The sequence below is a fragment of the Monomorium pharaonis genome, chromosome 5 (assembly GCF_013373865.1).
Source record: "Monomorium pharaonis isolate MP-MQ-018 chromosome 5, ASM1337386v2, whole genome shotgun sequence".
In the NCBI taxonomy this organism is placed as follows: Eukaryota; Metazoa; Arthropoda; class Insecta; order Hymenoptera; family Formicidae; genus Monomorium; species Monomorium pharaonis.
Window position 1 is genome coordinate 22,915,302 of NC_050471.1, and position 121,896 is coordinate 23,037,197.

Consider the following 121,896-nt stretch of genomic DNA (forward strand, 5'->3'; position numbering starts at 1 on the left):
TCACAGAGCCGTATTAGCATCTTAAGACATTGCTTGAGACGATCTTGAAATAAGATTTGACTATGAATACCGGCCTAATTATTTATCTATGAATGCGATGTCTATGGCCGGTATTCATAGTTGGATCTTATATTTAAGATCATCTTAAGTACTGTCTTAAGATGCCATCAACCAATCACAGAGCCGTATTAGCATCTTAAGACATTGCTTGAGACGATCTTTAAATAAGATTCGACTATGAATACCAGCCCGTGAATCCATCTGTAGCCTATATTTTTATAATATATCTAATAAAGCATATCTAATAAAGCGCGCCACATATAAACTAGATTGTTTTGAGGTCCCGCTGCAACAATATTGAATTTGTGACGTCAAAGAAATGACGTGTTGATAATTTTTGCGTCTATGCCATTTTTAAATAAAATAAATTTGAATAAAACTACACATAAGATTACTTTAATACTTCTAAAATATGGAAATGCTCTCCTTTTTCCTTGATAGTAAATTGTATAACTGTAAAATAAATATGATACGAAGCTTTTTGCCTATTATGAGCATATCTTAACTTACAACACCAGGATATAGTGAATAAACATGGCATGGACACAAAATTAGATTGTAAATGTATCATTTCTTGCCTATAACGTCACAAAAAATTCTGTATGGTTGCAATAAAAGGCCAGGAACCTTAAGGTGGGTACAGACTACTACAAACGCGAACGAGACAAGCTGAGGCCGCACCTAATGCCTCGGATTGCAAAACTAAAGTCTCCGTGCGAGACAAGACGAGGCAACTATTCGACGTTTGACAAGCATGAATTGTCTTCAATGGACGAACAGCGCTTAGCTCGATCTGAAGTCATGCGGTGAATAATCTAATCTGCCACGCCTTGGACCAACGTCCACACTTGAATGCTCATTCGGCCTCGGCTTGCCTCATTCCCATTTGTGCTCAAGTCTGTACCCGCCTTAAGAATGTTTTCTTAACTGCCTTATATGATCGGGCTATCAATTTATTATTTAGAGTTGAAATTTGGAGAGTACATGTATTATCATATTGGTATTTACTATAATAACAATAATAATAATAATACCATAATAATATAAGAAATATATTACATAATTTATAAAACATTTGAATATACATTAAAGCGCGTGTCATTACTCTCTAAGTCGTGCCAATCTCTGCGTTAGTTCATCCTGTTCTTGGCTCACCGCTGTCGAAGTACCAATGCTGCCCAACTGACCCGAAGGAAGTTCCATGTTCAATTCCAAACTATAAAATGTTATTTAATTTTAAAATAGTGATTTAAAAATATTTTTCACTATAGCTTTAAATAACAAAGTCTTTATTTTATTTGAAATAATTTTGAAATAATCATTATATATAATAATTTTTCCTTGCGTTACACACATAAGACAAGAGTTCTCTGCTTAAAGAAATTCTTCAGCTTAAAAAAAGTAGATGAGAATCGCGTAATTTTTCATTAATATGTATCTTTTTTTAAAAGATTACATTACAGATGTAAAATTATCCTTAGATTCAATGTAAGAACTACTTATGATAAAATTATGATAAGATAATAATTTGTGTTTAAATGAATAATTCAGTAAAATTTATTATTTTTATATTTTAATATACAAACAGGTCACTACGTTTTTCGTACTAATGCATAAGACATTATTCTATATTCTCAAATCAAATATACTATCTACTATGTAATTGATAAAATCAATTTTCCATAAACTCTTTGTATGATAAGAATTCGCGACTATTACTGAATGATAATTTCGTCTTTGATGAATCACACAATAAATTAAAAAACGATACGGACCGAATTTTCAATATTTTTACGTAATTCTTAATTTCTATTGATATTTAAAAATTTAACTTTTTATTTAAAAAATATATAATAATTTTTTAAATAAAAAGTTTATTTTGTTACGGAAAGTTTATTTTGTTTTCCTTATACAATTATAAATTTAAGTGTTTTCTGTTCCTTATATTAAAAATGTTAAATCATATCACCGCTATTTAATCGCTATAAAACATCAAGATAATTTCAAAAAATGTGTAAACTTGTAATATGGTATAAAATATAAATAAAATATAAATTAAGATTGCACCTTTTTAAGTTTTATTATTGAGGACCTAGTTTCCTCTTACATGCTGTATGAAGTATATGAATGTATATGTATAATTAAATTTTAACCCATTAAAGTTCATGGCTAAATCAGCCATAAGTTAGCAAAAAAATAAACTATTTGAAATAGGACCGGAGCATAAAAAACAATTATTGACATAAAATACTTTGCAAAAATCAATTTTGCGAATTGTTATAAACAAATTATTAAAAATTGAAAGGGAAGTAAAGAATGGTTTAATAAGAAGAGTAAAGGGAAAAAAATAGAGTTAGAAAGAGGATAAAACTAAAAAATAAAAAAGGATGTTTTAATGAAAAAAAAAACAGAAAGATAAGGGAAAGACAAATAATCAAAGCTATAGGAAAGATAGGAGATTATTATTTGGGAATATCAGTAAACAAGGACAAGCGAGATTAGTAATTCCGGATATCATCGGATTTCATCAAATTGGAAAAGCTTATTTTAATTGATCATAAACTTTCATTGTTTTCTATTTATATTATCACTTTTAAAATACTAACTATATAAAAGGCCAGTTTTTCCGTGATAAAATATCAATTTTTACCACTGGCATGGTCTTCCAAAAGATGTAAAATTTGGCATCCCTAATAAAAACAAATTCTTACCCAGCTTCATCAGCAACTTGCTGCATTAAAGCATCCACATCGTTCTGAGGTACATTAGTAGTTGTAGTTTGCGACATGGCATTCTCCATATATGAGCTTTGCACATCCAGGTCCTCGAATTGGCTTTCAAATTTGTCCATAAGTCCGGAGATCTTCTCCAGATTCATCGACTTCATAGCGGCGTCCATGGCTTTAACGACACCAGCCATGGACTGAGTGACTTTACGAGTTGTCAATGCGGTCTGTACTCTACTAGCCACTGCATCCACTCTAGCGCTCATTCTGAGATAATTCAAGGCCTGATTCTTCTGTCGAATCGCATTTTCCGCATGAATGCGAGCACCTTCCATGTTACCTTTCTGTATTGCTTTTTTAATCTTCGTTTTCTCTATCTTCTCCTCCTTCTCGCATTTCTTGGAGTTTCTTTCCAATTCCTTCACAGCAAACTTCAAATTGAATAAATTCTCTGCATTTTACTATTAAGAAAAATGGTTTTCCTAATTCTTTGTATGAAGTTTTAGTTTGTTTATAAATTGAGAAAAGTTATAAGCTAATATTCATAGATCCGATATTGTCTTATATTCAAGATCGTCTTGAGACATTTTGTTGATAAATAAATATATAAATATGCTGTACAATTTTTACAAGAATCACAGGTCTTCTATATAGATCTCGAGGTGCTAAATCTGTTGCCCGTTTTGCTCCAACGCGTCAGGTTTATTGTAAATCACAAAAATATGTGATTTATACATTAATCCAATAATGACTATGGTTAGACTAACGGGAGGATCGGAAAAGTAATTAATAGAACCTTCACTTTAGATCAAAAGAACATTTTAGACGTAAAAAAAATTTTTTGTTTATAACAAAATTTGTTTAAACAAATTATAAAAAACGACTTTTTTTAAAAAACTAATACCGCCATTTGATTGTACGGCAAAAATTACATGAAAATGATGCATTACATTGTCAAAAATGTTTTTTTATTTTGCTGTAGTAATGTTATAAACAATTTATCTGCCTGTACCAGTTACTGCCCACGGATAAATCAGAGCGAGAAAAGTATTAGAAGCTTTACTTTGAGTCAAAAAAACATTTTAAGCGATAAAAAAATTTTTTTTAATTTGTTTAGAACAAAATTTGTGTAAACAAATTACAAAAACCGACTTTTTAAGAAAAATAGCGCCATTTGATTGTACGGAAAAAATTACATGAAAATGATGTATTACGTTGCCAAAAATGTTTTTTTATTTTGCTATAGTAAGGGGGATTTTAAAATTCCAAGTATTAGTCCACCAAGTATTAGTTTGATAGAGCCATTGTGTCCCCAGGAGCTAAAGAGCAAGTGTCAAAATTCTTCGCTCGAGTATTTTTCATCCAGTTCGTACGGAACGTCACAAAATTGCTGCATTAGGTAAAGCCAAATTTTCATAAATATGATTTTAACTGTTTCTTTCGTAAAGTTTAATGCAAAATATCATCATTTAGTGCAAAATAAGTAAATATAAAGTGTTATTTATTACTTTAGTGGTAACTATTACTTTAATATTATTACTATTTGTTTTGTAATTAATGAAAATTGATAATAATAAATTATTAAAGTATTTTTAATTATTTATTTATATTAAAAAATGTAAGTATTTCACATTACGCCTTATTTTAACATCGGAAAATATCGGAAAATATCGCATTTTCATATCGCCAAATATAGTTATTCAGATATATATTCAGAACAAGATAACAAATCTGACCATATAGATTCTTAAAGTTCACTTTTTATTGACCTCGCTTTCCATTGACCACCGATTATTTTATCTTTTTTTGTAATAAATAAAGACGTTTAAAAATAAACAAATTTTTCCAAAAATGTTTTGTTCCTTCTCATTCTTTTCAAAAAATTTTTTCTTTTAATATTTTTCGACTTTTTCACCATGATCATTATAATTCTGAGTCTTCTGTCGATTAAAAAAAAAATACGTTGAAATTAATTGAAATTATTCAGAGATATGAGCCGACAAAGTTTGTGGATTACGCTAACCCAAGTTCGTACTAATCGTAACTTTTTTATAGTCGTATCTTGAAGATTAATTCAGGAGTTTTGAGCAGGCCTAGCGAAATAAGCATGTAAAATTTGCCCCTGTAGATTCAAATTCATGCCACAAGTTCACATCATTGTGATATAAAATTTCCCTAAATAATAACTTAATATTTCCATTCTTTTTTGGAGATATGGAGAATCCCTTTTGTCAAAATTTTTTTAATTTTTGGGGAAAATTTTCTCATTGATGTTCATAACATATATATATATTTTCTTTTTTTCACCAAAATTGACCGGTTTTCGAAAAAATTGACTTTTTGAATTCATCTTTCCCCCTCCACATCTCCTAAAATAATAAAGATATCAAGATATTATTTAGGGAAATTTCGTATCACATTGACGTGAACTTATGGTATGAATTTGAACCCGATAACTGTAAGGGCAGATTTTACATGCTTATTCCGCTAGGCCCTTTAAAAGAATCACATAATTTTAAATCCTAAATAATTTTCAGAGTTTTTGATCTTTAAAATTTGCTGTTTATGCTGCCGTATTAGAAAAATTGAACAAAACAGTTTTTTTGCAATATGTATTTTTTGATTGGTCTTATAACAAAAATAGTTATCATCAATATTATAAGAGAAGAAATTTTCTAGAACATTTTTCTGTAACTTTTTTTTGTGTAGGTTGTATAGTTTTTAATCTCCCTACAGCGGTATAAAACGGTCAATATTCCGCAAATTTTGGCAAATATTTGTTTTTGTCTAAATTAAAAAAAAATTTTTTAATATCAATTAATAATTGTTTAGTGACATTGTTAACTGTCAACTATCCATGAATTAACTAACTCATTTCTACACCATAAGATAGTTATCCGCATTTTTTTTCTAGTATAATAATCCAGTACACCTAACATTTTCAAAACACTTTATTATAAAAAGTAAAAAACAAATAGGCTCAAAATTAAGCGAATTAAATTAAACAAAAGCAATAATACCGCCTAGTAAGAAATAACTCATTGAAATCAATATCTTTTACATTGAAAAAACAGCAATTCAACATCGATTCGATGTCTTTCCGATCATCATTTCTCACTAGGCAATTTCGAAAATTTATTATAAAAAATATAAACATAATAATTTATTAACTTTTGATTAATTAAAAATCAAAACTTCTGATATACGCTTGGTATATTTTGTAAAAAGCAATTATTGATATTTTTTAATATTTGTAATGAGTAGAAAACGTTTGCCAAAATTTGTGAAATATTGTTCACTTTATGCCACTGTGTAAGTCAAAAACTATTCAACCTACAAAAAAAATTACAGACAAGTTCTAAAAAATTTCTAAAAATTTCTATAATATTGATAATTTTATTATAGAATCAACCAAAAGGAAGATATTGCGAAACAACTATTTTGCTGAATTTTTCCAATATAGTGATGCGAGCGGCGAAGCTAAAAAATTAAAAGGAAATTATTTAAAATCCAAAATTACCCGATCTTTTTAAATTGTAAAACTTCTGAATTTAATGTAAGCAAAAACTACTTATTTACTGGATTAAATGTAGAAAAAGTAAAAATTATGAATCAATTATCTTTAAAATATAATGGTAATATATTTTTAAAAACCTAATTTAAATATATTATTATTAAATATTATATTAACATAATATAATATGCCATAAGTACTATAAAATAGCAACGTTTTTTTATACCACTTTTTAATAAATGTCATAGAAAAAATATAATCTTTACAATGAAATAAACATGACTTGTTTCCTTATCTTTTTATGTACTTTTCCATGAAAAATTTGGAAAGTTAAACCTCTACAATCTCTCTACATGTATATACCTTAATATTTTTTACTTAATATAATACCTTTTAAGATTATTTTTAAAATAATCAGATTTAAAAATGTCAGTTATATATAATATCTATAGCTAAAAGTTATCATAATTTAAAAAACTACAGGCTTCTTAGGTTCATTCTTCTTTTCTATCAATTAATAATGAAAATGTTGGCTATGATTATCCAAATTTTAATTCTGAAATCAGCTGCAAAAAAGAAAATTAATAATTCGTCTTATAATAGTTATGCAGTAAATAATATTTTGCAATTTTAGATAAATAATTTTTAAACAAGTAAATCCAAATGAACTTTTACATAAACTGAAATTTTATTATTATTATTAATGTATATTAAAAAATTGATTTAATTTGTGATGCTCATCTCAAATTTACAAATAGATTTAATACAAAATGTATAATTTTACATAATCAAAATAAAAAAATAAAAATATTAAATAACTGTTTAAGTCAATAAGAGAATTGTGTTAAAATTATATATATATATATATATATATATATATATATATATATATACTCAAATGTAATAATAAAGCAACTTATGAAATTACATATTTTTTGTAATGACTTATTTGAAATGACATATTCATCTTTACGACCATCTTGAATATAAGATCAAACTGAACACTATCCATAATCTGATTTATTCAAGCACATTGATTTTCAGCAACAGAACACAGGCACTGCGTAACACAATGTTGACTTGTATCTGAAATACTACTTAGTTTTTTAAATGTAGTTTATTTTAACATTGCATATCATCAATTCTACCATTTTTCTGTAATCTAATTGATATCTACAGACCTCAATAAAACACAGAAGTTAGTAAAAATATCATTTGATAGTCAATATTATATACATTTATAAGTGACAAATAAAGTTATAATAATGCCCTAAGTAATGTAATTTTACATTCTATGTGATGAATAACTCAAAATAACAATATAATTGAATACATTTTAGCTGTTTATCTATATGATAACCTACTAAACCATCAAGCAAGGTATTACTCATTGCTTTAGAATAGTATAAGCATTTAAAAAATTTGCTTTATTCAACTAAATAAAGTACCCCACTTTATTCCACAAAATAAAAAAATAAGCAAATAAGAGAAATATCAGAGTATAAGTCTAGAAAGCTCAATCAGAAGAACAGTCGTCTAGCAAGTAAAAAGTCTCAGATTTGATTGGTAATTAAGTCTCTACACCCCAATATTTATCTTGCCAAAAAGTATATTAAGCACATTTCTAACAATATAGATTTTTTAATCTTGGTTTAACTTATTCTTTCTTTTCTTAATTTTTAATTAAAACTAGAATTAAATGACAAGTTAAACTGAGATTAAAGTTAATCTACATTGGTAGAGATGGGTCTTAGTGGCAGCCTTCCCAAAAGTACACCCTTACAATATTTTTGGGCACAAGATTGTGTATTAGGCTGCATTCCCTTTGGTGTTTACAGCACTTGTAACCATTATTTGTCCTTATTTAATATTTAATGAACAGCAGAAATGAAATAATGCTCAGTGTTGTAAGCACCAAAGAAAACACAACCTTAATGTCATTGCATGGTTTCGTTATAGTATCACTTGTATACAGTGTTGAAAAATACACATTAACTGTTACAAATATAAAGATATTCTAAAAAATTAAATTTAACAAGCATCTATTAAAAATGCTTCAACATATATCGCTTCGAATTTAATTTTATAAGAAAACGTACTCTTAAAACAAGGAGATATAAGTGTATAATTAGACATTTAAAGGATACTTTCCATCTGAGAGACGGACATGGCTGACTGTTCGGCCCCCGTTGTGATGACAGTGGAATTCTAACCTCGATATTAAAAGAATCTCAAGTTTAACAGTTTTTTGTCAATAATAAATAACGTGACAATTTCAATAAATTTGTTATAAACAAGTTATGTGATATTTATAATAATATCCGTCACATCAACTTTACGAAAAGCAAAAAAATGCTACCTCTTAACCGACATGACGGATTTGATCATCACTCGATACGTCATCCGAAACACAGTATAGTGAGTATAGAAGAGAACAGTAGGTTCACTCTGATAAAATCGTGCTAATAATGATCGTCCCTTGCGCATGACTTGGGCGCACACGATATGCGCAACCAACAATATGGCGACAAAATATAGGTTTGTTCTTGGTAGCTGTACTGCTAAACCGGTGCAATAAGTTAAAATGAGAAAAAATATATGTGTCTTAGGCCGGTATTCATAGTCGGGTCTTATATTTAAGATCATCTTAAGTACTGTTTTAAGATGCCATCAACCAATCACAGAGCCGTATTAGCATCTTAAGACATTGCTTGAGACGATCTTGAAATAAGATTTGACTATGAATACCGGCCTTATTCTAATGGCGTTTTCGACCCGTGGTGGGTTAACCCGGTTCGGTTTCTTTTCCTCTAGAACTGGCCAATCACAGTTATTCCCTTCTTCAGAAGAATGACTGTGATTGGTCTTATGACGTCATTAATCGCTCCTGGGGCGATTAACCCAGCCCGGTCGAAAACGCTATAAGGGCCTAAACACAATGCCAGGCAACAGGCAATAGGAATAGAAATAATGAAAGAGAGAAAGAAAGAAAGGATCTTCTTCTCTCTTTTTCTCTTTCTTTATTTCCTGTTCCTATTGCCTGTTGCCTGGCATTGTGTTTAGGCCTTAACTTATTGCATCAGTGCATCAGTGCAGCGACTATAACCAATGCTCTAGTTTACACCGAGCACTTGGTACGCGTATCAAATAGTAAATAACTAGTGAATGTGTTTAATCATTGCCTTAGTTTACACCGAGCACTTGGTACGCGTATCAAGTAGTGAATTTAAGCTGATCAGCCAATGATTAAACACATTCACTAGTTATTTACTATTTGATACGCGTACCAAGTGCTCGGTGTAAACTAGAGCATAGAATGTGAAAAGAATAAACGAATATAATTGGTTAATTTCTTAGGGCTTAAGGTTTACTACACCTATTGTAGATCTGGGGGTCTATTACGGTTCTTAGGTAAGTTCGCTCACTTTTCACATTTCCAGCACTCTCTCCACTGATTGGTGTATACTTTTAGAACTAACAATATATACCAATCACTGTAGCTCACTTTTCACATTTTCACAGTGAGTGATCTCATCTAAGGGCCGATTTCACCAACTCCGGTTACCTTAACCGGCTGGTTATTCCATTGGAATTGACCAATCGCATTTGTTAATTTTGCTTAATGACAAATACGATTGGTCAATTCCAATGGAATAACCGGCCGGTTAAAGTAACCGGAGTTGGTGAAATCGGTCCTAAGAACTGTAATAGACCCCCTGGGCCTTACATCCACGTTTGGCGCTGATGCTAGTCAAATATCGGTCACAACACGAAAAAGGCCGCAGTGTTCCTCTCTGCGCATACTCACGCGTACCAAGTAGTAAATAACTAGTGAATGTGTTTAATCATTGGCTGATCAGCTTAAATTCACTATTTGATACGCGTACCAAGTGCTCGATGTAAACTAGAGCATTGTGTTCCTTACTATATATTTTTAACCCCAGGACGAGGACCGGCTGATTCGCTTGAGTGTATGATACACTGATACAGGTGTATCAGTATACAATATCGTCGCTTGTGCTTGCGCGCACAGCATGGAGGCATCCTGATTCTCCTGATGAGGAGCACGGAGCACAGAGTGACGACGTTAAGACACGCACAAAAGACGCGCACCGACAACGCACCGTTAGTGAACTTTGGAACTTCGCACTTTGATCCGTATCCGATACCTGACACGAGCACGGCTCTCCTCCTCGCACGCACTCTTTTTCTTGCCAGGGATGTTGAATTGAGGTAAGTTCTCGACAATCTTCAACGATCTCGTCTCACGATCATGTGAGCCACGAGAAAAATTCTTCGGATTCGATGGCACGTGGGTTGCGCGTCGTAAATTGGTCGTAGACTGTGACAAAGACCGCCTCGGTTTTTTTCCAGGATCACGCTTATTGTGCACACTTTACGAATTTAATTAATGAGAATTGTGAAGCATAGAGTGTACGTATACATGCCAAATACATCCTCCGTAAATCTCCGGTATGACAAAGCATAGAAACAACGTTGTGTTGTATGCAGTTTATTTTGTGTGTCTGAATATTCTGTACATGATAAAGAGTATATATGTATATCTAATTTTATTATTTCTACCACTGTCAAATTCTATATGTGCAATCTTTTATTATCTATTAGCTTTCTAGACATCTGCAGTTGTGTTTCTTACAGTGTCAGGTTTTTATTGGTTTCAGGTATAATTTTTATGTCTAGGATTCATTTGAAGAAGATTTATAATTAGTATAGCATATATAATATTGATACGATAACTGTTGCTTTTTTTGGATTTTTTAAATTAGCATTTATTAAGTTTGCGCTTAACATACACTTGTTACATAAATTACAATTATCTTGTATGGTAAAAACTATAATAGTTTAAAACTCTCTAAGACTTTAATGTATATACTTAAAGCTTGTAAATTTAAATAATTCTAAGGAAAATAAATTTAAATTTTAAGAGAAGCTTTGTAAAAGCTAACATAAATTGTTACAAAAAGTCTCATATAACTATACTCTGTTTTTATTAAAAACTATATGTAACAGCTTCATGTTTTTTTAGGTTTTAGCATAAACTTGTGATAAAATGTTTTTGTGTCTGTATAAAAATTTGTATGAGAAATCAAATTAGCATATTAAAATCTGCTGTATGTGTAATAATCCTCTATTTTTACATTTCCAAGAGTATACTTATTGTCTTATTGTATAATTTGCTCCTTTCCTCATGCCAAATTAATCTGGTTGATGAAGCAATTGACACTATAATAGTAAGCAATTGCCACTGTATATAACAGCATTCAACGATAAGAACATTGCATATAACAATGCTGCCATTATTTTTTTCCTTCTCAGGCAAGTTATTTGTATAAATACTTGTACACATAATGTCTCGCACACACATTATAAATATATATATTTTTTATTTTTGCATCTTCTTTTTATATAAGGACAATTGTACACACACACACAAAATATAATCAAATTACAGCTTTAAAAACAAATGTTATAAAAGGTTAAAATTTTAAGGATTTCTTTTGTATGAACAATTTACTCTTTCTTTAAATATTATATTTGTCAATTTGGTTCTGTTGCAGATAGAGAAACCAAAAATTTATATTTTTTATAAAGCATATAGTCTAGTACTATATTTGCTTATATCACCATGGGAGTATTCGCCTTTGTGAAGCAATGGTTGGTGATACACCTTTTGTTTGCCATCACATTTTTTACATCCGGCTTGATAATAAATTTCTTCCAATGCATCTTATACTTTGGACTGAGGCCCTTCTCTAAGTACCTCTACCGCAAGATCAACTATTATCTTTGCTACTCCTTTTATTGTCGTAAGTTTATCTTCATATTATATGGCTTCTGTTTTATATAGGATATGTTTATCATCAAAAAATCCAGAAAATCGAATTTGCAGGAATTTTGTTTTAATCCTTAAAAGTTAAATGGATTTTTCTGTGATTTTCTAAATTTATAATTTACTTTTGAAGTTTTATTTTAAATTCTACCTTTCTACTTCTGACAAATTTTTTTTTTATTATGTAAAATATTGATAATTGATAATTATTAGTAATAAATATGATATCCACAAGCATTTTATGAACATTTTCATATAACTCGCGAGTTTTTAAATATAAAAAAGTAACAATAGAGGACATCGTTCTAAATTGACACTAAGTTTGTTTGCGTTATATGCTCTAACATACTCCTATTTGCTCCAACGCACCAACTGATTAATGTGATCGGTTAACAAGCACATTGGGGCAAATAGGAGTATGTTGAAGCATGAGACCTAAACAAATTGTGTATTTAAACAAATTTTGTAAAATATACTCTGTCCAACAAAAGAACTACGTCGGAGCGCGTATAAATATGGCACAATAGACAGAGCGTAATGCCTTACTTGATACCGTACATATGACATGGTCGGCTGTTATTTTACTGTCAGATTTTTTTTTTTAGTTTAATATGTCAGATTTTCTATAGATATATGACACTTGTAACTTTAGGCCTACTCTCGTTAACTCTTCCACTGGTTTTACTATACTGATATGATAATCTAGATAGGTATATGTGTTGTATATACAGGGTGTCTTGCATAAGGTATGCAATACTTCATGGAAAGATAGACGGGATCAAGGTGAACATAAAAGTTTACTAAAGTTTTTGTATATTTCCAATGATAGCCGAGATATTAATTTTTCAAATTGTACAAATGAGAGCGCGCCGAGAAAAGCGTTAAGCCGCTCGAGCTGCCGCCGGCAGTCAATGCTTGACACAGTGGGCTGCGCTATAGCTCGAGCGCTTTCCTCGGCGCGCTCTCATTTGTACAATTTAAAAAATTAATATCTCGGCTATCATTGGAAATATCCAAAAATTATAGTGGACTTTTATTTTCACCTTGATTCCGTCTATCTTTCCATGAAGTATTTCATACCTTATGCGAGACACCCTGTATGTAGATGGGTCAATTGTAGGTGAGTGTATGTATTGTTTATGTGTATATAATTGTCCACATTGTGATGAGCTCAAGTCCGCGTAGGTTTGCTAAGCCTAAATAACGGTGCAGTATGATCATCCCTGCGCGTTGTCAGATCATTAAAAATTATAAGGTTGGGTTAAGTATTAGAGATGTATGAATCAAAAATTTTTGATGTCAAAGCGAATCTAATTGAATCGATGAATTTTTATTCGAATCGAAACAAATTGAATCAAGTTAAATCGAATTAAATCATGAAAATATTGTTTACAATCTTATTTTAATTATTATGTTTTGTATAAAAGATAAGAACATACAATGAAAAAGCAAATGGTATTGCAAGAAGGTCAATGATCGAGCTAATATAAGGTGGAGATACAAAATTTAATCTTTATTATTACGCACGTAAATGACAAAATAGGTGTAAAATTAATATATTAAAAAATTATTGAAAGCGGCGAAACGTTTCGACTTTACTTAGTCCTTTTCAATCGCATAGGGTATAATAAAATTAAACAATAAAACGTAAATACAGACAAAAGAACGAAAGAACAGATCTGCAAAAAGCGCACGGGTAACATCAATTAAAAAAGATAAATAACGCAATAAGAAGTATTTTAAAATTGTAAAATGACATATAAATTGGAAGTCAAATACAATGGTATGTTAATTTATAAAATAAGTTAAGTCCGATTGTAGAAAGATCAAATCTATCGTTAGGTTCATAAACCTTGAGTCTGAAGTAACGTTCCTTGTGTAAACAATAACGTGTGAGGAGTTCGATGCTAAGTAGAAACGGGGCGTCAAGTAAATTAGAATTGTTGAAAAAACTATAGGATTAAAAACAAAAAGCGATGTGTCAACAAGGAATTAATAATTGAGAGTTGAAAATTGTTATATGAAAACCACTTACATGTATGAGATTCTAGGATGCTTTTAGAAACGAAATTATTCTTTGTTCTTAAGCAAAGAAAATATGTAAAATAGATCCGATAGTGTTAATCAGAGACTTGTAAAAGCGCAACTTGTGGAAGTTCAACAAAACTGTTCAACAAAAAGAGAGAAAGAAAAATAAAATAAATAAATAACTAAACAAGTAAAATAAGATAAAAAGGTAATAAAATTGAATGAGTGGTTAGTTAAATAAAAATAAAAAGGAAGAAATATATATACAATGTTGATAATAATATAAAAAATGGAAAGAAACTTTTGTAAGAGACTTACGTGTGCTTTAGTTAATTGGTAAAAAGAATAGAAAGCCCCAAATTTTGAAAAATTGTATCGTCAATTATATAATGCGTGTACAGGGAACGACAGTCAAAAGGAGAGTGAACTCTTGACACCGAATAAGGTGTGTGTATATGTTATATGTTTATATTAGCAAGACAATGGATTAAGCAAGAATAGGAATTATCAAGAGACTCAGTGTCATTTTGCAAGTTTATACCGTTTTTTTGTTCTTTTATATGAATTATTTTCGAGATTAATCTCTTATAGTAATTGGGTTCATGATCCAGAATCTTTGTATTTTTCCAGTCAAATGTGTGACGTGTATCGATTATATGTTTGGTAATCACTGAGTGTCGCGATGATTCAGACTTGAAATTGTTGGTATGTTCTTTAATTCTAGTGTTTAGTTTTCTTTTTGTTTGTCCGACGTATGACGTATCGCATTCACAGCAAGATATTTTGTATACAATATTGTTTTTTAGATTGTGATCTGTTTTAGCCTTCTGTACTTTAATCCATGTGTCTAATTTGTTAACGCATCTATAGCCAACAGTAAAAAGATTTTTGTTCGTCAGCAATTTCTGAGATATTTTTTAGGGCAATACGAAAAATTTTTTGTTTTTATTTGAGCTCTTATCATCCAATTTCACATCGTTACCGTTGTTTATAGAATAATTCTTTTTTGTTTTTTTGTTGTCCTAACAAAAAATTTATTGTCCTAGTATTATAAAAATATTCTAAAAACATGAGGCACGTGTGTTTGAAATGTTATTAAACGTTATAACATAATTTTATAAATATTCTTAAAATGGTAAATGTCTATAATAGTTACTGGAGCGAAAAATCAATTTTTTTATAAGTACCAATTAACAAAACTATCATAAAAATAAAATGTAGAAATGCTTTTAGAGATGGGCAAGTCTTTCTTAAGAAGTTACAAGTAACAAAATTACATAATTAAATATATGGTAATTATTTACATTAGCGATTTCTGACCGATTTTGATTACCTTCAAATATGTTGTCAGGGTCATTATTCTGAACAACTTTTCCAAATACATCTTACCGCCGTTCGATTTTAGTTTTTGAGTTATATATAAAAGTTATTAACAAAAAAATTTAATAAATATGATACGACACTTCTTCGCTGTGGCCACACATGCACGCACGCACGCACGGGGAGGGGTGCAAGAGGAGCCTTTGCCCCCTCTCCACACTTACCCTGCCGGTAGGGGTGTCCTGGGCAGAAGTGTGCAAAGGTACGGTGCGTACTTTGTTGAGAAGTAACTATGTCAAGAAGTTAGGCAATACCAAATGCGACTATGGCGGGTTTGTTGAGAAACCGTGCTTGTTGAGAAACGTAAATTTAATTTTTTTCTTACATTGTAATAATGTTATTTTAACATTCTCACAATGTTATTTTAATGTTTTCGCAATGTTAAAAAAATGTAAAGGTAATATTATATACACAGTAAAAAATGTTATTAAATTTATTAAATTATTAAATTTAACACAGTTCACCCAAGTCATCTACTCAAATCTTTGTGTTAATTTAACATATTAAGCATATGTTAAATAACAACATAAATATTGTTATATTTTAACAAAAATAAATGTAAATTTTATAATTTGACATAATTTTTATGTAACAATTTAATGAAAAAATTATATCAAAGTAACACATGTAACATGTTACTTTTACATTATAATAATGTTAATGTAACATATATAACGTGTTACAATAACATTATGTGTGTTATTTTAACATTATTATATTATTACTTTGACACATTTGTTAAAAAAACACGACGTTTTTTACTTAGCACAACAACCTGAATCTAATTGAGTTTGGTGCGCAATTTTGCTTCTGAGTGATGTGTCAAATATTCCGGTATAAATATTTATGACTAGCATTAGCGAGTAACACGAGCCATAAAATGGTGTGATAGGAATTACTTCTCTGCGAACTCGACGAAAACTTGTCTGCTTCGGCATAGTTTTTTCGTTGGACAGAGTATAGATTTATGTATTGTAGATAGATTAGTTTACTATTTAGCTCATATAATTTATTTGAGCATTTTCTTAATTTTGATATTCACAACTTAAGCGTTTTTGTGCAATTAATGAAAAAAAGAATAAAAATTTATTTCAAAGCTTCAATAAAAAATTCTCTAATTTTATTTTAGGACATAATTTTTAAGAAATTTGAGAATTTTTACAGAATTTTTTCATAAAATTGCAGTAAACACTCTGTTATATATTTTTTTAAAACTTACATTTTCAACTTTTACTTTCACCAGAATTGGTATTTATGGCAGAATGGTGGGCAGGATCCGACCTAGTACTGTATATAGATAAGGAGGACTTTGATAAATATTTCGGTAATGAACATGGCTACCTTCTGATGAATCACAGTTACGAAACCGATTGGTTGATCGGCTTTCTGCTATGCGAACGCGTAAGATTACTAGGTGTACGTATATGTAAAAAAAATCTCTAGATCTGAATCTCTAGATACATATATAATCACGGAGTAAGAATAGAGGAGGACGATCTTCATAGCGTGCAAATAGCAAAAGTGACCTTGTTTTTAGATCCCTAATTGGGAGGGAATGCGCTGAAAGGAATGGATTCTTATCCTTGGTCGCCATTTGTAAAGAGAGAGAGGGAGAGATAATGTCATCTTTCTGAAAACTGCAACTCACAGATGTGATTTATTTTGCTAAAAGTATTAACACCTCTTGCAGCAATTTTACTGTCAATTATGTTTTCTGCTGAATGCAACCAGTGTCGTAGTATTAATAATACAGTATCGTCATTGTACGTGTTCCGATTTGATTATAAAGTCAAACTGAAAAAGCATTAAAGAGAAGTCTCTTATTGCGTGCATCGTATTATCCCGATCAATCCGGCTGTCAGTTTGTTTACCTGTGTTTATAATATTTTAAAATGGCATGTTGGATACGTGGATGTGCCACAAAAGATGGAAAAAAATCATCCTTTCAAAAAGAAAAGCCTTTTTACGGCTTGCACGGAAAAAATGTTAAATAATTGGCGTGATAGTAGAATTGCTGTAAGAGGTAAAATACTTTTAGTAAAACAAGTCGCATCTGTGAGTTGCATTTTCAAAAAGCTAACATTCTTTCTCTTGCGCGCTTTCTCTTTCTCCCTCTCTCGCTTTCTCTCTCCCTCTCTCTCTTTACAAATGGTGACCATGGAATCCATTCCTTTCAGCGGACATCCTTCCAATTAGGGGTCTAAAAACGGGACCACTTTTGTTTCACGGAGATCGCCTCCTCTTCTCTTACCCCGTGTATATGATATACACTACTGACTAAAAGTTTATATAGAAATGCTTGAGATTTTTTCGCATTTTATGAAAAGTATATTCAAAAAACATAAATGTTGGTTAACTTATTAACGTCCAAACGAACGCTTTTTTAACACAATTTTCAGTGATTTTATTTGCAGTGTTCAAGGTCTAAAAAATTAAAAAGTACCCATTTTTTTACGTAAAATTTTACGTTCTTTCAGAACCCATTATCAGAGTTTGTGTAAAATAAAGTCTTAAAAAATTATGGTGACTTTTAAGTCAAAAAATGCAAGAAAATTGAAAAACATTTTTTAAAATATTTTTTTACATTAAAATAATATGAAACTCCAACTTTTTCCGCAACTATTCTTAGGTTACAACTAGATAATCTTCTACGAACTCTCCAATTTTTATTTATGACATTTTCTGTGATCTTTCTACTCGTTAAACAATAACAGCTGATGAATAAAAGTTCTGAGTTTTTTTACTTAATTTTTAATAAAATAATTAGTTTTTCTTATGATATCTGTTTATTAATTTTGTCATTTTTACTTAATGAGTAGCGAGAAGAGTATTTTCAAATAAAAATTTACAACATAATGAGAAAAATGTAGAAAAATCGACGATTTTTACATTTTTTTGGTCGTCATATTGAATTCACCATATTAAAAATTGTGTAAAAATTTGATCGAAAATGAACTGCGAATATCAATCCCATTATTTTCAGTGATAATAAACCGTTAGTTATTTGAAATTTACGAATTATTGGGGAAAAAATACAATTAATAAATTTTTGCAATTTACCCGCCATTTTTAGATAAAAATGACAATTCTGACAAATGTAAAAAATATACCCTTAAAGTGCAACTATTTTATGCACCGATAGTTGAGGAAAGAATTGGAGTTTTAAACTATTTTGATATAAACAAAAATTTTTTTCGATTGTTTTGAATCTTTTTTACTTAAAAGCCGCCATAACTTTTTTGGACTTTATTTTATACAAATTTTGATGATGGATTCTAAAAAAGCGTGAAATTTACATAGAAAATAAAACTTCAATTTTTTTTAGATTTTTAACGTTGCAAATAAAATCGCTGAAAATTATGTTAAAAATGTGTATATTTGGAATTTGCGTTAATTGATTAATTTGTGTGAAATTAATTATATAATTAATTTTTTGTTTTTTTAATTCTTTGCAAATTTAAAAAACATTTTATAAGAAATAACGTTTTACAAATTTTAAAGCTTAGAAAAAGGTTAAATATTTAAAATAATTTTTTGTAAAGTTTTGTCACACATACACAAACACACGCGCGCGCGCGCGTTTTATCAAGCTACAATGCTTTAAAGTAAAAAAAGTATACTAAACAATGTATCAATTTTTAATAATAATTTAAATACAAAGAGACGAAACTAAAAGACGTATTCAAAGCGTTGTTTTTTCGGTTTAAAATGCATTTTTGGAAAATTCTTTATAGTTTTTTTAAGTCAAGATTTAACTTCTGTAAGATGTGAGAAAATTATAAGTATTTCCGAATTTTTAGTACTGTATATATGGCTATATTTATTTTATTGAAGATACATTTTTCTTAGAATTGCAAAGCTTATGCTAAGAAATCGATACAATATATTCCTACACTGGGATGGGCATGGAAATTTGCTGAAAGTATTTTTCTCGAGAGAAGTTGGGAGAAAGATAAGGAGAAGATCAAAAGTCAAATCAAGGAGCTTGTCGAATATCCTGACACAATGTGGGTGAGTATGTTTTTCTTTTTTATCTAAACGAGTGTGTATTAGTTATCTGGAGTGAATAATTTGAAAATCTTTTGTAACATTTATTGTTAAAGGTAACTAGAGTTGGAAAAATGCTGTTTTTGGTAATAATTATCACCTTTTACGAAAATTATCTAACGAATTGACTTTTACCATTACTTAAATTTTCTCCTATATAATATCGATTGTTATGGAAAGTTTTCAGAAAGGTTTCATATTTTATATACAATAATTTTGAAAGAATTCTGCAAAATATTATATGAAATGTTACAATAGATGATTTCGAAACTCTATCACATGCGATAAATTTAATAACACCTAAGCAGAATAAAAAAGTCATTATGGCATTGAAATAACGTCAAAATGATCATTACAAATTATTTTTTGCTCAGTCATGATTTATTTTTATATTATTTTGACGTTGTTTTATTTTGATGTGGCTTGAGATAATAGAGCAATAAAACAATACAATTATATGTTAGAACAAAGACATAGATGGTCACTTAAGCATTATTAGATGGAAAATGGTAAAGCGTTAAGAGGGGAAATACCTTTAAGCGAGTGAAAATGAGTCAATTTTTATGAATTTTTTTAAAGAAAGTGGTATGTTTTATATTTTTGAAATTTTAGGTATTATTTATTGTTACTTTTAACTATTACAAGATTTTTTGTTTTTATGAAATATTTAAAAATTGCGGGGATATGGCAATGTTTATCAGGATCTGAAATGAAAGACGTAAAAATTTTTTGATTATTAACATTTTTACGGTGTGCGTGACCTAAAAATGTGAAAAAATTGAAAATTGAAGAAATCGCAGATTAATACAGCAGAGGCTAGAAGTTACGCCGTTTGATTATTCTCGCGTCACAACTTTCCCGACAAACAATGCCATATCTCCGCCATTCTTAAATATTTTATAGTAAAAAAAAAGTTGGATAGTTAAAAGTAACAATAAATAAGTTTCAAAAATAAAAGAAATCGTTCCTTTTAAAAAAAATTCATAGAAATTGATTCATTTTCATTCACCAAAAGGTATCTTTCGCCGTAATTATGTTTTTGAATTAACTTAATAATACTCGTAAGTTTTTTCATGCTTTGTTTTAATATTTAAAAAAACGAACGGAAGACATTTTATACAATTACATGTGTTTTAATTTAAGGACAGCAATGTATAATAATTATTAATGGATTAGATAAAATAGTTTATAGTTTTTAATTAGTAAAATATTAAATAGTAAGTAGGACAGTAATGTTATTGTACTTTTAATTGTACTTTTTTTCATAATAAAAAACAAGATAAAACGGTGGGCCGCATGGAGTCAGCGCTGTTATTTGTGCGCAAAAATAAATTAACATGACAAGTAGCTTTTATTAACTTCAATTGCAGCAGATGTTTTGGCTACACTTTGAGCCATCCTTATCACAGTAGACGTTTTGATTACACTTTTAGCCATCCTCAGTGCAAAAAAGTTTAACAATGACTGCGTTCCGATATTCACTGCCAGTACTGAAAATCTATAGTTTACGTCACATATACTGTAGATTTTCAGTACTGACAGTAAATATCGGAACGCAGTCAAAGTAGAACTTATATTCATAGCGATTCAGAGTCAAGTTTAACATAGCCGATTCCATGACCGGATGAAAGGACTTAGGATCCCAAATCATCTTCAGCGCAATTTCAGCGTATAACAACGTGGATTCGCTTTTTAGACATTACATTGTTTGGATTTGTCTTAGACGAAAACATTTTAGTTCCTCAATATTACGATAGATATTAATCGTTTAATTTGATTTTTGTATCAATTAATTACGTTGTTATACACGTTCTATTGTTTTACCGTGTACTGAATTTGCGCTAAAGATGATCTGAGATCCTGAGTCTCTTCATCCTACTATGGAAACTGGCTATGTTGATTAAACTTGATTCTGAATTGCTATAAATACAAGTTCTACATTGTCAAATTTTTTTGCACTGAGGATGGCTGAAAGTGTAACCGAAACGTTTACTGTGATTAAAGTTACTAAAAGTTACTTGTCATGTTAATTTATTTTTGCACATAAATAACAGCGCTAACTTCTTGCGGCCCGTCTTATCTTATTTTTTATTATTAGAAGTTACTGGAGTCGTTAATTACTATATATTTCTTGTACTTTTTTAAATTTAAGAAAGATTATTTTGAGTTTTTTAAAGGAAAGGTGAATATTTAAATATTTTATTAAGATTTTATATTTTTATTTTATGTAGTAAGATACAAATATATACAAGAATGTTACACAAATAAAGTATTGTGTCTTATATGTAGATATAAAATAACATATCTAACCCTGAAAATAAAACTAATTATAAAGACAATTATATAAACTTAATTGTAGCTGCTGCTCTATCCCGAGGGTACACGTTTCACATCGAAAAAATTAGAAGCCAGTCAGAAGTTTGCCATTGAAAAAGGTTTGCCAGTATTAAAATATCATTTAACACCACGCACAAAAGGCTTTACCGCTAGCATTCCGCACATAAGAGGCAAAGCAACAGCCATCTATGACATTCAGATAGCTTTTAAGCCATCTGATCCCGTGAAGCCAACCATGAAAAATCTCCTCTTAGGAAAACCGTTAGAGGGACATATGTATGCTAAAAGAATTTCTGTTGAAGAAGTGCCGGAGGGAGACGAAGCTGCTGCTGAATGGCTGCAGAAGCTTTACCAACAAAAGGTAGTGTTATTAAATTAATATTTCTCTTTGCATTAGACAACAATTTGTTACTATATATTTTTATAGAAATATAATTCTGTAACTGTACATAGGACGCGTTTCACTTAACGCTCGCAATGCTCTTTGAACAATTTTATTCAATTGTTTATCAAGTGTTAGACAAGTAACGCTTGAGAGCGTTGCGAATATTAAGGCTTCTGAATACTCGCTGCAATCATATTGAATGCGTGACATCCGAGACAAGAAATATTATGCTGATAAATTTTTGTGTGACATTTCTAAATAAAAAGATATTTCAACGAAATGATATTTCAGATCGCTTTAGTACACTTGTAAGATATGTTGAAAATTATGCTGTTTTTTGACAGTTAATAAACAATCGTGTCATACGAAATTATGTGATGAAATACGTAGTTTGACAGTTGTAGAAAGAAGCGGAAAATGTATTCTCCACATACTGTTTTGTTCACTAGTTCCTAGTTTTCAGTAAATTTAAAAACTTTTAAAACAAATATGTTACAGCACTAACAAAAATCAATTTTTTTTAATACAAATCAACAGAATTACTATAGAAATGAAATATAGAAATGCTTTTAGGGAGGGGCAAACCTTTAATAACAAGTTATAGAAATACCAAATTATACTGTCCTTTGAGTTTTGTTTACAAACACTTGTCATTGAACTACATTATGTATTAAACAATGTTTTTGCATTATTCAGTAAACTGTTAGCAAAGGAGACGAACGATATCTGCGCAAAGTAGCTATGTGAACCTGGAAATCAACTTTACAAAAATTGAAAATTAACATAATAATTTACAAAAATTGAAATAACACAACTCTTTTATACTTTGTTTGTACTTGTTTGTACTACCTTGTGTTTTGTTTGTATCTCAAAAGATAAACAAATATGAAATGGTTAAAAAAATAGCCAGAACCCCATTTTAAGATAATTTAATTTTATTTATGCCATTTGAAAGAGAATCATTTGTACCCGTTTGTACGTCCGTTAAAATTGTTTGTGGTAATTTTGACATTCTTAGAGATACCGAAAAATGGCCAAGGCCATTCGAAAGAGAATTGTTTGTACTCGTTTGTACCTCAAAGGGACCGAAAGTACAGGCATTTCAAAATTTGCTTAAGAGGAAATTTTGGCATTTTTAGAGATATCGAAAAACGGCCAAGGCCATTCGAAAGAGAATTGTTTGTACTCGTTTGTACCTCAAAAGGACCGGAAGTACAGGCATTTCAAAATTCGCTCAAGAAGTAAATTTTGACATTTTTTAAGATGTTGAAAAACGGCCAAGGCCATTCGAAAGAGAATCGTTTGTACCCGTTTGTACCACTTTTCATTTTGTTTGCACCTCAACCGGTTTGGAATTGCGCCATTTTTTAATTTTTTATTATAAGACAAAATGGCACTTCCGCCATTTTTGAGATATCAAAAAAACAGCAAAAGCCATTTAACACAGAATTGTTTGTATCTGTTTGTACCACTTTTCATTTTGTTTGTACCTCAACCGGTTCAGAATTGCGCTATTTTTTAATTTTTTAGTATATGGCAAAATGGCACTTTCGCCATTTTTTGAGATATCGAAAAACTGCAAACGCTATCGGTTCGGAATTGCGTTATTTTTTAATTTTTCAGTATACGGCAAAATGGTACTTCTGTCATATTTTGAAATATTGAAAAACGGCGAACGTCATTCGACGCAGAATCATTTGTATCCGTTTGTATCACTTTATTTCGTTTGTATCTCAATCGATTCGGAATTGCGCTATTTTTTAATTTTTCAGTATATGGCAAAATAGCACTTTCGCCATTTTTTGAGATATCGAAAAGCGGCAAACGCTATTTGAAAGAGAATTGTTTGTACCCGTTTGTATCTCCGTTAAAATCGTTTGTACCTCAAAGGGACCGAAAGTACTTTTCAAAATTCGCTTAAAAGGTAATTTTTGAAAAGCCTATACTTTCGGTCCCTTTGAGGTACAAACGATTTCAACGAAGATACAAACGAGTACAAATCATTCTCTTTCGAATGGCTTTGGCCGTTTTTTGATATCTCCAAAAATGCCAAAATTATCTCTTGAACGAATTTTGAAATGCCTGTACTTCCGGTTTCTTTGAGGTACAAACGGGTACAAACGATTCTCTTTCAAATGGCATAAATAAAATTAAATTATCTTAAAATGGGGTTCTGGTTATTTCTTAACCATTTTGTATTTGTTTATCCTTTGAGGTACAAACAAAATAAAAAGTGGTACAAACAAAGTATAAACGAGTTGTGTTGTTAATTTTCAATTTTTGTAAAGTCAGGTTCCAGGTTCACATAGGTGCACAAAGTGTCGTGTTACATCTTTACAAGCGTTTGATATTTTTTTCGAATGATATCTTATTTTGCGTGGAAAGTCGTATGTGCTGCAGAGAACGCTTTGGCGTGGGAGGAGCGGAGCCGCCCCTCCCCTTGCACTCTCTCCCCGTATTTTTTCCTAACTCAACCAATTTTAAGTCGCTATTTGGCCACAATTTCTATCTAACGCAACGTGGTCAATTATATTTTTATGGCCAAATAACGACTTATAATTGGTTGGGTTAGAGTTAGGAAAAAATATGGGAAAGGGATGCAAGGGGAGAAGCAAAGTCTGCGAGTTTTCTGAGAATATATTCTCTTTCAATCCAAAGCACAAATAATTTAATGCAAAGTATTTATGTATTTATGTAATTTTGTTACTTGTAATTTTTAGAAAGATCTCTAGAAAGACTTGCCCCTCCTTAAAAGCATTTTTGCATTCCATTTTATGGTTTTTGTTAAATGGTATTAAAAAAAATTAATTTTTCGCTGCAATAGCTATTATAGACATTTACTAATCTGTTTTTATGTTCTAATATAAAATTATACGCAGAAGAGGCAGTTATTAAATGTAACGCGACTAAAGAAATAACGCAACACTACTTCTAGCGCGGCAGCTATAACACGAGATTATCTTGTTTTGCCAATAATTGGGAATGGTAGAATGCATATATTGTTATTTATGGATTTGATTTTTAATGCTCTTTAATTTTTGTCCTTACAAATTTTCAAAATTTTGCAAAAAGGGTGAGGATAAATTATAAAATTTAAATTTTTTGAAAATTATAAATATACCATTATAAAAAGTATAAAATGCCATAAAATTTTTGTATAGAACATTTTTTTATAACAACAAACCAAACAAATATAAAGAGCTCGTTAATGCTAAGCAAAAATAATACGATAACAGGTCAATATATCGAGCTAAGACAAATCTTTCTAATACAATATAATTTATTAAATAAACATATATAATTATAACCGCGATTAAAAACCAGCTGTGTTAAAAAATGCTAAACTTTGAAACGTTTCGATTATACTTAGTCTTCTTCAGTCATAATAAATTACCAATATGTATGAACTTAAATATGAATGAAATAACGCAAATGAAAATATAATTAAACAGTTAAAAGATGATGTCTATTGAATATCCTTAAAACAACGCATATCTTATCAAAATGTGACATAACAAATAAATACGTGAACCAATAAATAATACAATTAAATGAATAATAAAATGGAAAATGATAAAATTTCTTTATAATTTATATTTTTAAAGATATTCGTAAAAAACGAAAAAATGCGTTATTTTCGAGGGGTAATTTCAACCCCTCGAGATCAAACATCGAGATACATAGCTAAAAAAATATGGGTCTAATATTTTTTGTTTTACAACATATCCAAAGCTCATTAAAATTGGTGACGGATACTTCCGACCGTTTCTTTGTAAGATCCGATGAAGACCGTTAGATTTACTTAATTTATTGATATGTGTAAACATATACCGATCGGAAGAATTAATTTACTGATATTGTTATATGTTAAAGTACTTTTATGTGTAAAAAGAGTACCAGAACCTGGGATTATTTTGTTTCAGTATTAGAATGAAAGTTTACAAATTTGTGATTTAAATTGAGCAGTACAGTATGCAAGAATGATCTTTGTTAAATAATTTAGTTCACTTTGACAGTATGAATACATAACAGTATAAATGTGGTAACGCTAGATGAAATCTTTACTTGATAGGACCGTATGGCGGAGAGCTTTTATAAGACTGGCGATTTCTTTGCCACGAGTGGAGTACCTAGAACAGGCTCGTTCAGACTAAAGAGAAGATACTATTCTCTTATTAACACTATTTTCTGGGCGATAGTTGTCCTTGTACCAATGCTATATTATCTCCTAAGGCTTCTCCTATCCGGCTCAATCTTCGGCATTACCATCGGGGTCGGGGTTATCTTCATATGTAAGTAGTATCCTCCATATTTACTTATTTAGATTATCATTATTTTCAACTATTAATTAGTTCTTAATTAATAGCAATCATTGCAATGTATTAAAATATATTTTAATTAAATTCCGAAGACAACAAATAATGAATTAAATTTGTCTTTAAGACTGATTTGCTTGTGGCTTTATTGCTTATATTTTTTTCCCATACAATGCTTTTAAGTTACAAAAGATATTTCAATTTATTTTAAATGTTATTATTCTCATGGAAATATATTACAGTTTATTTGCTGATGTACAAAACTCTCGGAATGTCGGAGATAAGCAAAGGTTCATCGTATGGCGCGGCGAATACGAAAAAGGACGAATAATTTTAAAGCAATTACTTTAAGAGATAATTTCTTTAAAAAATAGAAGTGTCAAAGTAAGAATCTGACTGGATTATTGTGATTTCGGGAAGAAAGAGAGTGAGGAAAAAAAACATTACAGAAAAAGAAACCAGATACGTATACATTTGATTTATATTCTTGAGTGATCCATTCAGTGCGCACGATCACGCATGCGACAGATTCTCTGTATGGATTAGATAACATACTCATACATACATATAAGAATATATATGTTATATATGTGTGTATATTATATATGTATAATATATTATATATATAATATATATTATATATGTGTGTGTGTATATATATATATATATATATAACGTTTACATCTCTTTTGTGTTAATATTTTTTTCTTATACAGCAACTGTTATTGTTAAATAAACGGTTTAGTCCTAATTATCCGTAGCAGTTATTTATACAAAATGTCTCAAATATTTCGTGTCTTTCCAATCCCAGCTTAGATGGACTGTATCAGATTGGTGTAATCAAAATATCAGATCTTAGCATTTATGAAAAAGGATAATTTGCATAACGTACCTTTAAATTATAAGTCAAGTACATGTATTATATTCTCTTACTTTGTAAGACATGGGATCTTACAGCTACATTGCAGTATCATTGTAATCTTATATATTATAATGCAATGTTTTATTATTAATAGAGCCATAATTAGACAGGGGCTACAATGGAACAGATCCAAGGTCTGCTACGAAAAAAGGCTTTTAAATAAAACTGACCAAAAAAATGTCAAATATATTATTTTTAAATTTTAATTTTTTCGCCACCATGCTTTCAAGCTTTAACACTAATAGAAAACATTAAAAGTGTAACTTTTTTTAATATATAAGCTCTTTTTATGACTTTGGATTATTAGGTCTGAAAGTCTTATGGATGACTGTTAGATGATTTCGGATCCTGTTCAATCAGATATAGAACTATCAAAATAGTTTGAAGTAAGTGATACAACAATATTGAATCAACCAAAAAATCTTGGATTAGTAAAGAGGGATGCAAAGTGATTGTTGCACTGTAATGCAAAGCCGTATGTTACTTTGTTAACTCATGAAATCTTAAAGCTGGAAAAGCAAATTCTACCAGCATATAATCAGACGTTGTTTCTGGATTACCACCTGTTCCGATCTATGTAAAATCATCTCTCCGAAACATGCATTAATGAGGACAAAGTGCGAAAATAAGTAATCGTTTTTATTATTTCCAAAAATAAGGTTTTTTTGTTGGAAAATCTGTGTATTGCACGTTATGCTGACTCGTATTCTCAATTTGTATGCTCCTACTCTCAGTTGCTTACAGCGTACAAACCTTATGCAAGGTCCGTCGACAGATGGCGCTAAGTAAGATCTTCGTATTCGCTTTAAACTATTTGGACCAAAGATGACGACGACCCATAATCTCAAATGCTGTAATTTACAAACACACCAATACAGACACTACAGATATGACCCGTGTTACGACCATAGACAAAGGGCTATTGCGCACAAAATAACATAAGTTGCATAAGCATAGCATAAGACCGTTGAACCAATCAGTTTTCAGCATAAAGTCGCCATATTGATATACATAAGATGCTTATTGGCCTAGAGCTCTTATGCTATGCATATGCAGGTTATGCCATTTCGTGTGGGATGATTCTTATGCTTATAAAGTTTGCATCTTGTAGGAGCACGCACGCTGACACAAGAGTGAGAGCAATACCCGAAGTGTAACTCTCTCAGTCTAACTTTAACTGTAATGGGGATAAACGAGTGCTTTACCTCTATCCTTACGTCACTCGTTTATCCCTATAGTTAAAGTTAGAGAGAGCTACACTCCGGGTATTTCTCTCTCACTCTTGTGTCAGCGTACTCTTACAAGATGCACAGTCTATGAGTATAAGTCTATGGTTACGACGCACACTAATACGACTCCATGTCCCAAAAATGGCTGACCATGCGAAGACCTTATTTAGCGCCACCTGTCCATTGACAGACCTTGACCTTATGTAACGAGGAATCAATAGAGAGGACCTTGAAATTTTTTCCCCTCCAGGGCAGCGATCATGTAACTTTTTCCTTAAGGTGGAAACATGAAAAGTGAAAAGTTTCATGTAACTATTTCTTTCTATTGTGATGAATAGAAAGAGACAGTAACTTGAAACTTTTCACTTTTCACGTTTCTGCCCTAGGAGAAAAATTACATGATCGATACCCCGATCTGAACACTCCATCACCACATTTTTAAAGGGCGCTTTTCATAGAAAAATTGTAGTTATTTTTAATTAAACAATTTTTAAAGTTAAAAAGGATTTAAGCGACTTTGAAAGATTACATATATTAACTTTTATGCATATTTGTGCTTTATTTATTAAAACTTTGGTGGACCATATTCCACTATTTTGGCTTTCAACAATTTGGTTTCAAATTCAAATAGTATTCTATGAAAAACTGTACCAAATTTCATCAAACACTAATGATTTCCGAAATAAAAGGTTAGGTTAGGTTGATTAAAATTTGGATCAGCTTGTTCTTAACAGGTTAATTTATTTGGTAAACATACATCTGAGAAAAGATTTGCTAAATATCAGGTTTGTAAGTGATGGTTTCATGATGGCGTTCTTCATAATCCCCAGTAGGGCCCGCGATGTAGCTGACAACTTTGAGTTTTCCTTTTGCATCATAAAAGCCATATCGACCCTTGACGCTTCCGTCCCGACGACGTTCTTCCATTTTGTACTGTCGATTTTTTCTGTAACGGAAACAACATATCAATCTTTTTAATCATTGTTTTCTCGAAAATTTTTTTCTAAAATTGTTATTAAGCTTACCTTTTACATATACAATAGTAAATTATTATTTATCAAAATTCAGGAGTAACTCGAGTTACTTGTAACGAAGTTACAATTAAAAAATTTTTTTTTTAACTTTGTTCCTTTCTGTAGATTTGTAGTTTGATTTGATTATATTTTTTGGTAATTATTAATAACACACAAAAAAATAAAAGTTGTGTGTTCGGCGGACTACACCATAGTATCCTTATGTTTTTGGAGTTGCTGAATCCGAATCCGAATCCCGTTTTGGCCCAACATTTCAGGTGAGGGTTTCTTTCTTATCCTAAAAAATAATCACTAAAGTGACACTTTTTGGACTAAACTAATTTTGACGACTGAAACTATTAAGGAGAAAAATTAATTTTGGGGGTAGAAAATGCTGAATTTGATTCTAACATTAATTAGATTTATCCCATGAGGTTTGACAGAGATTCAACAGAAATCATGTTTACAAAATGTAAACCAAGACAATAAAATTACCAAACGTACGTTATCACAGAAAAAAATAAACTAACACTTTGTGATGATCCATGAGTACTTCCTGTTTATTCATACATATTTATTATAGATCATTTCAATAGATGTTCTCAGAAGGATGAAACATGTGTAGTTAACTCATATTTTTATAATTAAACATGAAGTTTTACAGTTTTTTACTAATTTTTACATATGCGAAATAGCTACATGTGGAATAACTTATGGTAACAAAATGTATTAATTATATATCTGTGTTTGCTGGGTAGTCAAAGTTATGATAATCGCGATTTGGCGATGTAGATCAATTTTGGACAGAATGTAGACGTTTGTTTTTTAAAATAAATCTCATATATAATCTAAACAAATTGTTACCTTGAAATGTTAAATATTAAAGTTTAAGTAATTTAAAAACAGTTTTTAATAAAGTATACCAGTTTTCTGGATAAGCCTTGGACTAAATTTAGATGGATTCTACTCAAATATATTAAATATTCTGGACTAGATTTAGCTATCTCGACGCAGTATTTTTGCGACAACTTCTGACAAAATCTAGACAGACTATTAGACTAATTCCGGATTGTATCTAAACGTTTACATGTACAGATGTTTACATATTGTTTAGTTATGCCTATTTGACCCAAAATTTATCTGGTATGCATCTAGTACTACTTGTCTATACTGTCTAACTGCAGTTGTCAAGTTGGCCTGTCAGGGATTTTTTTGAGGTTATTGAAGAACCTGACCTGAAGAGCCAAAATGGGCTTTGGATTTGGATTCAGTGACCCCAAAAAGATAAGGATATCATGGTCTAGTCTACCAGACAACTTTTTTTTGTGTGCGCCTGTATAATTAATTTAGTTATTAATATATATAAAACAGAAATTACATTACAAGAAATTAATTAAAAAGTAGTTGAAAAATAACAATCGTTATTTTTTGAGTAACTATAATTATTGTGTTATTTTCCAAAATCGATAACTTGTAACGATAATAAGTTATTGTTTTAAGAAAAAACTATAATTCTAATTAGTTACTTCTACAGAGCTGCTTTTCTAATCTTGATTATAATATGAAGATGGAATATAATGTTTACCCGTGTCCAGTATCGAAACCGAATATGTATGTTCCTGGTCCCTGATGATTTCTTATTTGAAAATCTACTCGACTTCCATCTGATGATCGGTCTGTCGCTCTTTTATATAACGTAGTAGAATTAATATTGCTTACATATGACGATATGACTCTTTTGTTTGTATTATCGTCATATATTGACAATGCGGTCGTGAGTGAAAAAAATTTTAGAAGAAGCTACGAAGAAAAATATAAAAAATAACTAAAAATGTAAAATATTGTTTGCAACAATTTAACAATCAGTAAAAAAATCAATATTCAACAAACATTTTGTTTATGGAATATTTACCAAAGGACAAACGAATGTGGCAAACATAAAATATGTTACCACATTTACAATTACAGGAAATATTATAATATATTATTATAGATTTAATGTAGAAAGAAACATTTAAAGTCTAACATTCAACATTGTTATGTCTCAGCAATGTTATTTTAATTTTCTATGCTGTATGGGCAATTAATATAACATAAGGTGTGGATACAGAATATCATGAAAAAATATTTTATTTATTTACAAACTTTCTTTAATGAAATATAAGATAAAGATAAGATTGCCTATTCGGTTTATAGCGGTAACTTGGTGCTGAATATAATTTCTTTGTAAATTTAATATGTCTAGCTTGTGTAAACTTTGTTTAATCACTCTGTCATATTAGTTTTACGTTAGATAGCAAGCTAAATATTTGTTATTTTGATACAATATGTTTTAAATATTCTTAAATTTTTTAAAGAATTTTTAATATATTACATTTTTGTTGATTTATAAAGGAAAACAATTAATTTTTTTTTATTATTCCAGTCTTAATTATATAATTTTTTTTTATATCACGTTACATTATATTTTTTACTTTTATGCATAGATAAATAAAAATATAAAAGCATAAATAAAAAATTACATTATTTAATAATAAGGAGAATGTAAGAAAAAATAATTATACAAGAATCATAATTATATATGAAAAAAATATGAAACGTAATGTAACTGTAATATAAATAGGTTTTGTTTTTTATTGACTAAAAAACCATAACTAAAATTGAAACAATTTTCCATTTTTGGTTAAATTATGACCATAATTGAATCAAAATGTTCTTTTGGTTTAAATCCCGATAGAAATAATTAAAAATTCTAAAATTTATATTAAAATTCTGAAAATTTTTAGAATAAAGAATTAAAAAAAATTTTTACTAGAGAATCTACTAGTACAATTTAATTTGCACTTTCACATCTTTGCGGTCTGTTGCTTCTTTTGATCTATATCCAATCTTCCGCATATTCCTTTCAGCTTTCCTTTCAAGAAAAAATATAACTAAATCATGCTTCGGTGTAAAATATATTTTTTGCAGAGTACTTACGAAGTACTTGATGTACATTGTATCTTCTTCGGTGCACAATTGTTAGAGAAATGATCGCTCGAATATGTTACCTTCACGAACCTTTCACTTTCTCCATGATTGGCTCTTTCCTTTTTCATTGTTTTCTCTCGACAATCCAATGATTTTCGCGCACAAAAGATTCACTCGTAACAATGATCACAGTAATTTGATCAGTAATTTATAACAGAATTACATAAATCGAACATGTTTCCGTCCGGATGTATGGAACAATATTTTGTTTTGTAACAATTATTCGTCTGTCAACTTGTCTCATTTGTTTGTGATACCATGAAGCATTTTTTAATGCTACTGCATAAATATGTGTGGAAAAAATGAGGTGATTTATTCAGAAGGATAAAGCCTACATAAAATAATGACTAGATTGATTCTTGTTATTCTGTGCAGTCTTTGTTTGCTACTGATAGAATCAGTAAATGTAAGTAGTGGCAAAGTCAGGTAAGTTAATCCTTTTTTAAAACTAAGTTAATTAATGTTAATAGTTTATAAAATTAATATAGTCATCTCTCTCTCTCTCTCTCTCTCTCTCTCTCTCTCTCTCTCTCTCTCTCTCTCTCTCTCTCTCTCTCTCTCTCTCTCTCTCTCTCTCTCTAGGTTAAAAGTTGTATGATCAAAAAACCAATTCAATTAAAAGTTTAATAAAGATTAAATAAACGTAGATTAACTCTTTCACGCCTCCGGGACATATAAGTCCCACTTGGAAAAAAAATCATAACTTTCTTAAATATTAATATTTTGACATGTTCTTTGGCTCAAGTTCTTTAAGAGAGTCCTGACTATTAACCGGTTCACTGATAATGCCGCATATATGCGCAGAAAAAAATTCCCGACGGGTAATTCTGCATTGGTATATGCGCATTATGAATATCTCTTCCAATTTTCAACAGATTTGCATGAACCTCGATACTCCTATGTTTAAGTAAACTTTCATATAAAATACGTAATTATTAACTCTTACGAGTTTTGGCACAAAACGTTGATTTCGGCCCATCGGTGAACCGATTAATAAAAAAGTAAAAACCATGTTAATTAATAAATATTTGTTTTAAAAAATAGGTGAAATTTTTAAAGAGATTAAATCTTTCGGAAAAAATTAAATAATTACAAACTAGCATCAGATTTGTGAAATGTAAAAATGGCGGATTCAATATAGCCATCGACATATAGAATGGACTGAGCATTGCGATGGGCAAGCGCGCGCCTGCTTTAGAGTGAGAGGTACTACACCTGAGGCCTATGTTTGTCTCTTTTGCAAGCTTCTGATTTGTTATTTCGTCCTCCTCCGTGAATGGAGGAGGACGAAATAACAAATCAGAAGCTTGCAAAAGAGACAAACATAGGCCTCAGGTGTAGTACCTCTCACTCTAAAGCAGGCGCGCGCTAACCTATAGCAATGCTCAGTCCATTCTATATGTCGATGAATATAGCCGACTGTGAAGGGTAAAACTTTGAAAAATTGATACTTTTTAGTGTAGTATATTGAATATATACTGAATATATATATACTGAAAGTATATTCAATTATATTTTTAAGATCGCTATATAATTACGAATCTGGTATCAGATTTGTAGAATTCGAAATGAAGGAGTTAAATATGGCCGTCACTGGGAAGGGAAAAAAAGCAGAAGTATAGATTTAATATAATTTTATAGTCACTGTCAGATATTATAATATTTGAATCAAAGATTTCTTATATTCGTAATCAGCGATTTAAAAAATTCGTAGTCATGTTTATCTTATTTGTACTAGTTGCTCATTTCACGAGGGTATGAAAGGGTTAAATCAAAATTAATTTTAAAGATATTACTTTGTGTTAAAACAATTCTTAAAAATTAAATTATTTAAATAACAAAACAATTAGAATATGAATCAAATAAATTCATTTTCTTTGTAAATTATATTTATATAAAATAATGTTTTTTAACATAAGACCGTTTTTTTTTATATGTAAGTAAATTTTTAATTTAGAAAAGAAAAATTAATTAATAAGGTGTGCTTTCCAGCAAGACACAGTGTAACACAGTGTCCACTAGTGTGAATGAAACACACCACTAATATGTTCTTTCTCACACTAATGGACACTGTGTTACACTGTATTTTGCTGGAAAACACACAAGGTAAAGTTTATGTGTTTCAAAAATAACTAGTTATTTTTAGATAAAAATTTTTATTGTAAAATTAAAATTAGTTTATTTAAAATTAACTAACTTAAAGGAATGCTAAAGTTGTCAATGTTATCAACTGAATAGTGATTTATACACGTACAATTTATAACAGCGATTATAAAATCATTACATGTTATTACAATGAAAATTCCATCGAAAGTATTAAAGTCAACTCATATTGAATTTTTTTGTATGATACAGTTAATAAACTCAATTTCCTATCTACGAAGTTTCAAGATCGGTTATAATAATAAACAGTAAGCGAGAAGTATTGTTCAAATCAGTATTAAACAATGGAGAGTTATGTCTCACTTTATGTCGTAATTATTCGGTCAAATAGTTAATGCCTCCACTATCCTCTCTACAGTTGCTGGCGTACGCCATTTATAAAACGTTATAACAAGAAAGACAGGAAGAAATTGATTTGCCATTTCCAAAAGCATTTAGTACTTATAATTTAGGAGAGGCATGGATGTTCACGATGAACATTCCATACATGATACCAAGAATGTTTAAAGGATATTGCAGCAGTACATTGCGTAAATTCTGAGAATATTCGAGATACGTGCTACTATTTATTGAGAACATACTGAGTAGATTCCTATTTCCGCCTTTTTCTACTTCGTAGAAAATATACTGAGAATATTTTGCAGCAAATACCAAGAATATCATTAGTATCAACGTAGAACCGATGATAAAATATGCATGGTACATCCCAGATAGCACAAAATATTTATAAAATATTTATAAGAAGGAAAAATATTTATGATAAATATTTTGTACATATTTTTATGTCCGAGTTTGTCGGGTATAAAAAAAATTATGATAAACATTTATGAAAATATTTAAAATAAATATGACTTTTTTAATGAAAAAACTGATACTATACTTTGCTGTTAGGTAAGCCTATTGAGCTCACTGCACACACCGGGAGATAATTTGTCGCTGTGAGTAGTTTTCTTTTATGAGCTTTTTGGTGTACGTTTTCTCACGAAAAGGAGAAGCGCCGCACTCTTGCCTCTAGCAGCGATCTCGCGAACTACTCGCGGCTGCAGAATAATAATATATATTATAGAAGATATAAGAATATTCTTTATAGTATATTATGTATTGTATATATTCACAGTATGATAATCAAAATATAGAAATTATTTCGTCATTTTTGGTGACGTTACATTTTTTGACCTAAAAATAAACCTTAAGCATTAAAAAGTATTTAGATTGCATAATTCAAAAGGAAATTTTAAGAATATACGAGAAATAATATCCCAATGAACACACAATAATTCTTAAACGTTTTTTAAATATTTTTACATTATTAGCGATTATTGTACAAATAATGTTTATTTAATATTTATTAAACATTTGTTTTATATTAATTATCTATTTTAAATAATGAATTAGAAAAAATTTTGTTGTGCCCCGTGGGTTTTGAGACACAGTATTGGGGATCGCTGCCATAACTCCTCGGATCAGGTTTCACAGAGATAATGCCTATAGTAGATTAACACTATATTTTCTCTCAACTTACAAGTTACAACAATTCGTTAATAAACCCGTACAAAAGTGTTATATATGTTCCTATTAATATTAAGAGTATACGCGCATGACCCGTTCTCATGCGCGATCGAAGCCGATTGGTGGCTCATGCGAACCTGCCTTGCGTATCTAGCCATGTGACTCAATCCTACTGCAAGGTTTCTTCTCAAGACTCTCTCCTCGTATGACCAGCGTCTCGTGCACACGTTATAGTAATATAAGTTTATACGACGCAATAAACTGTGTTCACCAATTATCTAACCTTGTTCCACTCTGCTAATGCTGTAAACCCACTACCTACCAGTACGGCAGCGATCAAGCATACACAATAGTGGCGACGAGGATCGAGAATAGCAAAAGCAGAACTTACATGCAAGGGGAATTCTTTATGCGTGGAAAAGGCGCGAGAACATTCTGCAGTGCGTGCGGGGTCCAGGCAAGCACGTGCCGGGTGCCAGTTGCAAGTGCCGTTGAGAACATTCGATTGCATCATCCTTGCATTATTGACACCGACTGTACATGCATATACATGTGCTAAACGGGAACATTCAAATTCTTTTTACATATACGTGAAGAAAATCAAGATAAAGTTTCACGTTCGTGAAATAAATTAAATTTACAATGGCACAGCAAATACCAATTGCATTTAATATTGATCCTTTCGATCCAAACGAAATCACGTGGACACAATGGCTGAAACGGTTCAAAGGTGCACTTGGAATCTTCGAGATAGCAGAAAATAAAAAAGTCCCGTACCTGTTGCATTTTGTTGGTACAGCAGCATTCAAAATGCTATCTAACCGTCTTGCACCGGAAGATCCATATGCAAAAACGTTCAATGACATCACAAAACTGCTACAAGAATTTTATGAACCGGAAACGTTAGAAGTAGCTGAAAACTTTAAATTGATGCAGCGCAAACAACAAGAAGGAGAATCAGTACAAGACTTTTTGGCGGCGTTGCAAAGGCTTTCCATTAATTGCAAGATGGGAGACTACACTAACACAGGAATACGCAACTATTTTATTCTTGGATTAAGGAATAAACGCATCCAAAATCGACTGCTGGAAACAAAGGACCTCACCCTGGAAAAAGCAATACAAACAGCGACAGCAATGGAACTCTCAGAGAAAGGAACCAAGCAATGTCGAGGGGAGGAAGCCATCGTCAAAATAGGACATTCTACGAAGAAGCCAGTACCTAGAGATAAGTCTAAGAAACCTTTTTATCCAAGCAAAAATAAAGACAGTAAAATGCATGCGAAACCAAATAATTCACAAAATGTCGTTTGTTACCGTTGTGGCAAGGACCATTATGCAAATGATTGTACAATGGATCGTTCGATTACGTGTTCTAAGTGCGGGAAAGCAGGACACATTAAAAAAGTATGTAAATCAAAATCATTCGCGACAAATTCAATTAATACCAATTCGTCAAATACCGCACACAGTGTATTACGCGTGAATGAACATACAAATTACAGAGATAAAATCTACACAACGTTAAATGTAAACGATAAGAAAGTCCGTTTCGAAATCGATAGCGGCGCAGTGGTTACGTTAATGTCTAGAAATAAAGCACGAAGATTGTTCGCGAATTCAACAATTTATCCTACTGACATAAATTTAGTATCATATTGCAAAACTCAAATAGACGTTATTGGTTACATTACTGTAAATGTTAAGAGCGGTAAGTTTCTGCGTAAATTAAATTTATACATTACAAAAGAAAATCGGGAATCGCTTCTCGGTCGAGAATGGATACGACAATTAAAAGAACACTCAGGCATACAGAAATTACTTGGCGAATTACAATCCATACATACGATTAAACCTTCGAACAATAACACACAATTAAAATTTTTACTTAATGAGTTCAAAGATCTAACAGATCAATCAATTGCTAAAATTTCTAATATTCAAGCTCGTATTAATTTAAAGAAGAATATTACACCAATTTTTCATAAACCAAGAGTGGTTCCATTTCGTTTACGTGAAAAAGTTGAGAAAACTCTTGACGATCTTACTCAAGCAGGAATCCTTCAAAAAATCGATTATTCGGACTGGGCTACGCCCATTGTCCCCGTTTTAAAAAAAAACGGTACGGTACGAATTTGCGGTGATTATAGTGTTACCATCAACCCAAATTTAAAGATAGACGAGCATCCCTTGCCGACGCCTGATGAATTATTAGCATCAATGGCAGGTGGCACAATATTTTCTAAAATTGACTTATTGCAAGCCTATTTACAATTAGAAGTACGGCCGGAGGACCGTGAATTACTTACACTCAATACACATAAAGGACTTTATAGGCCTACACGCCTAATGTATGGCGTTGCATCCGCCCCCGCGATTTGGCAACGTACGATAGAGAATATTTTAAAAGACATTCCGGGCGTAATAGTTTTTCTAGATGATATACGCGTATCGGGAAGAAATCCTGAAGATCATTTCAATAAATTACGAGAAGTTTTTCTACGTTTGCAAAAATATAATATACGGATAAATGTCAATAAAAGTCAATTCTTTACGGATAAAATTCATTACTGCGGATACATAATAGATAGAAATGGTGTACATAAAGCACCAGATAAAATAGAAGCAATCAATAATATGCCTAGCCCTACTAATTTAACCGAATTACGTAGCTTTCTCGGCATGATCCATTACTACGATAGGTTTATACCAAATCTTAGCGAAATTTTACAACCATTAAATAAACTTTTACAAAAAAATACTAAGTTTTATTGGTCTATCGAATGCAAAAAAGCTTTTGAATCAGCAAAACAAGCTTTTATTAGTCCTAAATGCCTTGTTCATTTCGATCCGAAATTACCCATTACTCTTGCTACAGATGCAAGTCCTTACGGTGTCGGTGCCGTATTATCGCACGTGTATCCCGACGGTACGGAACGGGCAATTCAATACGCATCTCAAACACTTACGAAAGTACAACAAAATTATTCACAAATAGACAAAGAAGCATACGCTATTATTTTTGGTATAAAAAAATTTTACCAATACTTGCACGGCTCTAAATTCACACTTATTACGGATCATCGTCCATTAACGCAAATTTTCTCACCTACAAAAGGCTTACCAATTTTCACAGCATCAAGAATGCAACATTATGCTATCTTTTTGCAAAGTTTCAATTTCAATATACAGTACAGACAATCAGAAAAGCATGCTAATGCTGATTGTTTATCTAGATTGCCAATTTCTTCAAATAATAAAAATGAATGTGACTTAGTCGACGAGTTTTATAGCTCTGTTTTTGAAACTTTACCTGTTACCGCTGAACAAGTCGCAAAAGCTACAGCTAAAGATAGGGAGCTATCTAAACTACTTAAATCTATTAAATACGGACACAATTTATACAAAAATAATAAATTCTATACAATTCCCATTGAAGAATTTACTTTATCTAATAATATTATTTTTAGAGGATCAAGAGTAGTTATCCCATACATTCTACGAAAACAAATACTAACTGAATTACATTCAGGACACTTTGGCATTGTACGTATGAAACACTTAGCCAGAGAACACGTCTGGTGGAACAATATCGATAAAGATATCGAGTACATTTCAAAAAATTGCTTTAATTGTAATACTTACAAAAATAACCCTCCTAAAGTTACTAACCATATTTGGGAACCTACAAATACGCCCTTCGAAAGAGTTCACGCAGACTTTGCAGGGCCATTTTTAAATCATTACTTTTTCATACTTGTGGACGCCCACACCAAATGGCCGGAAATCCATGTAGTGAAAAATATTACTTCAGACATCACTATTAAATTATGCAGACAAATTTTCTGTACCCATGGTTTACCTCAATATTTCGTATCCGATAACGCGAAAACTTTTACTTCTAAAGAATTTACGCAATTTTTAAAAAATAATGGAATTACACAGAAACTTACAGCTCCGTACCACCCTGCAACTAACGGTCAGGCGGAAAGATATGTTCAAACTCTAAAAAATGCACTCAAACGAATGAAAGCTACACATGCGAATATCGAACCAGCATTACAAAATTTACTTATTCAATACCGAAATACACCACACACGAAAACAGGAATCTCTCCAGCTGAAGCGTTATTTTCACGAAAAGTCAGAACACGCCTCGATTTACTTAAACCACTTGTTACTACACATACAATGCAACATGAACCTCCATTTGATTTCAAGGAGGGGAAGAGAGTTAGTTGCCGAAACTACACAGGCAAAGCTAAATGGCTTTTTGGTACAATTATAAATCGATTAGGCGATTTACATTACAATATCCGTCTTGACGACGGCCGTTTTTGGAAAAGACATGTAAATCAGATGCGACTGATAGGCGAAAACACACCAGTGCGCGATGAAGATTATATTCAAATTGAATGTCACACTCCGGACAATGAAATAATTACACCAAATACTAGTATTCACACAAATACAAGTGTGCGAAACAATGTTACAAATGAAACTACACTTACACCAAGCGCTAACACAAGTCCATTAATTGTAAATGCGCCGAGCGATTTAAACACAAATTCAAGTTCTTTCAGTTTTGCTGGAAATTCAAACGGAAATGAAACACCATCCACTCCATCATATTCCGATCTTACTCCTAACTCTTTGTACTCAACTCCTACTGGTTCCGTTATAGTTACCTCTACACCTAAACCTTTCCAAGAACCAGTGATTGAACCTACAATAGCAGCACCTACAGCTGAAACCCCTACATCTGCTATAGTGTGTACGCGCTCCTCACGAATTCCTAGATTACCTAAGCGATTCGATGATTATGTTCTTCCAAAAAAGAAATAAGTTACTTTTGTATTTTTCTTTTAGTGAGGGGAGTGTTATATATGTTCCTATTAATATTAAGAGTATACGCGCATGACCCGTTCTCATGCGCGATCGAAGCCGATTGGTGGCTCATGCGAACCTGCCTTGCGTATCTAGCCATGTGACTCAATCCTACTGCAAGGTTTCTTCTCAAGACTCTCTCCTCGTATGACCAGCGTCTCGTGCACACGTTATAGTAATATAAGTTTATACGACGCAATAAACTGTGTTCACCAATTATCTAACCTTGTTCCACTCTGCTAATGCTGTAAACCCACTACCTACCAGTACGGCAGCGATCAAGCATACACAATAAAAAGGTATTATATCGAGCGACACAGGTTCGTCGCTGTATGGTACGCAAGTAAGCCCGCTCGTTTCTTTACGTCGGTGTTTATATACACCAATTTTTGGTGTATGACCGGGGAGAGTACTTCCACGGTCACTGGCCTTTAGTCAGTGCACTTGCTTAGCCAACAATTGCTGGCTATGCAGATTCCACCCAAAATCAGGAGATTTTGGATATTGTTTATTAGGCATCGGGTGCATTGCCCGGTGCGACGCTCGGTATGTAAGCCGGGCGGTGTTGCATGCGCGAGATGTCACTCGACACCTTTATCGCTTGCGACATTCTTGGTGTGAGTGCATCACACTCACAACATGTTATTATTGTTGCGTTATTTTCAAATATAAACAAAAACAAAATGTCTTTTAAGAAAATTGTCATTAAAACAAAAAAACAATTTTTTTTAACTGTTTATGCCTATAATTTATTGTACATATTTTTTGAACACAATAAATTTTTATTTTAATTATTTTTTATAACTCTATTATTTAAAAAAGTAACTGATAATGAGTGTAAATACTTAAACTAAATACACATAATAATAAATTTCTTGATTTAGCAAGTTTTTTATAATTACAGTCATTAAAATGCAGAACAGGTGTTCAACAGACGGACGATCAATACCGGAAGATCATGCAGATTTGCAAAAAACGATCTACAACTGATGATGATGATGATGATGATGATGATGATGGTGATGATGATGATGATAATTATAGCAACTCTTCAACAAATAAAGACGATAATGATGATTCTTCAAACGTAGATTTGTTTGGTACAAGGTTCTTCATAAGTGGCGGTAGCAAGTACTCCATCACGCAGTGGAAAAATGCTAATGAGAATCGGTAGCGAAACATGATGGAATAATCATCGAATCCATAAATTATATATTATATATATATATAATTAAATAATATTAAAAATAAAATAACTAGCACACTATGATTGACATTATTAATTTCACAATAACTAATGTCAATAAAATATTTAAGGAATCGTGGAAATGATCAGAGAAATGGTAACAATCGACGCTATTCTGTCAGTTATACAAATAAAAATTGGGGAAACGCTCAATATCCTTCTCATGGCAGTAACAATTTTAATTATTTTGACGGAACTGGCAGACCGAGCTACGATCAGATATATAATGGTAACTCTGGGAACTATGATAAGCAACAAGAACAAACCGTGAGATATATCTTAATAGATTTCTAATAGTAATTATTTAATATAAAAATGGAGCCATTTTCGATGACCTTGACCTAGACATACATTGTCAAAATCATAACCTTCAGTAACTTCTGAAAAGTATTAGCCGTCACTCATTATTTGCTAAAAAGTTACTAAGATGAGTTATTAACAAAAAATGTTTTATAACAGAAACCAAATTTGTTGCATTTGAAAATTAGATTATATTGAGTTCCATATTGAGTTTTCATACCCCTCCTACTTATAGTGCAAAATAAACTGTACAAATAAAAGTTGAACATCTATGTGGAATCGAACAATTAACAAGACCTCGTTTCGCATCGTAAACGTAAAAAGTAGTGTGGAGTGAATCTTACTTTGCGTGGAAAATTGAAAATTTATTTCGATTATAAAACGTTTTTTATTAATAATTTTTTAACGAATAATGAACGACGGTTAATATCTCTGAGAAATGAAGTCATTCGAATCCTGACTTGACAAAAAAATTGGGAAATAACGTATTACTTAGTCACAGAATCGTTATTTTTTTTTTATAAACTGATAACAATATTACTTTTTTTCTGTAACTGTAATAGTAACGTAGTTACATTTTTGCAATAGTAACGAATTTAATAGTTTACTTTTATCGTTACTTTTTATATCTTGAATTTCATATGATATATTATGACATATTTTTATAATTCAGTTTTCAATTATCGACTAATTATCTGATGTAAAATTATTATAATATTCTCTGAAATTAAAAAAAAAGTTATTTATTAAATTTAATATAGGTTTGCTAATGCATCCATCGAAAGATTATGTAATATTGGTAATCTACGTGATAAACGACCGAAACTCCACAACTTTTTAAATAATTTTATTGTATTCAGAAGGTCAAAATCTAGAAAAATATATTTTTTTATTTTTTTCCATTTTTCCTTCAAATTATGGTCTTCAGATTGTAGATCATGATTTTTTCATTGCAATATAAATTTGTTTTGCGCCAATATACGTATATTCTATACATATTTTTAATATGTTTAATGATAATTTACATTAATGAAATATTATTTGAACTTATAGTGCATCACGCAGTGCTTCTTCAACGAATTAAATATGGTAAATACATAGGTAATATCAAATCTTAATTAGAGGATAGTTTTTTCAACTCTGATTTTAATAGGTGGATCAAAGGGGATTTCCTGAGCAAGTTTCGATCATTCAGTTTTTGACGCGTAACATACACAATCCAGAATTACAAGACTTCATAGAGGAAGCTGTTATAGAATGTTTTCATTATTTGGATTCAGATATAAGGAACAAATGTTATTTCTCAGAAAATCTCATAACCTGTTTGATTGAGAAAGGAAAAGAGGTACGCATACAAATTTATTAATAGAATTACACTTGTTTCCATGCACTTTACTGCGCGTTATAATATGCATCAAATACGCGCGTTTAAAAGAAGCATGTGATTCAACTGGAGTAACCTAAAGTTTGTTTTTTATTCCTGCACTGCTGCATTGGTGCAATAAGTTATTTCTTTCTCATTCTAACTTATTGCACTAGCGCAGCAGTGCAGGAATAAAAAGCAAACCTATAGAGATGCATGTTTGATGTTATAATGGAAACACATGCATGGAAACCAGAAGTTACTTTTATTTAATCATCTTAAAATCTCATAGAATCTTTTCATAGAATAAATTTTGAAGTAAAGTTTAATTCTCTACATTTAAAAGTTGAAATTTTCTCTCTTTAGTAAAATAATGATTTGAAGGATTTGGCATTTCAAAAAATTATAAGAAAATAAATTTCAAAAATGTAAAAAATTCTAATATTTTTTATAATTAACATAATCTCTTTTTTCACACACAGAGATGCGAAGATTGGAATAATTAATAACGTTATAAACATCTTACCTATATAATAATTTTTGTGAAAAGAAGAAACAAGAAGAAATAAAAACAGGAAGAATTAATCATTCTCATAAAAGTGTGACTTGAATAGATATATTATTATATATGTATACACTTATTATAAAACATTGTAGTGCACATGTAATAATCATAAAAATATTTAAATTAAATTAACGTGTTGTATGTTAATAATATTAATATTATAACAATTTATACATACTTGATTTGCGAATACAGCATAACTATAGATGTTTATTTTCTTCATGGCAAAAGCATATAATAGACTTGAATTTTCTATACTTGGTTCAGCAAGAGACATCGCTTGGAGTAGACGAGTTTTCGTCCGATTTGCACAGGGGCAACCTCCAGCATACCATGTTACTGCTCGCGTTGATTGCCAGTGCTAGCAACAAATAACGCAAGATCGGAATATTTGGCATGTTGATAGTTAAATACCATCGAACGGCTCAGTTTCATAATACGAGTAAATTTTTATTCTAATATTTGTTTAAATTAACAATGGCAGAAGCCTGGAATATTAATGATATTAATATTAATGAATATTATGAATGAAATAATATTAATGAAATGACAGTACTGTAGTGAGATAATAGCCGTGCGCCATTTATACGGTATCAAGTAAAGTCTTCGGCACACGATACGATTTTTCATGCTAGATCGCATACGAGGCATCTTACTACGTATCCTCATTGGCTTACGATTGGTGACATAATCATCCGAGCCAATCGGGACATGTATTAAGATGCCTCGTATGCGATCTAGTATGAAAAATCGTATCGTGTGCCGAAGGCTTTAGATGGTACGTTCTCCCCACTCCAACCTTTTTATCCGCCATTATATGGCACTCCGAGCAGCGTCTCTCGCTGAACTAAGTATAGACTCTTTTTTGCAGAAGGCACTATCAAATACAGTATCGTCCCGCGAGTAAAAACAAAAAATAACGTGTTTTATTGTTTTTATAATATTCTTGGTTACTTCCTCTTCTTTAGGTCCTCGAATCGTTTCATCAAATCGTCAAAATCAATGTCATCATTCACGGATGGATTCGCAGGCGAATCATTGTTTTCTGTCGGCACTGCTGGCAGATCCGGAAGCTGATCGTTATTCATTGATATTTTAGACCTTGGCTGAGGTTTCGGTTTCTCATCTGACTATATATGGAAAATAATTGTGTATTATATGATTTAATATAATACATATAATATCCATGAAAACATTTTTGTTTTAGACAAACATGATATTGAATATATTTATTTCAATCATTTTAATAATTATTCTGCAAAAAGATTAGGAAGATGAGAACTTTGCAGTTGTACCTGTTTGTTTAAATCAGGTGGAAAATCAGGCCGATACGGTGGTGGTAGATCTTCCTAATTAATTTTTCAAATATTAAAACTAAATATATTTTATTATTTTTTTGTAATAAACAAAAATTACTTACGGGTTTGTTCGAATTAGCATTGTCCAGGGGTATGTTGTACGAAAATACAGTGGGATTGAAAGAAGTATTTTGATCTTTTTCAACAGAAGGTGGAGATGTCGGAGATACGAATCCTAAAGTATCTTTTTCTGACACCTAAAATTCATTAAATGATATTATTCATATTATCCTTAATGCAATAATAAAAAACTAAAAACATTTTTGAATAATTTCACAAATTAAACTTGCCAACTAAAATTAATAAAAAGTATTCTTTTGTAAAAATAAGAGAAATTTAAATTACCATGCTCGAATGGAATCCAGGATTTGGTAGCAGAGGTGCCTGTGGAAAACCTATAAAGCCAGGAGGATGTGGAATTCCACCTCCGCTGGCTGTGTCTAAATTATTCCTTGATTCTCCTCCATTGACTCCTATGTCTATTAACATCGCATCCTGGGCTTCTGCCATTACTTGTGGATCTGGCTCATATTCCACATTGTAATTCTTAGCGATTTCTATTAGATATTTCTCCACGAGTAATTTTGACGGCGATTGCACGCTCATTTTGTGCTTTAGTTTCTCTGATATAGTTTGAATTGCTTCCTCTCGACATGCTTCCGTATACTGTTTACCGTATTTGGATGTCAAGATGTCTGCTATCACCTTGATTTCCTGCACATCTGTTTGAATGCGAGGCGCCGCCCAAAGAATGGTTGATATAGCTTCTGCCAGACCATCATCAAGGTTTCTAACAAGATAATAAATAATAAATTAGAATTATGTATAAATTAGATATACATAAATTGTTACTCATCTAAGATCTCCGTAAGTTTTTTACCGATTGCTTTGAAATTTTGACACAATGTTGTATTCGTAACCGGGAGTGTTCTTATGGGGTCTGATTTTGGAAATACGTGTGTTTCAAAAATGATGGCCATAATTTAATTTTAAACAATATTTTTTAAATATTTTTTTGTAATTTTGATACAACGTTGTATTGAATTTAGTTAGAAGTACGCGAATAAATGAATATTAGATTTATTACTGATCGTTTCATAAATGCAAGCCTTTAATTTGAGAATGTTTCTTTTAGCGTGTATATGACAATTTAGAATCAATGGCAGGATTTGAAATTTTGACACAATGTTACATTCGAAAATAGGAGTGTTCTTATGGAGTTTGATTTTGGATATACCGGGAAACAAATTAATTGAATACAGTGCCAAAGGCAATGAATAAATGAAGTAAGTTAGAAGTATGTGAATAAATGAATATTAGATTTATTAAAGATAGATAAATGCTTATTCAAAAATAAAATAAAAAGAGCAACAGTAAAGCAAGGCTCTTGAAAGTTAAACAACAAAAGCAAAGAAAATTTGAAAAAAACGTAGCATAAGAGTAGAGAGCCACAGCAACGCGTGGCAGGGCATAGCTAGTAATAAATAAATCAATTTAAATAAAATTACGTAATACAAAGAAGAAACAATATTATCTTGATGAACTATGAATTTCACAAAAAGAAGTGAAATTCTATCAAAAACTTCACAAAGATAAAAAAGATGTGTCAAGTACATAAACACATTAAAAAATAAGTACGAGATTAATAAAATTAGTCAACTATATTTTTAAAAAAGACTTAGAGAAATCTTATAAAAATTTATTAAAAAATTATTTGAAAAATAGAGAGAGAGAGAAAGAGAGAAATATTATCAATGATAACAGATAGTGAAGCAAAAACTTGGCGTGCCCAGTCGCATTAATTGCATTCTTGTACATATTGTTACATTTCCGTGTCACTCCCGCACTCTCAGATTTGACAAATTACAAATACATAACAAAAACATTACTTATACAATTTATATAATGCTGCTATTTTATAAATAAAGGAAATTCAGTATTTTTAGTCAAATTTTATTTTAAAATTATCTTAAGTAATGTCTTAAGATGGTAATATGATTCTTGTGATTGGTTCATGACATGTTATGACAGTATCTAAGACAGGTCTGTCCAAACTCGGTTCACAATTCGTATGCACTTCCACCTCTCCACCTTCTCAATAGAGTGAGATGAAGAATGAATAAAACAAGAATAGATATTAAAGTGCCTATCCTTTTGTTGCTAAAGCATCTATCCTTTTTTGTTTACTCTCCATCTCACTCTCTCAAGAAAATAGAGAGTAAGAAGCGCGTTTGGCTCGCAAGCTGAGTTTGGACAAGCCTGATCTAAGGTGATCTTAAATATAATATTTAATATAAGAATATTTAAATATAAGACTCAACTATAAATACCGACTTAAGTGATCTAGAGAAATTTCCAATAACAATATATACTGACTTCATTTGTTGGACGAGACCAAAACGTGCCAACAGCAGATCACAGTACATCTCTAACAGCTCCATTGCCTCTACCATATAATCTTCACGGATAATGTGTTCTACTCTGATCTTAGCACGTTCCGTTTTACCGGCGGCAATGAAATCAGCGATCTCACGACGTGCTTTCTGCGCCAGCTCTGTTTTCTTCTTTTCTAACAATTTCAATCGGTTGATCGCTAAACGCAAATGTGTCTTCAACTTAGTATAGTTTGGGCCACTCGAAAACATCCTTCACTGACCAGTATTTCTATTTGTATGTCACCAGCTATGTTTCTCTTGTTTCTTCTGTTAAAAATTCGTCAGTTTATGTTATAATTTTGATTTCTAATTGATTAAAATTTAACATTCAAAATTTAATATGTACGCTTGAAAACTAATACAATCAGATAAGAACCAATTATAGCAACCGATATTGATAATTATATCAGTTCAGATATTTTTGTCTGATTTCGTTGATATAAAAATGTATTATTACTTTTGCATTTATAAATTTCTATTATTATTAAGAAAGCGCGTTGCAAAATTTGTGACATCAAGATCGTTGATTCAATTTTAAATTACATATTTTTTTACAATAAAACAATTAATTATCAAAAGCGCAAATAAAATTAATTTAATATACCTTTTGATGAAAAAGGCATAACCTCTTTACTATTTTTTTTTTTTTTTTTTTTTTGGAGGTTTATTGTGTCTGATCTTATGCAGATATATGACACGTATGTCTCTTAGCTAAGCAAGGTTGCTACCTCGCCTCCCTCTTTTTTTATATTATTCTTCCTATTTTTTTAATAAATTCGTATATTATCTTGAGTGTGCTCAGTTCCTCTCTTTTCAACCAATTCCAGACGCTGTCCGGGCTGCTGGCTCCTACTTTATTCAGTTGTTCGGTTAGGTTCATTCCTATTCTTGCTTCGTCATAGGTGTGACAGTTGAATATGAGATGGTCTATATCTTCTCTCTCGTTACCGCACTGACATCTAGTGTCCTTGATGTAGCCTTTCCGCGCCAAGCTTGAATTTAGGTTATAGTGGTTGGATCTTAACCTATTGTATAGAACTACAGCTCTTCTTGGGATGTCTGTTCCTTTGAACCATGGGCTCCTTTCATTGCTTCTGTAGAAGTTTTCAAAGTAGAATTTTCCCTTGAAACTCGCTTGTGTCTCTAGATATCTGTTGTTCTTTTGTATTAGTTCTTCTATGTATTTGTTTTTTAGATCTTTGCCAGGTAATTTAAGCTCTTTTGTGTGCGTTTCTTCTGTAGCTTCTTTTGCTAATTTATCTACCTCTTCATTTCCCCAGATACCTTTGTGTGCTGGAATCCAGGCAATTACTACTTTTCTGTTGTAATCTTTTATTATTTTAAAATGCCATTTTCTAATCTCTAGGATGTAGTTGTTTACGCATGGGGTGATTTCGTTATTATTCAGGGCCTTAAGTGTGCTCAAGCTGTCTGTGAGAACTAAGATATCTTTATTGACTTTCTTGTGTACTATCCATTCTAAGGCTTTGGCAATAGCGCATGCTTCTGCTGTAAAAACTGTGGCTGTGGTGTTCAGGCTCATAAAGTATCCCATTTCTTCGTTTTCTATAAGGAAGGCACTACCAACCGAGGGCTTGTCTTCTATTTTAGAACCATCAGTGAATATTCTTATTGTGTCCTTTTCTTTTAATCCATGTTTGTTCTGTATTTCTTGTATTATTTCTTGATCATTTACTTTCTTCTTTTCTTTGTACTTTTCTCCTATATCCATTTCTATATTAACTTTGTTTGTTAGATCCCAGTAGTTCATTTGATACAGCTCATTTCTTACGTTTTTACCTAGTATTTCTGCATCCTTCTTGACTCGGTTCCATGCCTCCACAAGGATACTATCTTTCTTCCATGGGGTGTTTGTTTTCTGTCTCAGTTCTTCTTTGACTAGTGTTTCGATTTCCGTTATCTCACTGTCTTTCTCTGTAGTATCTTGTCCTATCATTTTTATCCAATAGTTTCTTGCTAACAGTTTTGCTCTGTTTGTCATTGTCATTACTTTTGCTTCTGCCAGCATGACATTCGTTGGGGTGCTATTTCTGTAACCCATTGCAGTTCTTATTCCCATATATTGTGCTTTCTCAATTTTGTTTGTAGCGTCTTCATTGTTTGTAGGCATATATATTGTAATACCATATTCTATGGATGATCTTACTAAACTTTTGTATAGTAATAAGGCTGTATTAACTTCCATGCCTCTTGATACTTTGTTGGCATATTTTAGGACATTATTTACTCTTCTTGCCTTGTCTCTCATTACATTGCAGTGCTTTATAAACTGCATCTTGCTATCTAACCATATTCCGAGAAATTTTACTTCTGATTGTAATTTTATTCTTTGCTTCTTGTATTTAATTGACACTGAGTTGTTTATTATTCCCTTTTTGTTGAATTCCATTATTTTTGTTTTCTTGGGGTTTATTTCTAAACCTAAGTCATCTAATGCTTCTTGTAAGTCTTCGAGAGCACTCTCGATAAGCATAATTCTTGTGGTGAGGAATCTTTCACTACAGTACACAGCCACATCATCTGCAAATTGTACCTGCTTCACCTCCTTTGGTATGTTTTGGCTAATATTGTTTGTATATATATTATACAGAATTGGGCTCAACACAGCTCCTTGAGGTAAGCCTTTGTATATTTTTTTGTGTGTTGTCTCTTTATATTCTGTAATGAATTCCACTTCTCTTTCGTAAAGTAAGTCATTTATGCTGTTTATTATTTTGCTGGGGCATCTTTCTTTCTGTAGCTTCTGGATCATAACGTCGTATAGTACATTGTCATATGCTGCCGTGATATCTATAAAAGCAACCATGGTGTTTTGGTTCTTTAACAGTTGCGTGTTAATGTGTGTGCTCAGCTTCGTTAGATTGGCTTGACATGATTTGCCTTTCCTAAAACCAGATTGCTGTTTATCAAATATATTGTTTGTTTCAGCCCACCAGTTCAATCTTTCATTAATAATTCTCTCATACAGTTTCCTCATGCATGACGACAGTGAGATCGGCCTCACGTCTTCCTTATCCTGTTTATCAATAAAGATGACTTGAAATTTTTTCCAGTCTTCCGGGATTTCCATACTACCTTCAAATATTTGGTTGAAAATATGTGAGATGATTGATTCATATACTTCTGGCAATTCTTTCAACATTTTGTATTCTATGTGATCCAGCCCGGGAGCTGAGCTTCCCTTTGCTTTTTTAATAGCTCTTCTTACCTCTTCCACTTTTATTTCTTTGTTGAGGTCTGTTTCTTCGTGTACTGTTATTTTGTTTATTTTCTTAGTAGGTGCCCATGGCAGTGCGTATTCTTGAATTTTCTTAACAATTGTTGCGTTTCTGTCTTTGGTTTGCCACTTATTCCAATTCACTGTCTTTTTTGGGTTCCTTAGTATTCTCAATTTATTCCAAACATATGTCATGCCAATATTTTTATTTATACTTTCTATAAAGGCATGGAAATTGTTTCTCTTTGTTTGATTGATAGTTTTCTTTGCTTGTGCCTTTGCTTTTTGAAATTCTATGAAATCTTTTAGCGATTGTGTCTTGTAAAATTGTTTTAGAGCACTTTTTCTTGCTTCTATGCATTTTTTACAATCCTCATTCCACCAGGGTTTTTGGCTAGCTTTCTTGTCTCTTCTGTTATTAAGAAATCCTATACTTGGTTCTTTTTGTTTGATACTCTTACCTTTTTTATTTTCTACGCCATATTTCAAACCTTCTATAAGTAGATTGTAAACTTGTTGTGTATCTTTCTTCTCCCAGTCTTTCATTTTTTCATTATACCATGTCAATAGAACTTCCTTATATTTTTTCCAGTTCATGTATTTTTTGGTTATTCTATTAGTCTTTTTTCTGTAGTACTCTGTTATCATGTTAATTTTGACGCTGATGGGATGGTGGTCCGAGCTCCATGTATCACTTACTTGCTGGTGATCCGTTTTATCTATCAGATTTGTTGATACAATAACCAGATCCAAGTTTGACCTTGACTTGTCATGTGATCCCATGTAACTTTTGGTATTTGTGTTTATAACATATAAATCAGCTTCCCACACAGCATCCGCAAGTATTGTTCCATTGTTGTCTGTGTTTCTACAGTTCCAAGCAGTATTGTGGGCATTAAAATCTCCTGTAATAATAAGGTTTCTTACCTTTTTAAATTGATCCATGAATTGACTCCACTCCTTTTTAATCATTTGGTGTCCTGGTTGTCGGTACAAAACAATTATGGTAAGGGTCTCTTTATGTTTAATATTATTTATTCTTACTGCCGTAACTTCACATAGTCTAGGAGTATTCCTGAGCTGCAGTCTTTGGTACTTGATACTATTTCTGATGATGATGGCTGTTCCTCCTGCACCAATATTAGAATTATTCCTCCTGTTTGTTCTTTCTATGTTATAACCTTGCATGTGTAATTTATCCTCTTCCTTTAGTTTTGATTCTGTTACGCATAGAATGTCAATTTCGTTAATTAGGTTATTTAGTTCAGGTATTTTTCCTCTAATGCCTCTGGCATTCCATACGACTAGGTCCATTCTTCTCGGTCCTTTTGCTTATCCTCTTTTTGTTTTCTTTCTTCTATCACTTTGTTGATTTCACCATGCAATACCTCAATTACTTCTTTTAGCGCAAGCAAGAAATACTCGTTTTGTTCATTCCGTTGAATGACTTGTCTTATGCTCTTAACAGCGATTTCTTTGTCTTTTGGCTCTTCAGTGTGCACATTGTCCTTTTCCTTTTCTTCTTCTTCATAGGCATTTGCCTGTCTTGCACTATTATTATTGTCTCTTTTATTTTTGGTTCTTTGGCTTATCCAATATCTGTTTTCATCTTCTTTTCTCTCTTCTTCTATCCATTGTTTGTATTCACTTTCCTTGATTTTTTGTCTCTGAATGTTAATGGTCTTGCCACTTGTTGTTGCCTGTTGTCTTATTTGTCTCTCTTTGCTTTTCATTATTGCAGCTTTTCCTCCTGTTATGTATGCATCACTCATGCTTGTTCCTGCTTTGTCACTTATGAGTGCATCACGATACCTTGTGGATTTCTGTCCCAATTCCTGTTTTGCTTCAGTGATCGAGATGTTTTTCTCCGCAGCGTGTCTTAGAACATTTCTTTGATGTATGAATTCACAGCATAGTTTACTATTTGCCTTGTGAGCCTCGCCACAGTTTTTACATTTTGGTGTTTTGTCGCAGGTCCCATGGAATCTGTCTCCACATATAATGCATACTTTTTCTTTTTCTCTACAAACAGCCTGCACGTGGCCAAACCTGTAACACTTAAAGCACTGTTTTACGTCCAGGATGTATGGTCTTATCTTAATTCTAACTAGTCCCCCGTACAGAGAGAGGAATCTAGGCATCATGTTGCCTCTAAATGTGATTATTATATTGTTGGTTACAATACTTTCCATTTTTTTCTCTATGTTGTTGTACCTTCGCGATATTAACTTTTCCATCTTTTGTATATCCTCTCTATGATCTATAGCAATGGCTAGATCCTCGACTTTGTCACCCCAATCAGTTACTACGCCCTTGATTGCAGTATTCCTCTCGAGTACGCTGAACTCAAGCTCTTTTATTTTTTCAATCTTACGAATTACTTTGTTTGCCTTATCAATGCCAAGGTAGTGTAAATCAGCAGTTCTAAATCCGGTTTTTATAAAGGTTTCTGGCTTTATGTCTTCTTTTGCTAATGTATTGAGAATTTTAAAGCAATTAATCTTACCTCGTTTTTCCATACTTTCTTGCCTAAGTCTTACCGATATTACGCAGTCCCCTTTATGTCCTGCCTTAAAGTTTTTTTCTTCTTTTTTGTTTGCTTGTGGATCGTGTCCTCCATAATTATACAGGATCTTACCGTTTCTACAATAAACTGTTTCTTTTTTTGGTTCATCGTCTGTAAAGTACGTAGTGGACGATGCTGTTGTATCTAGAGCCGTTTGATGTAGTTCATCGTCTCTTGATGATATTGAATCGGTTGTTGTATTCATTTCGTCACTTTTTCCTGTATCTTCTATTGCTCGAATTTTCCTTTGTTTTATTTCTTCCTGTTCTTTTTTTTCTTCTTTGTCTTGCCTCTTTCTTTTTCCGGCACTTTTCTTATTCTTTCGCCTTTCCTCAGATTCCACATCCATGCGGTCCTCGTTACTGCTATTATCACTATAGGTTAGATCTATTTTTTCCTCCTTACTTGGGCTCACACCTATTATTTTTTCTACACTTTCTTTAGATAGATCACTTTTCACTATTGAGCTCTTTGCTTTAGCTTCTATTTCTTCGCTTTTAGTATTGCCGCGTTTCGCGGTGTTCTCATCCTCCTTGTCTTTGTTCTCTTTGTTCCGCGGCGCTTGCGCAGGCTTCATTCTCGAAAGTTCTATTCTCTTTACCGGGAACTTGAGCACACTTCTTTCCAATCCTTTAAACGTGTCGGATTTTCGTGACACTTTCTCTTTTTTAGGCTTTATTACCCTTTTCAGGGATTTTATCACCTCTCTTTTAGCCCTGATAAGGGCTGGTCGTATTTCTACTAAATTGCGTGGCGCCGTTTGTAAGCTATCACACCTCTCCCGTCCGATCACCACGCGCTCTCACATGCGACTGTCTTTACTATTTTTAAGAATGACAATTTCCGTCCCAAGTTTTTTTTTGGTGCGTTCCGTTTCATGCATGGACGATGGACTCCCAGGGTACGCAAGCGAAGATATATAAAGGAGCCTTTTCATGCTGACGCTTGACCATTGAGCTTGTATTAATGGAGAAATATATTCTCATATATTCTGTCTTTTCGTGTTGGAAATTTCCACCACTCCGTCCGTTTTCTAGAAGGAAAGAAGCGCCACACATACAATGATACGAGCAGTACGACAGGTTCGAGCCTACTTGGTCCTATGGTGTTCTATTTGGGCCTTGAGCTGTTACAATTAGTAGCTGTTACAAAAAATTTTTACATACGAAAGTAATACTGTGCATTCATTGATTGGCATGCATCTTTTAGATTCTAAATTATGTACCACTTAATGAATGCACAGTGTTATCTTTGTAAGCAATTTTTTTTCGTACGAGTTCGAGAATCGGGCCTCAGATTGTATAATAGCTCTAGTTTACACGAGCACTTGGTACGCGTATCAAGTAGTGAATTTAAACTGATCAGCCAATGATTAAACACATTCACTAGTTATTTACTATTTGATACGCGTACCAAGTGCTTGGTGTAAATTGGCCTAGTTTACATCGTGCATTTGATACGCGTATCAAGTAGTGAATTTAAGCTGATCAGCCAATGATTAAACACATTCACTAGTTATTTACTATTTGATACGCGTATCAAATGCACGATGTAAACTAGGCCATTAGAGCATAGTTAAGAGGATCCTAAAGCCGTGTACATGTTTTACCGACATTCTGTTTAATCATTTAATTTCGAATTGAATTTACAGAATTGATAATCCTTTTACACTTTTAAAGTACGTACACAAATGAACTCAGGGGCAATTAGATAAAACCAAAAATGCAAAAAATTTTTTAAAGTTTATTTGTTCATAAAAATATTTGCTTCAAAATACAAGTTATGTAGCTTATACGTACAAATGAATGGTGTTCCCGGGTTCGAAATAGATTGAGGAATAAGATTATAATCGTCAAATTACGATTACAAGCCGTAAAAAAAAGATATTTTTATAATAAAAGCGCTTAAATGAATAAAATTTTTGATCACATAAATATGTTTTTTTACGGCTTGTAATTGTAATTTGACAAATATAGTCTTATTCCTTCTATTTTAAACTGCGAGACACCATTTATTTGTAAGTATAAGCTATATAATTCGATTTTAAAACAAATTTTTTCATAAACAAGGATAAATAATAACTCTGTATTATCGACCTCAATCAAGTTTGATGGGCAGTTTAGCATTTAGCATCCTCTTAAACCCGTATCAGACTAATGATTGGGATTGAGATTGGATTGAAATTTGACGAATCAGAACATAGTTTTTAAAACTTTTGCTTAATTTACTTTCTCTGATTGGTTAGATTTCAATCCAATCTCAATCTCAATCGTTAGTCTGATACGAACTTTAAGGCCATTGCACGTATATTTTCGTAATCGTAAGAAATTGAGCAATACGATTGGTTAATTTAATCGGTTACGACTAATTTGAGCAATATGATTGGCAAACAATCTTAAAATTACGATTAAGGAAATGTACGTGCAATGGCCTTTACAAACCTGTTTCCACACGAAAAAAGACAGAATATATTCACCTCTCTGTCGATTCTCTCCGCGCGCGTCGCGATGCACCAAGGCCGGTATTCATAGTCAAATCTTATTTCAAGATCGTCTCAAGCAATGTCTTAAGATGCTAATACGGCTCTGTGATTGGTTGATGGCATCTTAAGACAGTACTTAAGATGATCTTAAATATATGATCCGACTATGAATACCGGCCCAAGGTCTCCATTAATACAAGCTCTATGCTCTAGTTTACACCGAGCACTTGGTACGCGTATCAAGTAGTGAATTTAAGCTGATCAACCAATGATTAAACACATTCACTAGTTATTTACTATTTGATACGCACCAAGTGCTCGGTGTAAACTAGGGGTATGTTTGCTTTGCAGTAGTGTAAGGGCCTAAACACAATGCCAGGCAATAGGAACAGAAATAATGAAAGAGAGAAAGAGAGAAAGGATCTTCTCTCTTTCTTTCTTTCTTTATTTCTTGTTCCTATTGCCTGTTGCCTGGCATTGTGTGATGACCTTAACGAAAAAGAACAGATCATATGGTTAGAGGTTAGAGGTCAGAGAGGTTAGAGGTTAAAGCGAGGAATAAAATTTAGGATTAAAGTGATAACAAGAAAAGATTAGAGAAGTAGAGAAAAAATTATAGTATAAATAGGAAGAATAATACAGAACACATATGCGAGGACAACAAAGTAATAACGAGTAAAGCTACAAGTGTATCTGCAGATTTAATACATTAAACACACAAAAATAATTTTTTACAGTTTGTATTGCATATTTATTTGCAGATTTGGTACATAAAACCTTAAAAAATTTTCTAACGATTTTGGAGTTTATCTTATTGATTAACTGACAAAAGATGATTTTTTACTTTTTAAATCTTTATTACTCCAAAACATCAGTTGAGTGTATTTTTATCATAATTTAAGTAGAGCAAATTGAACATAACATTTATTAAAGTAGAAACTAATAAGGTAAAATAAGAAAGTATTGATTTTATAAAGTATTGATACATATTGAATTTAAATAATGTATGAAATTTAAATCATTAATTCTGTTTTTGATGTTTAAACCTCTGATATAAAAATAATTTTAATAATTTTGATTTTTAATTTAACTTTTTTGCTCATAAAACAGCATATAAAATCATGCAGTATCACGATTCACAACGTAAGTAAAGTTTTATAGAAAATATACATAGCTACTGTCTACCAATTTTAATCTTTCAGAGTTGATCTATTGTATTTGTTAGACCTACTGTTGATTATAAATTCTGAATTATTATTAAAATAAACTTATTTTTTCTTTTTTATATAAGTTATGTATTTCGGTTCTTTGAAATTAATTAGTATTTTTGGTAAATATGCAGTATAACTCTCTCTCTCTGATTATTCTGTAATTTTGTTAATTTATATATTTTTATACATAAAATATATTCTGAGAAAGAATTACAATTATTGCTCAAGTTTTATTTTTTTTATTTCAGTCTTATGTCAATAATTAGAGTATGCTATAAGATATGTTAATTTATAAAATTCTGTATATATTTATTAATATTATTTATAACTTTATAAATTAAGATTAGTTTTAGTTTTTGTGCATATATTTATTAATGGTGCTGTTTATAAATTAGATATAAATTAGAGATATTTTGTTAAATAGTGTGATTATAATTTTTGATTTGTTTAAGATATAATTGATGATATTAATTCATTAATGATCAAAATTTATTTATAAAATGTTTTGGACCCACAATTTGACTAATCACGATTGACTGACAGACATTAGTTAATTTTGCTCTATTTAAACACTCTTTTGAAGAATTTTTATCTTTTACTTTAAAGAAAACATAAATTAAAAAACACAAGATTAAAAATACATTTTTTTAATTTAAATTATCAGGTAATTTTTTATTTTTTAATCTTAATTATTAAATTAATTATAAATTATAAAATATTTATTAAAGATTTTTTATGATTACAGAAATTTGAACAAAATAATTCATACTTATAGTGTGTATTTTTAAGATATACTTTATATTTGAACTTCCATCTACATAAAAGAATGAAAAGGTATAAATTGTTAATAATTATAATTACATTTTCTGGTATAATTTAAATTTTAAATTATATAAAAAAATAATTTGTATTTTTAATTAATTAAGCAGTAAATGTTTTATTTTTAAGAATTAAGTGATAGTTTTCTTTAAAAGTAAGGGATAAAATTGTCACGTATAAGAATTCTTTTAAACCAGCATTAACTCATTTTATATTTAATTTATAAATTAAATGGATCTGTAATATATAAATTTAGTGTCAATAACTGTATTACAGATGTTTGACAGCAAAATTTCTGTAAATTTAAAAAATATGACTTATAAAACATTATTAGACATCATAATGTTTAAAATTGAATCATAAAACATCTTTAAGGTCACTATTCATAGTCAAGTCTTATATTTAAGACCATCTTAAGTACTATCTTAAGATGTCATTAACCAAATACAAAGTTATATTAGTACCTTACGATATTACTTGATATGGTCTTGGAGTAGGATTTGATTATGAATATTGGCCTAAGATGTCTTTTGGTTATATTAAGATATCTTATATTTCCATTTTGGACATTGTGCTGTCTAAGATTAATAGTTATCATTGCTATTTATTAAACTTAACTTAAGAAGATATGTAGAGAAGAAAAATTAAAAAATTATTAGATAAATTTAACATAAAGAAGTTTGCTAGATAGTTTAAAATTTTAAGCTTTAAAAGTAATTATTAAATAGTATAATTTTAAAAAATATTGGGTTGTTGAAAAAATTATGACGGCCATTTTTTGGTTTTTCAAAGGTCATTTTTTTATATAAAGAACAAAGATCAATTAATGATATATTGCCCGTTTTGTTCGAAAACTTTTTGCCATCTTTCAGTGAGCTTCATAATCCCTTGTTCATAGGAGGGTTTGTCTTTATCGGCGAAAAAACTAAACAAGGTCAGTTCATGCGTCATGACTTTTCTGACAACCTAATATATATAAATATATGTATACAATACATGGGTAAAACATGATACATATAATTGATATAAATTAATAGAAATCTTTTTATGATTCAAAAATTCAAAATTTCTAAAAAATAATTATATTTTACTTGTTTAATGCTTGTTAATCTTTTGTTAACAGAAAAGCGCTTGAGGGAGGCTTTTCGCACTGATTGTCAGACATTAATAACACGCTTTGAGCTGTCTTACAACACTCACTTTCAGAACTTTTGTGAAATTTGGAAAGAAATGCAGTTTGGTTTAGTTTTTGCGTGCGTATTTTACTTTTTTTATTATTAATACTTAATATATACACATCTTTGGATTAGTGTCCTATATGGTTTTTTTTAAATATTAAGAATACTAGGTAAGTGAGACGATCATTATCCCTAAAAAATTTGGCATCTAAAAAACAAGTCTAGTGTTTTGTCGACTTCAATTCATGTTTTTTTTTAAGGATCTATTCTACCTTCTAGCCTGAAAAATGGGCAAATGTTTGGAAATATTTTTGGGAAAAACTAAAAAAGATAGACACTTCTTTGTTTTTATATTTTATTTATTATACTTTAATATATATTTAAGAATTTTTTAGAGTCAATTTTATCTATTTATTGTGGAGAAAAGTCAGACAATCGAAACCTCTGCATGCAAAACATGGTCTCATGGTGGAAATCCTAAAGATCGTAAAAGTTGTTTGAAACAATCGAGCAAAATATTTTCTTGAACATGAGTGTTGTTCTAGAATAGACTACAAGTAATTAATTCGGATACAAATTGACAAAATAGTTGAATTTATTTAAAAAAATCAATTTTTGCGCCTCATTTTTTCAATAGTTTTTGCTGCGAAAAAAAACTATCGTAGATATCGATGTGATTGTTGTCTATTTCATGGAGAAAACATATATTTACATTTAAAAAAAGATTGGAGATGATTTGTTGAATATTGTGTGCTTTATTACTTCCGCCAGCTTAAAAAGTGCTGTTTTGAAAAAACGCGTTTAAAGTTTCAAATTTGGTTTTTATTGATATAAACCTTTATATTTCGGTACTTACAACTAATCATATTCTACACACTTAGGGCTATCAAATTATGCAAAAAAAAATTAAAAATTTTAACCTGACAAGGTAAAATGGACCCTTAAGACGTCTCGAAAATTTATCCTGAGAGACGAATTATCAAATCCATTTTTTATCAATCTATCTTATGCAAAATGATTACACAGATTTATAAAGAAAGTATTCTGCGCCATGGACCAGACCAGGTTATTCCTATGTATTTTGGTCTGCTTAAAACGAATATGATGTCAATTTTGCTCCACCATATCTCAGTTTTTTTACAATTAAAAAACCACCTTAAAAACCATAAAACTGGAGATTTCTGACTTTTACTCCTACAAACGTTAAACTTTGTGATCCAATAGATTTTATTATTTATTTAACTAACCATTTTTAATCTTAGGACTCTCTAATAAATGCCCCATAATCCGATAACCTATTAATAGCAAATCCCATTATCCCATATATAACCCTAGGGATTCGATACAAATGACGAGAAAAATTTTAACATGATACTGTATCTTTGACATTACAACCATTTCCAGCATTTTCTGAGGCAGCAGGTTTTTTAATTCCGATACGAGAAAGATCTGAGGAAATTCTATTTGATAGGATAAAGCAACATATTAGGAAATTTTCAATACGGGATGCACTTTACTTTAAGAAATTTTTATCACCTCTCTATTAGAACTCTTTATTACCTCTTCTCTCCTCAATAAACCCTTTTCTCCCAGTCTTTTCTGGGAGAAGAACTTCCTCTACTTCCCATCCTCTATTTTCATAAAATCTCCGTCGTCTTCTTCCTATCCTGTCATTGTTTTGCCTTTTTGTGCTCTTCCCTTTATCTCTTTCCAACACCTTCCAGTAGTTCTTCCCCAAGTAACTAGTAGTTCTTCCCAACCCCTCCAACTTCTTTTCATATCCTTATGCTCTCATTCCCCTCATTGCCTTTCCCTCTAAACTGTCCCTTTGCAGCTTTTCACAAAATATATAACTCGACACGGTTCTCTCTACTCCCAACACCCACCTCAAGTACCTTTCTTGCAAGTATGTCTCTACTTCTTGTCTTCTCTCTCATCCCCATATTTTTACCCCATAACTCATAACTGACCACACTTATTGGCTATAATTAGTTATATTTATTTATGATTTTTTAAATATAAGCAAATATAAATATACTAATATTTTGTAAAGAGGTTTAATTATAAGAGTTATTTAATAATTTTTTATATTAATTTTTTGAATGACGAAAATTGACGAACATGAATGTTTTATAGTATTTACAAGAATCCGGGAAAAAGGGTACGAAGTATTAAGAAAGTATTTTATTATTAAGGGAGCAAGTATTAAATGTTAAAAAAACATTTTACTTTTACTATTAAGCCAGTATCTTTGCTTTTGGGTCGATTTTTTGGGGTATTTTAAATAGTTCGAATTTTTTAGAAAGAGAACAATGTAAAGAAATTTGCATAAGTTTTATAAACTTATAAATTATTTACAAAATTTAACATGCATTTTTTTTAACTATTGTTTTTGACAGTGTTACAATAACTCATTTTATTTTGATCCAAATAAAAAATATATTTTTTAAATAAATATAAAATATATAAAAAATATGATTGTGTGTGTGTGTGTGTGTGTGTGTGTGCGCGCGCGCGCGCGCGCGCGTGCGTGCGTGCGTGCGTGCGTGTCGTGTGACACTCTTATTTCTTGTATTATTCACATAGCAGTCAATGTTCGATTTATTAATCTAATTAATTAAAAATTTTTAGGAGCTACAACATCTTCTCTCTCATTTGATTTACAATCAAATAAACATTCTAACTTTTTAATTTTGCTACTAAAAAAATTATCGAAAAATAGATATTTATGCAACTAGTGCGATGAATCTGATAATTGCCCGAAAGTGCAGGATATCGCCTTCAGCTCTTGTGTCCACTCGCACGGGCGGGCAATAATCGATCCGCACATGTCGTCTACAATATTTTTTGTTGCGTTAAAATATTAGTCTTTTTGTGTGAAGTGACACGTGAAAATAGGACCATTTTTCATGCACTGGTAGCGAAAAAATTTTTTCTAAACCTTGCCGTTTTTGCAAAAATTAGTTTTTAAACTTGATTGTAATTAGATTTGTATAAATAGCAACAGATAGCTATTGTTTAACACAATTATGACAACAAAAATAACAAATAATTATTCTGGACTAAAATAAATTACGTCAATCGATTCTACGCTAAAAACGACGAAAACATATATATGTCCATGTAAATATCCTCATTTATTACAAAAAATTTATAAACAATTTCTATGTACATGTAACCCCTTTAACCTACAGTGAAACGAGTCGCGCTATCAAAAAGTGTTGATGCAGTTTCTGGCAGCGTTCCTAGCAATAATTTTTGTAACAAAAAGTTAGTTGTCAAAAATTTAAACAATTTGTTACAAACAAATTAACAAATAATTATTCTAGACAAAAATAAACCACGCCAATTGATTCTACACAAAAAACACGACGAAAACATGTATAATATGTCCATGTAAGTACCTCCATTTATACATATAGAAATTATTTATTTTTATATGTATAAATGGGAGTACTTATATAAATATATAAATTTTTTTATAATAAATGGAGTTATACATGTCTTTGTCGTGTTTTTTTGCGTAAAATTGATTGGCGTGGTTTATTTTAGTTTAGAATAATTATTTGTTAATTTGTTTATAATAAATTGTTAAAAATTTTTTCTTGCATCTAACTTTTTGTTGCAAAAATCATTGCTAGGAACGCTGCTAGTAGTGCGATTCTGTAACTTGTTAAGGGGATGCTGGAGTTGTCTGTTTTACCAACAAAAAGATAGTAATTTTTGTTTAACAATATCTTTTTATTTCTTTTATAGATTTGGAAATCCTTCTCCAGAATAAAAGAATACGCATTGCTATCAGTCTGTGGAGTGGAATTTCCTCCAAAAACGTGAAAAAATTGTTAATTTGCTGTCACATCATAACAATGTTTGCTTAATATAAAAGATCTACAGTTTGTACCTACAAAATTTGTATTCACAGACTAGTAGACGACGAGAACAAACAGTGTCGAGTTTCGAAAATTAGATTTTAGTGCCTAATTGAGACGAATTTATGAAACAAAAATTTAGGTTATATACGCGTAAAAAGTCGATAAATAGAGCAATAAAAAAAAAAATTTTTTTGTCCTCGATATAAAGTCCAATTCACAGATGGATATTAATATGTGTACTTTAATTCTGGAAAAGAATTTCCAAATTTATAAAAGAGATATATACGAAATCTCATTAATGATGTGCATGAATGACTCTACATTATCGACCTCGATCAAGTTTGAGAGGCAGTCCAGCATCGCCTTAAGAAGTGTCGGTATCGTTATACTGTTGTTACGCAGATATTTTATATGGTAAAAAAGCTGCGCAACGACAGTATAACGATACCGATATCTCTACAGAATCGCGGCTCAGGAACTGCATTAACATTTTTTTGTTATCGCGACTTGTTTCGTCATAGGACTTAATGGGTTAATAGTAGCGTAGCGTCTCCGCGGAAAATTGAAAATTGAAAAAAAAGGAAATGATAATGAATTATTAAAACATTTTAAATTCTTTATTTGTATAAAAAAATGTGAGTATTTCACGTTACGCTTTATTTTTATGACATCGGAAAATATTGGAAAATATCACATTTTCATATCGTTAAATAAATATACTTTTAAAACAGAATAAAAATCTGACCATAGATTCTTAAAGTTTTTATTTTAAAAGAAACCTTTTTGGGCGTTTGAAAAAAAGGTAAATTTTTTCAAAAAAATTTTTCGTTTTTTTATTATTAACAAAAATCTTTTCTTTTAATATCTTCGACTTTTAATCAAGCTATCATAATTCTAAATCTTCTTCCTTTTGATTGAAAAAAAGGGTTGAAATTGATTGAATTTATTCGAAAATATGAGTCGACAAAGTTAAGAGGATGCTAAAGCCGTGTGTTTTACCAACATTCTGTTTAATCATTTAATTTTGAATTGAATTTACAGAATTGATAATCCTTTTACACTTTTAAAGTACGTACACAAATGAACCCAGGGACGATTAGATAAAGACCAAAAATGTAAAAAATTTTTTAAAGTTTATTTGTTCATAAAAATATTTGCTTCAAAATACAAGTTATGTAGCTTATACGTACAAATGAATGGTGTTTCCAAGTTTGGAATAGATTGAGGAATAAGATTATAATCGTCAAATTACGATTACAAGCCGTAAAAAAAGATATTTTTATAATAAAAGCGCTTAAATGAATAAAATTTTTGATCACATAAATATGTTTTTTTACGGCTTGTAATTGTAATTTGACAAATATAGTCTTATTCCTTCTATTTCAAACTGCGAGACACCATTTATTTGTAAGTATAAGCTATATAACTCGATTTTAAAGCAAATTTTTTCATGAACAAGGATAAATAATGACTCTGTATTATCGACCTCAATCAAGTTTGATGGGCAGTTTAGCATCCTCTTAAGGGGTTACATTAACCCCTTTTGGTACTAATCGTAACTTTTTTATAGTTGATACCCTGAGGCTTAAAAAACTAATATATGTTGTGTGCGTGCATGTATGTTTCCGTGCGTGTGTGCGTGTAAAACATGTTGTTTATTGTCAGAGAAGTATTAAAATTTTTAAAGCAAAAAACTCATCTGGCTACTTCAAGAGCGTAGTTCGAATTTTTTAGGGGAGGGTGACAAGAAATCTCTTATTTAATCTCTATAATTAATAACTTTTTTCAAATGTTTTCTTTATAATAATTTAAGTTTGACAGAAGACCAGTTAACAAAGATTGCAAAAAAACTTGCAGTTATCATCCTACTGAAGTGACTTTAACGGAATTTTGTGAAGACGCTCTTTGCATAACAAAACAATTTCTGGTAAACGCATCTAGTTTAAAAGAACGTATCGGAGCTCTGTATCTTACATACGGAGTATACTATAAAATCCCAATGAAACAACTGAAGATCAGAATGACTATGTCGGATTGGAGTTGTTTGATGGAATTGCACAGTCAAATAAAAGAGGAAGAATATCTTGACGCTAATTACATCTTATGCAAGCTGATTGTTGATCGTGTATTTATTCATTGCATTGGCGATAGAGAGGTATATATGATTGATTCAAATTAAAAATATTTTTTCTGAGTTACAAATATTACATAAAAGGAAAACTAATCATAACAATAATCATAGGATTTATAGAAATTTTATTAGAAGGTTTTTTAACTTGAAAAAATAGAGCCATGTAACTTTACCGATATAAATTTTTTAATAAAGAAGCTTTTGGTATTGCTGTCTTCAAAATAATAAATAATGAATAAAATTTAAGCAATAGAAACGATATCTTGTCATCGAAAAATATTTTCTTCAGAATATTGAGATGAATATTAATATTTAAAAAATTGAAAAAATTGTTTATAACGATTTAAATGTCGTTTCTACATTTTCACTGCCATAATAACATATTTAAAGAAAATTGTATAATTTATGGATACTTTACATTCTTATAAATGGTATAATGGTATATGGAAAATGGTATAATGAAGCTTTGTTTTTTTTATTTTAAAACATTTTTTAAACTTTATTCTTATGAATATAATTTTTCCAATTTCTTGTATGATTTGATTGACAATAATAGGTTCATACCTTATATATATATTTTTTTATTACATTTATATAATTAATTAGTTTTTATATTTTGATTTATTGTTTATCTAATTGTAAGTCAATGTGAGAGTAAGTAATTTCGACCGTTTAAGTAACATTGTGGATTGACCAATGAGATTGTAACTGCGAGGAAAATTTTTGTTGTACACGAAAGATGGCCGAAACCAATGTGCCGTTTGTACATTACTTTATACATTATTAAATTTGTACATTATTAAAATACTTACAAGAAAATCTCGCAAACCCGAAAATTCTGATTTTAATGAAACTTGGCATAAATGTAAAGGAAGTAAATACATGAATTTAGAAATTTTCCGTTTGGGTTCAAAAACGGTTTGAAGAGGTGAAATCACTCTTCAAAGGTAAAAACATTTTTGCCTTTTTTCGATATATCTTGTAAACTAAACAAAATATCAAAAAATGTTTTATATAAAAGTTTTACAGGATAAATACCTCTATTTAACTATGGTATTTATTTAAAATAATTTAAAAACAAAACGATTTTTTAAAAATGAATAGCATAAATAGAGGTATTAATGCTGTAAAATTTTTATATAAAATATTTTTTGATATTTTAATATTTTACAATATATTATATATTGAAAAAAGGTAAAAATGTATCAACCTTTGAAAGGTGGTTTTACCTCTTTAAACCGTTGTTGAGCCCAATCGGAAAATGTCTCAATTCATGTATTTACTCCCTCTATATTTAGGTCAAGTTCCATTAAAATTGGAATTTTCGGGTTTGCGAAATTCCCTTTTTAGCAAAATCGAACCAGCTTTGGCTCTATAAGCGTATATTTATTATTTCGTTATTAAACAGTTTTTTTGAGCTTGCTTTTATTTTATATATTAAAATTTTTATTTAATAACGATGAAAAAGAATGTTATATATTTAATTATAAAATAATTATATTAACTGTCAATTAAAACGATTTAAAACAGTAATAATTAGAGTCCGACCGAAACCACTTTTTTTTTTGTTTTGGCCGAAACCGAAAACGAATATTCGGTCTTCTCTGAATTTTGGTCGAAACCGAAACCGAAAACCGAAACTTTTGAAAAAATTTATAAAATATTATATATATAACTTAAGAGATTGTTGGAAAAATGTATATTTAATATTTAAGTATTCTGTTATCGAATAAGCTTTTTATCAGTTATTAAATAAGCTTTTATTTAAGAATGTATTAATACTTTATTATTTATTACATTTTATTACAATATAAATGTATTTTTTAGAAAAAAACAAAAACATCTTTTAAAAAGTCAACTTTTTAATAGAAATTATATTAGATACATTGCATAGTATAACAGTAAAGTTATACATCACAGTTTTATTATTTAATATTATATTAAAACTTAATAATCAAAGTTAAATAATTTTATGTTGTAACATAAAAATAAAAGTTTCTCGGCATTTTTTCCCAATAAATTACTGCGTCTATCTGTATAAATCTGCCCAGCAGAGCTAAATAGTTGTTCTCTTGCTACAGAAGTCGGCGGAGCTGATAAATATTTATTTGCAGCTTTTTGTAATTGTTTGGATGAAAACGGATAAGAGATAAGAGATGGTGCAACCGCTGGCGGCGCTGGCGACACCGAATTTCGGCTGACACCGAAATTTACTCTTAATTTCGGCCGAAACCAAAATCAAGCCGAAATCTTGATTTTTAGTCAAAACTAGCCGTAACCGAAACCGAAATTTCGGTCGGACTCTAGCAATAATTATGTTATCCTACACGAGTAAAAAAATTTGAAAAAAATTAAAAACGCCTATATACTAATTTTGTGTGTAATTAATTTAATGTAATTTTATTTTAAAAATAAATTTAATCACGTTTCTATATTATATAGAAAGACTAAAGAATTTTTTTAAAACTGAATTTAATAGAATTCATTTAAATGTACAAATAGGAAACATTTATGAAATAATTGTTAATAAATTTTACATTAACAAATAAACTTAGATATTAGTCTCTTAGAACTTGCAGTGATACATGAAGTGAAGAAATTATAATCCTTTTATTTAATACAAAATTTGACTAAAAATGTGATTTTACAGATCAAATTATTAATAAAAAAGTATTTTAAATATTAATAAGTTGTGTATTAAAATATTAAAATAGCGTTTGTAAAATTTATATTTATTGAACGATATGTTTTGATATATTAATACAAAAGCGTTTTTTTCTTGCAGTATGGTATCGAAAAGCAATTCTATCGAAAACAGCCTGAACAACCTAAACTAGACGTAAATTTAATGCCAGAAATCAAGGAATTAGCGGCACCAGAAAAGCTTTTATCAACTATTAGCAAACTGAGTAAGGTCTACGAAAAAAAGAAGCGCATTTTGTACGATGCAGAGGGAGATTCTGGCCTGCAACTTTATGATGCAAACATGGCAGATAATATTGTCAATGACATTCGCACGATACAATCAGAGAGTAGAATATTTGTCAAATCTTATGTACCAAACACCAGCTATAATAAGCCATCAATGGTATTATCAACATCAGCATTAAACGAAACAGTTCAGAAGGATCAAAAACGGTAAGTATTTTCTTAACTTATAGAATATGTCGATAAAAGTAATACAAGGCCAAGTAAATGATGATGACATGAATTATCCTATCTAAAAAAAGGCATGTAAAGTCGATTGCTCGCATTTCTCGAAGTTTATTATTGTCGCTTTTCCGCGATGCCGATTGGTTCTCTCGTTGCGCATACTTCGTGTTGCAAGAGTAGCTGTCATTGCAATTTTGACAGCTGTCAAATTTGTTAAATATTATTTATACATTTATTGTTGTAATTTATTTTTAAAAAGTAAAAAATAAAAAGTTAAGTAGCGCGCGCAAAGCGAGGAGGGAGCACGGAGTGAGCGAGTGAGTGAGCGACGAGGGAGCGAGGAGTGAGAGAGGAGTGAGCCAGGAGTAAGCCAGGAGTGAGCCGGGAGTGAGCCGGGAGTGAGCCGGGAGTGAGCCGGGAGTGAGCCAGGAGTGAGCGAGGAGTGAGCCGAGAGTGAGCGAGGAGTGAACCGGGAGTGAGCGAGGAGTGAGCCGGGAGTGAGCCAGGAGTAAGCCGGGAGTAAGCTGGGAGTGAGCCGGGAGTGAGCCGGGAGTGAGCCAGGAGTGAGTCGGGAGTAAGTCGGGAGTGAGCCGGGAGTGAGCCGGGAGTGAGTCAGGAGTAAGCCAGGAGTGAGCCAGGAGTGAGCGAGGAGTGAGCCGGGAGTGAGCGAGGAGTGAACGAGGAGTGAGCCGGGAGTGAGCCAGGAGTGAGTCAGGAGTAAGCCAGGATTGAGCCAGAAGTGAGCGAGGAGTGAGCCGGGAGTGAGCGAGGAGTGAGCCGGGAGTGAGCCAGGAGTAAGCCAGGAGTGAGCCGGGAGTGAGCCGGGAGTGAGCCAGGAGTGAGTCAGGAGTAAGCCAGGAGTGAGCGAGGAGTGAGCCGGGAGTGAGCGAGGAGTGAGCCGGGAGTGAGCCGGGAGTGAGCCGGGAGTGAGCCGGGAGTGAGCCAGGAGTGAGCGAGGAGTGAGCCGAGAGTGAGCGAGGAGTGAACCGGGAGTGAGCGAGGAGTGAGCCGGGAGTGAGCCAGGAGTAAGCCGGGAGTAAGCTGGGAGTGAGCCGGGAGTGAGCCGGGAGTGAGCCAGGAGTGAGTCGGGAGTAAGTCGGGAGTGAGCCGGGAGTGAGCCGGGAGTGAGTCAGGAGTAAGCCAGGAGTGAGCCAGGAGTGAGCGAGGAGTGAGCCGGGAGTGAGCGAGGAGTGAACGAGGAGTGAGCCGGGAGTGAGCCAGGAGTGAGTCAGGAGTAAGCCAGGATTGAGCCAGAAGTGAGCGAGGAGTGAGCCGGGAGTGAGCGAGGAGTGAGCCGGGAGTGAGCCAGGAGTAAGCCAGGAGTGAGCCGGGAGTGAGCCGGGAGTGAGCCAGGAGTGAGTCAGGAGTAAGCCAGGAGTGAGCGAGGAGTGAGCCGGGAGTGAGCGAGGAGTGAGCCGGGAGTGAGCCGGGAGTGAGCCGGGAGTGAGCCGGGAGTGAGTCAGGAGTAAGCCAGGAGTGAGCCGGGAGTGAGCCAGGAGTGAGTCAGGAGTAAGCCGGGAGTGAGTCAGGAGTGAGCCGGGAGTGAGCCGGGAGTGAGCCGGGAGTGAGCCGGGAGTGAGTCAGGAGTAAGCCAGGAGTGAGCCAGGAGTGAGCGAGGAGTGAGCCGGGAGTGAGCGAGGAGTGAGCCGGGAGTGAGCCAGGAGTAAGCCGGGAGTGAGCCGGGAGTGAGCCGGGAGTGAGCCAGGAGTGAGTCGGGAGTGAGTCGGGAGTAAGCCAGGAGTGAGCCGGGAGTGAGCGAGGAGTGAGCTGGGAGTGAGCGAGGAGTGAGCGAGGAGTGAGCTGGGAGTGAGCCGGGAGTGAGCCAGGAGTAAGCCGGGAGTGAGCCGGGAGTGAGCCAAGAGTGAGTCAGGAGTGAGCCGGGAGTGAGCGAGGAGTGAGCCGGGAGTAAGCCAGGAGTGAGCCGGGAGTGAGCCGGGAGTGAGTCAGGAGTGAGCCGGGAGTGAGCGAGGAGGGAGCGAGGAGGGAGCGAAGAGTGAGCGAGTGAGTGAGCGAGGAGTGAGCGAGGAGGGAGCGAGGAGTGAGCGAGGAGGAAGCGAGGAGGAAGCGAGTGAGTGAGCGAGGAGTAAGCGAAGAGTGAGCGAGTGAGTGAGTGAGTGAAAAAGGGCGGGAGGGAGGGAGCAAACGAGCGAGCGTAACTAGATAAATATGTAGCTAGGTAGCTAGGTAGCTAGGTAGCAGTAAGTATGCAAGTAGGTATGTATGTTGGTCTGTATGTATGTAGGTAGGTATGTAGGTATGTATGTATGTATGTATGTATGTATGTATGTATGTATGTATGTATGTATGTATGTATGTATGTATGTATGTATAATTAAACTTTACATTTTTTTATTCAAAATTGCAGAAGACGTTTGATTAATGTAAACGAAAGATAGAGAAAATCAAATTGCAATTATTATTATTTTTAAAGTAAAAAGTCAAATAGCGCGCGCGCAGCGCGCGCCTGTAATGTTCTAGTACATCAAATAACACATAAAAAAATAGAATAAAGATGAAAGAATAATGAAAAAGTTCACTTTTGTTACACAAATCGTGTAATTTTCAAAAAAATAATTAATCCTATGATAAAATTTATTTGACTTTTGTTAAAAATAAATATTATTTTTTCTATTATTACATTTTTATTTTTAGTAATTTATTATTAATTTTTAAAAAATTTTACGAATTACTGATTGTGAAAAAACTGTTTGATACTCAGGAACTTATAATTGAAGTGTTTTCTAAAAAAACTGAAAAAATTGAAAAAGTTAAATTTTTAGAAAACAAAACATCTTATCAAATCTTGTATAATATTATATATAACACACACACACACACACACACACACACACGCACGCACGCACGCACGCACGCACGCACGCACGCACGCACGCACGCACGCACGCACGCACGCACGCACGCACGCACGCACGCACGCACGCACGCACGCACGCACGCACGCACCCACGCACGCACGCACGCACGCACGCACGCACGCACGCACGCACGCACGCACGCACGCACGCACGCACGCACGCACGCACGCACGCACGCACGCACACACACACACACACACACACACACACACACACACACACACACACACAGTTGAGAAATCTTTTAATCTTTTATTATGTTTTTTTTATGGTAGTAAATGGAAGTTGATTGTAATAAATAAAACTATTCCGTGACCTGCCAGCGATACTGCGTACTACTCAACAAAAAAAAAAGACTTTAGAATAATTATAAAAAATATTGAGAAGTCTACATTTTTTCTAAAAAATCTTTATACATGTGAATTCGGAATATATTTTAAGAATTTTTCATTCTGTAATTTCTGAAAAAAACTTAAAAATCTGAAAAAATTAAGATATAAGAAATCTTAAGAAATTTATAATATGAAAAATTCTTAAAAATATTCTTAGATAAATTATATGAGAAATATTTTTATCAGGATATAGTTTTAAAATTAATATATTAATTATAATGGCAATTTTCTTGCAGCATTCGAGTTCGCAAGAATCAAGTTCTGTCCAAATTAGGCAGAGCATTTGAGAAAGGATTACAATCTGAAGAAGAATCAGATGTGGAAGAGATGTAAAGACTACTTAGTATCTCTTTGTAAAAAATGTGTAGAAAATTATAATAGTTCAAAACTAGAGAATAGTTCAAATACAAATAAGATGAAAGATATTTAAAATATATAAACTTTTCTTTAATTTGTGATTTAGCTGCATTAAAATTTGCATTATGCATATAGTGCATAAAGAGTGAAATTCTGCTTGGAATTGTAATCTTAAGCTTAAAGCCTTCGTTTTTTTTAAATTTAAGCTTTTTACAATAAGGATTTTGTTATGCGTTGAGTTAAGTTTATTTTTAACTACGAACTTAGGTTTATGGAGTATTTACCATAACGTAACATGTTATGGATATACTTATGTGGAAGCTCTAATAAAACTCTGTGATAATTTCATGACATTTTTCTTTCCAAGAGACAATTAAAGAAGATAATTTAACTAAAGAAATAATATGGTATGAGTGTTAATATGTGTTTTAGAAAATTAGGATATCCCTAAACTGGTAATAAATGTTTTAATGATAAACTTTTTGTAATATTTTTTAAGATAAAAATTCTAATAGAAAAATGTCGAAGCTATAATAGTTTTCAAATACAAAGTTTAAAGATTACGAATGATAAGACTAGAATTTTGCGCGCTCAGATGTAACAAATTGATAAATAATAAAGATATTTCTGTGAAGCACATTGTAATCCTTACAGACAGTAAAAGTACAATCTCAGCATTAAACAAATAAAGTCACCACAAACCATAATAATTATATTTTAGAAATAAGACACTAGTACTTCCAAATAATAAAGACAATAGGAAAATAATAATTTGCTGGATACCCGCACATAAAGAAATCTGGGGAAACAAAAAAACGAATAAACTGGAAAAAAAATTAATCACAGAGGAATACAACCAAGATCTAAAAATTCTATTGAAGGATCTACAAAGCATCTACAAGGAAGAGATCTATTGTAAAAATAACAAAGAACTCTAGAGGCAAGCACAAATTAAAGGCAAGTTTTATTTTCAGAACTTTTATATGGAAGTCTTCCAGAACTTCTATAGGGAAGTCTTTGACAATAATAAAATTGTACAAATATACAAGAGTTTTATTTAAAAACTATTTTTGTTTATCCATAACAAATTTATTATGAAATCAGTGCAAAATATTTTATTAATACAGGAAAGGTACTGAATTTGGAACATTACTTTGTTTTTAAAATATATTTTTTAAATAATAGTTAGAAAGACATTTTTGAAAACACGAATTTAAATTAGAAAGTATTTTGTATCAAATGATTAGTAATTTTTATAATACTGTTTCATATTTTTTAATAATTAATGTTTTCGTGACACATGTCAAAAAGGACATTTGATAAAATGGGCGCCTAATTTGGAACCCGTATACGATTGAAGTATTAATGTTATATTTTGTTGATTTATACATCTTATCTAAATTATATAATTCTTTAGACTTCTGTTAGATTCGTCTAAGAAGCATATTTTTTAATAGGCATTCTTTTTTCGATTTGTCTATTGTCTCTCGATATAAGTCATAAAATTTCGTTTTCTTTGTGAGTTTAATATCTCAAATCCGTTTATGGATATCTGACACTTTTGACTGTATTACAGGTACTCCTGTATCTTTTTATATGTGTTGTAATTTGTGAGATTCTATCACTTTAGATGATTCTGTCAGTTTTTTTACAATGAATTGATATATAACTTTTAAGGTGCTTAGTTCCTCCTTTCTTAACCAGTTCCACACGTTATCGGATTTGCTTGCTCCTATTCTGTTAAGACATATTGTTAAGTTTATGTTTATTCTTACGTGGTTATAGACTATTCAATTGAATACAGAATGATTGACGATTTTGTAATCGTTACCGCACTGACATCTGGCGGAAGTAATATAATTTTTTCTGGCCAAACTGCTATTGAGATTATAATAAATATATATATAAACTAGTATTTCTAGAGAATATATATATATATATATAAACTAGTGTTTTATTTCTAAAATATAATTATTATGGTTTGTGGTGACTTTATTATTGTTTAATGCTGAGATTGTACTTTTACTGTCTGTAAGGATTATAGTATAATGTGCTGATTATTGGTATTGCGGTATACTCATTCCATGGTCTTAGCGATTAAAAGCATTATTTACTGATGCCATGTTTTCTTCTTTTGATCCATCCCTAGATTTATAGTGTATTTTTTTAAGCCTATATTGTTCATTTATTTTTTTGATGTAAATATGTAATTCAATTATTTTATAATTAAAGGAAACAGTTATTGTATTACATAATTCTAATACACTAATGGAAAATTTAATTACGTGGTTAATTACAAATACGAATACGTAATTTAGGATATTTAATGATAAATAGTTTGAGCGCTTTTTAACATCATTCAAATACATGCGCTTTCAAATTACATTCAGTATAGACAAAGGAAATATTATCGGCTAACAACCGTTACTTACATACGATTTAGTAAATACTTCCAGTTAAAAGTCACTATATATTCTTATAATATTATTCCAGACAATTATGAATATCTTAATATATTTTCTTGAAATAGTACCTTAAGTATTGGCAAGGATGTCTTTAAGTTTACACAGATCACAGGTTAATTAGAAGGGATACGTTCTTCTTACGTGCTCCATCAGCGTTCACCGAACCAAATTACATCGGTTATTAATATTTTTAATTATAATATCATTATCGTATATCATTCTTCCATTAATTCACTCATTCATTCATTGATTTATTTATTCGTTGATTTATTCATTCATTCATTTATTCATTCATTCATTCATTTATTTATTCATTTATTTTTTTTTTAGTTTGAGAGAGATTTCAGAAAGAAAATGAAACATATATTTGTTGCAACATATCGGTACACTCTCTATCTCTATTCATGGAGCCGCGTAAATGCTATCGACGTCTGATCAACTTGCCATTTCCTCTTGGGTCAGGGCCGCCGCACAGACTTTTGCATAACACGAAATGCATAATGCATAAAAGAATCAACCAATCAGAGGTCTTTATTTCTATCCTGGGGAGGGAAATAAACGACTTTGATTAATTGATTCTTTTATTCATCATGCACTATGTATTATGCAAAAGTCTGTGCGACGGCCCTAAACATAAACTGACTAATGGCAATACCGCCACGTCCCTGAATTTCACAGAGTGGGAGTGAAACCAAGCAATAAGAGATCATCTCGCGTTAGTAGACTCAAAACTCGAAGCCCCGAATAGTCTTCTAACGCGGGGTTCCACTGTATTTGTAAATTTTAATAATAATTTGTTTACTAAACAAATTATTGTAAAATAATTATCGATAGTAAATAATTATTGATATATAAAAAAATTTTTTTTTATGAACTCTGTCATAATATCATTCCCTCCTACATTTTTGTGCTTACTTTAATTCTGTAAAACCCTTTTACAATTTTATAAAACTAATTACAAGATTAATTTAAAATAGAATATCAGAATAGACTATTTTAGGATCCCTTTAATAAAAATCCATAAAATAAATGTGAATTATTGAAAAGAGTGTGGGAAACATTCTTTTTATGTATTGCATATCTTAGTAATTTCTTTATCATTATATTTTCGATATATTTTAAGTAATTTATAAAATCTGCACCTAGCAATTTTAGGATATAACGAATAATTGAATAAAACGCGACAGAAGTAAATTGAGTTGTTAATATGTCACTTTTTCGCCTTATTCTTAGTAGCAAAATACATTGGCAGTGTATTGGCTAATATTGGTTATATATTGGTTATATTTGGAATGCATTGGTCAATGTTTTCTCAATGTTTCCCAGTGTAACGCCAATATTGGTTATAAAATATTTGCTTCAAATTAGAATGCAATTAATGTTCAGTATGAAAAATTGATTGGTTCAATATTGACCCAATGCTGAATCAATATTGAACCAATATTTCTGCTTAGACAAATTGGCTAAATAAGATGAAGCGTTCACTTTACAATATTGGACCAATATTGGGAATATTGTCTTTATATTGCTTTCCAATATTGCACCAATGTTTTTTGCTACTAGGATATAGTTCTTATTCTTACCACTATAATTGTGTCGTAGTATGTCAATGCCGATCTTTTAGCTAAAAGTCTTTACATGTTATAAAGAATTCATTAAAATATTTATTACCAATTTAAAGGCATTCTGTATATATTATATATGTCAGTATATATGTGTGTCAGTATATATACACATACATACATACAGAGTGTCCCATTTTAATCTATCACCTCTTGTAACTTTGCAGGAAACGATCGTATAGAAAAGTGTTTTAGACAACTTAATTTTTTTAAATGAAACCCCCTACTTTACATTACATATTCTTGTAGCTCATCTCGAGAGTTTTCCAAAACACTAAAATTAGTTATTTGAGTTATAGGACTTGAAAGTTACAGGACCGCCGATATTAGCATTATCCAAGGTGTACGTGGGGGTTGCTTGGTTGGATTTACACCTCTTTTGTGTGTGTGTGTGTGTGTGTGTGTGTGTGTGTTCGTAACGTATTTCAGAGAATAACACCAGCTATGCTTGAAAGAGTGTGTAACAATTTTAACGAAAGATTGCGTTTATGTATTCAAAAAGGGGAACGCATTTTTGAACACCTACAATGAAATATTTTTTCATTTTTAGGTATCCACACCAACACGTAAGCACGATCACACACACACACACACACACACACACACACACACACACACACACACACACACACACACACACACACACACACACACACATACACACGCGAGGTGTAAATCCGACCGAGCAACTTCCACGTGGTACACCTTGGGTAATGCTAATGCCGGTGGTCCTGTAACTTTCAAGTTCTATAACTAAAAAAATAGTTGAGCAAAACACTTTTAATTATAGTGTTTTGGAAAGCTCTTGAAATGAGTTACAAGAATATGTAATGAAAAGTAGATTTTATTTTAAAAAATTAAGTTGACCTTTAAATGACCTTTAAATTTGCTTCCCAGGTCAAGGCTAAGGTCACCATCTTATGTTCCCCTTGAAGCCATACAACTTTTGTCTGAAACATTTTTCTATACGATCGCTCCCTGCAAAGTTACGAAGGGTGATAGATTAAAATGGGACACCTTGTATATATTTCTGGGACATTGTTTTTTATTGTAAAGACGTCACAATAATTTTAATAACTAAATATTAACTTTGCGTAATAAAAATTAATGTTGAATATTAATGCTCTATTTATTTATTTATTGAACATTTTACTGGATCGAACCAGCATAGATAACAGCATAGATATTCGGATAGACAAAAACAATTCAATTAAATTACTAAACTCTAGTAAAATGATATTTGAGGAAATCTCTGAACATACAAGCACGGGTACAATTAAAGCATAATTCAATGTTATAATAGTCTGATTTCACTTGTTGAGAATCTCGATGAAAATTCTTTTGTTGTACGTTTGAAATTAAATCCTCACATGAACGATCGTTGAGTCATGCTTGGATCCATTTGCCAATCAAACTATTGGCCATATGCATTGTTTCTCCTTCGCAGGTAAACCCTATACAGTAAAGAAAGTTTATTGGTGTTATATTTTATATTATGTTTTATATATCCCCAAAAATTTATCCAAATTTTTATGTTAATTTAGCACAAGATGAGTATGTTAGAAAGTAACATAAATATTATATAAAAAATTAACACTAGTACATTAACGCAGTTGGAAACAAATTATGAAATATATCTTTAGTTTAACTTTTATAATATGACATATATGATATATATTTTACATATGGAGGAAAGGCACCGAATTTGGAACAGTTTCTTAAATTGGAACTCCCTTATTTCTTGGAAATTAAATATCGCACTGTACGAATACTGATAAAAATATGATCTTAGTTTATTAAGAATAGAAGCTTAGTTAATTAAAGAAATAAAAACTCATATTTTATACATTTATATCCTTTTTTATATAAAATCTACTAAAAACGAATTTATCAAAAGCGAGAGTTATATGTGCACGATTCTGTTTTTTAGGCAAGCCTAACGGAATAATATTGAATCTGTAGGTTTATACATCTTATTATATACATAATACGTAATAAGATGTATTATATACATAATACGTAATAAAATGTAACATTAATACTTCAATTGTATACAAATTCCAAATTAGGCGCCCATTTTGTCAAATTCCCTTTTTGACATGTATCACGAAAACATTAATTATTAGAAAAATACAAAACAGTATTACAAAAATTACTATAACATTTAATAGAAGATACTTTCTATTTGTATTCATGTTCTCAACATTGTTTTTCTAACTATTATTTAAAAAATATTGTCCAAAAACGAAGCAGTGTCCAAATTCGATGCTTTTCACCTACATTTTATTTATTTATCTTAGAATTTATGTTTCAAAATTACAAAATTATTTTTGTTATCTATTATTTACTTATAAATTATTTTAACACTAAGAAATGTTAAATATACATTTAACACATAATATTCAAATAACACAATGACATTATAATAAATTAACACTTGTGTTTGTAAAAAAATTTGACATAAAAATTTTAAGAAGAAATTTCAATTTCAATTGCGAACTTTTTTTACTGTGCAAGTGAGAAGATGTTCCGTGCGGCTCTTGTCCTAGTAGACCTTCAATTGATTGTTGTCATCGAAACCGGCGCTGTGACCCGCGTTTCTTACGATGAAACTGGTACCGTCGTAGTGCATGCGACGTTCTCCACGACGTACAAAGAGATGGGACGTTTGTCCTAAGGATGCGGTACAGTGTAGAAAGGGTGTCGTCAATGAGGCTGTCCCGTTGCTGGGTGATGTACGTAGTTGATATTTATTGCTGTTTCGTGCAATTCTGTTGTGCAATAAAAAGGGGGAATAGAGTAAAAATTGAACTTAAAAAAAAAACAAGTGCGATTATTTGTTAGGCAAAATAAAAAAATTCTAAATTTATTTACATATTTAGTTTTAGTCTGGGAAATTATAATCGTCGATGATCTCTATAAAGATATCAAATAGATCTATTAATAAATTATATATACATATAATAATAATTATCTGTATATATATATATTTTTTTTTTTAAGTATTATGTATATATATTTAAAAAATATATATATACGTATATATTTGTGTGTGTGTGTGTGTATGTGTGTAGCGCGCGCGCGCACACACACACAAAACAAAACAAATAGAAAATTAATCAATAATAAATAAAGAATAAAGAACAAAAAGTAATAAAAACTATTTATCCAATTACCTAAAAAAAATTTCTAAAAATTTAAATAATTTAACGCAACAAAATAGAAAATCTTAAATTATACAATAACGGAATTTAATATTAAATAAAATTGCATTTATTGTGCTTTGATTAAATTTCTAATTTATTTTAATTTCTTAATCATGGAAGGGGCTCGAATTCTATCTTATTATTCATTCTATTCTATTATTCATTTTTAGTAGATTTTTTTCCCAGATTTTTTTATTTTAGAGTCACTCGAATTCTATCTTATTATTCATTCTATTCTATTATTCATTTTTAGTAGATTTTTTTCCAGATTTTTTTATTTTAGAGTCAAAGTGAGATAAATGATTAGTTAATACCTGACGAGGCCATCGGGTGTCTGAGATACACGGACATTGTTAATAATCCAATTTTCAACACCTTCATCGGTTTGCCAATATTGAGCCGTACTGAGATGCGCTACAGCTTCTTGCAGACATGCCGAACCATGGCGAGAGCCCGAATAGAAAACACTTAATGAAAAGTCCTACAAATTATTCGTAAAAAATTAGGCTACATTCTTCTTTAATCACATTTTTTTCGTAATCTCTGCATTATTATACGAGCTAATTTAAAACATCTATTTTAATCACTAAAATGAATATTATTGTTAACTTCAGTCGAATTAATAAACACAATATTTATAAAAAATTTTTGTTTTAAATTTTTTATATGTGCAAGGGTTTTTTTCACGAAAAATTGAAAATAAATGTTTTATAAAAAATATGTTTATATACGTATTCATACATATGTATATATATATGTGTGTGTGTGTGTGTATATATATGTACGTATGTATATATATATATATATATATATATATATATATATATATACAAGAAATAGATTATACATATCACGAGAAATTTGATATTATAATCAATTATTTTTGATCAGAATTAATAATTTTCATTCGAAAAAAATAACATAACATTATTGATTTGAAATTTTTGAAAAACATAAAGTGAAAAATATAAAATCAAATATAAGAAAAAACAAAAAATTAAATTACTTATTAAATTAAATATTAGATATGTATGTTAGAAAAATTATGTATGAAAAAACCAACTTTAATCGAAAGATCTAAAAGTTAAAATAATTATTATCGATTTGAAACAAAAATAGAGAGAGAGAGAGAGAGAGAGATTCTTTTGTGTAATGGTTTTTCTCATAAAAAATTAAAAATAATTTCCTATGACAAATATTTATATAAGAAGCAGATTATATGCCAAGAGAGAGATTTTATGTTGCAATAAATAATTTTTTCTCAAAACAAACTTTTATTTGAAAAAAATAATATAAAATCGTCGATTCAAAGTTTTGAAAAACAAAAGACTTATTTAGAGATTTCTATAAAATGAAGAATATGGAAAAATCAAGCAATCACATAAAATAAGAATAATTAAAAGAGGACATTTAAATTCAAGGATTTAAGGATTAAAATAATTATGCATGATTGGAATCGGAAACAGCGAGATTTCAAACTGATTAATTCGGAAGCGAAAATAAATCTCTAACTCGTTTTACTTGGCTCATGTCTGAGAAAGAATCTGTTGTAGTCCTGGTCCCAGCTGTGTCCACTAAATAGACAAGCGCGCATTGTTCCGATGTGAAACTGACCCCTTTGTACCACATCTTTGCATATCTGACAAAGCAAAATTGGAATTAATTAGTCGTCACTTTGGACGGTATTTATAATCGAATCTTATTTCAAGACCGTTTCGAGTAATGTTTTAAGATGTTATAATTGGTTGATAACATCTTAAAACAATACTTAAAATAATCTTAAATATAAGACTTGAAATATAAGACTATGAATACTGGCCTTAGAGATAAAACTAACTTGTTATTGCCGTGTGTGTCGTGGGCGACGATCTCCACTCGAGACCCATATTGATATATCCTGCCATTGGGATGCAGCAACGCGGCAGCTGCTCCGGAACCACTCAGTGACAGAACAATGTTGTTCTACAAAAATCGAATGTGAAATGTAGATTTAGTCTAGATTTAGTCTAGATTTGAGTAGATGAAACTTATGAAATTTCCATGAAACTCAAAAATTCTATAGCTCTAATACCAACAAGGGGAGATATATCCCACACAGTATATAATATTGCTATAATATCACAGCAATATTATAATATTGCAGTAATATTATAACGGAAATGTGATATTACAGAAATCTTGTTGACATATTGCATTGCGATATATTACAATGTAATATTACAGAAATATTGCTGGCATATTGCACTGCGATATATCAAAATGTAGCATTACAAAAATATTATTAAAATATTATATTGCAATATATTACAATGTAATATTAATATTACAAAAATATTGTTGACATATTGCATTACGATATATCACAATGTGATATTACAAAAATATTACTTAAATATTGCATTGCGATATATTATATTGTAATATTTTAGTAATATTACTATAATGCATTGTGATATATCATATTGTAATATTTTAGTGATATTATTACAAGATTGCATTGTGATATATCCATATCGTATTCCCAGGTAGCAAACAAGCCATTTTAACGTCAAATTTTAGTCATGTTAGTACACGTAAGCAAATATAATAATTTTTATTTTATGTTTTTATTTCTTTTTAACTTATATAGGCGTAATCAAAACATAACATATGTAAACAAAAACTTCCAGTAACTAATCATAACTGATCATTTAGAAATTGACTAAACAACACTTATTAATAATTAATATAATATTCTATATAATTAATACTATTAGTATTTTATAGTTATATAATTTAGTTTTATCAGATGAACAAATCAAAAACAGATATTTTTATTAGTTATTTCACATGTTATTTCGCATATGTAAAAATTAGTAAAAATATTTATATTTATTAAAATATTATTTAACTATACATGTTTTATCTTTCTAACATATATTAAACTGATCTATAACAAATATGTATTTATAAACGTCAAGTGTTCAAGGATCATCACGAAATATTAGGTTGCGTACGATCTTCGAAGTCAAGCAACATCAACAGCGGCTCACATTTGGTTGGGTGACCGTTTTTTCAATTGTAGAAGTTAAGCAATGCGACAAATAGGGTATAGTGGTTTGGATGGTTGCGATATGTATAGTGCACCATTACGGTGAAATATTTTTGTAATGTGGATGCAAATGCTGGATGAAACATGTACCCAAAATATATATTTTTATTGCAAAAATATTAAAATGTTAGACAAATTACAATAATATTATCGTAATATTTTCACAATATATTAGTAATATTGTTGCAATAGTGCAGTAACATTTCAGCGATAAATTTTCGCGGACATTTTATATATCAGCAATATTTCTGTAATATTGCTGATATATTATCACGTAGTATTACTGCAATATTATAATTTTTTCTGCAATATCGTTGAAATATTACATTGCTGTGTGGAGTAAGTATGTCGTGAGTTTCAGAAAGTTCGATATTAAGATATTATACTGAAAAAAAAATGTTGATAATTTGATTAAATTTTTCAACTTGATTAAATTTTTTCAGTTCAACTATTTAAGAATTTAATTATATGTATTTCAGTCAAATATATAAATACTTATATTGAAGTTCAAATATTTTATTAAAGTATTTAAGTTAAATTCATAAATAGTTGAACTGAAAAAATTTAATCAAGTTGAAAAATTTAATTCAATTAACAACTTTTTTTTAGTATATGAATATAATGTCATAAAAGTAATATCCCATACAGCACAACATCTTTCAGAAAGCTTTTTGAAAGATATCTGACAGAAGATCTTTCACATATTTTTCAGAAAGCTTTCTGAAAAATGTGCGCTGTGTGGGATGTAATATATACAGTTGCTGATGGATTAAACTGATTAAAGGATTAGAATTACATGTTAGTCTTTTTACTGTTTGAGATTGATTTTTTTTAAATATTTATTTTTTTATTTTATAAACTGTGTTTTTAATTTATTTTATGTGTGATTCTACAAAACATTTTTTAAATTTACCTAAAATTGATTTTAAAAAAATAAAATAAATTATTTGAAAAGATCAAAATATTTTAAACTACTTTATAAATATGTACTCTTTAATAAAATTAACAAAGAGAGAGAGAGAGAGAGAGAGAGAGAGAGAGAGAGAGAGAGAAAATTAACACTTTTCTTATTAAAATGTAATACTGAATAGTATTAAATTTTAACCAGTAATTAATATTTATTTTAAGTATTAAAAACACTGCTGTTAGTACTTTCAAGTCAAAATAAATAATAATTATTGGCCAATTTAATATTGCCATGTATTATATTTTTAAAAGCACTACTGTTATATTAATTGTGTGAAGCTTTAGTTGTTTGCTATGATATCTAAGTATTATAAAATTATAAATCCATAACTTTAAATCCATAACTTGATCCATTGGCATTTAAATATTACATACTATTTTTATGATGTAAAACTATATCTTAATTTTAAATTTTCTAAAATTCACGATATACATAATTTATTAATAAGTTATAAAATAATATACATATAATACATAAAATAATAAAATTACGTATATCATATATTGATTAATATATGTTTAATTTTTAATTTTTATTAAATATTTTATATTACATAGTTTTGTTTTATAAAGATCAAAAGATCTAGATTTAAATTTAGTTTAATTTAATTAAATTCTTTATTTATATGAATCATAAAATTTTACATTATAGCTCTGTATTGTTAAAAAACTTTTTAATTTTTAATTTTTTAACTTTTTTTCAATTAAAATTTAATATTCTTTTTATTAATAATTTAATTTTTAAAATTTTTAATCAAATTATTAATAAATTTATTCAGTATTTATATAATAATTATAATTGCATTATCCAATATTATTTTGCAACACAAGTTTAAATAATCGTTTTCTACGTATTGTTTGCTGAACAGAATTGTATTGATAATCACGTCACATTTGATTATCACGTCATAATTTTGAGAGAAATGGTGTGAAAGAAACGAAAAACATCCTTGAGGATTTTTGTAATCGATATTAAAAATGTTTCCTAAATTTTATTAATGTATGCGAAAGTATCAATTTTTAATGTTAAAATATATTTTGGTTTATTTGAATAATTTCTTGTTTTCGAGATATAGTAATTAAAAAATAAATTTTTTTCCAAATTACAACAACAGGTATATTGCACGAATATTACACAATAATGGCATCATGAATTGACGAAAATTTTCTAATAATTGCGTTTGTTATAAGAAATAATACGCTGTAATGTAGCAATTTGAATAAAATTTCTAAATAATATTTGTTAAAAGTTAAACAAAATATCAAAAAACTTTCATGGATAAAAATCAAAGCACGAATTATCCAGATTTGTAAGAAAAAGATTAATTATTGTAACGTTATAATTAATATTAATAGTTACTAATAAATTATAACAAAAATCTTTTTAACATTAATTCCTTCTTAATTCAAATTTATTTCTTTTTTATTAACGTGTACTTAATTTTTAGTATTATTTTATTTATTTAAATATTTTATTCAATATTTCTCACATTTAATTTTTTATACATACATCTCTATTTAAATATTTTATTTTATTATTTTATATGGTTATAATATTGCAAATATAGAAAGAATACATTTTTATAAAAGATTACCTTGAAGTTGATGACTCTGACGGCGCGGTCAATGGTCATATCCACGCGTATTCTGTTGTGCAACCTCAACGATATGGTACCATGGGGGGTGGCGACGACGCCGCCGACGTCAGAGTCATGCTCTCTCCAGTTTTCTGTGTAGATGGAAGCTTCTTCGGTTGTATAATAAGGCACGCCAACCGATTTCCTCGCTTGCCGCCAGATAGTCGCCGATCCTGAGTACGTGGTTGCTCCACTCAGACCGCTCCACTGTTCGGCCGGGGGTTCGAAGTATTTGGACAGCTCATTGTATCGCTACAAAACCATTTGGAAGAAACACAATCACAAGGTTAGGACACAAGGTCATGATAACATAATTCTATACATTTATATTTTAGGAGCCTAAAATAGTACAAACAAATGTGCTCTTGATACTCTAAAAGTTTGTAAAGAATTTTTCTTTTATTTTTACTGTGTTATCTTATCTCTTAGCATACAAGTTGCTGTTGTAATAGCATAATTTTTATTGGTAGATCTGTGTCAATTCTAAGCAATGTAATATATGATGAGCAATCGTACACGGAAAGATTTTTCTTTTAGAACATACTCCCAAAATTATAATAATCACAGAACGACATAAATTTTGAAAAAAATTTCATTCTATAATTTAGTGTAATTTTTAAAAATAAAATTTATTTGATTTTGCTAACATTACAGTGCATAACTAATTATTGTAATTTTAATATTTTTACTAATTTCTAGTGAATTTTACTAATTTTTATATCAAATTTTACTAATATTATAGTATATTTTCTTCAAAAAATCTATGTTGCTCCACAACAATTACGAGTTTATAGAGTAAATTCAAAGAAAAATTTTTTTTTGCGTAGAACATACAAGACATATTTTTATAGAAGACTTTGTAGAACTTTTTTTCTTTGCAATATATTTTAGAGTTCTTATCGATTCTTTATCAATTTTATTTTAACTTCTTTAATTCTCCATTATTCTCCATTATCTTTTCAAAATATACGACTTATATTTTATTTTATATTGATATCTTTGTTAATATTTTGGACAATCTCTCTCTCTCTCTCTCTCTCTCTCTCACTCGTAAAGCTATACGTGATTTATGTTTAAAATAAAAATAAAAATAGATTAGAGATAAAGAGGGGTTCAAGGATTGTGATTATATACTTGAAAATTGGGTTCTTCGGACTGGGGATGATAATTGTGCGCGGTATAAAGAGATCGAGGTCGCATAGCTGTGGTAGAGCCTGTCTGGTTCTGTATTGTTGTTACGGAATACGATGGCGTTGTCTGGATCGCTGGTAGAACGAAAGACTTGTGTATTTCCTTTCGGAATTCGGTGCAGGTATTTGCCATTTCCTTTGCCTCGAAAGATACACAAATTGATACTTTATTTAATTTTGGGGAATGGAACAAATAATGTAATGACTGTTTAAAAAAGTCTTGAAAACCTTTAGAAAGTTAATACTAGTTTAATTTATAATTAATTTATAATTAATTAATTGTAAATCGCTTATATACATCACGCGCGCGCGCGTGTGTGTGTGTGTGTGTGTGTGTGTGCGTGTGTGTGTGTGTCATTATAAACATTGTTGTTTTTTACTGTAACCGTTATTAGTTATTTGCCAATTTAACATTACTAAAATTATATTTCTACAAAAAACTTTATGTTAAAAGTGAAAAAATATTATATTTTGAAATTCTTAGAGCCTTGAATTTTGTTATAATTATAAAGTACAAAATTTTATCTCGCGTTCAATTCTAATTTAATAAATGATTCCCGGAATGTTTTTTTTCGTTTTTTTTTCCATCTGATTTAACAGGCAAGAAAATTTCGGGTTTGCAAAAGAAATTAGATCAAAATAAAGAAAAAAGATTATAATTAATTGCAAATATAATTGTAAATAATGAGAATAGCGAGAAAGGAGGAAGATCGAAAAAGCAGAGAAAACGTACTTTGGAGTCGCCGGCGGCGGCGGCGGCGGCGGCGGCGGTGGCGATAGTGGCGGTGGCGGATGCGGCGTTTTTCGATTTCTTGCGCCGGGACTTCCGGTGCTTGATGATCGCCACCTGGCCAACTTCGCCTGCGTGATCCACGGTTGAAGAGATTTCGAGTTCCTTGGGATCGACAGTTAGATTACGTCTTAGCGCCGTGGTTATTTGCTCACGTTAGACTCCACTTGAAACGAAAGTTCGCACAGGCAGATTGACGCCGCGCTGTGACAAGTGAACATCTCGGTCGTCCTGGCAATTCGTCGGCAATTCCTGTTCGTGCGATCATCATCGGTAAAAAAAAGATATCTAATTCAAGAGTGTCTAATTTTTAACATTATGTGAGGTTCCAGTAGAAATTTTTTTTATAATATTTTTCTGAATTTTTTATATTTTAAATTTATGAAGATTTTTGAAAAAAATTCTCAAATTATTTTAGATTAAAAAAATTTTTTTTAGAAATTACTGAATATATCATTTTATAATATATTAGATTCTTTCGAGAATATTATAAAAAATGTAGATTTTTTACATTTTTTAGATTTTACAAGATTTCTTCAAAAGTTATAGAATGAAAAATTCTTAGAATAAATCAGAATTCACATAGCTAAACATTTCTATAAAAGATATAGATTTTTTTATCTTCTTATATTTTTCAAATTTTGTTTTCTTTAGAAATTATAGAATAAAAAATTTTAAAATATATTAGATTCAGGTATATAAAGATTTCTGAAAAATCAAGTTTGTGCCTGTGCAAAAAAGATTCAGGGGATAAAACATGTAATTTTATGTAAAGTTTTTGACATTTTATGCATGAATACAATGTACTATATAACTTTTTTGTCACTGCAATATTAACAAGAATTTTTATTATTATTGACTAAAAAAAATTATATAGTCTATAGAGCACACAACATCCAATGAATGTTCAATTTTAGTTTTTATTTTGTCTATATTTTATGGACATCATACAAATGGTATAAGAACATACATTATTGAACGTTCAAAATATATTTATATTATATTTAGACATTTTAAAGATGTTAATTTTACGTGTTTGAAAAAAATTTTCACCTTAAAAAAACTCTTGTGTAAAATAATTATAAGTTCTTTTTGAAACATATAATAGAAATATAAATAAAATTTAAATGTTTCTAAAAATAGAATTCAAAAAATAATAGTTAAAAGATTATATTGATTGTTTTTCAACTTGTATTTATATTTTGTATGAATGTTTATTACAGTGAAAGAACAATTTTATATGCAATTTTAGATGCATGTATACATGCATTATAATAATGTTATTTTCAAAGATGCTTTTTTTATGTCTGTTGAATACAACTAATTACAACAGTTTTTAAGATGTCTTTAAGTTATCTTGTAAACATCTATGTTTTTGGATAAATAAAAGCACAAGAAGGAAAGTATTTTATTTGTAAAAACAATCTGAACATTAATTAAAGAAAAAACGTATTAAATTATATAATTAGAAAATTTTCTTGTATTTGCAATGTGTTATTTTGTTTTTTTAATTATATTAAGAGGATGCTGAATCTGTCCTATTTTTCTGATTATTTTGACTTTTCACTAATCTTTTAATTGTATTTACAAAATAAAAAATTCTTTTCCACAATTAAAGTACAGATTGTGAATTGTGGAAGAGGATTTTTAATTCTGTAAATACAATTAAAAAATTAGTGAATTGGAAATAATTAAAATAATCGGTAAAACATGACAGGTTCAGCATCCCTTTAACAGCATATTATAAACATTAAGGCTCGTATTCAGAACATGTTTTTATTTATAGATATACATAATTATTTTTGAAACTAAATTTCTTTAATATAAGTAACGTGAATTATATTTATTTATTATATATCAATAAAAGCGTATTCTGAATATTGGTCTAAGATTTGCCGCATTCTTGAATTAAGATCATGTGATATTTTTCAAATAGAATCCCCAATTTTTATTGCCTATCTTGTAGTTAACATTAAAATGTCAAAACAATGATGACATGAGTTTTTTCAATTGTCTGTTTTATTGATATAGTTGTTTAACAATCAGCAATTGCTTTTAAAATATGTAAAGTGTTTGTTGTTAATGCAAATTGAAGTTAATTTGTTAACAATTTATTAATTACATGAAATATACTAATACATTAACAGATCTATTTTATAACTCTTTAAAGTTCTGTATCGTTACAATGTCATTGCGCAGATATTAATTTGTTAGTTTATTTTATGCAATTACGAAATTGCTAACAATTTTATTTTAATTTACATTGAAAAGAAATATACCACCTACCTTTTTTAAAATTTTTTTAATTACTGAAATAGATTCAATTTTGGTTCATTTAGTCTTTAAAATCGGTATTTTTCAAATGTTCAAAAAAGTAATGCAAGGCATCTTTAAAATGTTGAAAAATTCAAGTTTGTGACCTGGATGTTTTAAATACGTACTATCCAATTACGTACATTTTAAAAAAGGTTTGTAAAACGTCTGTGTATTATTTGGGAGGCATGAAATACATGTGAAAAGTTTTACTTGAAATTACATGATCGATCTGCAAATTACCAAATATGTTAGTGTTTTTGGAATAGGATCATTGTATCAGTTAATTCATGATTTAGATATATTGGTTATTAATTGGTTAATAAAATTATAGTGCACATGTAAAAAAAAATAATTACTGTGAATACTAATAATTGTATATTTATTCCGTTTTTCAAAATATCATGTGTTGCTTTAAAAAAAAATTTAAATAATAGTTTTATTGAAAAAATTGAAAACATGTAACAGAAATGATGAAAACATCAGAAAATAACCGGTAAACTAGTATTGATAAGCGTTCCGTAACTGAGTGTACTAGCATGACTAGCATGTTTTTACTTTAAAAGAAAAAGAATAAATATTTTAATTTAGAATTAGTATTATGAAACAATAATAATTAACTTTTTAAAAATAAAGTTAAGATTGTCTATTTTGATGTGCAGCGAATTTTGCTGAATATAATTTTTTTCTATTAGTTTAATATTCTTAGCTCATAAATTGCACTCTTTAAATTACAATTAGTGAAAAATCAGTAAAATACATTTTTTTGTGGTGTACTTATAACTTGTCAATCAGTGAAATAAATGCACTGATTTTTAATTTAAAAAAGAATCTTTTCTCAGTGTATATATTTGAAAACGTTACTATGCTAGTGAAGCCCCTAATAAACACAGTAATATAGTAGCAATGTAACAGCAATGTAACCGAATATAACAGGTTACATTACCCTGAAATTACACGTAATTTACATGTAAGTTACAATTTCCGACTCAGCAATATAACATGTTATATAACATGTTATCTAACCGTCACACAACCGTTACAAAGAAAAATAAAATAAAATAAAAATTTAATTTTTTTAAAATTATTTTTATCAACAGCACATACTAAATTTAGGATAAATTTTTATTAATTAATTAAATTTAAATTATGTTATTTTTTATTTTATTTTTACTTGCCGCTGTTAGGTTTGAACCCGGGACCTTAGGATTACGAACCTTGTACTCTACCTGCTACGCCAATTTGACTCATCGATATGGGTACTTATTATTGTCTACATGTACCTATATGTAAACTGACGCGACTATATTATTTTTTATAAAAGCAATTAAATTTTGCAAAACATTAAAAATAAATAGCATTAATTTATTTACTTATTAATTTCATTGTTAAATTTATCTTTTTCCATAACCTTAATAATTTGATGGAAATTGCGATCTATTTAGCACTAATCTTTGAAGCGTTCAAATGATTAATTAGATGGTTAACTATATAGATCATAATTCTAAGAAAAATTGAATAGTATACATTTATTATTCTGTTTTTGTTCAGCACATGATGAATTTAGATTTTGTGCATTTTTTGTGCGCAATAATTGTAGACAAACCGTTATTTTTGAAAACATTATCTTTATAATAATTTTTATTATTATTAAATAGATCTATCATTCAGGATGTTATAATGTCTGATTTCTGAGTCAACTACGACGCATTGTTCCGTAATAACATTGATACGAACGTGTTATGTTACGATTATACAATTTTTGTTGAATAACTGTAACGCCGAAACGATGTATAACAGCTAAATCACTTGCGTATAACAAATATTACGTAACAGGTTATTTCCATGTCATATAGCACCTACATATCACAAGAATAACAATGTTAAATTACATGTAACTTCCATGTTATATTGCCGCTATAAAATGTGTTCACTGGGCATTTATTATTTTGTTTTTGTTTAGTACATGATGAATTTAGATTTTGTGCATTTTTTATATGCAGTAATTGTAGGCAAACCGTTATTTTTGAAAACATTATCTTTATAATAATTTTTTTAATTATCAAATAGATCTGTCATTCAGGATGTTATAATGTTGTCTGATTTCTGAGTCAACTACGACGCATCGTTCCGTAATAACATTGATACGAGCGTGTTATGTTACGATTATACAATTTTTGTTGAATAACTGTAACGCCAAAACGATGTATAACAGCTATATTACTTGCGTATAACAAATGTTACGTAACAGGTTATTTCCATGTCATATAGCACCTACATATCACAAGAATAACAATGTTAAATTACATGTAACTTCCATGTTATATTGCCGCTATAAAATGTTTTCACTGGGCCTTAAACACGGAAAACTTTTTTTATAAAGTTCCTAGGCTTATTCTAAAAGCACAGTATTGTTCTTTGCTGAACTGCCAAGTGCGCCTTATGCTTATTTTATACAAAGTCTAAAACTTTTATACGCAGCAAATGTTTTTACGAGTCGACTACAGAAGTCGATAACAAAACTATAATTTTCTAACTTTCTTTCGTTTTTCATATGAAATTGATCGCAGCGCACCGCGTTACTATCTGTACTTTAATTTTGGAGAAGGATTTTCAATTCCATGCAATCAATAAAAAGATTTCGGTGTCCGGAAAATTAGTGATAAAACAGTTTAGTATCCCCTTAAGCCGTAAGAAATTGACTAATCACAATTGAGTATTTTTATAAAAATCGACTGTGATTGGTCAATTTCTTATGGCTTAAAGGTTAAATCTTCATTGTAAACTACGTCTTAGAGTCATTTATCTATTAGGCTGGAGTCCCATATACTGATATTTTCCGCGTAACGTGTATCGCGTAAAAAGGTGCCTTTTCATGCTGACGCTCGATGCTCATTTTCAGCGGCAAGAAGGTCACCACAATTGACGTCAGCGTCAATTGAAATCCATGAAAAGGAGAACAGCGTGAAGAGTTCGACGTCGTGAGTGATATAAAAATGTCTTTTATTAATAAATAGACATCAGGTTTGGTTACAGGAATGTAATCAAAAATTGTTAAAAAAAAAGAAGTGAAATGAAAAGGGAAGCACTAATAGCATTTCTTATCAATGAAGTACAAAGAAAGAAAAAAAGAAGTTATTAAAAAAAAACGTTATTGGGTGAAACCAATATTTCAAGAACGTAAATTACATGGATCTTATTATACAATATTTTCTGTAATTACATTAAAAAACAATAGATTTCGTAATTATTTTCGTGTAACTCAATATAAAGAATTATTACGCATGATTATTGCACTTTCTCTAACTAAACAAACTGTAATTAGGGAACCAGTATCACCTGTAGAATGGCTATTTATGACATTAAGGTTCTTTGTAAATTTATTTTTTAATATATTTATTTTTTTATAGTAAATGTATATAAGTATATATGATATTTATTTTATATAAATTTTTGGCATCTGGTGACTCGATGACTTTAATATCTTGCAATACCTTGTTGGACTAACAACTGTCAGTTGTTATATTATCGAAGAAACTTGTAGTGCTATATGGGATTGTTTGGTAAAAGAAGTACTTCCATCCTGTTTAAAAGAAAATTGGTTAGATATTGCAAATAAATTTGAACATAAATGGAATTTTATAATAATCAAAGTAAACACAGATGTTCACAAAATATTTAGTATTTTAATAATACTTTTGGTTGTTTAGGTTTAGGTTTAACTTGCTATTAATTTAGTTTTAATTTGTTGAAATGGTTCTGCTACTATTTTCTCCTAATTATTAATTTCGTTGCGTCTAATAATTGTAATTTCATCATCTGCAATATGTTGGTATATTAAAATACGTTGAATTTTCTAAAATATAATAAAAAATCAATTTACTACAATTTACTACAATTTACTATAAATTTTTAAAATTCCCTGCATAAAACGTCAAATTGAAAAAAAAAATTTAATTTTGACATTTTGCAAAAAGCAGAATTCAACAGAATTTAGAAAATATTCAATTGAATATCTTCTGAATTCTGCTTGAATAAGGATTCAATTCATTTTAAATATTAACTCTCGCATTCAAAAGAATTCATTGACTCTAAACATTCTTTGCATTCAATCGCAATAAAGAGGTATTCAAATGAATGTGAACCTTTACATTAAAAGATTCATCTCTTCTGCTAATTGTAACGGATTCAGAGACATACAAGATTTCATAGTTTTATACTTAATATCGCACTGAAAAGTATTGGCCACGATCTGCGATTTTTTGTAAAGCAGAATTCACGATAAAATCTCGTGAATGCGAAACACTATTTTTGAATAAGACATTTTATGCAGGGTTATTATAATGTGTGTGTGTTTACGAAAAATGCTATTATGTTACATATTGCACTGCTTTTTTACATTCAAAATAAATTTAAATGTGAAATTACAAGAAATTGCCTTTCAAAATAAAAGAACAAAAATTTTGTCTTTTCTACAAAAATAATGACATGAAGTAAATGTGCCAGCTATACGAACGAATATTTATATAAAATTTATTTATTATTACTTTTTAATATTAAAATGTTATAATCAATAATACGGTTCTGTATATACATATACGTATAATACCTATACATTCCTGAAAGGGTATAATAACTTTAATTATAAGAATAAACGCTACAAAATGAGAGTGTTAAGTTTTTCTTTACAAAGATAATGATATGAAGAAAAATGCGCCAATCTATATAAATAGATGTTTATTTTTTAACTGGCATTCATAGTTTGATTTTTTATTAAGTCCGTATCAGATTAATTAAAGATTGATATTGGGATTAAATTGAAATATAACCAATTAGGAACAAAACCAATATTCTTTACCTTTACTTTGAATGGTCAAATTCAATTTAATCTCAATCTCAAATCTGATATGACTTTAAGAGATTGTCTTAAATTTATCTTCAGATACAATTTTGTTTAGTAGGAAGGTTATTTAAAGATAATTTAAAGATTTTTTATTTAAAGATTTTCTTAAATTATCTTTAAATAACCTTCGTACTAAACCAAATTCTATCTGAAGATCAATTTAAGACAATCTTAAAGCCATATCAGATTTGAGATTGAGATTAAATTGAAATTTGACCATTTAAAACAAAGTTAAAGAATATTGCTTTTGTTCCTAATTGGTTACATATCAATTTAATCCCAATATCAATCTCTAGTTAGTCTGATACGGACTTAATAAAAAATCAAACTATGAATACCAGTTAAAAAATAAACATCTATTTTTATAGATTGGCGCATTTTTCTTCATATCGTTATCTTTGTAAAGAAAAACTTAACACTCTCATTTTGTAGCGTTTATTCTTATAATTAAAGTTATACCATTTTTGTAGCGTTTATTCTTGTAATTAAAGTTATACCATTTCAGGAATGTATATTATATGTACAGTACATACAGAACCGTATTATTGACTACAACATTTTAATATTAAAAAGTAATAATAAACAAATTTTATATAAATATCCGTTCTTATAGCTGGTACATTTACTTCATGTCATGTTATTTTTGTAGAAAAGACAAAATTTTTGTCCTTTTATTTTAAAAGGCAATTTCTTGTAATTTCATATTTAAATTTATTTTGAATGTAAAAAAGTAAAAGCAGTGCAATATGTAATAGCATTTTTTATAAACACACACACACACACACACACACACACACACACACACACACACTTAGCGCCCTTTTTAATCTTTTTTTAAAAAAGGTAATTCTGTTCGGATATCACATATTTTGTTGCGGTTAGGCATCTTATTTAATCCACGAAGCTATAACGTAACTTTTATAAAGCAACTTTTTTCCACTTTAAATAAGTATGAAATTAAAGCGGAATTATATAATATATAGGAAACTGTCCTATGACTACATTTTTTTTATAAATAGAACGGACATTTAGTAAATTGTATTGAATGCTTTTTATTTAATGACATAAATCGAAATGAACATTATTCTATCTTTGATGAAGTAACAGACATTTGTCGACTTATCTCACTAAATATATAGAAAACACTTATTCTTTACTTAAAATATAAAAGAATATATCACTTCGAAAACATTATTTATTGCACTTATGTAGTTAAATACACATATAAATTATTATATATTATAAAACATAAACATAACTATATAAATTTATAAAGCACAGTTTTATTATGTAGGAAGAATTTGTAAGCTGTGGTATCGTTGTAACACACTTTGGTCCGGCAGAAGGTGTAATATGTAATTAGTTATGTTGGATCTTTCTGGATAAGTCATATGAAATCAGAATTAAAGATAAAAACAATGTATTATGACATATAATATAGCAATAAATTTTGTTAAAAAGTATAGATTGATATATAAAAACATTTCAAAATGCATATTACCTGTAGTTAGACGAGAACAGATTAGACGAGCGCTAACTAGCGTGAATAGTATGAACTGGACATAGAAAATTTTGTTTCTTAAATGAAAATTTTACATTTCTGACTTTGTATTGCGATATCTCCATTCGTAGGATGCATAACAAAAAAATCATGCCAAGTGTCTGGTATCAACCATTGTCAGCAAAAAGGTTATAAATCGTACAACAGAATAATGTCAGAAAGTGTCAGCAAATTGTTATCGAAATAATGACAATTGCTGATCATGTTATGCTAACAGATTGGCGGCAGTAATCGATCAAGATTTGTGATCTCTGCTCAATTTTTGTTGTTAATTTGCAATCAGATTGCTCGCACGGATGTGGATCCATCTTGAATTTTGCCAACAATTTGCTGTCAGACTCTGTTAGAAAATTATAAGTATATTGAAATTACAGGTGCCAATTTATTATTTTATATCAATTTTTGAAGAAATTTGTCGCTAATCTGTTAACATATTGCACGCGTTTTGCTTACCATGAAAAAATCTATGTGAAAAATCACTTGTAAACAACGTTACTTGATTGCCAATTGCGTAATTATTGTATTTGAATAGGGGACATTCTCATAGAATACTTTTTCTGGTTTTGATCAGATTTAGTCAAAAGTCCGAACTTTGCTATATTTTCTCATATTTAAGCTTAAATTGTTTTTGGAGAATTTTGATAAAAATCATTGTGCTTGATAAATACTATCATACTTCTTTGAATTGAACAAAAAGATCCATGTCTACGGAGTAAATAAAAATATAATAATCTACGTAGAGTTAATTACTATAGCACGGATACCTATTTAATAATTTGTATTGGGCTTAATAATAATTGTTGTTTAAATATTTTAAATATTAATCTGAAAATATCAGAAAAATATTTAATTTTTTCAAAAAATTTTTTCTTTCTTAGATGTTATTAATTTATATAAAAAAGTAAGAAACTCTTTCTAAAAGATTATATATTATATATAAAAATTCTGAAAAATTCTAAGAAAAATTAACATCAGGATAATCCAGTAATCTTATGATAAAACTTGTTGGGATCTTCGCAGATTTGCATATTGAATGTATTGATAGAATAGTTTTCTATATTTTTGTTTATCTTTACTTTCTTTACACATTTTACCATATATGTGTTTATATAAGACATTTTTTAATATTTAAATGCTAGAACAAGAAAGGATCAAAATGATGAAATCTAATAGCTTAGTGCATTTGTTGAAAAATTGCATAATGCCGGTTTATGACTCATAGAATTCTCCTTACATAATCTCATTTATTTATCGTGATTATAGTGACCGATTATTTATACACGTATTTTTAATCTTGAAATTTATTGGAATATTAATTGAAGCATAAGTGAGTTTGATGCATGGATAATCGTAGCAACTTAGCTCGAGTATAACAATTCAAGTTACTGACTTTAATTCAATGCGTACCTTAATGAGGCTTAATTATTTAATTATCTATATGTAATTATGACAAAAACATAGGAAGAACTGATTATATAATTAGCAAAAATAAAAATAAAAAGGTAATAGCTTTTGAAGAATAAAAATTATAATAAAGAAAATTATTTTTATAATACTCGTATTGGATTTTTTTATTTCAAAAATTATACATATTGAGAAAAATTTTGAATAAAATTGCATACATTATCAACACATATAGAAAAAATTGCAATAATTTGTCGACTAGTGCCAAGTATTACGTAAATAATAAGTTGAATATTAGATCGGTATAATTAATTTAAGAAGGAAGTATTATTTCTAGAGTAAGGCAGTTTTTGATATCTAATTATTATAATTTTTGTGTAAGTTTTTACAATCTACAATTTATGCAAACTGAATTGCTTTCCACATTGTATATTGAAACACAATTTATACATAAAGCTGAAGTACGTAATATTACAAATTAAATTAATAAATAATTTTATAATATGGTTGTAGTATTTAATAGTATTGTTATGTAATTGTATTAAAATATTATATTATAATATGTTTATATATATTATGTATAGATTAACAAAAGCTTTTATTTTTACTCTTCTTTTTATGAAAATAATATTTTAAAAAATAACAAAAATAACATTTAAATATTATTTCAGACACTCAATTTTAATGTAACCCGTAACTTGAGAATTAACTTCACTATTATTCTCAACTTGAGAATTAATTTGAGTGTTACTTTTACAATTAGTTAAGAGTAAGTCCATATTAACTCTCAAATTGAAAATAAGAATAAGCTGGATATGCAGTTTAATGAATAAATTATAGTATTTTTTGAATCAAATTTTGAAATAAATTGTTAGTTTAAGGTTTTTTATAATGTATTTTTTACAATAAATAACACACTATCGGTTATCATTTCTGTTAACAAATTTTGTTGTGATCGTTACTTTTTACTCTATCATATTATTAAATAGTACTTTTTATTACCATTACTTTTATGACATATTCATTTTAATATGGTATATCTCGAAAACTTAAGCAGTTAGCCCTATAAGATCTATACAATTTTTTGTTCAGCATAAGCTGTCAAATTTGTATAGATGGTTATCTACGCAATTATCGTTGTAATTTATTTTTAAAAGGTAAAAAATAAAAAATCAAGTAGCGCGCGCGAAGCGCGCGTCTGTAGTGTCTAGTATAATTAAAAAGTGTTTGAAAAACACTTGAAAGAATTTCGTGTATATAGTTTGTGATATTTTTATCAGACATAACTAAATTTTTAAATATTTTATTACAATAATAATAAATTATAATTACAATAATGTATATAATATAATTATAATAAAGTATAATTATAATAATTTTATTGAAATCGGAATAGAGCGGATCAAAGTAAACATTTACCATAATAATGATATTATTATTACATTATAACTATAAATTAATTAAATTATAATTTATAATTACAATAATGAAAAAAATTTTTTTAACTAAAAAAATCAAGATTTTAATCAAGAACATCATGATCTATGCAATTTTATGTAATTCTTACTTTTAAGTAAACGTTTCAGCATGACACTTGCATGTAATACTATACTTGTGCACATATATTATTACATGACTTTTCTTTCCAATATGTTGTAACAAGAAATTAATAAAGCAATCAGAAAAATTCACAAGAGAAAAAAAGAAAACAAAATTTTTACGATTTTTTCGTCGGTGAATATGCAGCTCGTAGTTAGACAAGTGGTTTAACAATACGACGTGCAACGATAATTATCAGTAGGTATACGAGCACTGAAAGCGAGTCGTTTTTTCGTAGAGAGGGGATGCCTGACTTTATCTACGTGCACGTGTCATGGGTCCCTCTCAGTACACAATTGCATACGTCCGCATGTGCTTCACGGTCTGTCTCTTACAGGTTTATTTGTGGATTACTCAGCCCTTCTGGTTTGTGATTAATTCGGCATGATCCCCTCAGCGACAGCTCTTCCTCTTTTCGCGCTATTCACGCTGACGTTAGGTAATTTTTGTCTGTCTCTTCCTGTTTTTTTATACAGTTTTGCAATGCGAAAGTTTCCTTTAAAAAAAAAGATGTTACGAAACTTGGACAATGGCATATTCTACTATTGAGCTCTGATAAAAACATTTTAATAAAATTTTAATAAATTGTTTAAGTGAAAATATAAAATGTTTATTTAATAAAAATTTAGTAAAAATATTTTCTTAATATATTAATGAAATTTTGATGATAATATTAAATTTTATTTTGAAACATTTAAATTAATAATTTTATTGAAATTAATAAAATTTCGATGAAATTATTAATCTAAATGCTTTTTATTAAATATATAATATTAATAATATAATTATGATATAATAGTAATCATGTTATTTGTCAGTCTTGAAACACAGTTTAATTTGTAATATTACATATTCAGGCTAAGAATTGTCTTTCAAGACAATTAGTCAGTGTGCAATATATATATACTAGTCAACAAAATTAGCGCATACGAAAATTTGTGTCGAAATTTTGCATAATTTCAAATAAGTATAACACCGCGAAAAATAATCGCATTTCCAGTTTCCAAAAAGCATTTTAAAGCTGGAACTCTTTACTTTCGAATAAACTTTGGCGATTTTAATTATCTTTTTTTTTCATGAAACGGCACACAATGATAAAGCTCGACCCGTCAAAAGTAAAAATTTTTATACAACTTTGCTATGTTACATCTACTGTGTAAAAAATCGCGAAGACTTTCTGCTACTTGCATCTTACAGCGCGATCTTTTCCTTTTATTTTGAGTGGTCGTTCATAGCTGTGCATTTTTTTTTGACCAAGTTATCGATGTTTGAATAAAAAGTGGTCACTTTGACTTTGATCGCTTACAACTTGTGAAAAAATCAATGTACAGCGCTCTGCAAAAAAGCAATAAAAAACTGAAAGTTAGCCCTTTTTAACCTTATAGTTACTGTTTTTTAATTTTTTTTTTTATACTAATAAATCGCGTTTAAATAACATGTAAGAAACTTGTTGCACCTTCAAAAATTTGCATAATTGAAATTGCATGTTTCGGAGGTAGAAGAATTTTTTTCACAAGTCTTATGATAATTTTCGTAAAATACCTTTTTCTACAAATACAAAAAAGAAACATGATTGTACAATTTTTTTTGTAATGTAATGTCTCATAATTACCTATGCATTTTCAAACAGTTACCGCCAGCATTAGCGTTACCCAACGTGCACCACGGGGAGGTCGGATTTTGCGCATTGTGTGTGTGTGTGTATGTGTGTGTGTGTATTTTAAATATATTGGAAATTGTATGTAGAATGCAAACAAAATTGGATAAAGAAATATTTGTTGGCAATATATAAAACTTCCTCTATGAAGAAGCCAAAAAAGTGACATTTGCAAATTTCTAAATTGTATACTTAAAAATTATGAGAAAGCAATATGCAAATCTAATTTCACACTTAAAAGCTATGAGGAAGCAATGTGCAAGTTTCTACTACTACTTGCACAATTTTTTCTTCTCTCTCTCTCTCTCTCTCTCTCTCGGGAATCGACAAAATATAGCAGTTTAATTAAAAACTCGTTAACTTATAGCTAAACTCTGATTCTAGGATCTCTAGTATACATATATATTATAATTTATTTTGACAAATACATACTAGAATAAAGCATAAAAAATAGCTTGTAAATTATTTATTTTTTTTATATAATTTTAACTTAAGGAGTCATTTCAAGAATTGCAGATATTCAAATAATTTTTTTGTTTTTTAAATTAATTCTTCGATTTTATAATAAAATTTTTTGTAATAAAAAATCATATTTATGCATTTATATATAATTGAAAATAGCTTAAAATTTATGACAGCACAAATATTTCCACTTTGGATGGTCAGAAACAAAAAGAATCAAAAAGATTCTTAAATTGTTAGTCAATGGCTATAGCTGAAACTAAAAAATATTAATTTTATCAAAAAATAACAAAATTGCAGCCATTTGAAAAAAGATTGAAAAAGAAGGATTTATTTTCAGTTGTATATGTCTCATAAAATTTGAACAAATTATTATTTTTACTTAATTTTAGTTTAAGCCATAACTGTATGTAAAATAAGCTGTAAAAATTTCAGAGCAATTGAATGAATATAATAATTTTTGAGAAATCTCTTACGCTGCATTGAAAAAGTTGTTTTGAGAAAAACGCGTTTAAAGTTTTTAATTTTTTCAAAAAGTTTTAATATTATTTAATCTCTAGACCATAGAATTTTTGTTTAAAATATTTTGCTTGTTGGGATTAGTTTTTGAAATATTTATCTGAACTATTTAAAATAAGATATCTTAAATATATGTGTACTAGAAACATAATTTTTTTTACATTTTAGAAATACCTTTGTCTTCCAAAGTTACGGATGTAAAAGGAGATATGGACCACATACGGAACCATGAAACTAAAAAGAATACTTTGCGACTTGTTACATTGGTATATATGACTACTTTATGTATTAATGTATACAAAAGTTTTATCAATATTATAACAATTTTCCCGCTTTCTAAAATATTGAGTTATTTTACATTTTAAAAAATAATCGCGAATCCAATTTTGTGAAGTTCCAATTTTATGTAACACGAGAATTCTGAAACGTTAATGTAATTTTTTATTAATATTTATTAATTCATATATGTACAATTATAAAATTATGGTAATAAAAATAATAAATGACTGATGGATATAAAAACGTTATTAATCCTTAAGATGTGAAAGATATTAAGATGAGAAAGATATTTTATTGTTTTTGTCATGGGTATTTTGTGACTGTGGCCATTTATTTATTTAAAGTGATTTAAAAAATATTTAAGACATACTTTTAAGTTTTTAAAACAAATAATGTACTTTATTTGAGAAAAAAATAAATAATATAATTTAATTATTAAAAATTAAGCACAAATTGGACAAAAGGATTATTTGGTCTAAAAGATGGTTAAAAAAAAAATTTTTTATAATAAATGCATATAACAAAATAATTCTAAGATTTTTTAGTTTACTCTAATAAACTACTTATAGATATAAAGATTTGAAAAAATACAGAAATTTTAATTTTTAAGAAATTATAACACATGAAAATGAGTGATTTTCAAGGGATATATTAGGTACTTGAATAATTAAGTTACCGCTGTCTTTTGGTTAAAATTTAAGACTTTATTAAAATAGAAAAATAAATAATGCCTCATTCAAAGTATTTGCCGTTTTTAAGTATTTCTTAAGCATTTGATGTAGATTTTCATTTAATAATGCTTTTAACTTTTCATCTTCGAACTTTTTTGGTGCATCAGAGCGTTCTTTGTGTTTCATAATTGTCTTCTCGAAACCGTTGAAACTATTCTGTACAATTTCTTTCGGACGGGGCATTGTCACTATAAGTTTTCATGAGCAAACAATAACTCTCAGCTACACTTTTCTTTAAAATGAAATGATGGAGACCTCTTGCAAATGCTGTTTTTTCGATACAAAATTCGACATTTTCAATGCAATAGAAAATGTTGTTATTGACACTGCACTCAAATGGCATATACTGAATAATCGTAAAGCTTACACTTTACAGTACTTATATATTGTACATTATAAACGTTACCATCTTAAAATACATGCACACAGTAGTACTATTAGTAAGCGGCGGAAACTAATTCAAGTAAGGTAGCTGTCCCAATTATAAGTCATTTAAGGTTATTAACAATGATTTTTATATATAAAAAAGAAAATAATATAAAAAGTCGAATATACATTTTACATGATAAATCTCGGAATTTTAAGCTATCATATTGAATTAAAATAAATTACTTTTTGTGAGATATATAATAATTATTTTAGTTTTAATAAACATGTACTCATGGCCTAGTTGTAAGTCACTCATAACCTCTTTGTCCAAACTTAAGTCTCAGTAATAAGCAAGTCATTTTTTTAACCTATCGTAAAAAAACAAAATTATATATTTTTTTATTGCTTAACATTACATATAAATTCAATACAAAATCGTATACCTCTTATTTTGCAGAGAAATACTACTTAATTTACTTATAAAATATGCACACTTTCTTATTGTTTTTTATTTTTTAAATATGTTTAATAATTGTTTAATAAAATAAATTAAACAGCAAAAATTACTCATTATTGGGACGTAACTTACAATTTAGACAGCTATCTTACTTAATAAATAGAAAAAGTCGAATATTGCAAAAATAAGCATTTTTATATTTTATTATAAAAATGAATTTTTCATTCACAAGAGATATAATATTGTCTTGCTCATACGTAATACGATTGTTGTGAGCGTTTTGTTCCGGACGGGAGTTCTTCCCGAAAGAGATCTGAGATTTGCCTGCCTTAAGGATTAGGACCCGAAGGGGAGAGGATTCGGCTCGTAGGTTGATTGAAAAGACGGCCTCTTGCTTATTCTGCTTTCGGTCTTTATTCTTGTCTCTGGTTTACAATCAGCTGTGCTGCGCGTACGGTGTTAGGTGACACTCGCGATAAGCGTGACGTAAATTGACGTGCTCACATCAAGCGCGTGTTGTTACTCTCCGCTCGGCGTGGTCGTGCTTATAGTCGGCAGTTTCGTAGCGCAATTTTGAGGCCAGTGACTTTGCGTCGGTGGCTTCCGCGAGGCTAAGCGTTTTGACATTGGACGAATTCCTGTGTGTCTTTCGAAAGAGGTGCTTCTCACAACATCTTTCAAAAGATGATGCGTTTTGCTATACTAATTTATTGATTGTAGTTTGGCTTACGACTGATTAAACATTTTAATTTTATTCTTCAAATTCTTTTTTTTCAAATGTGTAATTTTCTTTTGAAAAATATAATTTTAAAAAATGTTTTGATATTAATTTAAAATGAAACTAGAATAATACAATAATTTTTACCTAATTTTTACTGTTTACAAAAAGATAAGTTGAATGCAAACGTGAGTTACTTTTTTATATCTGATTCAAGATTAAATTTGGTGCTGTTTACAAAGAAATTGATTAAATTTTTTAAGGAAAAAGTAAGGAGTGATGGACTTTTTAACATTTTAAAAAATTGTGGGGGGGGGCCGTTTGCCTATAATCCCGATTGCTTACACCTTTGTTTGCACACAAATTATGTAAAGCTGCTCGATTGCCTACATTCATGTTTGCCTACAATCCCGATTGCCTACAGCTTTGTTTGCACACACGAAAATAATTAAGGTACAAGAAGGAGTAGGATTTCACACATGACATTATTGCGCACATATACATTGCACACACGATAATATTGCGCGCAGACACATTGCATACATGACGCTATTGCACACATGCACATTGGCCGCATGACACTATTGCGCACATGCACATTGCATACATGATAATATTGCGCTGATTCACATTGCACACATGACACTATTGCACACATACACATTGCACACATGACATTATTGCACACATAAGATGAAGAAATAATACACTGGCGCGACAAAAAAAATCAGACAAAAATTTTTACCGAATTTTTAGGCAATCTTCAAAGTAATGCAACTTTGCAAAAAATCATCCAAATTACATGTACTTTTTTTTTAATTAAAGGACAAAGACTCTACTTTGAGAATTTTAAGTGTAAATTTTTTGTATCGCATAAAAATCAGACATGTTTTTTTTAATTGAAAAAAGTAAAAGTTTGTTATCATTTTTTACAAATTTCTTGTTAAAATTTTGCTAATATTAATCCAGATTTTTAAAGTTCATTCTTTTCTAAGCAATTAAAAAAACAGAGTTTGAAATTTGCACTGCATTTTAGGGTATTTTAGCAAATACGGTATTTTTTGAATATCATGAATTTTGAGTATCAATATGATATTGCACATTGATTTTATTTGTGCTTAACTCAATCATATTGCCGTCATCAGAGTGACCCGATGTGCACCACGTGGAGGTTGACGGTCGGATTTTACACATCATATGGCCCTGAAAAGGGTCGATTTTTTAAATAAAATATAAATTTTTATTTTTTATATATGAGTATGTGTATATTTAAGTGTTATCTGAGCAGGCTGCTAAAATGACGAACCTTCTGTTGACTTCAATAAAATTAGCATGTGTGCAATAATGTCACGTGTGCAATGTGTTAATACTGTTTTTTTATTTTATGTGCGTAATATTATCATGTGTGCAATGTGTATACGTGCACAATAATGTCATGTGTGCAATGTGTATGAGCATATTAATATCATGTGTGCAATGTACACGTGTGCAATAATGTTATGTGTGCAATATGCATGAGCGTAATAATATCATGTGTGCAATGTGCATGAGCGTAATATCATGTGTGCAATGTGCATGTGCGCAATAATATCATGTGTGCAATTTGAATGTGTGCAATAGTGTCATATGTGCAATGTGTCTAATAATGTCGTGTTTGTAATGTGTTAATATTATTTCTTTATCTTATATGCGCAATAATATCATGTGTGCAATGTGCATGTGTGCAATAGTGTCATGTGTGCAATGTGTCTGCGCGCAAATTGTCATGTGTACAATGTGTATGCGCATAATAATGTCATGCGTGCAATCCTACTTTTGTACCTTAATTATTTTTGTGTGTGCAAACGAAGCTGTAGATAATCGGGATTGTAGGTAAACGAAGCCCATCCAAAATTTTCATGGATAGAAATTGGTCGAATACGGAATACCTATGTCGAGAGTTTAAGATTTAAATATTAATAAGATTAAATAACAAGAGAGGATTAATAACATTCTTGTACCCCTATAGGATTTTTCAAAAAACACATTTTTATTGTATGATTATTAGAAATGTCAAAAATAGTTATTAAGTAAGAAAAAAATAATAGAAAGGGTCTAATAAACAAAAATTAATATGCAAGACTTATCACATAGTAAAAAAATAATTTTTTCGATCAGCTGTGTTCATGCTTTACTTCGTAGTTTAAAACAACATTAATGTAATGACAGAAAAGTATAATGAACAAAAATATTTTCTTAATTCTTAATTTTTAATTTACTTACAAAAGCATTTAGGTTTATCATAGTAATATATTTTAGACTAATAATTAATTTTAGCTCTATGGATCCAGTTTTTATCGAATTTATTTTTTACTTTCTTAATAATCATTATCCTAATAATACAAAAAATTATTTTTTTATAACCTTGTAAGAATATAAAAACTTGCTTACTGATCTTTTTCCAAATCAATAATTTTTTTACATAATTATCGTTTGTCATTTTTTTAGCATGTTTTCGGTTTTTATTTAATTTGTGTTCATTTACTAACAAAATTATTATTATACGTAATTATAATATAAATATATTCTTATTTCGATTACTAAGATTAATTTATATTTATTTATATAACATAAGTAATATTTTCATGAATTTCTTTCTCTATTTCAATAGCAGGTTATGAGGTTCGTAATTCTAATCATATACAAAAAAAATATTAAATATAATTTTCATAAATTTATTGTCTTAGTTTTTTCTTTTTGATTAGTCGGTAAAATAACATTTATGTATTTTTAGCAGGTAAAGAAAAGAGATTTAGACAAGATCCGAGCATTCCATCACGTTTCATCAATTCATGCCGCCTCATAGTCATTCTCTTCAAAATCAACGACTCCTCTTATAAAAGTCGGAGTATGTAAATTGTATTTGCATTGGGATTAACATTTTAAAGGGTAGCAATTCTTTGTACGTATCTCTCTTGTTTCAATTTTATTTAGAGAAAACCCAGATTTTTTTAAATCGTCTGATTAAACAATATCTGCTATCTATTAGATACATTTTCATTACTTTATTCAATTTTATGTACAGAGTATTTGGTAATAGATAAAAGAAAATTTAAGGAGTTATTTTAGATAATAAAATAAGATGAAAATCGAAAATAACGAAATGATTTCGTTTCTTAATTATAACTGTCAAATATAAGAATAGTCTAAAGCACGTGTATATTTAGACATTATAATTAACAAACAAAGCCTTATTGAAATTTTATTATTCTTGATTTGTAATTCTGGTAATATCTAAATATTCATGTAAAAAATAATTAAGGTACACGAATATGAAATATTTGAATATTTATAAATATCAAACAAAGCTTTAATTGCAAGCTTTAATTGCAATTTTGTTATCCTTAATTTTCATTTTATTTTAATATCTAGAATTACTCTATAAATTTTCTGCAACCTGTTGTTGATTATATGATATATTATTTATAATTATATTACTTTGCAATTCCGTGTATAATATAAACAAACAGCTAAGAATTTTTCAAAGTCAGTTTTTAGACATTTTTTCTGGTGGAAAAATTTTGAAACATTTTATTAAATTTTATTAAATTTTACATTTATCTTGGAACGTTTGGATCAGTGATTTCATCAAAATTTTATCTAAAACTCATTAGTTTTAACAAAATGTCATTACCATTACGGAGCATTTTTGTTACAATTTTATAAAAATTTATTACATTTATTAATTTTCCTAAAACATTGTTAATTTGTTAATACGATTATTTACGTTTTTCGTTACAATTTTATCAAACATTTATTAAAATTTGATTAAAATTTCTTGACTTTTTTATTAAATAATATTAACAATTTAAAATTTTATTAATTTTTATAGAATTTTTATTTAACAATGTTGTTTGTTTTTTATTAAACATAAGAAATAATCTTTTCAGCAAAATATAATTAAAATTTTGTTGCATATTTCTTGAAATTTTATTAAATTTATTAAAATTTGTCTAGAGCTTTTTAAGAATGACTATAATGATCTTTATAAATTCATTACCATTGACTTTGAAATTAATGCTGCGTGATATGAAAGAGCTTGCTATTTATATAGGTAATAAGACATGGAGAGAGGACACCTGTGGATACCTATCCGAACGATCCTTACGTCAATGATAATATGAAACCTTACGGTTGGGGTCAGCTAACAAATGTAAATATTCTACTTTTTGTGTTTTTAAGGCAAATTTGTCATGCACATTAGACTTGAGATTGTAACTTAACTACAGGAAGGAAGAAGAAATCAATACAATCAAGGATTGTTTCTGCGAAAGCGTTATGGTGATTTTTTAGGTTTGATGTATAATCCCAACATATTCTATCTGCAATCTACCGGTGTAGATCGTACGAAAATGTCAGGCATGGTGGAAGCCGCTGCTCTATGGAAACCCAGCAATAAGCAGTTGTTCAAACTTGATCTACCTTGGCAGCCAGTCACATTGTTCTATCAGGAACGTCAAGATGACACGGTAAAGTAACTTTGTAAATATTTAGCCAGACGAATTGGCAATGAGTCTTCTCGATACCTTCTCATGTATTTCAATATACACAACATGAGCGTAAATCACGACTGTCATACTTTTGTGATAATTCAATATAGTTAAAACAATGAATCGTGAGACTTGAAAGTCTGCACTCTTGTCGGAATCAATCGTAAACGGCGTGCAAATCTTTCAGCTTATGTTAGTGTGGAATACATGTCCGAAATATACAAAACTGCGATCTTCAGCGAACGATTTGCCAGAAATCCAAAAGGTGCACGAAGATAATAAGCAATTGTTCGCGGAGCTCTCGAACTTCACGGGCATGTCGATTAGTACTGTCGACGATGTCAGCTCACTTTATGCTACGCTAACAGCCGAGGTAATAGAATTTACTCAATACTTTCTTATAACAATACATGTCATTGCTATTCTGTAAAAGTGACTGTAAAAATGCCGCATATTCTACATAGCGTGTAATATAACAGCAATATATTACAATATTATTTTTTCATAAGTGTGTTACGACACTTTTCAGGTTTTTTAAATAAGTGTGGATGACTTAATAGTTCCAACAAAAATCGAAATGTTGGTCGATTGAGGCTATTCAAAATATATTAACGTTAGAATGAGCAAAAAATATTGGATTCATATTATAAAATGTCTCGAAAACAAGACTTTAGAATTATACAATTAACAAAAATTTTATAAACAAAAAGAAACTAATATAAATGTATAGACATATTATTTGTATATAATTATACAGATTTATATATGTTTTTATGTGTAAATTTTTTATTGGCAATGTTTTTTAATTATAATTTCATTTATACTGTATAAGTTTAAAGAGTTATAAAATCTTGATTTATCTTTATGCAGAGTAAGTTTCAAATGCGCGTAAAATAAATCGAAACAAACCTGAATGAATAGGACACAAGTAGATTCGAACAAACGGTGATTACAGTTATAATGCTTACGTTCTTTGTTTCCACATTGTTAGGTGCCACGAAGATAAGATATAATTTTTAATGATAGGCTCTGTTCCTCTCCCTGTTTCGCCCACACATAACACTGTGAAAACAAACAGTGTAAACATTGTGTATGTCCGACTGTTTATTTAACTTGCTGCGCGATTTATTTTATGCACACCTAAAACGTTTTATCCCTGATAATGTTGTATTATTGCAGATACAGTGCATCGTAATATTGGTATGATATTGTACTCCAATCTTTTTGAGGGCGGACATGTTGCAATATAGTAATTTTGCAGTGTAACGCTTTTACAATTTTTTGCGCTGTATGGGCAATAGTCTCAGGCAACGTTATTATAGGAGTATAAAATTTATTTTTATTATTTTGTTCGTATAGAATTAAGGGTTCGTATAGAATTTTAGGGCCTCAAGGGTAACACTACCTTTTAAAGTTCGGGAATTTTTTATGCGTAAATGAATAGTTTTATTGAAAAAACAAATATATACCATTTTATTATACACATTAAATTATTTAAAAAAATTTTTATTTATTTATAATTGTTTAAAATGGTAGTATACTGGCACTTCCGCAAACGCACGTTTTCTAAATTGCGTGCAACGCTATTCTTACAATTTTTATTTGATTGACTTAAAATTTTAACATGATCTTCTTCTATTTATCACACAACAAAGTCCGTAGAATTTTTGCGAAACATTAAAAACTTTTTTGCAATAACAGTTTGTTTATCTAATTTTCAACCATAAAAATGTACTTTTCCTAAAAATAACTACTATATATTTAAAAAAATAGATATTTTTAAAGCGTACTTTGTAATTTCAATCAATCAATCAATGTAGAAAATAAGAGTTTTTGAATTTTTGTCCTAGGGGAAACCATCTTAGAGAAATCTTGCATGCAAAATGATGTCTTCAAAAAAAGTGCGTTTGTGGAAGTGAGCCAGTATGCCGTTATTTTAAGCAATTATAAATAAATAAAAATTTTTTTAAATAATTTAACATGTTTATAATAAAATTGTTTATATTTGTTTTTTCAATAAAGCTATTCATTTGCCCACAAAAATTCTTGAATTTAGGGAATTATTTAGGGTCGAATTTATAATTGTCAAACTTGGCACTTGGCACTCAGTCACTGCCATCTTGTTGCTTTTCGTCCATTCACGTTCCATAAAACAAGGCGACTGAGTGCCAAGTGCCAAGTTTAACGACTATAAATTCGGGCTTTAAGATCTCAAGAGTGATAATACCCCTTAACAATCGTGTAGGACTAATCATTATCGTTTTTTTTTCTTCTTTAATTTTTTCTTCAACAACTCTTGCAAGAAATAGATTGCTATCTCGAACAGAAACTCAATTACGTTTGCAATTTACAAAAAGACGTAACAGAAAATATTCCAATTGTAATCCGCGAGACGCAAATGCAATATGTGTAAAAAATAATGTATTTTTGCACTTATTGTAGTTCCGGTCCTACAGACTAAAACTCTACTGTTTTCATCATCTTGGCCTGTAATTTCCAAAAATCTATTGTGTGATTGGTTAGTAAGAAACAACTATGCCATCAAGTTGCTCCACAACAGTTGATATCAATAAAAATCGCCAATCCAGTAAGCATAATTGGAAGTTGCTTTCTCCAATACAATATCAAAGAGATACCTATCGAAACTTCAGTCTTTGTTAGAATTCCTCATATAATTTTTTAAAATATAAATTTAATAATTTTTTTATAATAAAAATATTAGGAAAATAATTTGAAATAATCTGAATATATTGTGTAGATTTAAAACATTTTAATATTTTTATATTACAAATGCGTTGTGCAGTGTGTTATTGTACACATAATATTTATGTACATTTATTCCGAAATCAAATTGTGGGACTCATCTTTAAAGAATATAATTTTGTTATTTCTTAATTTAGAACATAGCAAAAAAATTATATAATGTTGCGTCTTATTTTATCCTATGTGATTTTGGAGAAATACAACATCATAGTACTTCTCTGTTGTTTGTACTGAGTACTGTTCTGATATATTATTATGCATATATTTGTATGATGCTGCACAATTTCAAAATTGTGTGTGTGTGCGTGCGTGCGTGCGTGCGTGCGTGCGTGCGTGCGTGCGTGCGTGCGTGCGTGCGTGCGTGCGTGCGTGCGTGCGTGCGTGCGTGCGTACATGCGTGCGTGCGTATTATTGCAATATAATATTGCAATATATCACAATATAATGTTTCTGTATAATTTTTATATTATTTCATAATTTGTAATATTACTATATATTATAATATTACAGGCTACATGGGATATGCGTGTTCAGCTTTTCATTAAAAAGATTCAATTTAAATTATCCTAAATAAACTAAATTGTTACAGAAAGAAATGAACTTGATTTTGCCAGAATGGACAAAGGATTATTATCCCGATAAATTACTGTCCTTAACTTTGATCGAACTGCAGCTTAACACGTATAACGATGAGTTCCGCAGACTAAAGGGTGGTCCCATGTTAAAGAAAATCATCAATGATATGCATGCCAAAAAGGAAGGCACTCTACAACCTAAAAGGAGGAAAATGTTTATGTATATCGGTCACGACAGCACTATCGTCACTCTACTAGACACGATGCACATTTGGTATAATCAAATACCCCACTATAATATCATGACGATAATAGAACTGCATGAAGACGAAGATGAATGGAATGTTCAAGCAAGTATTAATTTTTCACACGCTGTTTAGTTGGAATTTCTAAACATTATTGAAATTTCCAACATTATTCAAAACTGAGAGAACATAAAAATATTTCTAGTAAAAATTTTTCTTAAATATAATTTTTCTCAATATAATTTTTCAAAATTTTTAGGAAAATGTCTCACAAGACATGTTAATGATCGATTTTGATGAAGATTATATAAGTTGTAGAGAGACTGCACTGTATACCTAGGTAAAAAGATTTTCAGCAACGGGTCGTAGTTTCCAAGAAAATAAAAAGAAAAAGTTTTTGGAAAAAATTAAGGTCTTTTGACGAGTCTTGTAGAATTTTAATTATTTGCCGACCAGTCGAGTACGGTTCACCGGACAGCGTGCACAACTTGTACGCTGCTAATCTGAGTTTGCGCTCCGTTCCTGTTTAAATTTTTTTTTATAAAATAATAAATTTCCATTTTTAATTTTTATATTTTAAATAAATATTTACGATGACATTTTATTAATTATTGAAGTCAGCATGAGAGATAATGCAATTAAAATACATTCTCTAATTTTACATCAAAAGCGCTCCTGATTTTATCGCAGTGATGAAATACCCATACAGCACAAGTTTTCAGAAACGTTGCAACATTTCAAGTTACAATGTATTATTGCAAAAGTATTACAGAGATATACAATTGTAATATTTCAAATGTTTCAGGCTGATTATAAACGTGTTAAATGAGCAACATTTATTTATATTTTGGCCGATTCTTTTAGCTGCACTGCTGCACTGATATAATAAGTTAGACTAAAAATATACTTGTCTTACTTTAACTGATTAGTGCATAAGTGCAGCCGTACAGCTAAAAAAGTAGATCATTTATAAAGTTAGCACAACTGAGTGCAGGGAGACGGAAAGTAGTGCCGCGAGTTCACTGTAATGTTGGGGTCGGTTTGCGTCGATTGGGTTAAAGACATATCAAAGCAGGTCAGACTCGAGGTAACGGCTGCCGAATTACGCAGTATTAAAAAGTAAATTAAAATTAGGGCTGCGTTCGGAAAAGCTGTGTGCTCCCATGTATCATTTTATCCTTATTTGCCGAATGTGAAACAAGGATAAAATAAACCCTGAGACTCAGATGCAACTTGTGGCCGGTTGTTTCATTCAAAAATAATTTTTGTTACAAGACTTGCGGATTCAAATTTCTCGTGCAAAATAAGTCTTCTTCAATAAGTCTGATATTGTTTCCGCTTTGGTGTTTGTCGTCAATCTGTCATCAATACTTTCAATAAATCTGCTCGCAGTTCACTATTATTTTGTCATATATATATTCTGATGACAGACGTTGCTAAATATTTGCTGAATATCTGCTAACAGTGTTTGCAATGACAAGATATGTTTCTCATTTGTCGCTTTTTTGGCGACAGAATCCGTTGTCAACATTTGTCACAGCAGAAATGGTTATCGAGATATGTACTTACATTTTAATTTAAAAAATTTATATAAAAAGTTAAATATTCAATTTTTATTCGATGTAATTCTATAATGCGATAATATTTAATTCTTGCAGATAAAAATCAAATAAATTAACAAAAAAAGTGAGAAATCTAGACTTTTCAGATGTAATAACATTTTCAAAAAATTTTTTAATTTGATTAAATAAACATTTTTTAATTACATTTTAAATGTTAAAATAAGTTTAATTTCTTTTCCTTTTAATAAACAAATTTCTTTCAAATATATTACATAGCAATATCGTCACAATGTTTCATTGCAATGTTAGAAAAAGCTGATACCTTAATGTTACCGAAATCTTCCGTTGTAGTAAAATTTCGCAAATTGTAATATTGCAATGTTTCATTGAAATCATTCCGCAATGTATCTGCAATCTTTCAGTGCTGTATGGATATGCATAGTTTGCTCAAAATTAATCAAAGAAAGAACTATTTTAAATATCAATAATTTATGTTTTCTCTTTTTTTAAAAAAAGCTGTGTAACTGTAAAGGAGTTGCTCTTATAAAATGCTTATGGTGTTTTCAAATTTTATGCTTTGAGTTCTTTTATAGTAAATATCTTGACGAATGTACAAAAGAAGAAAGATATGATTATAACAACATAAAATAAAATAAAAATTTTTTATTAATTACTTTTATTTTTTTATTATAAAATTAGATCAAATTTAATAAAAATTAATAAAAATTAATAAAAATGCCATTCTAAATTAATTTACAATATAGAGATTAAAAATGGAACATTTATCATTTTATGAAAAACAATTAAGAAGTGAGATGCGAGGCAGGATCGACGAGTCGTGCTGTCGGGAGCGTCCCAGATGCGCACAGTAATAAACGGACACAGCAGGCTGAGTGAAACGGACACAGTAACAAACGGACACAGATCAAACGGACACAGTGCGAAAAGGAACACAGATCAAATGCGCACAGACCAAATGCGCACGGATCAAATGCACACAGACCAAACGGACACAGTAACAAACGGACTTACCACATGGGTTGCGACTTTTCAGGGCACCCCTACCAACGGAGTGTGTGTGTGTGTGTGTGTGTGTGTGTGTGTGTGTGTGTGTGTGTGTGTGTGTGTGTGCGTGCGTGCGTGCGTGTGTGTGCGTGGTGCGTGCGTGCGTGCGTGCGCGCGCAAAGCATTCTCTGCACCATATAGATTTGCAACTGTGTCCGTTTCGCATTGTGTCCGTTTGTTACTGTGTCCGTTTGGTCTGTGTGCATTTGGTCTGTGTCCGTTTTGCACTGTGTTCGTTTGGTCTGTGTCCGTTTGTTTCTGTGGCCGTTTCACTCAACCTACTGTGTCTGTTTATTACTGTGCGCATCTGGGACTTACTCATGCTGTCCAGTCAGCCATACTCGACTGCTCGGCAAATGGTGAAAATTCCAAAAGTAAATGTTTATTATATAAATAAGTATATATGTTTGAGTCGTCACAAAAATCACAATTTTTTGGAAAATTTTATACTTTATTTTCTCAGAAAATCTAAAATCTGTCACTAAAAATTGAGATACACAGGAACAGTCCCTCTATACAACTTATATAACTTTGAAAATCGATTAACATGTCTGAGGGTGCCTTTGTCAAATTTCTATAAATTGAGAATTTTTTCAGAAATATTAAAAAAATAAATCTAGAAAAATATTGAGATTATTTCAGATCAGCATACTATATCTAAAATATATATTCAAATAAAGAAAATATTTAAATCAATATAAACCATTAGACATCGTATTTATATAATATTTAATATACTTCACTGTGTGTAAAAACGTTTTATTTATTTTTATCGCAGCCTAATTTTGAAGGCTCGTTATTAAAACTTTATTATAATTTATTAAAATATGATAGAGTAATATATTAATTAATGCAACGCCTTTATTCTACTCTGTGTCATTTTTTTAATTGTGAGAAATAAAATTATACTGTATTATTTGTCAGCGTTGCATACAATTTTCATTATTAACAAAAAAAGCTTTTCAAAGCATTATGAAAAAAATATGAAAAACTTTACAACTTTTTTCTATAAATTTTTATACACGTAAATTTTGATATATTTTTAAGAATTTCTTATTCTATAATTCTATAAAATCTGAAAAATTTCCGCCATAATTGACCGATTTTCGACGCTTGTTGTGGATGTTTATTGCCAGCTTGTCGCTCATTGCCGACAAAATGCATTTTGTGCTAAGCTATTTACATGTTGCTGATAAGGAAATGAAGTCGCTAGCATTCTGAGAAAATGGTCAAGAAGAGTCATAGCGTCACAGAATGATATTTAAGCCGCTATTGTAATTTGTGCAGGATCTCTTCAAGTTAAAATTCGGTATATAATAAAACAGAAAAGAAAAAGAAGAATTTAAAAACAGAAATGGATAAATAAAAGTTTTAGCTCAGGTGGCATCAGACAATCTTGTCAAAAAACTCACATTGGATCATTAAATTATATATGGTAAAGTATTGCGATTATCGTGTAAAAAATTAACGTTATTAATAGTTATTTGTTTAATAAGAGCGGTAAATTGAACATGTTCAATTTTGTCACAGCGACCACTAGACGCTGCAATTTTAAAATTGTAGATGATAGCCAATAGAAAACGATAAAATGCTGACTTTGTTAGCAACGTATAAATGATTTAATGCTAGCGAATTTTGTCAGAAATTTGTTCTAGAATAGCGATAAACTGGCGATAAAAGACGCCTTTCCACAAGCATCGAAAGTCGCTCCGAATAAATAACGCTTTAGTGATTTAAAACAAAGAAAACGAGGTTCATGTATAGAGATCGCGGTCTTACAGCCAGTATAATCAGTAATACACATAATATAAAAAAAACGAATCCTGTAATAGTGAAGAATTGTACAATGCGTAGACAAAATAATTTTATAATGTTGACCATTTATAATTCTTTTATGTTTGACACATTGAAAATGACCAAAATCTAGTGTCGAAACGTGTACATATTGTACGCATGTCTGTGTAAATATTGTATACAATTAAAAACCTTTGCACAAACATCCATTCCTTAATTTATTCGGTTTTAATTCTATCTTTTAAAGTTGATCATTTTAAACAATCTGAAAAAAATTGAGATCTTTTTTTCTAAAAAATATCTTTTAAATTTAAAATATAAAGAATTTTGTAAGATATAGAGAGATTCTTTAAAAATTTCTAGTAATTTTTAAAACTATTCTGAGAAAAGCAATATTAATATTAATAATTAACTAATAATAAACGCTCCCAGAGCCCAAGTTTGATGTCGTTTACTTGTGCAAAATTAAGTGCATTATGAATGTACAAGGTTTTCTTTACTATTCATTTTTACATATTGATATTATGACTCACATTGTTTGTGACTCTAATTTTCATGTAATTGATTAAAGAACGTTAGTGTTTATTACTGGGGAGTGATCATACTATAAAACTTTGCTTTAGCGATGTGATTGGATCTTTCCTCATGATAATATAGAACTAGAACTAGAATTTATTTACTTCAAGCAATACAATACCAAGAAGGGACTTGGTTTACAATCAAGGACTTATCCAAGCATCCATTCCTACCTTACAAATGTTCTATTCATACACGCACCTCCATCCATCCATTTAACTATCCATCTATCCTAACCGATACATCGCATGGATTTATTTATATCATTTACTTCGCTATAATCCTACATTTTCTCTATCGCACGAATTTTCCTACAATAATAAATTTTATTCTCTTCAGCATCTCATGACCAAGAAGAGAATCCTACATAAAATACAGTGTGATCCTATCTAAACATTTTTCTCGCACTATCTTTCTATCATTACTTTATTTACAGTCTTTCAACCTATAATGCACCCTTATAACTAATCTCCTTTGTTTTATTTACTAATCTTTACAAAAATCTTTCCTTTTTTCCTTCCTTTTCCCTATTTTTTCCTAAACATCCTTTTTGTCTTCTACTAAAAATTATTTCTATAATTCCTAAATTTTATACCTTGTTAGTTGCTTTTAGTCATTTCTTTTCCTAGCATGTCTATCACAACATAACATATCCTATTATACCGTATATAAAGGGAAAAAATCCTCCTACTACAAAATGCAAATAATATAAATTCTCTATGATTTTTTTTCACGCCAGATACAGCGCAGCTAAGTCATATAAAAAATTTTTATTTCAACGGATCAAGCTTCAAGCATGGTCTACAATACATAGAGTAAGCATAGAATAAGGCGTAAGTGTAGGAGTGACGACTTTGCCGTAAAATGTTTACAACAGTCTTGTCTAGAACGATAAAGTAAGCGTAGAAATATGGCCAATTAGTAATGTCAAGGATAGGAAACAAACTGCTCTGATTGGCTGAACGTAACAGCGTAAGAGTTAGAGTAAGAGTAGGAAATAAAATAAATTTATTTCGCCTACGCCAGCTCTCTTAGGAAGGAAGTGACGTTCTTACGCCTGCTTAAACCTACTCTTATTTCTTACTCCATGCTTATTCCATGTATTATAGACCACGCTTCATCATTGTGCCATATTGGTAAAAAAAAAGATAATTAAAATCGCCAAAAAGCATATAAAAGAAGAAATTTCAAGCTTCAAAATATTTTTAGGATTTTGTTTCTGCAATGATTTTTTACTGAGTTTCAGTGATTTGAAGATAACCTAAATTTTCAGTATACAAAAAATGTTTCCTATCCTTTTTTTAGTAATATATAAGATAATTCATACAGTAATAACAAAAAATGCGTGATTAAAGTTTTAGTTATATCGATTTATATGACTTTTTTGATAGTATCTTAAATTTCCGTGATTTGATGTTAGTAAATAATCCTTAGCATTCTTAAATAATAAAAATTTCTTTATAGGTGTTTCTAAGGAACACGACAGCTCACGAACCGTATCCGATGGTAATACCTGGATGCACTGTTATATGTCCTCTTGACAAATTCGTGGAGATTTTGAAGCCAATGATACCAGATAACTGGGGGGAAGAATGCAAGGTCGATAATAATTATACAACTCCATCTCCGCCACCTGCATGATTATAGAAAACTTTATTGACTTATTATAACTTTTAAATAATTTTATTGTATAATCACACTGTAAATAATTATTTACATTACTGCAGACTTTGGTCCTTTAATTTCCCGATCTCCTTCGCAGGCGCAACATCTTGTACATCCGAACGACACCGATAGAAGAATTAAACCGGCGATCAACAATTCCCGGACCCCATTCATACTATCATATAGTCGCTCTTTCGGTATCCTCCTTACATCTTCTCAAATACATAACGTGAACTTCTTTTGGCCTCTAACCCAGTTCTCGCTTACAATTTCGCAACCACTAAAGCACTTAACAGAATTGATTATAATCAGGAAAGATACGATAAGACACGAAAACACAAAAATATATACGCCGTCGAGGTAGAGAAATCGCTCCCTGTCAACACGAGAGCGCAATTCCAAACCTCCTCTCAGTCGGGCTTAGTCTCTTGTAACGAACTAAGTCATGTCACGAATCATAATTTAATAATTAATGGTCAATTTTACGAGCAATTTGGTAGACCCCCCATAGGGTCACCATTGTCTTTAATTTTAGCCGATATTGTATCAGATGATTTGGAGACAGTATGCATTAAAAAACTGACTTTCAATATCACCATTTTTTTAGATACGTGGACGATATTTTCACCATTTTATCTAAAGATAAAATCGATCAAGTTCTTAATATATTTAATACTCAGATAGCAAATCGTGGAGAAACGGCAATTCCACGTTCACTCCATATATGACGTGTAGAACAACATAATTGATCAATTTTTAATCAAATATGATCTTAAGAAAAGTAAAACACCATACTAATTCCTAGTTATTGATCAATAAATAGGATCTAAAATCTGAATTATCATTGATCAATTACACAGGCACACAAAAAAAAAAGTGGTTGGTCCGGCGGATTAGACTAGTCAATTCTTATGTATTTCGACCCGCTGAATCCGAATCTGAAGTCAGAATTGCAAAGTTAGCTCGCATTTTCTAACCTCAAAAAAAAATTTTTTTTAAATGTTGGTCCGGCGGACCAGACTAGTCTATTCTTATGTATTTCGACCCGCTGAATCCGAATCCAATGTCAGAATTGCAAAGTTAGCTCGCATTTCCTAACCTCAAAAAAAAATTTTTTTTTAAATGTTGGTCCGGCGAACCAGACTAGTCTATCCTTATGTATTTTGACCCGCTGAATCCAAATCCAAGGTCAGAATTGCTGAAATGACTCATTTTTTCCTAACCTCAAAAAAAAATTTTTTTTTAACGTTAGTCCGGCATTATGCTACGCCAATGTTTTGAGTTTAACGAAACCTATATATATATCAGCATCCGACGAAACAAACGATGAAGTCATGGATACAAGTATTACTTCTGAACTCAATCGAATAGAGATTGATGGAAGTTCGGAAGAATCTGAGATTGAAACTGAGAGCGAGACTAAAAGTTTAAGTAAATCAACTGATGGTGATGACTATGTTCCGTATAATATATCAAAAAAATCAGGAAAAATAACACAAGAGAAGGTGAACGATCTTGTTCGAGATTTGGGTTTGCCCAAAGATGGAGCAGAGTTTTTGGCGTCCTGGTTGAAACACAATGTTAAGGAGGCGAAAAATGTGAAAACCTCCTATTATCGTGACAGAGAAAGAGAATATCGGCAATATTTCTTTGCAGATGAGGAACATTCATTAGTCTATTGTCACGATGTTATCGGATTAATGAACAAACTGAAACCTGGATGTTACAAGTCTGATGAGTGGAGACTATTTATCGATTCTTCTAAGAGAAGCTTGAAAGCAGTGTTGCTGCACAATACTAATGTATATGCCTCCATTCCTGTAGCGCACTCGGTAGTGATAAAAGAAGAGTACACAAACTTGAAAACAGTTCTTGAAAAAATTAAATACACAGAACATAGGTGGCAAATTTGTGGGGATCTAAAAATTCTCACCATATTATTGGGTCAACAATCAGGTTACACAAAAAATCCATGCTTTCTATGTGAATGGGATAGTAGAGATCGAACAAACCATTACATTAGAAAAGAATGGCCGACAAGAACGTCTCTGCAACCTGGGTCTAAAAATATCATAAATGAACCGTTAGTTGAGCCTTCAAAAGTTCTTCTTTCACCTCTTTATATCAAATTAGGACTCATGAAACAATGGGTGAAAGCTCTGAATAAAAATGGTGAATGCTACCAGTATTTACAAGAAAAATTTCCCAACATCTCTGATGCAAAATTGCGAGAAGGAATTTTTG

At 30.2% G+C, this 121,896-nt stretch overlaps 8 protein-coding genes and 1 long non-coding RNA gene across 22 annotated transcripts; 4 read left to right on the forward strand and 5 right to left on the reverse strand.

The window, feature by feature from the left end:
• Nucleotides 1–988: 988 nt before the first annotated feature.
• Nucleotides 989–8,735, reverse strand: LOC105834053 (charged multivesicular body protein 1b). Its single transcript, XM_012676253.3, has 3 exons — nucleotides 8,448–8,735; nucleotides 2,772–3,237; nucleotides 989–1,276 (listed from the first exon to the last, which is right to left on the reverse strand). The coding sequence occupies exons 1-3, from the start codon at nucleotides 8,467–8,469 to the stop codon at nucleotides 1,162–1,164; spliced, it is 603 nt and encodes a 200-aa protein (XP_012531707.1). The 5' UTR covers nucleotides 8,470–8,735; the 3' UTR covers nucleotides 989–1,161.
• Nucleotides 8,736–10,258: 1,523 nt separating this feature from the next.
• Nucleotides 10,259–27,098, forward strand: LOC105831321 (1-acyl-sn-glycerol-3-phosphate acyltransferase gamma). Of its 4 annotated transcripts, XM_028193093.2 has the most exons (8): nucleotides 10,259–10,533; nucleotides 10,675–10,734; nucleotides 11,880–12,128; nucleotides 16,803–16,975; nucleotides 19,409–19,570; nucleotides 21,966–22,304; nucleotides 26,401–26,620; nucleotides 26,887–27,098. In XM_028193093.2, exons 3-8 carry the CDS (start codon nucleotides 11,948–11,950, stop codon nucleotides 26,973–26,975), a joined length of 1,164 nt encoding a protein of 387 aa, XP_028048894.1. In that variant the 5' UTR covers nucleotides 10,259–10,533; nucleotides 10,675–10,734; nucleotides 11,880–11,947; the 3' UTR covers nucleotides 26,976–27,098. The 4 variants fall into 4 exon arrangements, with proteins under 4 accessions (XP_028048894.1, XP_012526817.1, XP_028048896.1 ...); XM_012671363.3 differs by lacking the exon at nucleotides 10,675–10,734; XM_028193095.2 differs by lacking the exon at nucleotides 10,675–10,734 and having other exon boundaries at nucleotides 10,262–10,533; nucleotides 16,803–16,960.
• Nucleotides 12,321–16,145, reverse strand: LOC118645700. Its single transcript, XR_004963382.1, has 2 exons — nucleotides 13,195–16,145; nucleotides 12,321–12,887 (listed from the first exon to the last, which is right to left on the reverse strand). It is a non-coding gene; the product is annotated as an uncharacterized LOC118645700 (long non-coding RNA).
• A 2,418-nt stretch (nucleotides 27,099–29,516) lies between the features above and the next one.
• Nucleotides 29,517–32,931, reverse strand: LOC105831317. 2 transcript variants are annotated; one of them, XM_012671361.2, is made up of 3 exons: nucleotides 32,788–32,926; nucleotides 31,394–31,608; nucleotides 29,517–29,741 (listed from the first exon to the last, which is right to left on the reverse strand). In XM_012671361.2, exons 1-3 carry the CDS (start codon nucleotides 32,803–32,805, stop codon nucleotides 29,570–29,572), a joined length of 405 nt encoding a protein of 134 aa, XP_012526815.1. In that variant the 5' UTR covers nucleotides 32,806–32,926; the 3' UTR covers nucleotides 29,517–29,569. The 2 variants fall into 2 exon arrangements, with proteins under 2 accessions (XP_012526815.1, XP_036143238.1); XM_036287345.1 differs by lacking the exon at nucleotides 31,394–31,608 and having other exon boundaries at nucleotides 32,788–32,931.
• A 225-nt stretch (nucleotides 32,932–33,156) lies between these two features.
• On the forward strand, nucleotides 33,157–44,999 carry LOC105831315 (odorant-binding protein 59a). Of its 3 annotated transcripts, none has more exons than XM_012671358.3 (6): nucleotides 33,157–33,244; nucleotides 42,302–42,567; nucleotides 42,715–42,910; nucleotides 43,997–44,032; nucleotides 44,097–44,288; nucleotides 44,789–44,999. In XM_012671358.3, the coding sequence occupies exons 1-6, from the start codon at nucleotides 33,182–33,184 to the stop codon at nucleotides 44,810–44,812; spliced, it is 777 nt and encodes a 258-aa protein (XP_012526812.1). In that variant the 5' UTR covers nucleotides 33,157–33,181; the 3' UTR covers nucleotides 44,813–44,999. The 3 variants fall into 3 exon arrangements, with proteins under 3 accessions (XP_012526812.1, XP_036143237.1, XP_012526811.1); XM_036287344.1 differs by lacking the exon at nucleotides 33,157–33,244 and adding an exon at nucleotides 41,431–41,696; XM_012671357.3 differs by lacking the exon at nucleotides 33,157–33,244 and adding an exon at nucleotides 41,729–41,943.
• Nucleotides 44,892–55,411, reverse strand: LOC105831314 (IST1 homolog). Of its 2 annotated transcripts, XM_036287341.1 has the most exons (7): nucleotides 55,294–55,411; nucleotides 49,269–49,301; nucleotides 48,606–48,931; nucleotides 46,575–47,019; nucleotides 46,292–46,426; nucleotides 46,167–46,220; nucleotides 45,822–46,001 (listed from the first exon to the last, which is right to left on the reverse strand). In XM_036287341.1, the coding sequence occupies exons 3-7, from the start codon at nucleotides 48,872–48,874 to the stop codon at nucleotides 45,822–45,824; spliced, it is 1,083 nt and encodes a 360-aa protein (XP_036143234.1). In that variant the 5' UTR covers nucleotides 48,875–48,931; nucleotides 49,269–49,301; nucleotides 55,294–55,411. The 2 variants fall into 2 exon arrangements, with proteins under 2 accessions (XP_036143235.1, XP_036143234.1); XM_036287342.1 differs by lacking the exons at nucleotides 49,269–49,301; nucleotides 55,294–55,411 and having other exon boundaries at nucleotides 44,892–46,001; nucleotides 48,606–48,874.
• A 1,879-nt stretch (nucleotides 55,412–57,290) lies between these two features.
• Nucleotides 57,291–73,756, forward strand: LOC105833862 (snRNA-activating protein complex subunit 1). The gene is made up of 6 exons (XM_036287357.1): nucleotides 57,291–57,488; nucleotides 58,061–58,093; nucleotides 60,104–60,233; nucleotides 65,888–66,185; nucleotides 68,947–69,299; nucleotides 72,819–73,756. Exons 1-6 carry the CDS (start codon nucleotides 57,323–57,325, stop codon nucleotides 72,913–72,915), a joined length of 1,077 nt encoding a protein of 358 aa, XP_036143250.1. The 5' UTR covers nucleotides 57,291–57,322; the 3' UTR covers nucleotides 72,916–73,756.
• Nucleotides 73,757–75,734: 1,978 nt separating this feature from the next.
• On the reverse strand, nucleotides 75,735–88,248 carry LOC105833860. The gene is made up of 7 exons (XM_036287358.1): nucleotides 87,061–88,248; nucleotides 85,885–86,178; nucleotides 82,070–82,194; nucleotides 81,754–81,871; nucleotides 80,547–80,713; nucleotides 79,527–79,797; nucleotides 75,735–78,480 (listed from the first exon to the last, which is right to left on the reverse strand). Exons 1-6 carry the CDS (start codon nucleotides 87,247–87,249, stop codon nucleotides 79,572–79,574), a joined length of 1,119 nt encoding a protein of 372 aa, XP_036143251.1. The 5' UTR covers nucleotides 87,250–88,248; the 3' UTR covers nucleotides 75,735–78,480; nucleotides 79,527–79,571.
• LOC105830574 (prostatic acid phosphatase) lies at nucleotides 79,641–119,628 on the forward strand. Of its 7 annotated transcripts, none has more exons than XM_036287353.1 (8): nucleotides 79,641–79,761; nucleotides 102,493–102,590; nucleotides 107,529–107,531; nucleotides 108,972–109,070; nucleotides 109,147–109,386; nucleotides 109,595–109,780; nucleotides 112,760–113,095; nucleotides 119,452–119,628. In XM_036287353.1, exons 2-8 carry the CDS (start codon nucleotides 102,534–102,536, stop codon nucleotides 119,626–119,628), a joined length of 1,098 nt encoding a protein of 365 aa, XP_036143246.1. In that variant the 5' UTR covers nucleotides 79,641–79,761; nucleotides 102,493–102,533. The 7 variants fall into 7 exon arrangements, with proteins under 7 accessions (XP_036143246.1, XP_036143248.1, XP_036143247.1 ...); XM_036287354.1 differs by lacking the exon at nucleotides 79,641–79,761 and adding an exon at nucleotides 86,192–86,212; XM_012669969.3 differs by lacking the exon at nucleotides 79,641–79,761 and adding an exon at nucleotides 99,959–100,125.
• The last annotated feature ends 2,268 nt before the right edge of the window (nucleotides 119,629–121,896 follow it).

Bases quoted from the DNA above. Each gene is read 5' to 3' on its own strand.
- LOC105834053 (XM_012676253.3), bottom strand. From the start codon at position 8,469: ATGTCCGTCTCTCAGATGGAAA. The intron at 3,238-8,447 runs GTATCCTTTAAA...AGTAAAATGCAG, and splicing joins GTCCGTCTCTCAGATGGAAA to AGAATTTATTCAATTTGAAG. The intron at 1,277-2,771 runs GTAAGAATTTGT...AACATTTTATAG, and splicing joins CAAGTTGCTGATGAAGCTGG to TTTGGAATTGAACATGGAAC.
- LOC105831321 (XM_028193093.2), top strand. From the start codon at position 11,948: ATGGGAGTATTCGCCTTTGTGAAGCAATGGTTGGTGATACACCTTTTG. The intron at 12,129-16,802 runs GTAAGTTTATCT...TACTTTCACCAG, and splicing joins TTGCTACTCCTTTTATTGTC to AATTGGTATTTATGGCAGAA. The intron at 26,621-26,886 runs GTAAGTAGTATC...AATATATTACAG, and splicing joins GGTCGGGGTTATCTTCATAT to TTTATTTGCTGATGTACAAA.
- LOC105831317 (XM_012671361.2), bottom strand. The intron at 29,742-31,393 runs GTAAACATTATA...TTTCCGTTACAG, and splicing joins GGTTTCGATACTGGACACGG to AAAAAATCGACAGTACAAAA.
- LOC105831315 (XM_012671357.3), top strand. From the start codon at position 41,866: ATGCAGATTCCACCCAAAATCAGGAGATTTTGGATATTGTTTATTAGG. The intron at 44,033-44,096 runs GTAAATACATAG...TGATTTTAATAG, and splicing joins TCTTCAACGAATTAAATATG to GTGGATCAAAGGGGATTTCC. The intron at 44,289-44,788 runs GTACGCATACAA...TTTCACACACAG, and splicing joins TGATTGAGAAAGGAAAAGAG to AGATGCGAAGATTGGAATAA.
- LOC105831314 (XM_036287342.1), bottom strand. From the start codon at position 48,874: ATGTTTTCGAGTGGCCCAAACTATACTAAGTTGAAGACACATTTGCGT. The intron at 47,020-48,605 runs GTCAGTATATAT...TTATCTTGTTAG, and splicing joins GGTCTCGTCCAACAAATGAA to AAACCTTGATGATGGTCTGG. The intron at 46,221-46,291 runs GTAAGTAATTTT...AAAATTAATTAG, and splicing joins ATGCTAATTCGAACAAACCC to GAAGATCTACCACCACCGTA.
- LOC105833862 (XM_036287357.1), top strand. From the start codon at position 57,323: ATGCCAGGCAATAGGAACAGAAATAATGAAAGAGAGAAAGAGAGAAAG. The intron at 57,489-58,060 runs GTTAGAGGTTAA...CTCATAAAACAG, and splicing joins AGAGGTTAGAGGTCAGAGAG to CATATAAAATCATGCAGTAT. The intron at 58,094-60,103 runs GTAAGTAAAGTT...TTTTGTTAACAG, and splicing joins GCAGTATCACGATTCACAAC to AAAAGCGCTTGAGGGAGGCT.
- LOC105833860 (XM_036287358.1), bottom strand. From the start codon at position 87,249: ATGGCAAATACCTGCACCGAATTCCGAAAGGAAATACACAAGTCTTTC. The intron at 82,195-85,884 runs GTAATCTTTTAT...CGATTTTTGTAG, and splicing joins TCAGAGTCATCAACTTCAAG to AACAACATTGTTCTGTCACT. The intron at 80,714-81,753 runs GTAAAACGAGTT...AATAATTTGTAG, and splicing joins CTTTCTCAGACATGAGCCAA to GACTTTTCATTAAGTGTTTT.
- LOC105830574 (XM_012669969.3), top strand. From the start codon at position 100,071: ATGATCCCCTCAGCGACAGCTCTTCCTCTTTTCGCGCTATTCACGCTG. The intron at 109,781-112,759 runs GTAATAGAATTT...AAATTGTTACAG, and splicing joins ATGCTACGCTAACAGCCGAG to AAAGAAATGAACTTGATTTT. The intron at 113,096-119,451 runs GCAAGTATTAAT...ATTTCTTTATAG, and splicing joins AAGATGAATGGAATGTTCAA to GTGTTTCTAAGGAACACGAC.